Source organism: Lithobates pipiens, unplaced genomic scaffold (assembly GCF_037356315.1).
Source record: "Lithobates pipiens isolate NorthernLeopardFrog02 unplaced genomic scaffold, aLitPip1_a1.2 Scaffold_13, whole genome shotgun sequence".
Lineage (NCBI taxonomy): Eukaryota > Metazoa > Chordata > Amphibia > Anura > Ranidae > Lithobates > Lithobates pipiens.
In genome coordinates this window covers 464,188,593-464,290,623 of record NW_027507718.1, presented here as the reverse complement: position 1 = coordinate 464,290,623, position 102,031 = coordinate 464,188,593, and the positions used below count along the sequence as shown (strand labels likewise).

The window sequence follows — 102,031 nt, the reverse complement described above, 5'->3', positions numbered from 1 at the left end:
AAAGTAGTTCCTGCACTACTCTTGGTGACTTCAGGGGTGATTTCAATCAACATCTGTGCATCAACCCGCACATATGTCTTTCAAATTGCCCCCAAACTTGCACTGAAATGAGGGTTTGAAATCGCGTGAGTTCAGCTGAACTCGCACAATTTCAAGCCCATGTTCAGTGAGAACGGGGGCTAAAGCATGTAAGGTTTCATGCACAGGTTCAGTGAACAGACCGGCCGACTGCAGTCTTTTAAAATCTATGACAGGCTGCAATAGGCGAACGCTGGATGGCGCTAGACACTGTACTGAGGGGTACTCACATTTAGGGTTATATCTGTTCAGGTATGAATGCCCCAAATGCAGAATTCCTGTCCCTGAACACATAGGGCCCTGTAAATACTACTCAGTACAGCATCCAGCAATTATGGCAGAATGACAACAAGCACACATGCAGTGATGGATTTGAAGAATGGGTGTATTTTTATTTTTTCTAAAATATAACATTTAAAAGATTAATAAAATGATATAAAATATCAGTTTCTAGGCTTGTAAACTTTTCAAAACAATTGAAAATGTTCATTTTGATTGCAAACATGTAGCTCTTTCAATTCAACAAATGATTTGTCCTGCAATAAATGTATTTTTTTTTCGAGAACATAATTTTTGTTTTATACCGTGTAATTAGAGGTCATCAGATACTGTAAATATACAAGATAAAATATTCATTTAAAAAATGTACAATATAAAATAAAATTTTCACACTGTAAGTTATAAGACTTAAAGGCTTATTTAGATATATGTAATGATCAATGATGTGCAGTAATCCACACCAAACAACCAATTTTAGAACAGATCACAGCAATTAACTGCTTCAGCCCTGGAAGATTTGGCTGCTGAATGACCAGGCCATTTTTTGCGATTCGGCACTGTGTTGTTTTAATTGACAATTGCGTGGTCATGCGACGCTGTACCCAAACAAAATTGATGTTCTTTTTTCCCACAAATAGAGCTTTCTTTTGGTGGTATTTGATCATCTCTGCGTTTTTTATTTTTTGCGCTATAAACAAATAAAGAGTAATAATTTTGATAAAAACAATATTTTGTAATTTTTGCTACAATAAATATCCCTATTTTTTTTTTATTTAGAATTTTTTCCCAGTTTAGGCCGATATGTATTCTTCTACAAATTTTTGGTAAAAAAAAAAACACAATAAGAGTATATTAATTGATTTGCGCAAAAGTTATAGCGTCTACAAAATAGGGGATAGATTTTTTAACATTTTTATTATTATTATTTTTTTTACTAGTAATGGGCACGATCTGCGATTTTTATGGGGACTGCAACATTATGGCGGACACATCGGACATTTTTGACACACATTTGGGACCATTTGGCATTTATACAGCAATCAGTGCTATAAAAATGCACTGATTGTTGTAAAAAATGTCGCTGGCAGGAAAGGGGTTAACACTAGGGAGTGATCAAGGGGTTAACTGTGTTCCCTTGTGTTTGTTTCTAACTGAAGGGGGGGGGGACTGACTAGAGGAAGTGAGCCATTGGCTTGCTGCTCTCGGCCAAGCCTGTGAATCCAGGAAGAGAGTAGAGTGGGGCTGACAGCAGGGACAGCACTGGATCGAGATTGTCAGGTAAATGTTTAGGGAGAGGGGGTAGGCAAACACACATGAAGATTTTTACCTTAATGCATAGAATGCATCAAGGTAAAGAAATCTTCTGCCCTCAGAACCACTTTAAAATATTCAATACTGCATTACACATCAAATATTTGAGGTTTATAGAACTGTGGTATAAATCACAGGTATATATTTCCAAAAAAAACTTGCTTCGTGAATAATCCCCATTAATGTGTTGAATATGTTTATTTCCTCTGATCATAAGCTCCATCTAGTGGCCATAAAGCAGTTGTTTTTGGGTAGAGAAGGGTTAAACCCCTATCTGGTTATTATTGCTGCTTTTGTCCTTATTAGGTATTCAATTCACCCTTTCTACTTGTCCTGATGACCTGTGTCACAAAAACAGTGACGGCAAATCCAAAATGTTAGCGTTGTCACAGGATCAGGAGGTTAGGCAAAATCTTTTAATGGTTAAACCTGTTCTGGTGACAACAGTCTAAAATGGTGATCACCTGCTTTGAAAAGACCTCCCATTACTTTTTGATGTGTCTCTAATGCTGGCCATTCAACGCAGCTGCATCCTTTGAAGGAAAAATTGAAGGAGTCTGGTGGAAACCAATTACAAATCAGCTTTCTTTATTGTACACTGTAGGCTGTTGTAAGCTGACTTTTAACTGGTTAACTGATATCTGCACATTATTTATTTTTACATATGGATATTAAATAAGGTCCTTTGTTTTTTTTCCATTTATCAACCCTTATGGAGGATTTTGATAATACTGCACAGAAGAGATGTTAACCCTTCGTACATTCAGATCTATGGCAAAGGTCCTGGCTTTCTGATAAAAGTAGAGGGATTTTTCTCTGTCTACCAGGAAATTGTGGTAGATAACAGCAAGCTGGGTGTAAATCTTCAGCTGAGACTTCTTGTTGCCTAAATCCATGGCGGCCGCCAGGGCAAGATGATAGTATCCTGCTGCATCATATGGATCCTGAAATGCAAGGAGAACATTTCATGAAAAACTTTTTTCCCTACCCACCCTGGGTTACAGCCCCACCCCAAAAAATATCCATGAACTATCTGGTCCTAATTAATTAAAGTAGTGAAATGGAGTAAAGGGCAGCAAAGTCATCCTGTATTGACTTCAAACATCAAGTCATGTGCAAAAAAAAATCTTTTTTAAAATGTCAATCTTCTATGTTTACCTAAATACATATTAACCACTTGCTTACTGGGCACTTAAACACCCTTCCTGACCAGACCAATTTTCAGCTTTTGGTGCTCTCACACTTTGAATGACAATTACTCAGTCATGCAACACTGTACCCAAATGAATTTTGTGTCCTTTTTTTCCCACAAATAGAGCTTTCTTTTGGTGGCATTTGATCACCTCTGGGGTTTTTATTTTTTGCGCTATAAATGAAAAAAGACCGAAAATGTTGAAAAAAAAACGCATATTTCTTTGTTTCTGTGATAAAATTTTGCAAATTATAATTTTTTTTTCATAAATTTTGGCCACAATTTATACTGCTACATATCTTTGGTAAAAAATAACCCAAATTAGTGGATATTATTTGGTCTTTGTGAAAGTTAGAGAGTCTACAAGCTGTGGTGCGAATCATACAAAAATGATCACACCTGATGTACTGGTGGCCTATCTCATTTCTTGCGACCCGAACAAGTCAGGAAAGTACAAATACCCCCCAAATGACCCCTTTTTTGAAAGTAGACATTCCAAGGTATTTACTAAGATGCATGGTGAGGTTTTTGATGTTGTCATTTTTTTCCCACAATTCTTAGCAAAATTAAGATTTTTTTTTTTTTTTTCTCACAAAATTTTCAATGTAATAGGTTATTTCTCTCACATGGCATGTTTATACCACAAATGACACTCCAAAATACGTTCTGCTACTCCTTCTGAGTATTACGATACCAAATGTGTGAGACTTTTACACAGCCTGACCACATACAGAGGCCCAATATTGAAATAGCACCATCAGACGTTCTAGGAGCATAAATTACACATCTTATTTCTCAACCACCTATTACAGTTTTGAAGGCCCTGGAGCACCAGGACAATGGAAATGCCCACAAAGTGACCCCACGTGGCACTGACAACACGTGGCACTGACGACACGTGGCACTAACAGATGGCACTGGAGGCAGATGGGGCTGGCGGATGGGGCTGGCAGATGGGGCTGGCAGATGGCACTGGGGCTGGCACTGGCAGATGCCACTGGCAGATGGTGCTGGCTATTTGCTCTGGCTAATTGCTCTGGCAAATGGCGCTGGCAGATGGCACTGGCAGGTGGCACTGGGGCTGACGGCACTGGGGCTGACGGATGGCACTGGGGCTGGCAGGTGGCACTGGCGCTGGCAGGTGGCGCTGGCAGGTGGCGCTGGCAGGTGGCGCTGGCAGGTGGCGCTGGCAGGTGGCACTGGCACGTGGCACTGGCGGCACTGGGGCTGACGGCACTGGGGCTGACGGTGCTGGCAGGTGGCACTGGTGCTGGCAGGTGGCACTGGCAGGTGGCACTGGTAGGTGGCACTGGCGGCACTGGCACTGGCGGCACTGGTGGTGGCAGGTGGCACTGGCAGGTGGCACTGGCGGCACTGGCGGCACTGGGGCTGACGGATGGCACTGGCGCTGGCAGGTGGCACTGGCGCTGGCAGGTGGCACTGGCACTGGCGGCACTGACGGCACTGGGGCTGACGGCACTGGGGCTGACGGATGGCGCTGGCAGGTGGCACTGGTGCTGGCAGGTGACACTGGCGCTGGCAGGTGGCACTGGTGGCACTGGGGCTGACGGCACTGGCGGCACTGGGGCTGACGGATGGCACTGGGGCTGACGGATGGCACTGGGGCTGGCAGGTGGCACTGGGGCTGACGGCACTGGGGCTGACGGCACTGGGGCTGACGGCAGGCACTGGCGCTGGCAGGTGGCACTGGGCTGACAGATGGCACTGGGCTGACAGATGGCACTGGCACTGGGGCTGACAGATGGCACTGGGCTGACAGATGGCACTGGGGCTGACAGATGGCACTGGGCTGACAGATGGCACTGGCACTGGGGCTGACAGATGCCACTGGGGCTGACAGATGGCACTGGGGCTGACAGTGTAACAATTTATCACTTACAGATCGCTCTCCCTCCTCACACGCTGTCTCTGTGTGAGGACGGAGAGACACGGCAATGGGAGATGATCTCATATGTTTACATATGAGATCATCTCCCATTGGCAGCTGCGATCGCGCTGTGAACGGCCGCTTTGATTGGCCGTTCACGGCGATCTGTATTTGCCTGTCTCCGGGAGACACGGCGAATACAAAACTTTCGCGATGCGCGCCCCCGGCGGCGCGCATTGCGGAAGTAAACACGAGGCCGTCCAGGGACGGCCAGGCGAAGGAACCCGCCTGCTCTAAGGCCGTCATTCGGCTATAGGGCGGGCGGGAAGTGGTTAAAGTATGAAGGAGGAGGGATTTCACCGCTCCAGGAGCAGACATGCAGGCTGTAAACTGTCTCTACGGCTGGGAAGCCACAGGTGCTGGATATTACCACTAGTAATAGATGAAAAACAAGCTCTGGACTGCCGCACTCTTCAGAAAACCACTTTCTTTTATTGGAAAATCACATCACAGCACTTGCTGACGTTTTGCACTAGCTGTAGTGCTTAATCATAGCTATGATTAAGCACTATAGCTAGTGCGAAACGTCAGCAATTTTTCCTTGTTCGCTGTGTTTGTTAAGCTGTGATGTGATTTTTCCAATAAAAGAAAGTGGTTTTCTGAAGAGTGCGGCAGTCCAGAGCTTGTTTTTCATCTGTTACATATTAAAGTATATTTAAATCAGCAAATTAAAATGGATTGTGCCAGCCATACGCTATATTCAGGTTAACATTATTAGGTTTGGTTTTGATGTGTTTCTTCCTTACCTTAAGGTGATAGAATATGATATCTCCAAGGATGAGGTAGACCTTCATGTAGTAGATGGCTTCTTCCTCCAGCTCCAGAGGGGAAGAGCAGAGGGACAGGGCCTTCAGGTAGAAATGTTCAGCCAGTTCACACTGATTGAGATGACTATAGATTCCAGCTAGTCTGTGATAAGCTACTCTCTCATTTAGCTGATTGCCTAAAACACAGATGGAAAAAAACATATATCCGTCATGGTGATGGGATGTAAAATAACAGTTTATCCAAAGAAAGGTAAAAAATATTTTATAATCCAGTGACCCTGAATGTTATTAAAATATGCTGTTATAATTGCTTAACGGTATTTCCTTATTTAGGTAGGTCTACTAATTTTAACCAGCTAAGCTTCAAAGCCATTTTTCAGATCCTAATGTATTAATTGGACTACTAATAACTTTATTATTGGTTATGATACAGATGTAAGGCATATTTCTTTTTTTGGGGGGGGGGGGGATAAGTCTTTTTTGGCAATATTATCTTCAAAAAGTTTTTTGTCAGAGTTTTATTTTAAGAAAAAATTATTAAAAATAGACAAATTGTTTTTTTTTTTTTTTTTTTCAATTTGACCAGCAATCATTTAAAACATTTTATTATATATATATTTTTTAATTCACAAGATTCACACACATTTCACTCAGTCTTCACACATTTTACCAAGTAAATCCAGTAAAAAATGTTGTGACAGTTGTGCAAATCTTGTGTGAAAAGATATAAATATAGACCCCCAAGTGTTACTAAAGATGAAAAGTGCTAATTGAATCCTTTTTAATTTGTTCTGTAATTTGTTCTATTTTTTTATGAAATATTTCTGGTATAACACATGAAATGTTATTAAACTAAGGATTTTTTTTTTTTAATTGGGCATGTGTTTTCATTTACACCAAAGCTGGCCATACACAAGTAAAATTTTGAATGAACATTCAAACACAAATTCCTTATGCCGGCCATACACGGTTCGAATTTCGAAATAATTTTCTTTCGAAAATCGTATCTATGAATTTCGCACCATTAGTGGGCTGCAGCAACAGCCGATTTTCGTGCGGAAATAAAATTTGAGGAATCGGACATGTTGGAAATTTTTAGAAAAACGAACGATTTTCTAATCAATGATGGGAGAATCGTGCGAGAAACGTAATAAGAAAAGAAAATGTACGGAGATAAAAGAAAATGTACGGAGAGAAAAGAAGATTCCCAGCCAAGAAAATTCTTTTCTGTAGCAACATGAGGTGAAATTGAAGGCTTGGTCGGCCGAATTTCGAAAATCAATGGTGGCATCATCGGATCACAAAAAAAACGAATTTTCTGATTTTGAAAAGAAAATTTGTTCGAAATTCGACCATGTATGGCCTGCATTAGTAAATTCCCAGTACATTCGTTGACTTGACGAATTTCAATTGAAAGTACTTAAAAATTATTTTGCTTTTAACATTCAATTTTGGAATAAATGGATTTTCCCAAAGAAAAACTACATGCACTATTAGAAATGTATTCGTTTGAGAAGAATTTCTCAAATCGCCTTTCAGGACAACCCCGGAGAGTGTAGCTCCACCTTGTCATTAGGAAACACATGCCCACTTTAAAAACGCCTCCTCTTCCTCCATGGCTTCAGTTATTGTGTTTCCTCCTTGGAGGAAGCATGTGCCTGAACCAGGGGAGAGCTACACTCTCTGCAGGGGAGTAAGGCTTACCTTTCGTTACAGGTTGTTTCTTCTTTTGACCCCCAGCAGCATCTCCAGTGGGGGAGGACTCCTGGAGCTCCTGGTCTCGCCGTCTCACGGGAGTATGGACCCTCGGAATGCCGGCGTCGGGTGCCCGGTGTCCGCTGATTTAGCACAGGGAGGGCTCTGTCGCTGGCAGAGGTCGCTGCAGGTCAGCGGCGTGGCTCCGTTTTCGGCGCCGGTTCCCGGGCGGCGACAGCGTCGTTTACGGTGACGCGCAGGCGCTCTGAGGGGGCGTGGCGCCATGGTTCAAGCGCCTGGAACGCAGGGATCATGGGGCGGGTCAGGTGACCGTGTGCTTCCGCTTCCGGCCGGCCCTGATGACGCGGCGGCCGGGAAAATTTAAAAAATGACGGAGCTGTTTGTGATAGCTGCCTTACTCAAGCGATGGAGAAGTGTAAGCCAGCTATGGCAGAGACAGGCGCCCCTAGCACCGGTCCAGCCCAGGTACGTAAGGTGCACTGGCACCCTCTGCTTCACTGTTGGGCTATGTCTTTGTCTGTTCCCCCCTCTTGGGGGCCTGTCGCTGCAGGTCAGAGGTGACTTCGCTCTGACCTTTTGCAGCCTGGTTCTGGGGTCTCACTAGTGGTCTGTTTGGTGGTGGGTCTCTGCACTGGCTTGGTGTTAAGCAACTGGTTGTTGAGAGCTTTTAGTGAGTTAAACCTGCATGTCGTTTCAGGAAAAATCACTAGGAAAAGCTAGACCAGGTCAGAGAAAATGTCCTTCTTGCAAGACCCCCCTCAGAGATTCATGGCAGAAGGCAATGTGCAGAAATTGTATCAGAGAATTGGTGGAAGAGGAAACATCCCAGCAATATAAGGATTTGTTTTATTCGGTTAAAGAACTGACAAACTCCTTGAGTTCAGTCAGGTTCATCCTGATACAAAACCCTCCCGCACAGACCGAGCCTCAGAACTTACCGCCCAGCCCCAGGGCGTCGTCGTCCAGACAGGTGGATACCGAGGATTCTGGAGACGAAGGGGGTAGTACTCTCATCTCCTTCAGGGATTCTGAGGAGGGGGAAGAGAAAGAAGATAGCAGGGGCTCTAAATACAAGCTATCACTAGAGGAAGTAGATGACATTCTTAAAGCAATCTACACTACTCTAGAAATTCAAGAAGAAAAAGTACAACTGTCAGTTCATGACAAAATGTACCAGGGGTTGGACGAAACAAAACGGAGAGTTTTTCCAGTCCACAGGGTCCTCTCAGATTCGGTGAGAAAAGAGTGGAAGGACCCAGAAAAAGCCCCTTTCTTCTCTAAAGCTCTCAAAAGAAGGTTTCCCTTCGAAGATAAAGACTCAGAGGTTTGGAACAAAAAACCCAGAGTCGATGCAGCTTTCTCGCAGGTATCCAGACGAACGGATCTAGCCTTTGAGGATATGGGGATCCTTAAAGACCCAATGGACAAAAAAGCTGACTCCATCCTTAAAAAGGCTTGGGATGCTGCGTCAGTCAGTCTAAAACCAGCTATGGCAGCTACGGTAGTGGCCAGGAATCTGGAATGTTGGGTAGAGAAGCTGAAGAGCCATATTGAAGCGGGGACTCCCCGCAAGGATCTCTTAGAGTCCTTTCCACTGATCCTGAATGCAGTCAAATATATGGCGGATGCATCAGCAGAATCGGTTAAACTGGCCGCTAGGTCTTCGGCTCTTGTAAATTCAGCCAGGAGAGCAGTTTGGCTGAAAACATGGTCTGGGGACACTGCTTCTAAGGTCAAACTGTGTGGTCTCCCCTTCTCGGGTGACTTGCTCTTTGGACCCGATTTAGAGTCTGTGCTGGATAGGACAGCCGATAAAAAGAAGGCTTTTCCGGCTAAGAAAAAGCAGGTTGCCAAAAAGAATTTTCGTGCTTTTCAGCAGTCCCATAAAAAAGACCAGGATCGCAAGAGCAGATGGGGTTCACAGAAGGGCAAAGGCAAGGGTGGAGTCCTCTTTAGATCTCCCCCCAGAGCAGTCCCCTAAGAGCAAGTGACAATATCTCCCCAGTGGGGGGGAGACTGTCAGCTTTTCGCGAACAATGGGACAGGCTGTCTCCAAATCTGTTCATGAAGGGTATTGTCGATCAGGGGTACAGGTTGGAATTTTCAGAACCACCCCCGAGCAGGTTTTATGTGACAACATTGCCAAGGGATCAGGAGAAGGCCTCTGCAATGAAGCTTTTGTTACAGGAGCTGATACAGCAAGAGGTTCTGATTCAAGTCCCAGTAAACCAGCAGGGCAGGGGTTTTTACTCACATATTTTTCTGGTGAAAAAACCCTCAGGGAAGTACCGTTTAATCCTGAATCTGAAAGTTCTGAACAGGTTCATTCGGTACAAACATTTCAGGATGGTTACAATTTTCTCCATCACAAAGTTGTTGACCCCAGAATGCTTCATGGCATCCCTGGATCTAAGGGATGCCTACCTTCATATACCCATTCATCAGGCATCGCAGCAGTTCCTGCGCCTGGCATTGAAGGTGAGGAGTTCGGTATGGCACCTCCAATTCAGGGCTCTGCCATTCGGACTCTCGTCCTCTCCCAGGGTCTTTACGAAGATTATGGCAGAGGCTTTGGAGCCCCTGAAGTTGAAGGGGATTCCAGTCGTCCCTTATTTGGACGACCTTTTGTTTTTTGCAGACTCCAGGGAGCAGGTCCTAATCAATCTCCAGAGGGCCCAGTCTCACCTCGAGGGCCTGGGATGGCTTCTAAATCTGGAGAAGTCAATCCTGACCCCCTCACAGGAAATGAAATTTCTGGGGTATACGTTAAATTCGATTCTCCAGAAAGTTTTCCTGCCGCTGGAGAAACAGAAAAAGTTGCAGCTAGCTGTACAGCGGATACAGAGCAACCAGACAGTCTCAGTCAGGACGGCTATGGCAGTTCTGGGCCTGCTTACGGCAGCAATCCCGGCTGTTCAATGGGCCAGGTTCCATTCCAGACCCCTTCAGAGGGAGGTTCTGTCAAGCTGGTCCCATCAGGTTCCTTTGGAAAGACAGCTAAAAATTTCGTCAGGGACGAAAAGGGCTCTTTGGTGGTGGAGAGACCAGGCAAACCTCTCAAGGGGCCTGGTGTGGACCTTTCCTGTGGACAAGCGCCTTACTACGGACGCAAGTGCCTGGGGCTGGGGAGCCCACCTGGATGGTCAGACATCTCAGGGGGTTTGGTCCAAACAGGAAGCTCAAAGATCATCCAACTGGAGGGAATTGAAGGCGATCTTTCTGGGATTAGTGGCCTTTCAGCAAATTTTGAGAGGCCACCATGTCCAGGTGTTGTCAGACAACACAACAGCGGTTACCTACATTATGAAGCAAGGGGGAACCAGAAGCAGGAGCTTGATGGAGCTGGCCAATCTGTTGTTAGCCTGGGCAAAGCAGAACACAGCCTCACTATCGGCAGTGCAACTGAAGGGCTCTCAGAATTTGTTTGCGGACCTCCTAAGCAGGCGCAAATTGCTAGAGGCAGAATGGAGTCTGAATCAGGAAGTGTTCCTGATGATCTCCGAGGCCTGGGGGGTTCCACAGGTAGACCTTTTTGCCAGCCAGCAGAACTCAAAGGTGGACAGATTCTTTTCTCTTCACCAAGGAGATGCAGCAATAGGGTTGGATGCATTTGCTCACCCCTGGCATTACCAGCTGTGCTACGCCTTTCCCCCCTTTCCTCTAATTCCACTAGTACTGAGGAAATTCAGGGAAGAAGGGACAGACTTAATACTAGTCACTCCTTTTTGGCCAAAAAGGCCTTGGTTCGCGGGTCTTCGAAACCTAGCCTCGAAGCCCCCATGGAGGTTACCACTCAGAAAAGATTTGTTATCCCAGGGGACAGTAAATCATCCAGAGGTGGAACTTCTACAGCTAACCGCCTGGTTTCTGAGGAGGACCTATTAAAAGCCAAAGGTCTTTCAGATAAAGTAGTAAAGACCCTGCTGTCTAGCAGGAAGGCAGTTACACAGGCAATTTACATGAAAGTCTGGAAAAAGTTCAACTCCTGGTGTAGTTCTAGAGAACTCAAGGTCAAGAGCACGGTGTCCGTATTGGAGTTTCTCCATGAGGGAATGGAGAAAGGTCTCGCAGCCAGTACCCTGAAGACTCAGGTGGCTGCCTTATCAGTTTTCTTTGAAAAGACTTTATCTAAAGAAACTTTAATTTCTAGATTTTTTAGGGCTCTTGCTCGAAGTAGACCAGTAGCCCTTAAAGACTTTCCCAGTTGGGATTTGTCTACAGTTTTACAGGGTCTCTCGGGAGCACCGTTTGAACCCTTACAAGAAGCTTCTTTACAGAAGGTGGTTTTAAAAACAATCTTTTTGGTGGCCATCACCTCGGCCAGGAGAGTCAGCGAGCTCCAAGCTCTAGCTATTACAGAACCCTTCCTTAGAGTTTATCAGGACAGGGTGGTACTGAGGACGGATCCAGCATTCCTACCGAAAGTATCCTCCGCTTTCATCGATCGCAGGAAATAGTGTTACCTACATTCTCTGCAACCCCAGCGAATGCAGGAGAGGAAGTTTTTCACACATTGGATGTGAGAAGGTGTCTATTACAGTTTCTGAAAATGACTAAAGATTTTAGAAAATCAAACGCCCTTTTTGTGATATTTTCTGGATCACGCAAGGGGGAGAAAGCTTCTAAAAGTACGCTGGGTAGGTGGCTTAAGTTGGCTATAACAGAAGCCTATAAAGCAAAAGGAGAAATACCTCCCTCAGGTATTGCTGCCCACGCTACTAGATCCACGGCAGTTTCCTGGGCTGAAAGGGCCGGTGCAACGCCTGAACAAATCTGCAAGGCTGCCACTTGGTCCAGTTATTCGACATTTCTCCGGCACTACCGGTTAGATCTACTGTCTGCAGCAGATCAGGCCTTCGGCAGGAAGGTACTGCAGGCAGTAGTCCCGCCCTAGGGTAAGTTTCTCGGTTATCCTCTCCGGGGTTGTCCTGAAAGGCGATTTGAGAAAGACTAAGTTAGACTTACCGGTGACGGTATTTCTAAGAGCCTTTCAGGACAACCGTTACTTCCCTCCCTAGGTTATGCTTAGTAAATGTATTAAGTTCTACCATGGTGTTGTACTTTCTGTGCTTTGTTTTCCAGTGTCGGAAGGCCACAATAACTGAAGCCATGGAGGAAGAGGAGGTGTTTTTAAAGTGGGCATGTGTTTCCTAATTACAAGGTGGAGCTACACTCTCTCCGGGGTTGTCCTGAAAGGCTCTTAGAAATACCGTCACCGGTAAGTCTAACTTAGTCTTTCCATCCTATGCCTTCAAATTTTCTCGTTGCTGCAGTCAAAATCAACCCCACAAATGATTAGAACATATTCTTTTAGCAATAATCACGCCTCAGGTGAAGCTCATTGGCTATGATACTGCCACTGCGCAAAGCTGATTAGAACATATTCTTAACCACTTAACAACCGACCCATAGCCGAATGATGGCTACAGGGCGGTTGTCTAACTCTGGGAGGCCGTCATATGACGTCCTCCCAGAATTCCGCTCTCGCGCGCCCCCTGGGGTGCACACTCGAGAGCATCTGTGACCGCCGGGTCCACAGGACCCGGCGCATCACGGATCACGGTAAACGGCCGCTCATCGCGGTCGTTTACCACGTGATCGCTTCCGTCAAGTGATCACTTGTAAACAAACCGTTCGGTACAGCGGAGGGGGAAGAGAACGGTGTCAGCAGCGATGTGGGCTGCATCTGCAGTGCCCACATCGCTGCTCACCGAAAATTAACCCCTCAATTCCCTGCCATTACCCTGCAATACTCTGCATTACCCTGCATTACCCTGCATTACCCTGCAATACTCTGCAATACTCTGCAATACCCTGCATTACCCTGCATTACCCTGCATTACCCTGCAATACCCTGCAATACCCTGCAATACCCTGCATTACCCTGCATTACCCTGCAATACCCTGCATTACCCTGCAATACCCTGCAATACCCTGCATTACCCTGCAATACTCTGCAATACTCTGCATTACCCTGCAACACTCTGCAATACTCTGCATTACCCTGCAACACTCTGCAATACCCTGCAACACTCTGCAACACCCGCCAATACCCTGCAACACTCTGAAATGCTCTGCAACACCCGCCAATACCCTGCAACACTCTGCAATGCTCTGCAACACCCGCCAATACCCTGCAACCTTCTGCAATGCTCTGCAACACCCGCCAATATCCTGCAATGCTCTGCAACGCCATACTCTGAGATACCCAGCCATAGTCGGTGATACCCTGCAATACCTAGCCATAGACATCCCCCCCCCCCCTCCCGCCGCCCTCCGGTGCTTCTACCGACTCGCCAATACAATCAAAGCCAGAATCCTTTTTTTTTTTCAGGCTTCCCAGCTTAGAGGTGAGATGTGGGGTCTTATTGACCCCATATCTCACTGTAAAGAGGACCTGTCATGCCATATTCCTATTACAAGGGATGTTTACATTCTTTGTAATAGGAATAAAAGTGATCAAAAAATTTATTTTTGGGGAAAAAAATGTCAAACTAAAAATAAAGTAAAATGAACAGTAAAAAAAAAAATTTTTTTTAAAGCGCCCCTGTCCCCATGTGCTCGCATGTAGAAGCGAACGCATACGTAAGTCCCGCCCACGTATGAGAACGGTGTTCAAACCACACATGTGAGGTATCACTGCGAACGTTAGAGCGAGAGCAATAATTCTAGCCCTAGACCCCCTCTGTAACTCAAAACATATAACCAGTAAAAAAAAAAAATTCAATCGTCGCCTATGGGGATTTTTAAGTAGCGACATTTGGCGCCATTCCACGAGCGTGTGCAATTTTGAAGAGTGACATGTTATGTATCTCTTTACTCAGCGTAACTTCATCTTTCACATTATGCAAAAATTGGGCTAACTTTACTGTGTTTTTTGTTTTTTTAAGCACAAAACAGTTTTTTTTCCAAAAAAAGCATTTGAAAAATTGCTGCGCAAAATAAATAGATAAATATAGATAAAGTTGCAACGACCACCACTGTATTCTCCAGGGTGTTTGCTAAAAAACATATATATAATGTTTTGGGATTCTATGTAATTTTCTAGCAAATAAATGATGATTTTTACATGTAGGAGAGAAATGTCAGAATTGTCCTGGGTGCTCCAGAACGCCTGATGGTGCTCCCTGCATGTTGGGCCTCTGTATGTGGCCACACTGTGTAAAAGTCTCACACATGTGGTATCGCCGTACTCGGGAGTAATAGCAGAATGTGTTTTGGGGTGTAATTTGTGGTATGCATATGCTGTGTGTGAGAAATAAATTGATAATATGACAATTTTGTGAAAAAAAAAAAAGTAAAAAAAATCTTGATTTTGCAAAGAATTGTGGGAAAAAATTACAACTTCAAAAAACTCATCATGCCTCTTACTAAATACCTTGGAATGTCTTCTTTCCAAAAAGGGGTCATTCGCGGGGTATTTGTACTTTTATGGCATGTTAGGGTCTCAAGAATTGAAATAGGCCATCAGTACTTCAGGTGTGATCAATTTTCAGATATTGGCACCATAGCTTGTGGACTCTATAACTTTCACAAAGACCAAATAATATCCACCAATTTGTACTTATTTTTACCAAAGATATGTAGTAGTATAAATTTTGGCCAAAATTTATGAAGAAAAAATTACTAATCTGCTAAATTTTATATCAGAAACAAAGAAAAATTAATTTTTTTACAGAATTTTCTGTATTTTTTCTTTTATAGCACAAAAAATAAAAAACCGAGCGGTGATTAAATACCACCAAAAGAAAGCTCCATTTGTGTGAAAAAAAGGACAACAATTTCATATAGGTCCAGTGTTGCATGACTGAGTAATTGTCATTCAAAATGTGAGAGCCCTGAAAGCTGAAAATTGGTCTGGTTATTAAGGGTGTTTAAGTGCCCAGTGGTCAAGTGGTTAAAGTGGAACTACTGTAAATTCCACCAGGTGGGGGTGCTCTTGCTATAACGTGCAAGAAAATTGTTATGAACATGGAAGTTCTTTGGGAAGGAGATTTAAAAAAAAAAAAAAAAATAACTCCCAGCAAATTTCTATTGTGGGACTTTAATTTTGTTTCAACATGTTAAGTACAATTTCACATAGCTACACAAATGACCAAAACTCATAATTGTGGAGAAATGTTTTCCAGACAATGCAAACAATTGTTTCAAATCACTTAAATATTTATTGATATCATTTATATATTATAGGTATATAACTATAAACTACTGTAACCCCCAGAGTAACTAATATATTTTGTGTAGTACAGACATGTAATGTCTCTTCTGCAATAAAATACACTTACCTGCCTGTTCATGACCACCCTACATTGTTTGAATGTAGATGGAGCTGGGCATGTGCAATGGCATCTACATTTCTGGCACTGTGCTGCAATGAATGACTCCTGCACATGCATGGGAGTGACTTCATCCCGCACCGACCAATCAAGACAGCTAAAGACCATCACCCAAAAGAAGCAGGGGCCAAGGTGCAATGAAAGACCTTGGCCTCATGCACACGAGACGCAGATGAAACCTCTGTTAAAAAAAAAGCTGAAACACGCGTTTAGAAACGCGCGTTTTGCCGCGTTTGCATGCCGCGTTTAGATGCGTTTAGACGCGTTTAGACGCGTTTGCGTTTAAACGCGTTTATAAAGATAACATCATGTAGACCCTCCCCAAGCTCTCAAAGCATTTTTTTTAACTATTTCTGCTATTTTGATCAGAGTGAGCAGCAGCAGCATAGAGAGCAGTTGTACACTTGCATTTGCCGTGTCACTTGCCACGGCACCTGCCACAAGTTGTGGATTGTCCACTTGCCACGTCACTTGCCACAAGTTGGGGATTGTCCACTTGCCACATCACCTGCCACGTCACCTGCCACAAATTGTGGATTGTCCACTTGCCACGTCACTTGCCACATCACCTGCCACGTCACTTGCCACGAGATGTGGATTGTCCACTTTCCACGTCATCTGCCATGCCACCTGCCACAAGCTGTGGATTGTCCACTTGCCACGTCACCAGCCACATCACCTGCCACAAGTTGTGGATTGTCCACTTGCCACGTCACTTGCGACATCACCTGCCATGTCACTTGCCACATCACCTGCCACAAGTTGTGGATTGTCCACTTGCCACACCACTTTCCACGTCACCTGCCACGTCACTTGCCACATCACCTGCCACGTCACCTGCCACAAGTTGTGGATTGTCCACTTGCCACGTCACTTGCCACATCACCTGCCACGTCACTTGCCACAAGATGTGGATTGTCCACTTTCCACGTCACCTGCCACGTCACCTGCCACAAGATGTGGATTGTCCACTTACCACGTCACCAGCCACATCACCTGCCACAAGTTGTGGATTGTCCACTTGCCACGTCCCTTGCCACGTCCCCTGCCACGTCACCTGCCACAAGTGGATTGTCCACTTGCCACATCACTTGCCACATCACCTGCCACAAGTTGTGGATTGTCCACTTCCCACGTCACCTGACACAAGTTGTGGATTGTCCACTCGCCACGTCACTTGCCACATCCCCTGCCACAAGTGGATTGTCCACTTGCCACGTCACCTGACACAAGTTGTGGATTGTCCACTCGCCACGTCACTTGCCACATCACCTGCCACAAGTGGATTGTCCACTTGCCACGTCACTTGCCACGTCCCCTGCCACAAGTGGATTGTCCACTTGCCACGTCACTTGCCACGTCCCCTGCCACAAGTGGATTGTCCACTTGCCACGTCACTTGCCACGTCACCTGCCACAAGTTATGGATTGTCCACTTGCCACGTCACATGCCAGTCACCTGCCACAAGTTGTTGATTTTCCACTTGCCACGTCACCTGCCAAGTCACTTACCGCGTCACCTGCCAGGTCACTTGCCACGTCACCTGCCACAAGTTGTAGGTTGTCCACTTTCCACGTCACTTGCCACTTCACCTGCCACGTCACTTGCCACGAGTTGTGGATTGTCCACTTGCCACATCACTTGCCACCTGCCATGTCACTTGCCACAAGTTGTGGATTTTCCACTTGCCACGTCACTTGCCACAAGTTGTGGATTGTCCACTTGCAATTGCAATTGTTTAAAATATTTTTCTAATGGTTTTTCATCATTTGCAATCATTTTTGAGATTTTTAATGTAAAAAAAAAGGTCACCTTTAAAAACGCATATAAACGCAAACGCGGCTAAACGCGGGTGCCGCGTTTAGCCGCGTTTTGCGTCTGAAACGCAGAAATTTTTGTTTCTGAACGCATTTTTTTGCTTCTGGAAAAACGAGATTAAACGCAACTGCATATAAACGGAAAAAAACGAGACTGTGTGCATGGACACATAGGATAACATTGAATGAGTTCAGGTGCAGTTGAAAAAACTGTCCAACTGCATCTGAACGCGCGTTTAACTGCGTCTCGTGTGCATGAGGCCTTAGTGAGTATTTCTGACTTTATTTCTGCTTTAAAGTCAGACCTCGTTAAAACAGTCAGAAAAAAATCATATAAAGTGCCGCTGACACTTTTAATAATTCCATCGCACCCCCGTGCGTAGTTGTTTGCAACAAGTTAATATACCCACTGGAAACCTCTATATGAATTTTTCGCTACTATTACAGGGCTATCACAATCATCCCAATTTTACACCATCCTACATAGTCAGAGCCGTCCTACCCCTGAGGCCTATAATGCCATCCATAACTCTGCCCCCAGCTACATCACTGACCTAGTCCCAAAATACCAACCAAACCGCCCTCTTCGGTCATCTCAAGACCTCCTGCTCTCTAGCTCCCTTGTCACCTCCCCCTATGCTCGCCTCCAGGATTTCTCCAGAGCTTCTCCCATCCTTTGGAACTCCCTACCCCAATCTGTCCGACTGTCCCCTAATCTATCCATCTTTAGACGATCCCTGAAAACCCTTCTCTTCAAAGAAGCCTATCCTGCTTCTAACTAACACTGTTTTACTTCCTCCATCAGCTCATCCCCCACAGCTATTATCTTTTGTATCAATTGCCTCTTCCTTTTTAGATTGTAAGCTCTAACGAGCAGGGCCCTCTGATTCCTCTTGTACCAAATTGTAATGTAAATGTAATGTCTGCCCTCATGTTCTAAAGCGCTGAGCAAACTGTTGGCGCTATATAAAACCTGTATAATAATAATAATAATAATAATAATAATGGATGAATTGTGGAGGCACAGTGGAGAGACGTCACTGAGGTCAGAGTATTGATTACAGGACACTCTATTCACAGTGCATGTTCAGCCTTTTGTATTTTCAGGCCCCTGGCTGGTTGTTGTCGGTTGTTACAGTGCAGGCAGCCACCTGCATCCTAGCAACCATTGACACTGTATGGCCCAGGCCTCCAGCATCCTAACAACCAATGATGCTATGTCTCCCTGTCGCCAGCATCCTGGCAACCACAAAGTAGGTGGGTCCAGCACAGCCCTGAACATAGCTACTCCAAAAAGGTATTTGTCTTGTTTAACTCCACTTCTTGATTACGATGTTGCGGTATTTCATTTTGAATTTTGTTGTGGGCATAACACCCCAATATAAAGTGCCGTAATTAAGAACTTAATTCATTTTTCACATATGTTGTAACCCTCTATGAAATTGTTGTAAATATTGCATACATTTTTTTGGATAATACATTTGAAGTACTTTCTTGGAACTAAACTTTAAAATATGGGTGCAGGTTATCTTCCTGCAACAGTGCACTTGCTCTATTTTGTTAAAGATAACAAATACAGGTTGAGTATTTACCTAAATTCACACTCAGCGCTAATGCGGTTTTGGCATAGTCCAGTGCTTCTCCATATTCCTTAATGCTCATCAATAAGCCGGTGAGTTTATTACAAAGCTCAAGTTCAGCTTTCTCATTCCCCGTCTTCACAGCAAGTGGAAGGGCATGATCCTGAATAAATAGTTAATAACACAAAGCAGAATATGTTTCTAAAAACTCAGGCCTTTCATGCAAAATGTAATCTCAGACCCGTAATATCTTATTAAAAAAAAAACTGTTAAAATGTTGCCATTTTCAGTCCTTATGAGATCACTAAGTGTTGGGCAGCAAATATGCCAGGACTGTTGTGTTTAAGGCTGGGTTCACACCGGAGCGCTGCGGAAACGCCGCGAATCCACGGCATTTTCCCGCATCGCATGCCTCCCGCCGGCAGTTCACACTGCCCTATGCGGACTGCTGGGAGTGTCAGTGAAATGTTAATGACACCCCCAGATCAGTTTGCATATCGCAGTGCGATCTGCAAACTCGGACAGGAATCGGAATCGCATGGTGTGAACATGGTGACATGCGATCCGATTCTGCTGCGGACCAAAAAAAGGGTCCCGTGCGAGTTTGCGGCGGGTGCGATGCGAATTCAGCCATACTATCTGTATGGCTGAACTCGCATCGCACAGAGATCGGATGTGATTTGCACTGCAGTGCGGTGCGAATCACATCCGGTTCTCGCTGCCGCAGCGGTGTGGACCCAGCCTTAGTGCAGAGGTTACTGGTGCAGGATGAAGGTGAGTATTTTGCTAAATGAGTGTGTTAGCTTGTTTGGGTTTGGCTTGGTTGGGTTTACTTAAAAAGTTCAGTAAATGCTTTAGGCGTGGGATAGAGTGAAACATTGCAACACTTCAGATCAGGGGTCTCAAACCGGTGGCCCTCCAGCTGTTGCAGACCTACAATTCCCATGATGCATTGCAAGGCTGACAGTTACAAGCATGACTCCCATAGAAAGAGACATGATAAGACTTGTGATTCTGCCACAGCTGGAGGGCCACCAGTTTGAGACCCCTGCTTCAGATAGTACCAGTCCTTTCACTTCTCAAGCACTACACTGATACTAAATCTGGCCATACACTACTAGATTTTTGTATAAGCATTAGTATAAACATTCTCATTATATTTGATGACTTGACAAATATTGTTTGAAAATACTTCAAAATTCTGTTTTCTTTTAACATTTGATTTTGGAATGAATGGATTTTCCCAAATAAAAACTGCATGCTCTTTTTTTTTTTTTTTTTTTAAATGTATCCTGGTCCATCAAAATGTATCCAAATCCATCCCCTGCCCAGCAAAAATCTTTGTCACCCAGTTCAAATCCTCTTCCTCCCCATATGCCCCCAGCACAAACCCCCCCCCCCCCCCCCTCCAAAAAAAATTACCCATCCTAGCACAAATCCTCTATCCCTCAAATGTCCCCTCCAAGCACAAATCCTCTCCAGATTACCACTCCTAGCACACCTCTCCAAATTCCCCCTCCTATCACAAATCCCCTACCCTCCTCATGGTGCCCCCCTACCTCATATGATACCACAGTGCCCAGGGCAACTTATTCTTTTGCCCACCCTTCCAGCCCTGTGTATACAGTATATTAATCTTAGTAATAGGCTGCAGCACACTTCAGTTTTTTGTTTGATAAAGAAAAGTTCAACATTCAATGCAGCATAGATCTATTTTGTTTGCTCCCCATGATCCCCTCCCCCCGGCTTGTTATCAATCCCATTTGCACCCTTGATCATGCACTGGCAGCTCTGCATATACAAGCTTTAAAAACATTTGCAAAAATGTTTACTGCAGAATAAAGTTTAATTCATACTTTACCCGGTAAAAGGTCACTGCTTTGTCTCTGTCACTGGTCCCATTGAAGAATATATCTCCGCAAGCTTCATACAGGGCCATTCCTAGCTTTGGGTCTCCAGTACACAGAGCTACATTCTGAGCTACCTGGGAGGAAAACAGTATCACATTCAATAAGATGTACATGGATAAAGAAGTCATAAACAGGTTCTTTATATTTAATCATTAGTCATCCAGGATTGGCAACGTTACACAAAGTTCCATTTTGGTAGTTTCTAATATGTACATGTTTACTCATGTTTCTAATGCTCAAGAAGCCACAACCATATGTTAATGAGGCAGCACAACATCCAACTATACCTAAAGTATTATACAGCAAAGAACTCCTCTGTAGGCTCTCAGCCATTGAATTGTAATAGAGCTTCATATAAATTATACAGCCTCCAATAGCTCATTCAGATTTTAGTCTTCATGATTCATAGTTACTTGCTGACAGGAGGTCTTGCACAACATAAAACTTGCCATTATTCCTTTATTCTTGATTCTCATCAGTGGTCCTAAACTCAGCCTGCACACGCTGTGTGCAACCTGCAACAGTCAGCTGAGGTTGTCCGACTTTTACTCTTTGCGAATGACTTGCACCGCCACTTCTCATTGTAGCTGCTCATCTGAGTGGTAACATGTGAATAAAGCCTCAAATCGACCCAGTATGTGTTCAAGGTCAGCTTTCTGTGGAGTGCTGGTTACAACGAATCTGCCAGTTTGTTGTTGCCATAGCATAGAGCAGTGGTCTTCAAACTGCGGCTGCTTCTGTCTGGCCCTTGGGGCACTATTCCTTCCACTGACACCAGTAATGGAGCCTCTATTTCTTCCACTGACACCAATGATGGGCCACAATTCCTTCCACTGACACCATTGATAGGGCACTATTCCTTGCATTGGCATTAATGATGGGGCACTATTCCTTCCACTGACACCAATGATGGGGCACTATTCCTTCCACTGACACCAATGATGGAGCAATATTGTTCCTACCGACGCCATTGATGGGGAATTGTTTACTCCCATTGATGCCAGAGCATTTTCTACCTACCCTGGCCATTGAAGGACAGTAAACTGGCCCTTTGTTTAGAGAGTTTGGAGACCCTTGGCATAGAGTGTTGCTGCTTCCAGAGGAGGAGTTTAGCTATCTCTGAAACTGTCCTCACGCATGTTGTGTGAATATAGCCTAACTGTAGCAGATGGCAAGAACAAAGGACTACAGTAAACACATTCCCTGGGAGATGTAAGAAGCCAATGGGTGTGTTAATCTTTCACCCTCCACCCATAACTGAAGCTACAGATTTGATTGGACTCGGTCTTTATTACATAGTTACATAGTTAGTAAGGTTAAATAAAGACAATAGTCCATCCAGTTCAACCTGTGTGGGTGTGTATTCATGTAGATAATCATTTCCCATATCCCTGTATATTATGTTCGCTAAGATGCACGTCCAAGACGCGTTTAAAACTATCAACTCTGCTAAAGATGCTATTCAGAATTTTTGCCTCCTCTGTAACAAAATTGTCATTTTTGGTGAGATACTCTCTAAGGGTTCATTTCTTCTAAAGGGATGCAGACACTGCAGCTTTCTCATCAAAACACTGAGTGCACCAGCTAATTATAATGAACCAGTCCCTCCCATTTAAAATTACCCTGCACAGGAAATGGTCAAACAGCGAGCCATTCTTTCCAAGCAGATACAGGTAGGAATCTGCAATAAAGTTTGTTAAAATCCTGTTGATAAAATTGATCACCCTGAGGGGATTTTTTTTTCCTCAACTAAAGTGGAGTTTCTCTTAAAGCGATCCACACTGGATTAATTTTGCAGAGGGCAACACAATAAGGGCTTTATTGGAAAAAAATATAAGATTGATAAATGTACTGTATATCAAAATATCAATTAAAATAGACACTTTGCAGCTCTTTTTTAAAGGATTAAGAAATTTTAGACATGTGCCAATATTTGCATATAGCCCCCACCCCATGTGTTATATCAGTGTAAGTTTGTGTACCTGAATATACAGATCCACCAGCTCATTCTGACCCAGAATATAATAAATCTTCCCAGCCATTAACCATGCATAGGCTTCCTTCTCTTTGGCTTGAAGGTCAATAAAAATACCCAGACACCTTTTGGTGTATTCCAGGGCCGACCTGCAGGCTCTAAAACAAGCAACATGTCTGAATTTAGTATTGGAATATAGCATAAAACAACCTTACAGTAGATCTACTTCTAGCTGGACAACGTATTAAAGCAACCTGTGTCATAAATAATTGCCATGTGCCATAAACAATTAACACGTTTTGTTTTCCATAAAGACCATGTCTGTACTTTCCACCAGGGGTTCATCTGACAGAGTGAAAACACAGGATAACTGGCGGACAGTTGTCACCCCATGATATCAAGTAACTGAACATCTGGTGTAGGTGGAGCTCTGCCGTGATGGGGAGGCTTTTTATGTGAAAGGGGTGACTCTGATGTGAATAGGGCCTCTGATGTGATGGGGAGGCTTCTGATTAGGGATGAGCTCGGTGTTCAACTGGAATGCATGTTCAACTCGAACATCGGCCGTTTGTCTGTTCGGCGAATTCAGAACTTTGTGGGCCGTTCGCACCAAATTCGTGTGGCACGAACGGCCCACAATGCACTACGCCATCGCAGTGCATTGCTGGCTCATGAATGGCCAAGCATGCACTGTGACCCCGCATGCTTGGCCAATCACAGCACCGACAGCAAGAAGAGCCATAATTGGCCACAGGCAGGATGGCTGTGGCCAATTATAGCTTAGGGGGTTTAGTACCTGCCCCACACTATATAAGGCTGCCAGCGTGGCGGTCTTGTGTAGTGTGTTCCGGCGTGCAGGGAAAGAGCTAGATAGGCAGGGACAGTGTTCTTTTCTCAGGAATCTTAAAGTTAAAGTGGTGTTGTGTGCCTCCAGCACAGTATACATCTGTATCTACCCTTTATTGCTGTTTTTCTCTAATTAAGGCATCTGCAGGAGTTAGTGGGTGCTGTGTGCCTCCAGCACAGTATACACCTGTATCTAACCTTTATTGCTGGTGTTCTATAATAAAGGCATCTGCAGGAGTTAGTGGGTGTTGTGTGCCTCCAGAGCAGCACAGTATACACCTGTATCTACCCTTTATTGCTGGTGTTCTCTAATACAGGCATCTACAGGAGTTAAAGTGGGTGTTGTGTGCCTCCAGCACAGTATACACCTGAAGATACCCCTTATTGCTGGTGTTGTCTGTTGCATATCTTGCATATTAGCGTTTAAAATTAGCACTTTTGATTTCGAACGTTCGAGTCCCATAGACTTTAATAGGGTTCTAAAGTTCGTACGAATTTTAGGTCCGTTCGAAGGTTCTGGTGCGAACCGAACGGGGGTGTTCGGCTCATCCCTACTTCTGATTTGAAAGGAGGGGACTTCTACTGTGACGGAGAGGCTTTTTTATTTGAAGGGGTGAGTTCTAGTGTGATGGTGAGGGTCCTGAATTCAAAGGGAGGGGGGACTTCTGATGTGATGGGGAGGCTTCTGATGTGAAAGGGGTGACTCTAATGTGAAGGGGACCTCTCATGTGATGGGGAGGCTTCTGATCTGAAAGGAGGGGACTTCTGATGTGATGGAGAGACTTTTGATTTGAAGAGGGTGACTTTTAGTGTGATGTGAGGCTTCTAATGTGAAAGGGGGGGGGGGGGGGGCGGCTTCTTGTGTGATGTGATGGCTTCTGATTTGAAGGGGGTGACGTCTGGTGTGATGGTGAAGCTTCTGATTTCATAGCAGGGGGACTTCTGAGGCGATGGTCAGGATTCTGATTTGAAAGTGGGGACTTCTGATGTGATGGGGAGGCTTCTGATTTCTTTGATGCGATGGGGGGATCCTGATGTGAAAGGGGGAGGGACTTCTGATGTGATGGGGAGGCTTCTGATTTGAAGGTAATTACTTTTTATGAGGAGGCTTCTGATGCGAGGGGGGGGGGGACTTCTAATGTGATGGGGAGGCTTCTGATGCAAAAGGGGGGGGGGCTTCTGATGTGATGGAGAGGCTTCTGATCTGAAGGGGGTGACTTCTGGTGTGATTGTGAGGCTGCCAATGTGAAAGCACCTGACAGCCATCATTCGGTCTGGGTTCACACTTGTGCGAACACAGAAATTGCATGTGATTTGCACCCGCACTGCAGTGCCGATCGCATTCAATGTCTGTGCAATGTGTGTTGTATGGCTGAACTCGCATTGGATTTGCAGGAAAATAATGCAGGGACTTTTTTTTTTAAACTTATTCCCAGACCATATATGATATCATAACAATAAAAAGCACACTTTTCAAATCTGATCTCACCTTTCAGTACCTAGAGATAAGTACAGTTTACTGATGGTTTCAATTACTTGGCCTTCCAATACTTTGTCTGCCATTTTCCTGGCTAAGGACAATTGGTATTCATTGTAAATGATGCACTGAGCCTCATTAACCATAAATGCGCTGTAGAACTGACACAGAAGCTGGACGGCATGGAGCTGACCTGTCCAACAGGAAACAGAAAAAATGACACTTGCTCTCAGTTTATGATATATTTTGAACAATGGAATAACTATTATCAAATACATTTCGGGATTTACCATATCAATCTAACATAAATCTGTCCATGCAGCTACAAATTGGTCATGTATTCAGGGGCAGGGTACTCAGAGTTTCCTATCTTTTAGGAAACTTGCTGCAATCAGCACCAGTGAATAATGGTGTTCCTATATAAAGACTGCATCCAAAGCTGGGACAAGGCCATCCAGTGCCCAGGGCAAAGATGCCATACTGCGCCCCCCTCCCCCTTTCCCTTAGCGTTAAGGTCAGGGCACCCACATTCCTGCAATAAACCATTTGGGCCTGCCCACCCCTTGTCCCGGCCCTGACTGCATCCCTTTTGTTACCACCACTGATGATGTATTTATCCTTGTGAAGTTTTAAGCCAGGACTAATATAGATGCAAATATGCAATCAATGGTCATTTTGTAGCAGAGAATACGCAAAAAGGTAAAATCACCGATTGTGAAGGTGATCTATCATTAAAAAGCATATATTTGCTCTCTTATAGGGACATCTAGAAACATTAAAGGGGTTGTAAACCCTTGTTTTAAAAAAAAATAACATGTCATACTTGCCTCCACTGTACAGTTTGTTTTGCAGAGAGTAGTCCCAATCCTCGACTGCTGGGGTCCCCCAGTGATGCTGGTAGCTCCCCCCCGCATCGAGTGCCCACGTTGGAGAAGGCTCTCCTAAGGTGGACACCCATGCGGGGACGTGCTCCCAAATCCTGCTTCTGTGGGCATTCAAGAGTAATTCACATTCATGATTCTATAATCATTTATAGAAACAAGTAAAATTTCTACCTTCTCTTCCAGTATACAGTATATACTGTATATTCCAGTATATATTCCACTATATTCCAGTATAATGTCATCTGCAAAGTTGGAGCAATTGTTTAAAGGTAAACCAAGTGAATAACACAGAGGTGCCATTTTACCAGTCCTTATTTAATTTTTATTTTTTACAGAGTCAGAGAATTAGGTATAGAGCATTGTTTTACTAACACCTATACCATGTGATACATGCCATTGCCTTCAGTGATTTTCAGTGATTTGGGACTACTCCAAAGTATTCAACCCTATCTTTTGGAGAATTAAAGTTAAAGTAGAACTATAGGCAAAACTTTTCTTTCATTTTGGATAGAGCAAGGGAGGGTTATAACCGTTGTCAGATTTTTAATTTTTTTTGCCAGAGGTGTCCCATTTCGGAGATTTCCCTTCTTTCCTGTCCCATAGCCAAGCAGGAAGTGAGAGGAGATCCCTGAAAATTAAGGGAATTCTTTAGGGACACCCAGGTCACCTGAACAATTGTTCCCATTGAAAGATTTTCCTCTCTATTACTTTTCTGGGGACAGCCCAGAATTTGGGATTTTATTTCACTTTCAATGATAATTGTAAACAGGACAAATAGAGAAGGGTGAATCTCCTTTACAGGGCACAAGCAACAATAAAAATTGACAGGTGTTCTAATCCCTATCCACTCTCTCCATTCCTAAATAGAAAGAAATGTGTTGCCTTTAGTTATACTTTAATGAATGCAGCCCATTATGTTAAAAGTGACTATAGACTAAGATGTGAAGCAGGGCGCAGGGTCAACACTCCCCTAATCCATGCGCTCGGCCCCTAATCTACATGCAGGGCGCCAGATGTATGGATTTCATGTTTTTTTCTTTAACCGCTTGCCGACCGCCTCACGCCAATATACGTTGGCAGAAGAGCTCGTACAGGCAGAATCACGTACCTGTACGTTGCGCCCGTGGCAAGCTCCATGAGTCGAATCGCTGGTCCTTGGACTAATTCGCTGCATGGATACCCGCGATCGCCTCACGGGGAGGAAGAACAGGGAGTTGCTAATGTAAACAAGCATCTCCCCGTTCTGCCAAATGAGAGTGTCACTGATCTCTGCTCCCTGCGATCGCAGCCACGTCCCCCCCCCCCACAGTTAGAAACACCCCCCAGGGCACACTTAACCTATACACTGCCTCCTAGTGGTTAACCCCTTCACTGCCAGTGTCATTTACACAGGAATCAGTGCATTTGTATAGCACTGATTGCTGTATAAATGACAATGGTCCCAAAAATGTGTCAAAAATTAAAAACGATTAGCCAGGAGTCCTAAGACCTGATTAGCCGCGAGTCCTAAGTCATAAGGAGAAGCAATCCACCGGAACTCGGGAGGAGACACGGGGGGGAGCCACCAAAGCTGCGACCTGGATGGGGTAAGTTCGGGGCTGGCAGAGGGCCTGGCGGGCAACGGGCGAGCAATGTGGTGGGGAGGGAAGCAGCAATCGAATGAGCAAGAGTCGAGGGGGTGATGTCTGGCTGGGGGAAGCTGCACACCCCCACCTCCAAGAAAATTGAGCACCAGCTGCCACTGATGTGAAGTAACTGTTATATATAACAATATGGATCATTAAATGCTTGAGCGCCCCATACCTACCCTATAAGTAATCAAACTGCATACTTGTCATTTTGCATCTTTTCTATGCTTTGCCGCTTCATGATTTTGCTAATCAGGATCATAAAATGTAAATGTTTGCTAGAATCTAATTTTAGAAATCAGTATGAAGGAAACACTGCCAAATGCTTAAACTGGTAAACTGTTGTTTCTTGACCTGAAAAAGAATGGTTGGGCCATCCATGTCAAACCTTCTGGTGGCTAGTAATCCAATTCCATGCCTATAACTGGGCAAGCCAGAGGTTTCCAGCTCTAATTATGCATACTGCTAATGAAAGCCATTTGTATTTACCCTTGAGCCTTCATAGGCCTCTTGTACATGGGAATCAGCTTGTATAATAGCAGTGTGAACAGCAAGCTTTGACAAAACATTTGCAGGGCTTCAATCACATGGTACCACCTGTGGCGCGATCTGTCACCCACTGTGTCCACCAAATACAGCGGATTTACATGGTACCATGTGATCACTGTGACCAATCACAGCAGATCACATGAGAGTTGTACACCATGGATGGCTTTCATTCATGCCACCCATTGTGTACTATTGTGTTGATCCCTGTGATTAGTGACAGTGCTCACATGGTACAGACAGGACCAATCACAGCCCATCTGTACCATGTGATTAACGGTGGCCAATCGCAGCTAACCACAATAGTAAACACAGAATGAATCAATTTCATTTGGTGAATATGGTTGCTTATAACAGTGAAATTCACTGGTATAAACAATCATAGTGTGTATAAAAATAAAGTCCTGATCACTTTCCCAGAGCAGTACAATGAATGTTAAAACTGTATTGCTCTGGTTACTGTATGTTAAAATAAATAATAAAAAAATAAAAATAAAATGTAATACAATTTTTTTTATTTTTTTTTGAAAAAACATTTAAAACATTTTTATTTATTTATTTTACATATTATCACCAGTCAGTGTCACTGATCACCACCAAACCAGTTATATGATGACACTATATTGCACTGGTCAGGTATATCATGAGTTATCAATTTTCAGATATATACATAGTCTGCGGACGCTATGACTTTCCTACAGACTAAATAATATACACTGATTTGGGTTATTTTCACCAAAGAAATGTAACAGAATTCAATCTGCCTTAAATTTTTGAAGGAAGATTCGTTATTTGCAAAATGTTATAACAGAAATGAAGAAAAACTATTTTTTTTCAAAATTTTCAGTCTTTTTTCACTTATTTATCAAAAAATAAAAAAACCCAGTGGTGATTAATTGCCAACAAAAGAAAGCTCTATTTTTTGTGAAAAAAAAGGATAAAAATGTCATATGGGTAGAGTGTTGCATGACAGTGCAGTTGTCATTCAAAGAGTGACAGCACTGAAAGCTGAAAATTGTCCTGGGCAGGAGGGGGGTGAAAGTGCCTGGTATTGAAGTGGTTAAAGTACCATTTGACTCCAGTATGTAAATGTTGAACTTGGATTCTAATGGGAGTGCTGATTGCCACTTTAACAAAGCTGTTATCAGGCTTCAGTTCTTCTTAAAAGTTTGTTGAAAGCCCTCTGAAGCCTGCTAGCAGCTGGCTTAAAGTGACAATCAACACTCCCAGGATCTGTGTTCAACGTTTACAAATTGCAGTTGACTGGTACTTTAAACGCTTCCACAAAACTAGCTGAATGCTCTGAAAATGTTTTTTCAAAGCTTGTTCACACTGCTGTTATACCAGCTGAAGCCCATGTAGGCAGTCTACTTCCTGCACTGCAGGTGGCGCTCTTCCACAGTGGCACTGCTGAAGCCGAAGTTCGTAAAGCCCAGGAAGTCAGGAAGAACACATTTCCTCTATGGTTTTCTGGATCACTGGGGAAGCATCCAAATGGATGCTGTCACCCCATGTGACTTGCAGCCATCTTGGGTCAGGCAGAGCCTATTTAAGGCCCTGGCTGCCAAGTTAGTCACGCATTTTGCGAGTTGGTAGAGTAGGGACAGGTTCCCTGGCCTGGTAGGGACAACACTAGTGGCAGGGAAAGGTTCGTGACAAAGAGGGAAAGCATAGGGCTCACAACCTCTCTGAACATCTGCCTGTTATTATATTATTATTATTATTATATAGGATTTATATAGCACCAACAGTTTGCCCAGCATTTTACAAAATGAATGTGCCTATTGGGCACAAGATAGCTAGGCCACATTCTTCACATCTCTAAAGATGCTGACAGTTTGTCTCTATGCACTGCTGGACTGCTGGTGAGTGTTCTCAGGTTGGGCTACCTTCCCGCTGAATTATTTGTGAACTGTTTCTGCATTATTTCAATAAAAGTTCCTTCACTGCACTGGGACTGAGTGTGTTAATCGACAGTGCTGCACCCCATTCACACCCGTGAAACAGGCCTTAAAGTGGAGTTCTACTGACTTTTGAGAGGTGGTCTTCAACAAAAGACCACTTTCCCACCCCTCGTTTTTGGCTAGCATCCTCCGGGACTGTGACATCGTAGGGGGCGGGGTCACCATGTGACATCACCCGTGACCCCTTCTTCCTATATAAGTCGCCGCACAACACGTCCCTGCCATTACGGCCAGAGAGAGCTTTGTGTCAACATCGGAAGAAGGAAGAAGAAGCAGTTGAAGCAGAAGGCAGCGGCGACAACGACAAGACCAGGCCAACGCTAGTAAAAGAGCTGGAAGAAGAAAGAGAACCCCCGGGAAGAAAAACCGAAGAGCGGGACAAGACCCCCAAAGTCGGAAGAAGACCCCCGGACGGCGGCGACGAAGGAGAATGCCAGGCTCCTCCACTAGTTAAAGAGCTAGCAAAAGAGCAGAAGATAGCAGAGGAGTCCGGCGAGAAGACCCCTGAAGACAGAAAAAGACCACAGAGCTTTCTAATAAAGTACTTTAAAAACTTGTGTTTTTTTTTTATGTACACTTTTTCCCCAGGTGAATGAGTGGGGTACATCGTACCCCATACTCATTCACATAGGGTAGGGGGCCGGAATCTGGGGGCCCCCCGCCTGCACACTCTGACAACCAACGGCCAGGGCTGTCAGGAAGAGGCCCTTGTCCTCATCAACATGGGGACAAGGTGCTTTGGGGTGGGGGTCCTGGTACGGCTCAGGAAGGGGGGGGGGGCGCTTGCTCGTCCCCACCCCCTTTCCTGACCAGCTGGGCTGCGTGCTCGGATAAGGGTCTGCTATGGACTTTGGGGGGACCCCCATGTCGTTTTTTCGGCGTAGGGGTTCCCCTTTAAAACCATACCAGGTAACGGGGCTCACGAGGTGTCAATCTCACTGATGGAGGCGGCGACATTGACTTCCTTCGCTAGTTCCGTCTACCTGGAGCTCCGTTCAAAATGAACAGACTTTACTCCGTGTGTGGGCAAGTCCATTCATTTCAAAAGTCTAGCGGACTAGCACACAGACAGGCAGATTGTTCGCCGGACTGCCGAGTCCGGCGGACAATTTTGAATCAAGACTTCTTTCTAAGTCCACCAGACTTTTGGGAACAAAAAGTCAGCCGGAGCCCACATGGGCGGATTGCCCAGCGCCAGATAATCCAACCGGGTGTATGCAGCATTAGCATGGTTTACTTTGTCAGACAGCTTCTATTTATGTGATTTCTTGATTTAACAGGTCTGGCAGTAATGAGGCCTGAGTGTGGCAAGTGAAATTTAACTCAGCTTTCCAAAAAATTGTGGTTAATCACAGTTCATTCATGATTCAGCATGGGAGGAGGCAATAACTTTTTCACATAGGGCCAAGCAGGTTTGAACAGCTTTTTTTTCCTTAACAAATGAAATGATCATTTAAAAACTGCATCTTGGATTTACTCGGGTTATCTTTGTGTAATATTAAAATTTGTTTGATGATCTAAATCATTTGTGTGAGTGTGAGAAAAATGCAAAAAAAATAAAAAATCATGAAGGGAAACACTTTTTCACAGCACTGTATATGTATTCAAATTTAGATTACTGTATATCTGCTGAGAAAATGAGCCGTGCCTAATGGTAAATCCAGTCCTAATCATGACCCTATCATCAATGTAGTCTACAGAAAACAAAACATAAGGTAAGGGTTGGCATTGCCATCCAAAGGCCATATCATATTCCTCCTGCTTGGTACGGAAATGGGATATACATAATATACTCTTATGAAGGTTGAATGTATCTTCTGACTCCAGGACTGGGGCAATATTTCATAGTTATAGCTAGTGGTTAACCTATTTATTGTTTTATTTAATTTGCTCATGCTTTGCTCTTTAAAATTTACAAAACTGTATATTTTGTTTCATTTTCATTTTAATTACTCATTGGATCCTAATACTATTCTGCCCTGCTCAAACAAACCTACTGTAAATGGCAAGTATGTGAGTCTTATCCTTCCTACTCTGTAATGTAATTGCATAATTGCATACACTGTAGAGCCCACAAACAGTAAGACCCATTTTTCTCTCAATTAACTAGTTTCCGGCTAGTAGTTGACTGGTTTAAATAAAACTTGTTTTGGGAGATCAGCCCACCAAATACCTTCTCTGTAGCTCTGTATCTGAACAAAACAACATGTTATAATTACAATATGTATTTATAGGGCCCGTATACACATATGCATGATTGTGTACATTGTGTATTTGTGTGATTGTCAAAGGGACAAGTCAGAGAAGATTGGCTCTTCTGACCCTGGCATTTGCCTTGCCTGTTGTGATCTGCTTGCTTTGACCTACCTTCTGCTGTGCGTGACTGCGTGGTTATGTATTTAACTGAAGGGCCAGCTACCTTCATCATCTGGTTTCCATCTGCAGTAGTCTCACCACTACAGCACTACTTGTCTCCACCACAGCTGGCAATCCCTGCTTCTTGGGCTTAACCACAAGGATATCTCTCTCGTCATTTCGGTCTCAAGACCAGGTACGTGAGAGTGGTCCATGCACCGAAAAAAGTATATAACACTTTTTCCCTAAAGCACCACATAATGTGTTTTCTGATGTGTGTGTTGGAAGACCAGTAGCGTTAAATGTAAGCTTCCCCAAAACACATGAACAAATATGCCCAATGGCCTTGACTTGCATTGACTTGCACGAACATAGGTGTGCAGCCAGAATCAAGATTTCAGAGATATTTGCTGATAAACAATTGATAACCTGCAATTTCAGTGGGTTCAATCAACAGATAGTGTAGGAAATGGAAACAAAATGAACTAGGGATTAATGTTCACAATATAATTCATAACTGTGAGACACGAGTCTGCATACTTGGTGTATATCATACAAAAGGGTAATTTGGAGGTTAGACCATTCCGTCCAACTTAAGAGCCTCTGCAGCAGAACATACCTTGTAAGTTCTTTGCTTCAATTGCTACAAGTAAAGCCCATTCATAATAAAGTCTTCCTGTTTCCTTCTGGTCTCCAACAATGTAATGGTAACCAAGGACCAGTAAAACATGAATAAAATCAGCTCTGTTATTGACAAGTGGAATGCTGGAGTAAATTGATACCGATTTAACTAAGAAACATTCAGCCACAATCCTAGCTTTTAGATGTAAACATAATGTGCCAAGGTTTGCCAACACCACTGCCTGGTTTTGGAAGTTGTCTGCATCCTTTGAGATCTGTAGAGCTTTGCAGTAGTGATTAGCAGCATTTTTAATCATACCTCTCCGCTGTAGAGCAATAGCAATAAGATTGTGTATAATGCCCATCTGGTGTTGTGTACAATCTGAAAATGACACCATAAAGTTCAGTATATCTAAAGCTTCATTACTGCGTCCATCAAACATATACAACCAGGCGAGCCAGACCCAAATATCCACCATGTGCTGCCTTTTAATACCGGAGTGCACTGCTTTCATAATGTAAGACCGAGCTTCCTTATATAGTCGATGAGCTGCACAAAGCTCAGCTATACCTAGACACATAAAAGTGCATAGCTCCTGTTCTTGTTTGGTGACCGCTGATGACAAAGCACATTTCAAGTGGTAGGCAATTTGAGTTGGAAATGTCTTATTTCCAGGTCTTTTCATCCCACACAGCTTAGAAGCATTTTTAATGATGAAATCAACCCTTCTTAACGAGTCTATCATGCTACAAGAGGTCTGAGAAGCCACTTTCACACAGCTCAGAGTCAAATGTGGCAGACACTTGTGACTGTACATGTCAGCGAGTTGGAAGTAGTATCTTGATGGTGAGCAATCACTTGAGGCCGTCATGTTCTGTAAAACTTGTAAACGCTCTACGTAGGGAAGAGCTTCATCATATCGCCTTAAACTGGTAAATGTTTTAGCCAAGAGCAAGCAAGCATTTCTTTCACATTTCTGGTCTTGGCTCAGGATCGCCTTTTTTAAGGCATATTTAAGAACCACAGGTTCCATGTCTGTATTGCTAATATAGTTTTGTAGTCCAAGGATAAGGGATGAAGACTTGTCCATCATTTGAAAACTCTTCTCTTTGGATTTTTGTTTCAGGTATATAGCGTTTAAGTTCATGTGGATTGCAGTAAAGAGGAAAATGTCTGAAAAATCCCCATTTAGGACCCCCATTGCTTCCTCAAAGTAAACTCTTGCTTGTGAGAACTTATGTTTTCTGGTGCAAAGCCTGCCGAGAAGAAAGCAAAGCCTTGCTAGAGCCCAGGTCATGTTGGCTTTCTTCGCTGATTCTCGTGCTACACTGAGATACCGAACCAGATCTTCCTCTTCTCCGTATTCATAAAACAGGCTTGTTAGAAATGTATATGAGACATCATAGAGCTTCCTGAAGCTTGGGAGATAGGTTCCACTATTTAGAAACTGAAGTAATGATTGCAGCCATTCATACTGCTCTTCACAAATACAAAAACGTATGTCCTCACATATGTCACAAGTTGTCTGGACCTCAGCAGAATCAGTGTTCTTTTCTTCAATGTCAGCAAATTCATCTGGGCCAGTGTTGGACTTCCCCAAAAATTCCTCCAATGTCTCTTTTAGGTTTTCACTGTCGTTGCTTGATGTCAGTTGATGTTCTTCTGAAACTATAAAGAAGAAAATTGATATTAATACACTGATTTATATATGCAAATTATTGGATCATTTTTTTAATGGCCAACCAATATTCAAAGTTTGGTCTAAGAACTCTTTTTGAAGAATAGAACTAAATTTCAAATAAAGCTTTCACCCACTTTAGAATGGTTTTGTCTATATTTCTGGAGATTCTGAAATAACCCATTGCACACTGCTATACATTCTTATTTGTAGAGAGATATTGCAACAAAATGTTTGTATCAGTGCCGATACTAAGCATTTGCACAAGTGCTTGTGCAAATGCTCTGATACCTAAAACGGATACCTTTGCGGTGCGATTTGAGCACATACAATATGCATGAGCTCAAATCAAACTCAATACTGTGCGAAACCTGCCTGAATCACATGCAGTTCCCACACTCCTCGGCCTGGGTTCACACAGGAGCAGTGTGGAAAACTGCATGTGATTCAGACAGGAATCGCACCACATTTCTGTTCAAATCACATGTGATTCTTTGCAATGTGATTTAAGTTCTTTCATTTTGTATGGGCTCAAATCACACAGAACCTCACAGTATCAGTAATTAGTATCGGCAAGTAGTTGAACACAAGTATCGGTACTTGTACTCGCTCTTAAAAAACAGGTATCCATGCATCCCTAATAATAACAGGAATTTTTGGTTTGAATATATTACGATGCATGTACAAGTTGATCACTTGTGCCAAATATTTATTTGCTCATAGCAAATTTTAATGGGCATATAGTGCCATATCGATATGTATATTATTATATACAATATTTTTAATAAAAAAAATATATATATATATATATATTCTGTGTTTCACTGACTGCAGGTTCACTTCTCCCTGTCTGTCTAGAAATATTTTGGAAGATAGTGGGCTGGGAGAGTCAAATCAGCAGCTGAATATTTATGCAGCCTTGGCCAATCTGGGGGATGTGCCCAGATGGTGACTAGGAGGTAGCATAAATACTCTGATGCTTGGAAAAAGAGGGGTTCTTGTCATAGAGAAGGAGATCCCAGTCTGGAGGGTTGCTGTCCTTCTGGGCAGGCCTGCCATATTTCAGCTGCTTATCGAGGTGGCAGCTAGGATAGCTGGGAGGCCTATTCTGCTGAAGTCCGTTGGAGATGACTGAGGGGCTGTCTTTTGAGGATATGGTCTAGGGCAGTGATGGCGGACCTTGGCACCCCAGATGTTTTGGAACTACATTTCCCATGATGCTCCACTACACTGTAGAGTGCCGGAGCATCATGGGAAATGTAGTTCCAAAACATCTGGGGTGCCAAGGTTCGCCATCATGGGTCTAGGATGACAGGAGTAGGTCTCTAGAAGATATTGGGAGGAGATATCCAATTATCCAAGGACATTGATGAGTATAGACTGGTGTGATGTGCCTGGCTGTGGGTGCAATTGCTGGGAAAGAGCCCTTTAGACCGAAACAGCAGACTCCCACTGGAGTGAGTATTACATATAGTTGTTTAATGTTCCTAGAATAATTCTAGGGTGAATATCCACTTTAAATACAAATCTAGAAAATTCCCTGTACATCTAGAACAACTACATGTTTTCGCCATACACTGATGTAATATACTGCCTGTGTTGCAGCAGCAGTGGTTGTACACAATATGGTGTAGTCCTATTGTCTCACATTTAGCAGGTCCTTACCTTTGTTTCTGTGAACTTTTATCTTCTCAAATTCATCTATAAATATCAGAAACAAACAAACAAGAGTTTTATATTAGTGGGAGCCACATCATAGCACTGTGACATCTCTTGGTAAAGCTTGGAAGTTAAGTGCATTACAAGCCCCTAACACCACCTCATTAAATTAGTCAATATACAGGGCCAGGCAGCATCTACAGCATGTAGTGCCTAAAGCAGAAGCCATGGTGCTGCATGTGATCAGCTATGACACCAGTCATTTTATGACTTGACAGCAGTGCTAGACAAATCATCCAGTGCCCAGTGCAAAGATGCAAAACCCTGTTTCCCCAACCCAATTTATGATGTGCAAGCTTGGGGGACCCTACGCCCAGCAGTCACTTGCTTGTCAAAATCACAGCCGCTATCACTACTCCTGTCAGCCGCAGTGGCGGCTGGTGCTCACAATATTTGGAGGGGCGCAAACAAACTGAAAAATACTGAAACCCCCCATCAATTGCAACCTCACTGTGCCCATCAAATGCAGCCACTGTTCCCATCTATTGCCAGCCATTGTGCCCATTAAACGCAGCACTATGCCCATCATACGCTGCCACTGTGCCCATCATATGCAGCCACATGTGCCCATCTTATGCAGCCACGTGTGTCCATCAAATGCAGCCACTTGTGCCCGTTAAATGCAGGCACTTGTGTCCATCATAAGCAGCCACTTGTGCCCGTCAAATGCAGCCACTTGTGCCCGTCAAATGCAGCCACTTGTGCCCAGTATATGCAGCCACTTGTGCCCATCATATGCAGCCACTGGACCCACTGACCCTCCCGCACTCGCGGGGCTCACGGCTTTGGCAGCACTCCAACCCCCCCCCCCCCATGCGCGCATGGCTCTGACAGACCCCCCTGGGCACTTACTGCCAGGCAGCAGCTCCTCTGCAGTGAGTGCACCAGAGCGGTGGCAACCTCTGCCCCAGTGTGTGCCTCCTCCGCCGCGGTGTCTGCTCCTCTTCCTAAGCTCCGGGCATCCAATAGGGTGACCTGGCACTTTGGCCAATCAGGAATCAGGTCTAAAGCCCTGCCTCAGAATTTAGTTCTACCCAGTCATTAGGAATAATAGCCCCTTCTCTATTGCTGGGGCCAATGCATGTGTACTAGTCCACAGGGCTGCAGAAACATATGAATCACTCCCTTGGCAGATTTGGGGTGACAGCAGCAGTTCTATACGATAGATCTTATTTTCTGACATTTAAAGTGTCATTAACCCCACATCATTAAAAAATATAAATAAATGCTGTATTACATGCTGGTAATACTCACTCAGTCACTGTGGTATTCATTTCTGTATTCTGTAAAAAACCTAGTGAATTCTGCTGTTCTCTGTCTCCCCTTACTGTCCATGACCCCACTGCAGTTGGGGATTTTGCAGAACAGTGTTGACAGCTAGTGCACATGCTCAGCTTTCAGTGAGTTTCTATGCTGAGCATTTCCTCCCTATCACATCGGAGCAGTCCATGTGACTATAGAGTCACACATGAGGATGTATACACGGTGGTAAATGACAACCCACTACCTCCCTGCTCCTCCATGCCCATTAACCAACTAAAAATAATGGTGGTGGGATATTACACATTGATGGATGCTTCACCTCCCTGTTATTCTAAGTCTCAGGCTGGAGGGGAGTGACACAGCCTGTGACTGGCAGAAATCTGCCCACACCATGTTATGCCAAAAAAATAATAATGATTTGATTTTAAATATATATTTGTATGACAATTTAAAAGAGTCTATTGATATTCATTATTTTTTTTTGTTCTGTAGTCCAAAGGCTGTTTTTTTTTTTTTTTAATTTTGAACATATGACCAGCAGCAGGGAACTAGAGGCTACTCCTGCCACTGTTTCCCTACAGACCTGCTGGGAAAGAGCTGGGTCATGTGACAGCTGTATATCGATTAGGAAAACAGGTACTTAGATTTTTGTATTAAAATATATACAGTGCCATCATCCACATACAGAAACAGAATAATACTAATAATATAAAGTTAAACAGTAAATTAAACAGTATGTGTTTAGTATCACTTTAAGTTGAGTGCAGCCTGGGCAAGGCGTTAGGTCTGTGGCCTGGAGGAGAGGAAGTGTGTTGAGCTTTCATATGTACTGCAGCAGTGTGCATCATTTAGGCATCAATAGTTGGAAGGAACAGTTTTTTGCAACTTAGTTTAGAAGTGTGTGCTGTTGTGGTAAGTACATTCATTATGCTATGTAAAAAACCGAGCTTTGCTGCTATTGCTGATAGTGACATTTTCCACTTACCGAGTCATATTTGCTATGTTTTTGTTTGCTTTTGTAACACAGTAGGTATTTTAAACGAAATGCCTAATAAATTGTTTTGCATTCCTCAAGCATTCTGAAATATTTTTTTTAGCACTGCCATTAGAGATGGTAAAATCAATGAATTTGAATGCGCAGTTACACAATAAAATGATTTCCATGTTCCCTACGTGAAATTCAAGTAAGTAGCAATCAGACAAGAAAGATGAGCAACTTTCGTACATGTGACAGTTATTTTGCATTTATATCAATCTTTCATGGCTAATAGTCAGCTCTTGTATTGGTTCCCTAGAATGCACTGACCAATTCTTATTTTCTTCATCCTATTTATTTACCTAGTTTATACATATGGCAGACATCAGAATGAGATATCCTTAGAAGTAATGTTTTTGCAGCGCCCAAATCAAAGTCTTCTGTGCTCCTTGTGTATATTGTGTCTTCACATACAAAAGAAGATGAATTTCCTTGCCTGGACAATTAGAGAGTAAAATTAGTTCATGTTAATGGATGACAGTACTTACCATTGGACTGATTTAGATGGAATGTACACTCTATGCACACTCTATGCAAACAGTGCTTACAATAATCACATAATATATAGTATATGGCATGTGCCATAATAGATCTTCAATTTTGGGTTGACTAAGAATCCCCAAAAATGTTGGCCAATTATTACCATGTTCTTGCCATGATTTACTCATGAGTTTTGATTTTTTTTTTTTTTTACTATATATTTGTAGGGTACAGCTCTGTTCAAAATGCAGGATAGGCTGACTTAGTATTCTATATTCTGTGTAGTGGGGATGCCTGGTATGTTATATTGATCACAATATAGTCTTCCTTAAATGTAGGGAAAACTTCCACTTGATATAAAGAATCTGAAGTTAAAAGTTCTTCAAAATCTTCTATAATATTTGTCATAGAAAACTGCAAAATCTTTGTCAGGGCCTGGACTTCAACCTGAGACCTCTGCTGTGTCCGGTAATAACTCTGCTTGCCGAACCACCTGGAATACTGGACAGTTTCCTGGACAATCCCTTGAATGATCCTATCTTGAATCTTGTTTGTCTTGAACCTTTAATTCTTTGTTCCTCCTATGGACTTCTAGGTTTAAGCCATCTCTTTGCACTTCCTCTCTGCCAGATTACTGTGCTCCCTCCAGCCAATATCTCGCTTTTTTCTCTCCTGCTGCCATCTGTATCTTCTCTGCCATTCGTAACCAACCTTTGACTTGTTCCTCAAATATGCTTTTGCTTATCCCAACCTGCAACCATTCATTACTGACCTTTTGGCTTGTTTCCTGACTACACTTCTGCTTGATCCCTACCTGTTATAGCTGCTATTGGACCCCGGCTTGCTCACCTCTTGGTGGGGCGATCCTGAGGACTGAGACCAGGTACTAACACACAACAAAACCCATCTCCACCCTCAGAAGCTCTGGTGAATACCGGTTAGTATTTAGACCCTACACCACAGGTAAACCCCTTTCATCAGCCAGGGTGAACTGATTGTATACCTGTCCCACTTGTCAAGGGTGCTGCTTCCTCTACTATAGCTACTGGCCTCTGAGCCTAAATCCAGACCATGATAATAATGGATGATTGCTGGATAATCAACAAAAAGGGCCAAAAATCAACTGATTTCATTTTGGCATAAAGGGACACAAAACCATCTCCATATCTGACATTATTGTTTGGAGATATTTACAAACCTTCCATGACCCCCAGGCACCTATACTGTATACCTGCATCTGTTTTTTCCTTAACAGAGTTTAAACCAGCCTTTCTTAATCTTTTCAACACAGGGGAACCCTTTAAATAACTTTCCAGTCTCAGGGAGCCCCTGCTAAAAATGACTAACTACATTCCTGGTACATTAGTGTGATGGCCAGTGGGAAGAATGCTGCTTACACTTGTGGTCAATGGGAAGAATAACCCCCTTATAGATAGCTAAAATGATCAGTGGTGTCAGAGGCAACTTGTTTGAGAGGCAGAACTTGCTCATTGCCCAAGCAACCCCTAGCAACCTCTGGAGGATCCCAAGGGTTTCCATGCAACCCTGATTAAGAAACCTTGATTTAAACTAACAACTTTGGGGCCTTTTCACACAAGGGGCGATCTGATCAAGTCAGCTTTTCAGGCAAACCTAATCATAAAGTCCATGGATTCCTTTGCATCGAAGGGTGTAAATGAACACCTGCCTACATCAGGTCCAAGCTGGCCTGCTAAAAAAATAGGGGAGTTTTTCCTCCTCTTCAATTTGCGTGGACTGGATCGGAGGCAGAACCAGATTGGAGGCAGATGAGCGTAAATGGACAGTGTAGTCCATTTACTCCCAGCCGCCATAGGCGTGCGCAGGGGGTGTGCCAGATGGGATGTTTCAGGATGGAGAGTAGGGGAAAGGGGTAATCAATATGTAATTTACAGTACCAGCCCCTTTTCTAAATGAAGACAGTGAACACGTTCACTCGCTGTGTTCATCCATAACAGAATCATAGTAAACGGTGCTTACTATGCCTCAGTTTGTGAATGTACATGAAGCTGCCCAGCACAGAGCACTTCCCATTCATTCACCGCCTAGTGTAGCTGAGGCTGCAGAGAAAGGCACGTGTGTTTGAGCTTTTGGGCGCACACCCTAATGCAATAGGCTGCATACACCTGTGCCAGCCACCCATAGAGCAGAGTGGGCCCTGTCCGTGTCCGCTCTTCAGAAGGTAATCGGACACGGACCTGTCATCCACCCAATCTGCTTTGATCAGCAGAGATTATCTCACAGATCCCTTGCTGATCAGAATGGAAGGTGCCCGTGTGTAAGGGCCCTAAAGCAGCATGTATTCAATATTACTATAAAATAAATTAAATCGACAAAATGTCAATCGTTCATTTAGTACAATTTTTTTTATTCAGTTTAACTGATTTTACACTTATGTTCCAGTGTTTATTTTTTTATACAGTAAAAGCACATGAAGTCAAAGATATGTGCTTTTACTTCTGTAAATGGTACCCTTTATTGAGCAAAAAAGCTCTTCATTCCAGTGAATGCCTTTCATAATAATAATAATATTAATGTAATCTGTCTAAAGCCCAAAACTTTATTTTAATATTGGATAGAGGGTGGTAGGGTTAGAACTTCTATTAAGTTTTTATTACTGTCTGTGTCTCTGCTGGGAAAATAACCCTCTCTTTGGGTCCTGAAGACCACTGTCCCTGGAAGGGAAAGTGACGGGTATCCCAAACTTTTGAGTTGTCACTGGCACAGGAATGAAGGAGAAATCTTCCAGTGGAGACACTTTTTCCAGTTACAGCTGCCTAAGATAGGCATTCCTTTATTATGAAAATGGTGAGCCTACAGGATAGAAAGTGAACATTTTTCCCTGCTCTCCCTGAACACTCCCTGCTGTATCTAAAAGTAAAACAAAAAGTTTTGACTTTAGATATACGTTAAGTTCCGGTTCACAATGTGGGAACCCGGCGAATCCACTGCAGCGAATGTTCCCGCATCGCATCGCACCTGACTCGTAAGTCAGTTCACACTACCATATGCAAACTGCTGGGAGTGTCAATACAATGTTAATGACACCCCCATTTCAGCTCGCATATCGCACTGCGAACTGACAGTTCGGACATGAATCAGATCGCATGGGTGTGAACACTCATGTGATCCGATTCTGGTGCGGACCAAAAAAAAGGGTCCTGTGCAAGTTTGGGCTGAAGGCAATGCAAATTCAGCCATATTATTTGATTGGCTGAAATAGCATCGCACAGACATCAAATGTGATTTGCACTGCAGTGCGGTGCAAATCACATTCGATCTCACAGAGCGCACTAATGTGAACCGGCACTAACAGTTGCTGAACTATAAAGCAAAAATATTTTTGGGTCTGATGGGGTTAAAAATAAACACAAGCTTCTGCTTAGTTTTGTACATGCCACCACCTTAGTTTACATTTTGAAAATGTTACTTATTTCATTTATTCACTCACCCATGATCAGATGTGTAAGGTCTCACATTTCTGGTTCTCACAAAACCCACACGGTTAGAGGTCACATTTCTTCCTACAAACCACTCCATGCATTCTATATATGTGCTGACTGTCTCAATGATGTCTCCGTTCTGAAAGGACATCTCATCTGGGACATCACTATCGTAATTTATTACAGCTTCTGTCCAACCTACAGCTGATCAGACAGAATGGAGATGTCAAATATCACCTTAGAAATGTGAGCAATATCACTTACATATATAACATTTCCAAACAACCAGATTATGTTTCATTCAATGCCCTGTGTGTAAGTGGACCTTTAAAATGATTAAAAATGAATGCAGATCTCCAGAACAAAATACAAGATAAAAATGAATAAATGTCCAAACCAGCATCCGCTGCAATATTCAGCTTCAATTCAAATGTTTGCCCTGCAGTACTCTTTTCTGTTTATAGATGTCTTCAGTCTGATGGTCAGCATCATTCAACCTAATTCCTCTGAGCCAAGGTTGTCTCGGACCCATCTCAGCCAGTGATTGGACAGTGAAAGGACAATCAGCACAGTAATAAATTGATCTCGCTGTCAGTTTTCTTTTCCTATCAGCATTCTTCTTGTCAGCCAAAGGAGTGTGTTGGGTGTGCCTGGGCACACCCTAATCACCTCATGCAATGCCAAATTCCCCTGTGTCTTGTTGCCCCCTGTCTCCCCCCCTGCAGTGCTGCCAGCTACCCTCCTCACCCGTTGGCTACGGCTGATGTTTCAGGATGGAGAGCAGGGGAAGGGGGTGGTAAATATTTAATTTACCGCCTCCTTTTTTTTCTGAAAGAACAGCAAGTGATCTGTACCATTCACTACTGTTTTCATTTTTAACTGTGAATTAATTCATGTGTTTCATTCAATGTGTGAATCAGGATCAGCACAGAGCACTTCCCATTAGTTCACTGTCCAGTGCAGCTGAGGCTGCAGAGAAAAAGACTGGGGAAGCTCTGTCCTCAGTCCCTTTCTTTTGTCTCAAAGGTAAGACATTAGAGGTCTGTTTAGACCCTTGATATTCCACCAAAACCCCCAACGGGTTCTCCTAAAAGGATTGTAAAAAAATAATAAAAATTAATATTGTAAAAAATAATTGAAAAAATAAAATTGTAAAAAATAACAAAAATAAAAACTAGTAAGAACTTAACTCCTGATGGTTTGAGTGATGGGAATGAAGGCTTCCATAGCAGGACAAGACCTTATCACTGGTGTGACTGTGTAATCCCTCCACCTGGCTGCTCCACTCTGTCCTCCCCTCCACCTGGCTGCTCCACTCTATCCCCCCACCGATAATTTTTTTTGACATATCAGAAAAAATACAGAATTGGGCCACATGGCTTCATACACCCGGGATTAGTCCCAGGGAGCTGGTACAGATGAGGCTGCTCAGATGCCCATAAACATAATAGATGCCCGGGGAAATGCTAGCTTTTTTACACACAAAATAACAATGTAGGGGGGGAAAAAGCGTTGATGTTGAAGCTTCCAGTACCATGACAGGGGATTGCATACCACCATACAGATAGAAACTGTGTATATACCACACATTGAATACTCACTGCTAGTCGAGTATTGTAGAGAATGACTAATAGTTATGTCAATGTTTTTTCACTGACAAATTGAAGTGTAATGTGATGTATGTTTTGATTTGATTTGTTTTTCTTTTGCAATAAAAACCTTTTGATTTATAAAAAAAAAAAAAAAAAAAAAAAGAGGATATACCTACCTGCTCCGTGCAACAGTACTACACAGAGCGATCCATTATGTTGTCTTCTCGAAGTCCTCTGGCAGCACTGTCTGCTTCTCCCTGCTTTGGGTGCCTCTTTAGCAAACCGGGTACTATGGGGGCATCTGTGCAGACTGTGTTTCTATGGATATTTTTAGGTAATTTTATAGAATAGTTATATGTGAATGTTAGATTTTAAGACCATGTGCTGTTTTAGAAGCTAAGCCTCCCCTATTGATTTACTAATAAACCAGTTTGGTTAGTTTTTGTGAAGTCCGGCTATAGGATATGATGTAACAGGAAATGGGGGAAGGTATAAGGACTTTTGAACAAGCCATCTGCTAAGAGAAAAGACTGAGTTGATTGGAGGACTTGTGAGAAGCACAAAGCAGTCTGGAAGATCCCGGATCCTAGGCGATGACTCCATCATAAAGAAAGATCCAAGCTAAGTAGCTGTTTAGGATACGTATTGCATACATATTGTACATGATTATTTACTAGGAAGATAGTCAGCTTGTGCATGTTTTAGGCATATTTTGTTATACTTTACATGCTATGGATTGTGTTTTCTGCAGTTGTATGAGCAGTTCTTCTGTTTAGTAAATGTATTAATATACTACAGAGGTCTAAGCTTCCTTGGCTTTTACCGCAAGAACCTTTAATAGACACCAAGCAAAACACAGACTGAGCCATAGAGAACACATGCTACCTCCTCACAGGAGTTTGACTGACAGCAACAAAAGCCTATGGGGCTGATTCACTAAGGGCAAAAAGAGCTGTAAGTGCAGTTGCCCCAGAGCTTAATAAGCTCTGCTGACTTCCATCATCCAATCACGTGCAGGAAAAAATGCAGTTTTTTGTTATTTTTCTTGCATGTGATGGAGCATTCTTTGCAAAGTTAGGTTTACCTCATTTACTAAGTTGGAGCTACTGCACTTTGCAAAGTGCACAGTCAATTTGCCTTTAGTAAATCAACCCCTTTGGCTCCCACTGCTCTCAGTTTCTCCTGTAAGACCAGAAAGAGAGGGAAGCAGCACTGCAGCTGGAACAGCTCTGGAGCAGTGTCAGGAGTCAGGTGTTTGTGAGTGGATAGAACAGTTAGCGGGCCATTTTTTATCCTAATGCAGGGATGCATTAAAGGGGTTGTAAACCTTTGTGTTTTTTCCTATGCATTAAGGTGAAAAAACACCTGGCAGTGACCGGCCCCCCAGCCCCCCTGTTTTACTTACCTGAACCCTGGAACCTGACCCAACGGGGACACGCTGTCTCCCTGCCTGGGGTTCTCGGCTCTTGATTGGATAGATTGATAGCAGCGCAGCCATTGGCTCTTGCTGCTATCAAACAAATCCCGAGACACAGCTATGGACACCGAATGCTGGATTCGGAAGCGTGCCCGCAAGAAAACCCCCTTGGGAGAGCGCTTCTCCTAGGGGGTTATCTGATGTGGGGAAGAGCCGCCAGGGGACCCCAGAACAGCAGGTTCGGGGACACTCTGTGCAAAATGAGCTTCACAGTGGAGGTAAGTATGATATGTTTGTTATTAAAAAAAAATAAGAAAATAAACCCTTACAATCAGTTTAAGGTAAAAACATTTGACTTCAGAACCATTTTAAACTAGGCAAAAAAAGGATTAACATAAGCTTACCTATTTGGTTTCTTAGCTCTGACTTCCCAAAATCTACAAGGTCTGAACCTACATTTGCTCTCAAGAACCACCTATAACACAGTAAAATAAATAATAAATGAAAAGAAAGCAAAAAATGGGGCAAAAATACTTACCAAAAAAGGAAGCTAATGTTATTGTTGGCTGTAGGTACCAGATTTATGTAAGTCACTCCCATACTATGCACAATATGTTATTTAATGGTACCATCCAAAAAACACACACATCCATTTAACTATATTGCAAATCTGGCAGGTCACTTTAATTAGGTTTACACATTCTTTGAATAGACTGAAATGTTTAACTTACGTATATTTTTATACTAAGGTTAATAAGTAATTTAATGTTTTCTACATTGTACTTTAATTGCAAAGAGTGGAAAGGAAGGAAGGAAGACGGCTACCTACTGATGAAATGGACAGAGCGGTTCAGCTTCCGCGGAAAGTCCACTGTCTTCAGCAGAGGAATCAGACTGGGTCCACCCTGCTGTGTGTCTCTGAGCTGTCAGACTCGACTGAATTATCTGAACTTTGTTATCAACAACAGTGGCTTGTCGTATACACTTGTCAGCACAAAGGGTGAAATAAATCCCTGAGCAAAAAAAATTAAATCAACAGGTTAAAATTTGATATAACCTTAATTCCAGAGAAGTTTGCATTCTAGAACATTGACTGCTTTTGCATCTCAGATCACTTTAGAGATAACCAATCTCTAATTTAAACATAAGTGCAGTACACACAGCATTTAAAGTGACACTAAAAAGAAAAAAAAATGTATTTAAGTATGTATTCTTAAAGTGGTTGTAAACCCTTACAAACAACTTTGACCTACAGGTAAGCCTAGATTAAGGCTTACCTGTAGGTCCAAGAAATATCTCCTAAACCTATATGGTTTAGGAGATATTTGCCCGAAAACAGGCACCGCTGTCTACGGCGCATGCGCCGTAGACAGCGGCGCGCAGGCGTACTGAGCGCGGCATTCTCAACGACAGAGCTGCCGCGCGTGTCGTCTCCCGTGCGCATGCCACCAAGAAGATGGATGCGGCGGACTACAGGGGACAGTGGCGACTTCGCTGGCTCCTGTGTCAGGTAAGTGACACATAATGGACTACTATGTGATGCATAGTAGTCCATTATGCTTTGCCTTTGCAGGGAATGAAAGAGGAAGTAAACTCATCAGGGTTTACTTCCTCTTTAAAGCCCAACCCCGGGCAAGTTTTTTTTCCCCATGCAGTGCATGAGTCAACTGCTTGTTTTTGTCTAGGGAAATGGATAACAGAGATATACTTACCTAATCGTCCAATCCTCCCCCCACCGGTCTCTGTGGCTACAGCTATGCAACCTCCCAACCGAGGGGTGGACTATTCCTGACATCATCAAGCCCACAAACCTGCTCTGGATGCAAAAACGTCAGGAACAGTCCACTGCCGGATTGTAGGGGAGCGCTGTTTGCTAGTGAAGAGGAGGATGGGGCTGGTATACAGCTTTCTCCTCTCGCCTGGACAAAAGTGAGGGTACAGCCCCATTGCATGGGAAAACTTTTTTTTATGGCCAGAGTTGGGCTTTAACTCAGAGAAATCCCTTTTACTGCTCTCAGCCTCCTCAAAATCTCCAAATTCCTTCTTTTTTTTTTTTTTTTTGCTGCTGTGACCCGACTTCCTGTTAGAGGTTCTCTGTGGTCCTACTCTATGTAGGAATATAGCTACCCTCTCCTGCTCACGCCAATAATTGACTAGGGATTTGTGTACACAGTGAATTGCACAACTAAATTGAAAAGGGGGGGGGGAGCAAATCCCTGGAGTGCACAGAGGACTTTAGCGTCCTCAGAACATCAGACTACCAGCAACATAATGGCTCTTCCCATGAGGATGACTGTTGTACCAGTTGCATAGCCAGACACAGAATGCCCAGGATACATAGGCCTTTCTGGGTGTATGCATTTCACAGCCTAATTGAATTCCTAACTTGACAATGCATTTCAAGGACAGATCCATTTGAAGTAATAATTTGCTTTTAGGTGGATAGGGGAACCAATTTTCCAGATGTACCTCCCTGGCTTCCCAGTCCTTTTTCTGTGCACCTTGTTTCGGTGATGATCCCCTGGCACACAAACAGTATCAGACCAGTGTATGATAAGGAACAGCATTGTGTTCCTGGGATCTTTTGTATGGAAAACTTATGACGTGGTTTCAAGATAAAAATTTTTTATTGCATATGAAAATCACGCACAATACAGAAAGTACCAAAGCAGTTTACTAACCTTCATCCATTAGTAGACCTTTATAAATGTGGTCTAGGGACTCCTCATTAACCAGAACTTGAATTCCAGCACCTTCATCCTCTAATGAGGTCAGCCAAAAAGTCTGGTCCAAAAATATGTTTTCCATACAGTGATTCAAGAAGCCTGTATTAATGGGGTTTGAAACAAGCAGAGTCTTTTATATAACATAGCAAGATTTACCATGGCCTGTTTCTGATCCCCTCCATGGACTGTATCTACCTGGAAATTGACCTCCTATAACCATCTTGTAAAAAAAACACTGGAATGCAATCTTCATGTCATTTATAAGTTTCAGAGGACTAGAATCAATCCCTCTCCTGTGAACATTGCTCATTTTTGGAGCAGTAAAATCAGAATTCACTGGAAGATTGTGAAACTAGCATTTTTCACCCCTGGACTTAAAGTGTTACTAAATCCACAACAGTGAAATTAGTCTGTATGTAGAGTAAAGCATGCTTTGGTATACTCTCCGTGGAACATAACGGGTTAATCCTTCGCTTTGTGTAAAAAAGCTGTTTGATCTCTCTTCTCTAATCCCCCTTCTTCCACTGTCCCCAATCCATCTCCTGATAGTACAGAGCCTTGCACTCACTCTGCACATGCTCAGTTTGGTGTGTATTGCTAGAGAGGTATTTTTTTTTTCTTGGGAGGGTGCATGTGATCAGCACAGGGCCAATCAGCATTGTCCAGACAGAAAGTCAAGGCTTATGCAGCCTGATAGGACAGTTAGAGGAGAATGCAAACTCCTCCTACAAGTTTTAACTAGACACTGATAGAAGTCACAAGACTGTTATATACTGCTGATGAGAAAAGGTATTTAGCAGATTATATTTACTAAAATAATTGCATTTCCATGTTCTGTTTACTGTAGGAGACCAGATATAGTGAATGCAGGGTCCTGGGTTTAGTAACACTTTAAGCCTCATACACACTACTAGTTTAGGCCGGAGCCACCAGCTGGGGTTAGTGATCACAATGCAATATCAATGCATTGCTCTGTGCAATATTGTTGCACAGAGCAGGTAAGAAAATAACATCTATTTTAAGTTTTTTTTTTTTTTTTAATATCTGCCTTTATTATCACTTTACCTGCTAGTAGCTTGTTAAAACTGGCAACCAATGGTAATGTTAAGATCTATGTTTGCCATCCCAATTATTTTTTACTGAAGGGTGCTTTAATAGCTTCCAGAAACCTGCTTAAAGCTTACTGGAACCTTTGAAGATACCTTGTAAAATCTTGCTGGACACACTAATTTACTAAATCCGATGAACTCCGAATCTGGTGCAGCTGTGCATGGTAGCCAATCAGCTTCTAAATTCAACTTGGTCAATAAAGCTTTGACAATAAAACCCAGAATTTGATTGGTTTCAATGCAGAGCTGCATCAGATTTTGCACCATGCAGTTTTAGTAAGTAACCCCCACTGCTCTTCTACAAGATGAAGACCAGCAGGTCAGGCGTGGGAATCCTTCCCACTGTGGTATTGGATTCTAACTGTGGGGAGCATTCTTCACTATAAGAATACAATGATCAGTGTTACCAGCTAGTCGTGGGGCACTGATCGTTTGGGTACAACCCAACAGGCTGGTTGTAGACAAGTCGATTAACAGATTGACTTGTCTACAACCAGCTTGCTCATACATGAATTCAAAATTCCACTGGTCCCTATTTCGATCTATGTATGGCTGGCTTAGTAGACAGTAATGTACACAAGATTGAACTGCAACTGGTTCAAGGCACAGCTGAAATTATATTGTTCCATTAATAAGTTGATTCTATAGTTGCATGCCTCTTTTGTTCTGACTGTCTAGATCAGTGATGGCGAACTTTGGCACCCCAAATGTTTTGAAACCACATTTTCCATGATGCTCATGTACTTGTCGTTGAGCATCATGGGAAATGTAGTTCCAAAACATCTGGGGTGCCAAGGTTCACCATCACTGGTCTAGATAATCAGGGTTATATAGATTTAAAAAAACAAGATAGATATAATTACCAAGTGAGTAATAAGTGGAGAATTTCCAGATCTCCTCAAATGTTCGGAAGGTCACAGTTATTAGATCTTTATCACTCTCAATAGACAACAGCCGTGCTGATAGCTCCTGGAAAAAAAACACAACCAACATTCACTATGATTGTCTAACCATGCTTGTTCGCGGACTGTGATGACGCACACAGTAATGAAGGCAAAGACAGCCAGGCAAATAGCATTCTTAGCAATGGCAGTCCTGTATTTTTTCCACTGTAGATTTCCTTTAACAGTGTGCAAGGAAATACTTTAGTGAACTCCAGTACTAATCCAGTAAAAAATTCCAGTAGTTGATAGTTGACTGTGATTTCCATTTACTTTTGCATTTGAATTTATTTTTGTAATATTTATTTCTTATTTTAGTTTTTTTTTTTTTTAGTTTTGTTTTCTGTACAGATTTCATCCTCATGTATATATACAGTACTTCACTGATCCTGCAACATGATCAGTGTTTACTCCTTCTGCTGGTGCTGTTATATTGTTACATTGCTATTTTGTTATTGTATATTAATCTGTCAACAAATAGTTACAGTTTCAGTGTATTCATTTCCACATTACCTCTTTTTAAAGCAGGACTTCACTCTCCCAATTTACATTGACTAATTATAATCCTTATGCTGCTCGCATTAAAAGAGCCTGATCGGGCATTGGTCCAGGGATCTGGGTGGATCCTGACTCCGTGGTCATGAGGACCGACTCTGTGACCTCAGCAGAGAGTGGACTTCAGCCCCTCTCACTGCTAAAAACGGGCCATAGGAGTGCAGAACGATGAGCTTTGGCACATGAGCTTTGGCTGTACTGCTCCTTTGATAAAAGTATATCAAATCTACTTGTTTTAAAATGTCAATTTACACTTCTTAAGTTACTTTCTGGTTTCCAGGCCTAGGCAAATGATGTCATACAACCCAGGAGTCATCAGCCCTTACTCAAGATGGCCACAGCCAGGAATGCTAGGGAGTGTTTTTTTAAAGTGATTTCTCAGCAAAAATAAAGCATGGAGGCATGGATGGATGAGCGAGTTTTCTTTGAATATTAAAAATTAATTAAATAGCATTTTTGGTTTGTGGTGCTCAGGTGTAGTGTACTTCTGCTTTAATGCATATGTCTTATGTCAGTATTTAGCTTGAAAAGTTGCTGCTGTGATATATGTATGTATGAGCAATAAAAAACTTTTTTGTGCTGAAGCCCCTTTTAATATATATATATATATATATATACACAGTTGTGTGAAAAAGTATTTGCCCCCTTTCTGTTTATATATATATATATATATATATATATATATATATATGTATATAGAGAGAGAGAGAGAGAGAGAGAGAGAGAGAGAGAGAGAGAGAGAGAGAGAGAGAGAGAGAGAGAGAGACTATATCTATCTATATATATATATATATATATATATATATATATATATATATATATATATATATATATATACAGTTGTGTGAAAAAGTATTTGCCCCCTTTCTGTTTTTTTTAAGTTTTTTGAATATTTGTCACACTTAAATGACTAATCAAAAAAAATGTATTATTACACAAGGATAACCCAAGTAAATACAAAATGCAGTTTTTAAATCATGGTTTCATTTATTAACCACTTTCAGACCGGACCAATTTGCTGGTCAAAGACCAGACCACTTTTTGCGATTTGGCACTGCGCCGCTTTAACTGACAATTGCGTGGTCGTGCGACGTGGCTCCCAAACAAAATTGACGTCCTTTTTTTCCCACAAATAGAGCTTTCTTTTGGTGGTATTTGATCACCTCTGCAGTTTTTATTTTTTGCGCTATAAACAAAAATAGAGCGACAATTTTGAAAAAAACGCATTATTTTTTACTTTTTGTTATAATAAATATCCCCCAAAAATATATAAAAAAACATTTTTTTCCCTCAGTTTAGGCCGATACGTATTCTTCTAAATATTTTTGGTAAAAAAAATCGCAATAAGCGATTATTGATTGGTTTGCGCAAAAGTTATAGCGTTTACAAAATAGGGATAGTTTTATAGCATTTTTATTAATAATTTTTTTTTTTTTTTTTTTACTAGTAATGGCGGCGATCTGCGATTTTTATTGTGACTGCGACATTGTCGGGGACCCATCGGACATTTTTGACACATTTTTGGGACCATTGTCATTTATACAGTAATCACTGCTATATAAATGCAGTGATTCCGGTGTAAATGACACTGGCAGTGAAAGGGTTAACCAGTGGGTGGCAGTGTAGGGGTTAAGTGTTCCTAGGGGTGTGTTACTAACTGTGGGGGGGTTGGGCTTTAATTTAGTGTACACTGATCTCTGCTCCAATCACATGGAGCAGAGATCAGCGTCACTAGTTGCTAGGCAGAATGGAAAAATGTTGTTTACACAGCATTTCCTCCATTCGGCCGCTCCGTGAGACGATCGCGGGGATGCCCGCGGCGATCGAGTCCGCGGGTCCCGCGACCGGACTCACGGGGGTCCCGCGACCGGACTCACGGGGGTCCCGACAAGCGCGGGAGCGCGCCGCCGGCGGCGCGCTCCCGATGGCAGGGCGGCATCGAATATTGGACGTACCTGTACGCCAATATGCCTGCCCGTGCCATTCTGTCGACGTACATCGTCGTGCGCTGGTCGGGAAGTGGTTAAAGAAAAAAAGCTGTCCAAACCTGCCTGGCTTTATGTGAAAAAGTAATTGCCCCCTAAACCTAATAAATGGTTGTGCCACCCTTGGTGGCAACAACTGCAATCAAGCGTTTGCGATAACTGGCAATGAGTCTTTTGCATTGCTGTGGAGAAATTTTGGCCCACTCTTCTTTGCAGAATTGTTTTAATTCAGCCATATTGGAGGGTTTTCCATCATAAACGGCCTGTGTAAGGTCATGATACAGCATCTCAATTGAATTTAAGTCCAGCTTTGGCTAGGCCTCTCCAAAACCTAAATTTTGCTTTGTTTGAACCATTTGGAGGTGGACTTGCTGTTGTGTTTCGGATCATTGTCCGCATAACCCAAATACACTTGAGCTTGAGGTCATAAACTGATGGCCGGACATTCTCCTTTCGGATTTTCTGGTAGAGTTCAGTTACTCATGGTTCCATCAATTATGGCAAGTCATCCAGGTCCTGAAGCTGCAAAGCAGCCCCAGACCATCATGCTGCCACCACCATGTCTGACTGTTGGTATGATCTTGTTATGAAATTCTGTATTCATTTTATGCCAGATGTAACGGGATGCACACCTTCCAAAAAGTTACATTTTTGTCTCATCAGTCCACAGAATATTTGCCTAAAAGTCTTGAGGATAATCAAGATGTTTTTTTGGTAAATGTGAGATGAGCCTTTGTGTTCTTTTTGGTCAGCAGTGGCTTTGATCTTGGAACTCTCCCATGGATGCCATTTTTGCCCAGTCTCTTTCTTATTGTTGAATCATGAACACTGATCTTACCTGAGGCAAGTGAGGCCTGCAATTCTTTAGATGTTGTTCTGGGTTATTTTATGACCTCCTGGATGAGTCGTCGTCATGTTCTTGGAGTAATTTTTGTAGGCCGGCCAATCCTGGGAAGGTTCACCACTGTTCCAAGTTATCTCCATTTGTGGATAATGACTCTCCTCTGTGGTTCAATGGAGTTCCAAAGCCTTAGAAATGGCATTGAAACCCTCCCTAGACCGATACTTGTACATTACTTTGTTTCTAATCTGTTCTTGAATTTTTTTAATTTGTGGCATGGTGTGTGGCTTTTTGTGATCTGTTAGCGTGCTTCACTTTGTCAGACAGCTTCTATTTATTTGATTTCTTCAACAGGTCTGGCAATAATCAGGCCTGGGTTTGGCAAGTGAAATTTAACTCTGCTTTTCAAAAAATGAAGGGTTAATCACAGTTCATTCATGATTTAGGATGGGAGGGGGCAATTACTTTTTCACATAGGGCCAGACAGGTTTGAACAGCGTTTTTCCCTTAACAAATGAAATAATAATTTAAAAACTGCATCTTGGATTGATTTACTGGGGTTATCTTTGTGTAATATTATAATTTGTTTGATGACCTGAATCATTTAAGTGTGAAAAATATGCAAAAAAATGATGGTTCCCTTTCATATGTTCTGCAGTGGGCCCCCTTCCTGCTGTCTTGTCCCCCACCGCACATGGTGGCGGAATGCCAGGGCCCAGTTGCAATTATGACCTTTGTGACCCTGGTAGTTTTGTCACTGGTGCCAGTAGTTTTTATTTAATTTTATTCTTTTAACTAATTTTTTTTTCTTAACTTTTTTAAATTTTTTTATTATTTCACTATTTTTTAGAAGCCCTGTTCGGGGACTTTGCTGAAATAGCAGGGGTTTAAACAGAGCTCTGATGTTTCACCTTTGAGACAAAGAAAGGAAATTGAGGACACAGTCCTCAAGCTCCATCTCTGCAGCCTCTGCTGCACAAAATGAATGGACAGGAATAGTTCCGTAAAGAGCTTCCTGTTAATTCGCAAACCGAGGCGTAGTAGTTTACTATGCTTCAGTTATGAATTGACATAGGAGTGATCGGTACCGATCACTAAGTGTGTCCATCCAGAAAAGGAAGGGGCTGGTAAATGACCTATGAGGAAGAATAGGATGGGAGGGGGGTGGCTGCATATAGAAGAACCAATCTCTTAATTTTCCTCCTGCATCCGCTGAATGCTTCTGGGAGGGAGAGGAGGAGAAACAGGCTTTCGGCAGCTACAGGAGGAAAATGGAGGGCATTGGCTCTTATGTCTGGAGGCAACATTGAAGCATGGTGGAGGTTCCTTTCAAATTTTGGGCTGCATTTCTGCAAATGGAGTTGGCAATTTGGTCAGGATCAATGGTGTCACAAATGCTGAGAAAAACAGGCAGATATTTATCCATCATGCCATACCATCAGGGAGGTGAGTGAGTGGCCCCAAATTTATTTTGCAGCAGGACAACAACCCCAAATATACAGCCAATGTCATTAAGAACTATCTTTAGAGTAAAGAAGTGTCCTGGAAGTAATGGTTTGGCCCCCACATGAAGAGACAGAAGGATCTGTAGGTTAGTTCTCCAAGATGTTGTGGACAACCTACCTGCAGAGTTTGTTCAAAAACTGTGTGCAAGTGTACCTAGAAGAATTGATTCTGTTTTGAAGACAAAGGGTGGTCACTCCAAATATTTATTTGATTTGGATTTCTCTTTTGTTCATTTACTCTCTTGTTAATTGATAAAAATAAACTATTAACACTTCTATTTCTGAAAGCATTCTTAAATTACAGCATTTATTGCACACCTGTCTAAAACCTTTGCACAGTACTGTATATTCTGGAAAGTGTTACAACCTGGCACAAGAAATGCAAAGGTATGTTTGCTGTTCATTGATTGACGAATAGGTTTCGTGTCCAAGATAAAGGAGACCGAAATTTGGAGACAGTGATACTCATTACAGCCTGATACATACAATAAATTCACAATAGGTCTTTAGAAGCCACTCAGAGCAATGCTTCCCCAAAATAAATGATGTCATTTATATAGTATCATATAGCACTATGTATTTATGAACGTCAATATTTTGCAAGACAGCTTTTACTTTACCTGTGCCAGTATCCATTAACAAAGTTCACCTTGTATTTTGAAATGTATCACATACAGGTGCATCTCAAAATATCAGAATATCACCAAAAAGTTAAATTATTTCAATATTTCAATTCAAAAAGTGAAACTCGTATATTTTATATAGATGCGTTACACACAGAGATATATTTCAAGCATTTATTTATTTTAATTTTGATGATTATGGCTTACAACTAGTGAAAACCCAAACTTCAGTATTTCAGAAAATTCGAATATTGCATAAGACCATAAAAAAAATGATTTTTAATACAGAAATGTTGGCTTACTGAAAAGTATGTCCATGTACACTATAGTATGCACTCAATATTTGGTCGGGGATCTTTTTGCATGATTTACTGCATCAATGTGGCATGGCAATGAGGTGATCAGCCGGTGGTACTGCTGAGGTGTTATGGAAGCCCAGGTTGCTTTGATAGCATCTTTCAGCTCATCTGCAATGTTGGGTCTGGTGTCTCTCATCTTCCTCTTGACAACACCCTGCAGATTCCCTATGGGGTTTAGGTCAGGCGAGTTTGCTGGCCAATCAAACACTGTGATGCCATGATCATTAAACCTAGTATTGGTACTTTTGGCAGTGTGGGCAGGTGCCTAGTCGTGGTGGAAAATAAAATCAGCATCTCCATAAAGCTGGTCAGCAGAGGGAAGCATGAACTTCTCTAGAATTTTCCTAGTAGAGGACTGTGCTGACTTTGGCTATGATAAAACACAGAGACCAACACCAGCAGATAACATGGCTCCCCAAATCATCAGGGACTGTGGAAAAGTTTGCATTTCATTTGGAAATTAAGGTCCCAGAGTCTGGAGGAAGAGTGGAGAGGTACAGAATCCAAGTTGAGGTCCAGTGTGACGTTCCCACAGTCAGTGATTATTTGGGGAGCCATTTCATCTGCTGGTGTTGGTCCACTGCATTTTATCAAGTCCAAAGTCAGCGCAGTCCTCTACCAGGAAATTCTAGCATATATCATGCTTCCCTCTGTTGACCAGCTTTAAGGAGATGCCTATTTCATTTTCCAGCAGCAATTGGCACCTGCCCACACTGCCAAAAGTAGCAATACTAGGTTTAATAATCATGGTATCACTGTGCTTGATTGGCCGGAAAGCCGTCTGACCTAAACCCCATAGAGAATCTGTGGTGTATTGTCAAGAAGAAGATGTGAGACACCAGACCCAACAATGATGAGCTGAAAGCTATTATCAAAGAAACCTGAGCTTCCATAACACCTCAGGAGTGCCACATACTGATCATCTCCATGTCACGCCGTGTTGATGCAGAAATTCATGCAAAAGGAGCAAGTATTGGTATAGTGTATATTATACCGTACATAGACTTACTTTTCAGTAAGCCAACATTCTTTTTTTGTATTGGTCTATATAACTTGTTGTGTAATGAATCTTGATATAATATGAGTTTCACTTTTTGAATTAAATTACTGAAATACATTAACTTTTTGATGATATTCTAATTGTATGAGATGCACCTGTATGTCTGAAAACACGGCTTGACACCCAGTATGCAAGGTAATTAATGACAATACTGTCATCAAATGCATCATGGCATCCTAATGCTAGTACAATGCCTTTACTAACCATATGATCACTTGCACGGACTGCACAAAAACAGGGTCAGATGTACTCAAGAAGACATATTGCAATACAATGCAAAGCACTGAAAAAGCATTGGATCATATTCCAAAAATGTTAACCATACAGGATATTCTGCCTTGCTGAGTCCCAAGCCCTACACCATAGAAGCAATGGTTTCTATACACTGCACATATGATGGCCAAATAGCCTGAAACAGCTGTATGCAGTTTGGAACAAATGATTGTATAATATTAGAATATATTTGCATTACACACCTAGCCCTAGATGTACATCTGGCCAGAGGGGCTAAAAGCAGTGACTTGCCTGGTTCTTTACACTGTGGAGTAAGTTGGAAATGTTCCTCTTATTTTTGGGATATGTACTAAGATGAGACAACCTAATATTTTCTGTTTTAAAGTGGATGTAAACCCGTTTATAATTTTTTAATGAAGACTTCTACCTGGTACAGTAGAGGATGTCATGTCATCTGTGCCCAGTCTGACCACAATGAGTGAATCCAGCTCTAAACAATACTCTTGACTTTTTTTTAGATAAAAAGGACACACAGATAAGTTTGTGTCACTGTAACTGACATCTAATTTCTTTATCTCATGCATGGCATGAGAGAAAGAGAGAGACACGATTCCAGCTTCACATCCCTTCTCCTTTTTTCTCCAGCTCTCCCAGAATTGGCTGCTCCACACCTCAGCATGATTGGGCATGCTGAGGTCATGTGGTGCCTTTCCTGAGTTTTGACTGGATGTTACTCAAAAGAAATAGGAGAGTAGGATATCTTAGAGGTGGGCAGGGATTCTTGTGACATCACAACTCCACCCACTGAGCTCCTGCAAAGAGACCCACCCACCAATTCCAGAGTCTTGTGGGGATCCTACTGCTGAAGGGGGTGACATTTGCAAGGTAGGGATACATGCAGGAAGCTTGCATGTATATATACATTGATACTGTGCCATAAGCTTATACTGGGTGAGTGGTGGGTTTACATCCACTTTAAGAATGCTTTACTGCGCTATTTCCAGGTGTAAAAACGTAAAAGTAGTAAAGGGGTATTATTTGAAAAAAAAGCCTTTTATTGCAGTTATATGCATAAAACCAACTCACAGGAACCAATACAGCACGAACAGACTGAGCAGAGGCACATTTCAAACCTGTACTGAGATTAGTACATTGACTGTCCCTGCTGACCTCCTTCTGAGAATGCTAGTTCCCTGGTTGCCTCTGGCTTTTCGCTTTTTGAGTCACTGGCCTAGAAGAAGCATGCAAGTGAGAAAAGTGAACGTTAAAAAATAGAGCCCCTAATCTACTAATTTGTTCCAGTCAGTGACTCTGAGAGTAATGAAGGAAAACTAACCAGTAACTATTCTTTTTAGGAGGAGAGGTCAGCAATAGCAACCTCAATACTTCAGCTTCCTTTACACTGAATAGGCGTTATACAAGAAGAGATATTCTGAAGCAGTGAGCTGAACTAAATGAATATCAAGCTGTACTGTACTGATTTTACACTTCCTCTTCCCGCGCCTGGCTTTATCAAAGGTATAAATATGTATGTGAACTTGTGGCCCATAGATGTAATGTATCTGGATTTTGCAAAAGCATTTGACGCAGTTCCCCATAAACGTTTACTGTACAAAATAAGGTCCATTGGTATGGACCATAGGGTGAGTACATGGATTGAAAACTGGCTACAAGGGCGAGTTCAGAGGGTGGTGATAAATGGAGAGTACTCGGAATGGTCAGAGGTGGGTAGTGGGGTTCCCCAGGGTTCTGTGCTGGGACCAATCCTATTTAATTTGTTCATAAACGCTCTGGAGGATGGGGTAAACAGTTCAATCTCTGCATTTGCAGACAATACTAAGCTAAGCAGGGCAATAACTTCTCCACAGGATGTGGAAACCTTGCAAAAAGATCTGAACAAATTAATGGGGTGGGCAGCTACATGGCAAATGAGGTTCAATTTAGAAAAATTTAAAATAATGCATTTGGGTGGCAAAAAAATGAATGCAATCTATACACTGGGGGGAGAATCTCTGGGGGAATCTAGGATGGAAAGGGACCTGGGGGTCCTAGTAGATGATAGGCTCAGCAATGGCATGCAATGCCAAGCTGCTGCTAACAAAGCAAATAGAATATTGGCATGCATTAAAAAGGGATTAATTCCAGAGATAAAATGATAATTCTCCCGCTCTACAAGACTCTGGTCCGGCCGCACCTGGAGTATGCTGTTCAGTTCTGGGCACCAGTCCTCAGGAAGGATGTACTGGAAATGGAGCAAGTACAAAGAAGGGCAAGAAAGCTAATAAAGGGTCTGGAGGATATTAGTTATGATGAAAGGTAACAAGCACTGAACTTATTCTCTCTGGAGAAGAGACACTTACGAGGGGATATGATTTCAATTTGCAAGTACCGTACTGGTGACCCCACAAAAGGGATACGAAGTTTTTTGCAGAAAGGAGTTGAACAAGACACGTGGCCACTCATTAAAATGAGAAGAAAAGAGGTTTAACCTTAAACTACGTAGAGGATTCTTTACTGTAAGAGCAGCAAGGATTTGGAATTTCCTTCCACAGGCCGTGGTCTCAGCGGGGAGCATCAATAGTTTCAAGAAACTATTAGATAAGCACCTGAACAACCACAACATACAGGGATATACAAAGTAATACTAACATATAATCACACACATAGGTTGGACTTGTGTCTTTTTTGACCTCACCTACTATGTAACTATGTAACTTACAGAGAAGACAGAAGCAACCTCCTTATTGTCATTCTCCAGCAGGCGCAGGCGGTTCCTGAGCTCTGCTTGCAGCTGGGCGTCGTGTTTTCCTTTTCTGACCATGACCAAGTGGAGATTGAGATCTGTGAGACAAGATGATTTAATAGGTTACACTATATACATACAGATCTATTCACTGTACATGTACTACATGCCAAACCCAGCTGGACCAACAAGGGAAAGATGGTGACTAGTACTATGTATATTAATAGGACAAGCCATGATCAGCTACTGCATAGAAGCTATGTCTCTTGCAGGAGATGTTGTGCTAAGAGCTTTGCACAGCAAAGTAACATGGAAGCATTTGATGCACATTTGATGTTCTCATGCAGTGGTGCTCACCTACAGGGTCCCTGGTCCACTGAGGGTCCTTTCACACATCTGCATTTAGAAATTAAGTTAGACTTTTTTTTTTTAGTGCAGTCTTCACCCATTTCTGAAGAAAGTGTGATTTCAGGGCTATCAGATTAGCACTAGGGGCTGTGTCCATGCAGCCACTGCAACCCTCATAGACTTGAATGTGCTGCCTGCATGCAGCATCTGGCAGCTCAAGCCTTAGAAGCACATGTTGAATTCATAGACTACAGGACTTAGCTCCCATGTGAATAAGGCCTTAGATGCATTTTATCAGGGATGCTGATAGGACAGTACAGCCAGCCCTCCTGTACTGGGCCAAGGCCCCATCAGTTTATAAGGGGGGCCCAGGCATCTGCTGAGCAGGCGGGCCAGCTGTACTACCTTCCTGCAGACACCAATCCCCCCCCCCCGCAGCACTGCTGGCTTCTCTTCCACTCCCTCCCGCCAGCTGTGCTGCATGGGGATCAATTCTAGCATTCGTGTCCCCACCCCCCCCCCTGTTTTCCAGGCCCCTGTGTGCGCCGCTTTTCCCTGCAGCTTTGCTGGCTTCCCTCCTTTCCTCTCCTGAAGCTGCTGCATGCACACAAGTGGATGTGTCAGGGTGGAAGGCAGGGGAAGGGGCTGGTAAATCTGTCATATAATAATGATTTTAGTGTATCTTTAGCAACAGTACACAGGCACACGAGGTGACGTGACATCACTGCCGGCCACTTGCACTCCACACTGGTGCCAGATACCACGGAGCAGCCATCTTGCAGCACCGGACACATTCCACAGTGCTGTACTACATGGCCACAAGAGCCCCAAATAACATAACTGCACACCCAGGAGCGCCTGGAACATTCCACAACAATGCATAGGCTGGAGTTAAACTTAAAAATGTACTGTTCTGACTTACAAACAAATTCGACCTAAGAACAAACCTACAGTGGCTATCTGGTTCGTAGCCCTGGGACCGCCTGTAATTTGGGTGGTGGGGGCAGCGCCCTGTCAGGTAAACATGATTGGGCCCCCATGATTTCTACAAGAAGCCCAGTATTTTATACATATTTTTTGCATCTGAATTACAGGAAAGATGCACACATTGGAAATGCCACCAAAATTGCCGCAAACTGGACTAAAGAAAAACTCGCACCGGAAACCAAACTGATAATAACCATGCCATTGAAACAGAAGGAACAGAGGGCTTCATGCATTTTTAGGAATAGTTTTAAACCAGCTTGATGTCACAAACGGTGCTGTTCCTTCCTTAAAAAAGTGGAAAATGCCTAGTGATGCTGACAAAAAAAAACTGATCAATTTGCCTTATTACATATATTAATAAATAGGATCAAAAAATAACCCTGAAAGGCTTTATAAATATAGCAAAGTCAGCAAAATAAATAAAAAACCCTTAAAATGATAATGGAAAGAAAGCAATAATTCATTTTTGATTTATGTATGGGCCACCCCCGATTTCTTGGTTTTCTAGATAATCTTTTACTATTCTTGCTGTTTCAGCAACATACTGTCTTCATATAGGATCCATGTGTCAGCAAGTTATATTGTTTACTGAACCCACTGACTGTCTCTACTGTTTCAAGACCTGTAAACCTGCCGCATATCCTGGCCAACTTCCTTCCGTCTGACCAATGCATCAAGAAAACATTTCCTTTTTCAATACAAATTGGTTTCCCCATCTCATGTGACCCTGTTATGCTGCTCCATTATCACAGATTTCAGCTCTTGGCTCCAAGTCCTGAATGTCTGATAAGGAAAACTAAATTAAAGCTTTCTGGAAAGTACTCAGATCTAGCCAAATGTTTGTTTTATGTTTTTTTAAAGGTCATTTTTTTTATTCATTTTTTCTTTGTTTTGTTTTAGTTTTTTGGTATTCAGCACAAAATATAAATTACATAAATGTCAACGACAATGTAAACCTGATTACTAAATTTCTAAATACTAAATAAGCTTTACCATGTATATGTAATCTCAAAAGTAATTTTTTTATATTTTTAAATCTACAGCTTTCATTAAAAAAAAGAATTGGCAATAATTAGTCTCCCAATTCCTGACTCTTTCACAGCCGTTTTTGATGAAACTTATAATGCTGCGTACACACGATCTGAATTTTGGTCGGAAAAAGCTCTGATGGTTTTCCCAATGGAATTCCAATGGGATTACGCTCAAGCTGTCTTGCATTATTATTATAATTATTATTCAGGATTTATATAGTGCCAACAATTTATGCAGCACTTTACAATATAAAAGGAGACAATACAGTTACAATACAATAAAATACAAGAGGCTTAAGAGGGCCCTGCTCAGAAGAGCTTACAATCTAATAGGGTGGGGCAGGTGGTACAAAAGGTTATAACTGTGGGGAATGAGCTGATGGAAGTGGTAGGAGATTAGTTGGAGACATGATAGGCTTCCCTGAAGAGATGAGTTTTTAGGGATCGCCTGAAGGTGGCAAGAGTAGGGGATAGCCGGACCAGTGGAGGCAGCAAGTTCTAGAGGATGGGGGAGGCTCTGGAGAAATCCTGGAGATGAGCATGGGAGGAGGAGACGAGAGAGCTTGAGAGTAGGAGGTCTTGGGAAGAGCAGAGGGGATGATTTGGGTGATATTTGGAGACAAGATTGGTGATGTAGCTTGGGGCGTTGTGAATGGCTTTGTATGTTGTGGTTAATATTTTGAATTTAATTTGCTGGGTGATTGAGAGCCAGTGTAGGGATTGGAGGAGAGGGTTGGCAGAAACTGAGCATTTGGTAAGGTGGATAAGTCTGGCAGCAGCATTCATGACAGACTAAAGAGGGGATGGCCTGTGGAGAGGCAAGCCAATGAGAAGGGAGTTGCAATAGTCAAGGTGAGAGATAACTAGGGAGTGAATGAGGAGCTGGGTGGTTTCATTTGTTAAAAAGGGGCGAATGTTAGAGATGTTACGGAGGTGAAATCTACAAACTTTTGACAACAATTGGACTTGGGGCTGAAATGAAAAGCGAGAGCTTAGGATTACACCTAGTACCCTGGCAGGGGAGGGCCTGATGGTTGCATTGTGCATTGTTGATTTTGATGGAAAAGTCATGGAGGGGGGCATGTGCAGGGGGGAATATTAATAGCTCAGTTTTAGAGAGATTTAGTTTAAGGAAGTGGTGTGACATCCATGCTGATATGTCAGTTAGCAAGTTAGTAATGCGAGAGGAAACTGAAGGAGTGAGGTGAGGAGTAGACGATTTGGGTGTCATCGGCATATAAGTGGTATTGGAAGCCGTGGGCGGTTATCAAGTGACCAAGGGAGGAGTTGTAAATAGAGAAGAGAAGGGGTCCAAGAACAGAGCCTTGGGGGACCCCCACAGAAAGAGGCAATGGAGAGGAGGAGACAGAGTTGTAGGTGACACTGAAGGAGCGCAGTGATAGATAGGCAGAGAACCAGGATAGAGCAGAATCTCGGAGGCCAAGGGAATGTAGTTTATTGAGAAGGAGCAGGTGGTCAACAGTATCAAAGACAGCAGAGAGGTCAAGTAGTAGGAGTATGGAGTATTGGCTGTTGGTTTTAGCAGTTAGTAGATCGTTAGTGAGTTTTAGTAAGGCAGTTTCCGTGGAGTGCTGCGAGTGAAAGCCAGACTGTAATGGGTCAAAAAGGTTATTTTCACTGAGGTAAGAGCTAAGACGGTTGTAGACTAAGCGTTGGTGTGACCATTTGCAATACAAAAAAAGCCACCTGCTTGAGTACAGTTTTTGAAAATATAGCAAATTACCTTAAAAACAATATATAATAATTATTTGTATATTACTTATGGTAATTAAGCACTCAACACCCAGGCCAATTCTGGCACTCCTCTCCTACATTGTTTTTTTGCTAGAGAATTACTCAGAACCCCCAAACATTATATATATTGTTTTAGCAGACACCATTGGGAATAAAATGGCGGTCGTTGCAACTTTTTATGTTACACAGTATTTGCGCAGTAATTTTTCATACGCGTTTAAAAAAAAAAAACTGTTTCATGAATAAAAAAAATTAATAAATAACACTAAAGTTACCCCGATTTTTTGTATAATGTGAAAGATGATGTTATGCCATGTAAATAGATACCTAACATGTCAAACTTTAAAATTGCGCACACTTGTGGAATGGCGCCAAACTTCAGTAGTACTCAATCAATGAGAATTCAGTATGTATTGTTCTAAACTTGGTAGCTCTAATTTAGGGTGCTTAAAAAGTATTTAAACCCAAAAACAGAAAAGTAATATATTGCAGCTTACTGGTCTTCAGATGTGGTAGCTGCATTTATTTTCTTTTGTAAGCTTTCTTTCCTACATTTTTTTACCTGCTAATCCTGTGTATATCACACTTCCTATCATGGATAATCGTATTTATAAATTGTATCTATGGAGTGAGCCATGGTTGTCACATAGGCTGGGCTTCAAACATGTCTGCCTTTATTCATCTCCTTTACTTGTTTAATTGATGGGACTAATATTTTACACAATAAAGATCCTTAAGGATATTCGCATTGTCTTTTCTGTTCACAGGAAGTGACAGGCACATGGCATTTCTGGCAAGATCAACAGGTAATTTATGTACTTTCTGAAAATGTTCTTAGCCTGAAATGAACAAAACGAATGTAGCCACCATATGTAAGGACTGGTAAGCTGCAAAATGTCACATTTTTGTTTTTGGGTTTAGATACACTGGAATAATTGAATCCAAATTTCAGCCCCATAGAAGATCCAGGCCAGCAGTATGTAAACATTTTGGTGGGCCACCGCTGCAAGAGGTATGCAGGGAGGGGTAGGTGGGGAGTTTAAGTTGGGGGGGGGGGGGGGTTAAAAAACTTTGAACATATACTTACCCTTTCAGGAATTCTACTAGATAAGACTGTTTGTATTGTTTTAGAGTGACAATGTTTCATTTTTTTTTCATCCAGTCTGCAGGCATTGTGTATATGAGACGTTAGGGATGTGCAGTAGAAACATATAAAGGAAAATCAATGTTTCTAGTTTCTATGACAACTGAGTCCATTGGTGTGAGATACTGTCATGTCATAGGAAAATTTCAGTCTATTAAAGCAGAATTTCACTCTATCAATCAGTATTAACTATTGTTAATCCTTATGCTGCTAGCATTAGTAAATAAATAGGATGGTGTATCATAGTTACTTCTTTTACATTTCTTCAGTTGCTTCCTAGTTTCAGGGCTAAGCCCACCCTCCTGTCTGCATGCTTGAGCTAAAGGCAGATGGATTCCAATGCTACATGAATCATCTGCCCTTTTTCAAAGTGGCCATGGCTAGAAATGCTGCGGGGAGGGGGGGGGGGGGGTTAATGTTTTTTAATGTTATTTCTCAATATATAAAGTATGAAGACATAGATGGATAGGCGAGTTAGCTTTGAATATTAAAAATGAATTAAAGAGGAGCTCCACCCAAAAGGGGAATCTCTGCTAGCTTGCTTCCACCACCCTCTGCTACCACATTTGACACCTTTCAGGGGGGAGTGGGTACCTGTTTTTGACAGGTACCTGTCCCCACTTCCGGGAGACCTCAACACAGCTAGGTCCCTCAGAAGTTTGCCCCAATTGAAAATCCAGCTGGGGTGCCAATATTTCCGGATCCCTGGACCACGTGAGGAAGTTGGAGCTCTGATTGCTTTTTCAGTTGGAGGTGCTCGCATATGGTAAAGTTCCACTTTAACAAAGCTTTACTCTCAAAGCAATCAATCTATTTAACAGCGCACAGTATACAACATGCCTAGAAGTTTCTTACCTGATATAAAGGCATCTGTTTGGTCAGAGAACTTTATGGATTTCTCCTTTAAGCAATCATTAATGTGAACAAAGTCCGAAATACAAGATTCAGCTGAAAGAGAAGAAAAGGTATAAGGGCTGATGGAAACTACAGTATAAGAGTCCTTACTGGCTAGCTACTGCTCTTGGCTGTTTGCTAAGTTCAGTGCAAATCCCAACGCTACACAATTACTGTACTACTGAGATTCTTAAACTGTCCAGAGATTTATTGAAATTTGGTCAGTTTGGCAGGTTTCATCTATGGCTATTCCTACTATAACAATTGCGTTCTGTCGAACAGAACTGTTGGAAAACGTTTGTTAATCCTAGGCTGCAGCTGCTGATCAGTGTATTTTGAAAGAGGAGGAGTCCGGCTGTCAGAATAAAATGGCACAGTGGCGAAGATTCCCCCATCCACCTCGATTGTGAGGATGGAGGAAACATTTTCTTTTTTCAATCAGCCTAATGGCTAATATAAAAAAAATGAAGGATCTATGGCCAGCATCATCAAAACAGCCAATGATATGTGCACAAAGGAGGACCATAGGGTTCATGGAGGAGTGGATGCCGGGTTCTGGGGTTCAACTTGTCATGGTTATGCAGTGATCTTCCTCTGTTTGCTTACCTTCCCTCATGTCTTCAGACTAAGAAGCCAGCTACTTCCACCTGGTGGTTTTTATAACCTCTCCTCTAAGCATGGCTCCACCCCAGGCCCTATCAGGGGGCCCTATATAAACCTGTGCACTGCAGGGCTCAGTGCTGATCAACCATTGTGTAGCCTTTGTGTATTAGCTTCCTGTTTCCTGTCGTGTGCTCTGCTACTGATTTCCGTTACCGACTTTGGCGTGTTCTGACTATCCCTGCTTGCCTGTTACCCTGACCTTTTGGCTTGTATCCGACTATTCTGTTCTGCTTGTGGCCCCGACCTTGGCTTTGTCCCTCACCATCCCTATCCTCCTGTTGCCTACTGTGGGTGTGAGCTGGGGGACCCTGGGGGTCGCGACCTGGAGCCAGTTGCAGCCAAGACCATCTTCACCACTCGAAGCTCTGGTGAACACCAGCTGGCTCTTAGACTCCGCGCCCCAGGGAATCTCACGCTCTATCCCCAGTGGGATCTGTCCCCGTCTGCAGCAGTCAGCCGTAGGGTCCACAACCTCGCGGTGCACTCCGCATCCCTACGGTGTGCACCTGTCACCTCGCCTCAAGGTGACCTGACAGTTTGATCAGCCATGGACCCGGCTGACGTGCCGCTTCCTGCAGATGATCCATTGCAGAGCTTAGTTCGGCGACTTGAGACCCAAGAATCGCATCAGACCCAGGTGATGCAATTCCTTCAGGATTTGGCATCCCGTTTTGATCAGGTTCAGGCCTCATTAGGACCCCCGGTTCAACAACCTCAACCGCTATCTGCCGCTGCACCTATCGCATCAGTCGCAGCCACACATTCATTACAACTACCAGCTCCGGTCCGTTTCTCTGGGGACTCCAAGGCTTGCAGGGGGTTCCTTAGCCAGTGCACAATTCATTTTGAACTTCTGCCCCAAAACTTCCTGTCCGATCGGGCAAAAGTCGCATATATCATATCCCTCCTGTCCGGCGAGGCGTTAGCCTGGGCCGCTCCTCTGTGGGAACTGAATGATCCAGTGGTTTCTAACCTGTCTGATTTCTTGAAACTTTTTCTGAATATCTTCGAGGAACCGGGTCGTGTCTCCTCAGCGGCTAGCGCTCTTTTACGTCTCCGTCAAGAGTCCGCTTCTGTGGGACAGTATGCTCTTCAGTTCCGTATCCTCACAGCTGAATTGAGCTGGAATAATGAGGCCCTAGTTGCAACCTTTTTACATGGCCTTTCTGATAGAGTGAAGGATGAATTAGCAGGAAGATCCCTTCCTGCTGATCTGGACAGTGTCATCACCTTGTGTAACCAGATCGATATTCGCTTTCAGGAGAGGGCCCTGGAAAAAAGACGCCAGCACTCCCCGTTCTTTAGGCAGCCTGAGTCCCCAGTCCCTTCTCTTCGATCCGAGGAGCGCCCCCTGCCTACCGAGGAACCTATGCAGTTGGGCTGGACTAAGTTATCTCCCGAAGAATGCGCTAGGCGCAGAACTCTGGGCCTATGCCTCTATTGTGGGGCCAAAGGTAATTTCCGTGACACTTGTTCTCTTCGTCCGGAAAAACGCTCAGGGCTAATACATCTGGAAGGTGGAGTATTAGACCCTGAAATATCACCTTCACCTTCTCGTCTTCTCCTTTCTGTGTTGCTTCATGTCAGTGCTTCCTCTCGTTCGGTCTCAGCACATCTGGATTCCGGAGCCGCTGCCAATTTCATGGATTGGGAAACTGCATCCTCCATGAGACTTACCCTTTTGCCCCTTACAACACCATTGGTGGTCTTGGCGATTGATGGCACGGTCCTCCCAGAGGGCCCTATCCGCTTCCAGACTATTCCTGTTAAGATGTCAGTAGGGACACTCCACCAGGAGTGGATTTTCTTCCTTGTCTTACCTAAGGCTTCATCTCCTATCATATTAGGTCTTCCTTGGTTTCGGCTCCATTCTCCACACGTTGACTGGTCTGCTGGACAGATCCTGGCTTGGGGTTCCTCCTGTTCCTCTTCCTGCCTAATCAAGGGTACCCCAAAGGAGAAACTTCCTGTTTCCACCATCCCAGTATCTTCTGCTTTTCCTGCTGTATATAGCGATCCCTGCGATACATCCTGCAATAGTCGGACTGGTGCAGTCTCTGGGTCATGTGGTACTCTGGATGAGGAGCCCACCTATGAACCTGAGTCGATCATTCACTCCAGTTCGCATAACCATTTACCTTTGCCTGTCCCTAATCTCCCTTGGACACACAGCCAGGTTAACTTGTCTGCAAGTTCCAGAGTCGCTATGCCTTGTGATGCGATGGTCGCTACATCTGACTATACTCTTCAGTCGGCCTCTGCACCACTTATGCCAGTCCAGCCCATGCCCCATGAGCTTCCTGCTTCTTGTTCAGGACCTTCTGTGATCCAGCCTCACCCTACTGCTACTATGTCCGTTCAAACCCATTTAAGAGGCTCAATCCATCCTTTGAATAGAATACCTCATTCGGCCAGGAGGGGTTTTCAATCTTTTTCTCAGGGTTCTCTGCATTCTGTTTCTGTTTCAGCTACCCAGCTTGACTCTTGTGACATGTCACTTTCTCACCAACCTGACCTCAGGGATCCACTGACCTCTGCCCAGTCTGGTGGTCCGGTTATGGATGCCCAACTCATCTTTAAGGGTCTGGGGGACCCTGCTCAGACTCCTGATCTTCTCATGCCCCTACCCATTCCTAAAAAGCCTTTAGTCCTCAAGTCCCCTCGTCCTCTCCCTACCTCTGTTTCGGTCTCTGAGGATAATCTAAAATACGAGGTTAGTCAAGTTTTGGATTCCCGACTCCGTAAAGGCTTTCTTCAATACCTCGTACTTTGGAAAGGGTTGGGTCCTGAGGAGAGGTCTTGGATCACTGCATCTGAGGTCTTTGCTCCCTGTCTGTTAAGGAGGTTCCATCTGGAGTTTCCCTTTAAGCCTGGACCCAGGCAGGGAAGGGGGAGGCCTCGTAAGAGGGAGGGTACTGTCATGGTTATGCAGTGATCTTCCTGTGTTTGCTTACCTTCCCTCATGTCTTCAGACTAAGAAGCCAGCTACTTCCACCTGGTGGTTTTTATAACCTCTCCTCTAAGCATGGCTCCACCCCAGGCCCTATCAGGGAGCCCTATATAAACCTGTGCACTGCAGGGCTCAGTGCTGATCAACCATTGTGTAGCCTTTGTGTATTAGCTTCCTGTTTCCTGTCGTGTGCTCTGCTACTGATTTCCGTTACCGACTTTGGCGTGTTCTGACTATCCCTGCTTGCCTGTTACCCTGACCTTTTGGCTTGTATCCGACTATTCTGTTCTGCTTGTGGCCCCGACCTTGGCTTTGTCCCTCACCATCCCTATCCTCCTGTTGTCTACTGTGGGTGTGAGCTGGGGGACCCTGGGGGTCGCGACCTGGAGCCAGTTGCAGCCAAGACCATCTTCACCACTCGAAGCTCTGGTGAACACCAGCTGGCTCTTAGACTCCGCGCCCCAGGGAATCTCACGCTCTATCCCCAGTGGGATCTGTCCCCGTCTGCAGCAGTCAGCCGTAGGGTCCACAACCTCGCGGTGCACTCCGCATCCCTACGGTGTGCACCTGTCACCTCGCCTCAAGGTGACCTGACACAACTGTGCTGAATGAAGAAAACAGGAATTGTGTGGAATCTAAAATGGCTCTAAGTTAGACTCTTACAAAATTGTACATTCCAGTCAAATGTGAAGATTTAAAGAGTAACTCCTACTTTCACAGTAACATTTAAATAATAATAATAATAACAATAATAATAATATAGCATACACAATTCTAATTCCAACAATCGCTGTTATTAAAAAATGACATTTCCTTTTAAATCTGCAGCTGTTGTAATTTCCTGTAAAAGTCAATGCAATATGGCAACCTGGAGGAGTTCAGAAAAATATATTTTGCTGTTTCTGTGCATCAGAGGACGTCATCTATGATGAAACGCATCGAACGGAGCCTACTGTTGATGTCATCATTACATACTGGAAGTTGACCGATTGCCGTAGGATTGTTTTTAAACAGCGCTGTTGCTTTTTAATGGATATAAGTGCAATCTTATGTGTTTTACTAATGTGCTAATTAAGAATTTCTGCTATGTGGAGAACATGATTATCTCTTTACCAGTAATCATCTATTTACATAGACAAACAGCTAGTTCTTCAGAGCAACAGAAGATACAGTAGGAACCTACTACAATGTTGTTAAAATTCCTGCAATGTACAGTGAGGGGAAAAAAGTATTTTTTCCCCAGGAAAATACCTTATCTCCATAGAAAATATGTGGAGGGAGCTGAAGGTTCGAGTTATAAGTTAGCCTCCAAACATTAATGACTCAGAGAGGATCTGCAAAGAGGAGTGGGACAAAATCCCTCCTGAGATGTGTGCAAAAAAGGGTTTTGTCACCAAGTACTAATTCATGTTTTGCAAAGGGGTCAAATACTTATTTCACTCATTAAAATGTAAATCATTTTATAACTTTTTTTTAATTCATTTTTCTAGATTTTTTTGTTGTTATTCTGTCTCTCACTGTTAAAATAAACCTACCATTAAAATTATAGACTGATAATTTTTTTTTGTCAGTGGGCAAACGTACAAAATCAGTACGGGATCAAATACTTTTTTCCCTCACTGTACATTGATTCCCTAAAGGTGTTCTTATTGGCTAGAATCTAAGCCTGTTAAATTGCAAATGAGTGTGTTCCCTGGCTCACACTCCGCCCTTTCTGTAAGCACAGTGCAATACCCTGATTGGCTTACAGGTAACAAATAAGCATTTTCACTAACTCAGGGTATAGCCAATCTCCTGATTGCCTCTTTAAATGATCTTGGCATTCTTCTTGCTAAACTCACGTTCTTCTAATCTCTACAACATAGGGACTAATTGATCTATAGTCCCAAAATAAGAACAAGGAGGACTAATTAGACTCTTTGAAATAACACATAAAAAGAATATGGGACAGTACTGAAGTTATGACAAAATCAACTGTTGTTTGATTTATTTAACTTTTTCTACTTTTCAATAAAACACTACCAATGGCATATTTCCTAGACCAAAAGACAACAAATAGGAGAAGTTCATTGTTTGGATTTAAATGATCTTTAAAGTGGAAGTAAACTCCCCTATCGTTTTCAGCCAAGGAAGATACCATCTTTGCCTCTGTTTAATCTTCAACTGCTATGGTGCTGCACATGTGATTCGTTATGACACCAACCATTGGATGGTTTGATAGTTTGGCTGAGAGCACAGCCAATGTGCAATTTTGCATTCCCGGCATGCCTTTTTTTTTAACTGTTTAAATCCATGGGTTTACTTCCACTTTAACAAAGTGGTTATGGTTTTACCCACGCAGAGACTGACTTTGGACAACACTTATGCCACAGACAAACTTTTTGAGTTTTATGGGCTAAATTCAGATAAGGAATGTCAATTCTTCTGATGAACAGTGTAGGGAAGAGTTTTTACCTCTGTCTGTGACCCCCTATGGGCAGATTTTTCCCATTTCCTGTTCCCATGAGGTCCGTTTATGGCATGAAGGGAGGGCTTGTCACCGATAGGGGTAATACACTATTCAATTATTTTTTCTTTCTGAATTCAGTGTCTTTTCCAGTAGTTTTATTTAGATGTCATTTAACCTATGAATGTATTTTCTGTTGAGTGTGCCCATATATATTGCCTATAGCAGCACTATTCTTCACATTGATACCAACTGTTTCCCCATTGAAGCCAATGATGAGCTACTGATGCTGGGGAATTTTCTACTCCCACTGGCTACAGTATGCCCCCTCAAAGCTTAAAAATTCCCTTTTACACATATTTAGAGGTGTCGCTAATGCCAATTTTTCTAAAAATAAATCTGCAGAATGTTCACACAGGTCTTGTTCCTTTAGTTCCCACGCTTGTGTTCTCTTATCAAATGACATGAAAACCCATCCACTAATGGAGACTCGGAGCAGACATCCAATACTGTTGCTGTAGGACAGCAGCCAATGTGCTGGATTCTATCTGCAGACTGCAGGCATGGTCCAAACACATGTGCAAGTTTCCACTTCCAGACAACTTGATCATTAACAGCTTAGCTCTATTGTTCATTAAACTCTGAAGCCAAAAATGACATTCCCACAGTGTACTGCAAGCTAATATCAAAGCTACAGGTCACTTTAGAAATAGCTACTAGTAAAATGTCACTTAATATGGTATGATACAAACATGAACATTGTGCTTAATGTGTAAGTCAATGCAAACTTTTTTATTTTCATCTAAAACAGACTTTATTATCTCTAATTAATATTCCTTACCTTTTGAACTATTGTTATTAATAACCAAGGTTCTATAAAACCTTACTGTTCCTTCAGAAATTGAGCAGGTTCCTCCAGAATTCCTTGTCTCTCAGGTATATAACCATTGACACCAATAATCTTTTTAACTATTTGTCATTTGGGCATTATTCCCAATTATCACCATTTTAAGGGGCTTTCTTCTCAATGACCATCAATGTAAGAATCATTGTTTCCACTGACCACCAGTCTAATGGGGCCCTTCTCCCAGTGACCATCAGTATAATGGGGCCCTTCTCCCAATGGCTATTAGTCTAATTGGGCCCTTCTCCCAATGACCATTAGTGTAATGGGGCCCTTCTCCCAATGACCATTAGTTTAATGGGGCCCTTCTCCCAATGTCCACCAGTTTAATGGGGCCCTTCTCCCAATGACCAGCAGTGTAATGGTGCTCTTCTTCCAATGGCCGTCAGTATAATGAGGCCCTTCTCTTAATGAAGACCATTCTCCCAATGATCACCGGTTTAATGGGGCTCTTCTTCCAATGAATGCCAGTGTAATGATGCCCATTTTCCAACCACCAGTATAATGAGGCCCTTGTCCCAATAACTATCAGTGTCATGAGGCCCTTCTTCCAGTGACCACCAGTTTATAGGGGGCCCTTCTCCCAATGACCACCAGTATAATGGGGCCCTTCTCCCAATGACCAGTGTAATGGGACACTTCTGCCAATGATCACTAGTGGCCACTGATTATCTATCTATCCACCAATCTTCCCAATGTACACAATTTGTACTGTCTGCATTTTTTTTTGGACATTGTGAAAATTAGTTTTATTATTATTACTGAAAAATGTAGTATAGAGCAACCCTGGGATTTTTAAATAGCCTAAGCACACCACATTCCTTAGTATTTCATTTATTTCTACAGTGCCTTGAAAAAGTATTCATACCCCTTGACATTTTCCATATTTTGTCATATTACAACCAAAAAACATAAATTTATTTTATTGGGATTTTATGTGATAGTCCTACACAAAGTGTCACATAATTGGGAAGTGGAAGGAAAATGATAAATGGTTTTCAATTTTTTTTTACAAATAAATATCTGAAAAGCGTGACGTGCATTTGTATTCAGCCCCATTTACTCTGATACACCTAACTAAAATCTAGTGGAACCAATTACCTTCAAAAGTCACCTAATTAATAAATAAAGTCCACCTGTATGTAATGTAATCTCGGATAAATACAGCTGTTCTGTGAAGCCCTTAGAGGTTTGTTAGAGTACCTTAGTAAAAAAACAGCATCAGGAAGGCCAAAGAACACACCAGACTGGTCAGGGATAAAGTTATGGAGAAGTTTAAAGCAGGGTTAGGTTATAAAAAAAGATCCCAAACGTTGAAAATCTCACAGAGTACTGTTCAATCCATCATCCGAAAATGGAAAGAGTATGGCACAACTGCAAACCTATGAAGACATGCCGTCCACCTAAACTGACAGGCCAGGCAAGGCGAGCATTAATCAAAGAAGCAGCCAACAGGCCCATGGGAACTCTGGAGGAGCTACAAAGTTCCACAGCTCAGGTGAGAGTCTGAGAATATGTCCACAGTACAACTGTTATGCCCCATACACACAGTCAGATTTTCTGATCGAAAATATTTGATGGGAGCTTTTTTGACCGTGAGTAAGCTCCATCGGACATTTTCCATCGGAATTTCCGTTGCACAAAATTTGAGATCTGGTTCTCAAATTTTCCAACAACAAAATCTGTTGAAAAGTCCAATCGTGTGTACACAATTCCGATGCACAAAGTTCCACGCATGCTCGGAATCAAGCAGTAGAGACATACTGGCTATTGAGCTTAATTTTTCTCGGCTCGTAATACGTGTTGTATGTCACCGTGTTCTTGACGTTCACAATTTCCGACCAACTTTGTGTGACCGTGTGTATGCAAGTGAAGTTTGAGCCAACATCCGTCGGGAAAAAATCCATGGATTTTGTTGTCAGAATGTCCAATCAATGTCCGATTGTGTGTACAGGGCATTAGTTTTGCATTCCACAAATCTTGCTTTTATGGAAGAGTGGCAAGAAGAAAGTCATTGTTGAAAGTAAGCCATAAGAAGACATGTTTGTAGTTTGTAAGAAGCTATGTGGGGGACACAGCAAACATGTGGAAGAAGGTGCTCTGGTCAGATGAGAACATTTATTTTTTTCCGGCTTAAAAGCAAAACTCTATGTGTGGTGGAAAACTTCACTGCAGAAAACTTCACCTTTCAGCAGGACAACGGCCCTAAACATACAGCCAGAGCTACAATGGTTTAGATCAAAGCATATCCATGTGTTAGACTGGCCCAGTCAAAGTCCAGACCTAAGTCCAATCGAGAATCTGCTCTCCATCCAATCTGACAGAGCTTGAGCTATTTTGCAAAGAATAATGGGCAAAAATTTCACTCTCTAGATGTGCAAAGCTGGTAGAGACATCCCCAAAAAGAACATGCAGCTGTAATTGCAGTGAAAGGGGGTTCTATAAAGTATTAACTCAGGGGGGCTGAATACAAATGCACACCACACTTTTCACATATTTATTTGTAAGCATTTTTAGAAACCATTTATAATTTTCCTTCCATTTCACAACTATGTGCCACTTTGTGTTTGTCTATCACATAAAATCGCAATAAAATAAATTTTTGTTTTTTGGTTGTAATGTGACAAAATGTGGTAAATTTCAAGGGGTATGAATACTTTTTCAAGGCACTGTATATATGCAGCTTGCTGTTCAGGACAATGCACCTAAGCTGTAAGTATAGTAAATATTAGCACACCCTATTCACCCTGTGTGGTGCACATTCCCCCTGTTTGAACCCTAGATATTTCACCAAAGCCCCCTAACAGAACTCATAAAAATTTGTATGAAAGCTAATAAAAGAATAAAAATAATAAAAATAAAAACCACTGACACCATCAGTATAAATACACATACATATGTGAGCTTTGAGGTGAACACCCTAATGCAATAGGCTGTGCACACTTACGCACCTGAGAGAGGGAGAAGAATCCCAAATATCAGTTATGCCGTACTGCTTATAATGAGCATGTGGGTAGGTGGAGAGAGCAGAGTGATGAAGAGATGATATTATTAGCTTGCTACTATTTTTTCACTATCTAATCACAGGCTGAGTTTAGGAGCAAGACATAGTTATGTCATTTAAGTTCAGTACAGGATGTGAGGTATCCCAGTGTGGCCGTGCTAACTAGCTGGGTTGTGTAAATCTCAGGAATTAACAGAAAAATAAATCCTTTGGCATGTAAAACAGCTCCCAAATATGTATTTCATCCATGTACTTAGCTGTTTGCCTCATTAAATAGTAAAGAAAGGATCAGTAAGGCAGTCTCAGAGCACAAACCTTTAAAACACAGTCAACATATCACCCCTATATTTATCAGGGGAGAACAACAAAATTGTCTACCGCACTATTTGTTGGAAGTCCAATATGTACATCCATTTTCTTTTATGTGTAGCACCCTCCCAAATAGGCTTCTAGCTAGGACAGGCAAATTTAGTTTTGTCACTCTGCTATAATCATCAGAGCAGCAAGTGATTGCCTTGGTCTGCTCAGGGCTCTACAGGCTGTGAATTTGACTGCTTCCACTGTCTTTTGGAGACTTCCAGACTATAGTGGGTGGGAGGATCAGATAAGCAGCCTAAATATTTATTCAGCCCCAGCCAATCCCTGGGGGAGGATGCCCAGATGGTGGCTGGGAGAGTGCATAAATACTCTGGAGTCTAGGGGAGCAGTGTTTTTCCACCAGAGGAGAAGTCTCCAGCGGTCATTCTGCTGAAGGTTCTGCCTGTCTCATTAAGATCCCAGCTGTGCTTAACCAGGGGGGCTATCCTGATTAAGAGCCAAAGGAGGGGTTCTACTGAGGATCTGATCTAGAAGCTTCAGAGAGGAGTCTGTCTGTCTGAGTCTGAGGGAGCCCTGGGGACACTGCGAGTACAGACCTAAGAGAGAAGGATCCCAGTGACTGTTGTTGTTGTTAACCCCTGCTTGCCTGGCCTTGCACATTGCTAATGGTATCCCAGTGCTTTTCACTTTATGTCCTACTGCTTAAAGAGGAAGTAAACCCTGATGAGTTTACTTCCTCTTTCATTCCCTGCAAAGGCAAAGCATAATGGACTACTATGCATCGCATAGTAGTCCATTATGTGTCACTTACCTGACACAGGAGCCAGCAATGTCACCGCTGTCCCCTGTAGTCCGGCGCATCCACCTTCTCGGTGGGGTCTCGCTGCTCCGCCGCTGTCATTCGGCGAAGCCGCGATGACGTCACTCCCGCACATGCGCACGGGAGCCGACGCGCGCGGCATCTTCGTCGTTGACGGTGCCGCGCTCAGTGCGCCTGCACACTGCTGTCTACGGCGCATGCGCCGTAGACAGCGGTGCCCGTCTTTCAGCAAATATCTCCTAAACCGTGTAGGTTTAGGAGAGATTTCTTGGACCTACAGGTAAGCCTTAATCTAGGCTTACCTGTAGTTTACAACCACTTTAAAGGACTGTAGCTGCCAAGGGAAGAGTGTCCCCACACTCCTGTTAGTGCCCTAGAGTATCCCACAGCTCCTTATGCCTCATCCAAGTTAATCAACAATACATTTTAAAAAGGTAACCACTGAGCCAGAGGAAAGAGTGAAAGTTGCTGTTTGCCTGGCAGCCACTACACAAAGGGATAAGAACCTGGCACACAACTCTGCAGTCCTTGCAGGAGTGAGCGCTACATATAATATAAGCTATTGCATTGTAATACCTTTGCAATGCCCCCATCATCAGGGCTTTACGCCTTGGTAACAATAATCAACTCATAGAATCCCATTTCATTATTTGTATCCAAGTGTCCTGTGTTAATATAATTCCAATAACTTTTTCAACCACAATGAGCCCTGCGTTTTTCACTCCATCAACCATTAAAATCCAGATGTAAAAGCCATATTAAAGGCCCAAAACATGGTGGCCTTTTGTTCTATGAGGAAATAAACTTATATCTTGGACTCCCAACAAATGTTCTTTGTCCTATTTGATTGAGTCTGACGTGGCCTGGTGTGGCTGCTTTGTGCATTAGAGCTGCCTCACTAGAGGGACTGCACTCTACACTATGGAGTTTGACCTCCACTGTGATGTGATCTAATATAGCGTTTGGATCCAGCGCCTCCCACTTACACTTTCACAAACCCACATATTTATTCTAACAGGTGTATTTAAGTAACATTAGCTCAATAGCTGCATAGTCTACCCACCAAGAACACCCTTTATTTAACAACTTAGTATTTTTATCCCAGAACTACAAACAAATGCAGATTTTCTTTTTTATACTGTATATGGTTTCACTCTGGGCTTTTCTTCTCAAAAAATAGGTGCAAGAACTCAACCAAGACCCCCCCGCACACACACACACACACACACACACACCCTCCAAACTGCATCAAATAGTGGGTGTAGTCACATTTTACATCAAACAGTGGAAGGGTCTTAAAGGGGCTTTTAAATACCAGGGGTGCATTATGTACAGATCACACAGTTCATGGGGGAAGTATTACACACAGAGTGCAGAGTTCAGAGGTGCGCTGCACACTAATTACAGAGTTCATGGGTACACGACACACAGAGTGCAGAGTTCAGTCTTCTTCCACAGCTGCTTACCTCTGTAATTCTGTGATTACAAGTGATAGTGGTGAGCAGAGGGCCTGAGCCAGAGTTGGTGGAACTGAGTTCCACCAAGTTCCAGCTGAAAAAAAACCCTGGTTTCACTTATTTCTTTCTTTTTCTTGAAACTCACATAATTTGAAAAAAGAAAAACAAGTGATTAAGTTCATCTTACCATTTGACCCTATAGAAGAAATAGCCCTTTTCACAGAAGCAACAAAGGATTTTGGGCTGTGGTTGGAGGATCCATGCTCAGGCTCAGTACTGTCTCTCCTGCTCTGTTCCCCTATTGCTGCACCCTTGTCTTCGATTGATCTTGAGTCCTCTGTTCCTTCTGATTCATCTTCTACAATTGGATGGAGTCTAGGGAGCATCATGGTAGGCTCTGGAATGTTCACACCATCTGGCTCCATGGTGCCTCTTGGCCTTATAATACTTCCATTATATTAAGAGACTGGTCAGACCTGTAAAATAAAAGCATTGTATATTATTTGGCACAAGCAAATGTCTATTTCCGAGTAATTAGGTAAATAATAATGAACATAGAACATAATATCTACTAAGCCCTTCGTGTGTTTTAATGTGAATAGTAGAATCGTCCATTAAAGCTAGCAATTGTAACCATCCTGCCCATTTATAATGAGCAATGATTTTGTTAAACCCTGTAATAATTGTTCGTTTTCCAGGTAATGCTGCTTTGGGCTGCCACTGCGGGCAGTTATGTGACCGAATGCCATTCACTCAAGAGCATTTTTACATAGTTACATAGTTAGTCGGGTTGAAAAAAGACACAAATCCATCCAGTTCAACCATAAAAAAAATAAAAAAAAATATCGTACAATCCAATATATCCAATTCTTTACCCACAGTTGATCCAGAGGAAGGCAAAAAACCCCAGCAGAGCATGCTCCAATTTGCTACAGCAGGGGAAAAAATTCCTTCATGATTCCCCAAGAGGCAATCGGATTTTCCCTGGATCAAAATTACCTATAAATGTTAGTACCCAGTTATATTATATACATTTAGGAAAGTATCCAGGCCTTTCTTAACCACTTCCCGACCAGCGCACGACGATGTACATCGACAGAATGGCACGGGCAGGCATATTGGCGTACATGTACATCCAATATTCGTTGCTGCCGTGCCATCGGGAGCACGCCGCCGGCGGCGCGCTCCCGCGCTGGTCGGGACCCCCGTGAGTCCGGTCGCGGGACCCGCGGACTCGATCGCCGCGGGCATCCCCGCGATCGTCTCACGGAGCGGCCGAATGGAGGAAATGCTGTATAAACAGCATTTTCCCATTCTGCCTAGCAACTAGTGACGCTGATCTCTGCTCCATGTGATTGGAGCAGAGATCAGTGTACACTAAATGAAAGCCCAACCCCCCCACAGTTAGTAACACACCCCTAGGAACACTTAACCCCTACACTGCCACCCACAGGTTAACCCTTTCACTGCCAGTGTCATTTACACAGGAATCACTGCATTTATATAGCAGTGATTCCTAAATGACAATGGTCCCAAAAATGTGTCAAAAATGTCCGATGGGTCCCCGACAATGTCGCAGTCACAATAAAAATCGCAGATCGCCGCCATTACTAGTAAAAAAAAAATAATAAAAAATTATTAATAAAAATGCTATAAAACTATCCCTATTTTGTAAACGCTATAACTTTTGCGCAAACCAATCAATAATCGCTTATTGCAATTTTTTTTACCAAAAATATGTAGAAGAATACGTATCGGCCTAAATTGAGGGAAAAAAATGTTTTTTTATATATTTTTGGGGGATATTTATTATAACAAAAAGTAAAAAATAATGCGTTTTTTTCAAAATTGTCGCTCTATTTTTGTTTATAGCGCAAAAAATAAAAACCGCAGGGGTGATCAAATACCACCAAAAGAAAGCTCTATTTGTGGGAAAAAAAGGACGTCAATTTTGTTTGGGAGCCACGTCGCACGACCGCGCAATTGTCAGTTAAAGCGACGCAGTGCCGAATCGCAAAAAGTGGTCTGGTCTTTGACCAGCAAATTGGTCCAGTCTGAAAGTGGTTAAAACAATATACTGAGCTAGCCATAACCACCTCTGGAGGGAGTCTATTCGACATTTTCACAGCTCTTACTGTGAAGAAACCTTTCCGTATTTGGAGATGAAATCTCTTTTCCTATAGACAGTGCTCCAGTGTCCTCTGTGTTGACTGTAAAGTGAATAACTCAACACCAAGTTCACTATATGGACCCCTTATATATTTAAACATGTTGATCATATCCCCCTTTATTCTCTTCTTTTCAAGAGAGAATAAATTCAGTTCCTCTAATCTTTCCTCATAGCTGAGTTCCTCCATGCCTCTTATCAGTTTGGTTGCCCTTCTTTGCACTTTCTCCAGTTCCCCGATATCCTTTTTGAGAACTGGCACCCAAAACAGAACTGCATATTCCAGATGAGGTCTTACTAATGATTTGAACAGAGGAAAAATTATATATCTCTCTCTGGAGTCCATACCTCTCTTAATACAAGAAATGACTTTGCTCGCTTTGGAATGGCAGCTTGGCATTGTATGCTATTATTGAGCTTATGATCTACCAAAACCCCCAAATCCTTCTCCACTATTGATCCCCCCAGTTGTACTCCCCCTAGCATGTATGAGGCATGCATATTCTTAGCCCCCAAGTGCAGCACTTTACATTTATCAACATTAAATCTCACCTGCCACATAGTCGCCCAATTAGACAGAGCATTGAGGTTGGCTTGTAAATTGGAGACATCCTGTAAGGACGTTATTCCACTGCTTAGCTTTGTGTCATCTTTAACCACTTGCAGACCGGACCATTTTGCTGGTCAAAGACCAGACCACTTTTTGCGATTCGGCACTGCGTCGCTTTAACTGACAATTGCGCGGTCGTGCGACGTGGCTCCCAACAAAATTGACGTCCTTTTTTTCCTACAAATAGAGCTTTCTTTTGGTGGTATTTGATCACCCCTGCGGTTTTTATTTTTTGCGCTATAAACAAAAATAGAGCGACAATTTTGAAAAAAACGCATTATTTTTTACTTTTTGTTATAATAAATATCCCCCAAAAATATATAAAAAAAACATTTTTTTCCCTCAGTTTAGGCTGATACGTATTCTTCTACATATTTTTGGTAAAAAAAATCGCAATAAGCGATTATTGATTCGTTTGCGCAAAAGTTATAGCGTTTACAAAATAGGGATAGTTTTATAGCATTTTTATTAATAATTTTTTATTATTTTTTTTTTTACTAGTAATGGCGGCGATCAGCGATTTTTATTGTGACTGCGACATTGTGGGGGACCCATCGGACATTTTTGACACATTTTTGGGACCATTGTCATTTATACAGTAATCACTGCTATATAAATGCAGTGATTCTTGTGTAAATGACACTGGCAGTGAAGGGGTTAACCAGTGGGTGGCAGTGTAGGTGTTAAGTGTTCCTAGGGGTGTGTTACTAACTGTGGGGGGGTTGGGCTTTCATTTAGTGAACACTGATCTCTGCTCCAATCACATGGAGCAGAGATCAACGTCACTAGTTGCTAGGCAGAATGGAAAAATGCTGTTTAAACAGCATTTCCTCCATTCGGCCGCTCCGTGAGACGATCGCGGGGATGCCTGCGGCGATCGAGTCCGCGGGTCCCGCGACCGGACTCACGGGGGTCCCGACCAGCGCGGGAGCGGGCCCCGCCGGCGGCGCGCTCCCGATGGCAGGGCGGCATTGAATATTGGACGTACCTGTACGCCAATATGCCTGCCCGTGCCATTCTGTCGACGTACATTGTCGTGCGCTGGTCGGGAAGTGGTTAAAGAGGCAAATGTTACTTTTGATTTCAGACCCAATATCATTTATAAAGATATTAAAAAGTAAGGGTCCCAACATTGAACCTTGGGGTACACCACTGATAACCCTAGACCATTCAGAGTAAGAATCATTAAACACTACTCTCTGAATTCTATATTTTAGCCAGTTTTCAATCCATTTACAAACTGATATTTCCAAGCCTGTAGACTTTACCTTACACATAAGCCGTGTGTGCGGAACTGTATCGAATGCTTTTTCAAAATCCAAGTATACCACGTCCAACGCCACCCCTCTGTCCAAGATTTTACTTACTTCTTCATAAAAAGAAATCAAATTTGTCTGACAACTTCTGTCTTTCATGAATCCATGCTGTCTGTTGCTTAAAATGTTTTTCTCCAGCAAGAACTCGTCTATGTGGTCTTTTATTAAACGCTCCAGTATCTTCCCAAATATAGAGGTTAAACTAACTGGTCTATAATTACTTGGTATAGACTTTGTTCCCTTTTTAAATATAGGCACCACGTTCACCCAACGCCAATGCAGTAGTACTATTCCTGTCATTAATGTGTCCCTAAAAATTAGATACAATGGCTTTGAAATCACAGAGCTCAATTCTTTTAGGATCCGTGGGTGGATGCCATCAGGTCCAGGTGCTTTATCCACCTTTATTCTGTCTAAATATTTCTGGACCATATCACTTTTGAGCCATTGTGGATTTGGGGCTGTGTCACTACCACCCCCATTATGGACATGAGCTCCCCCATGCTCCTTTGTATACACAGAGCTGAAGAAAGTATTTAATAAATTAGCCGTCTCTTTGTCCCCAGTCACCCACTCTACATTATTTTGTAAAGGGCCTACATGCTCAGACCTGACCTTTTTACTATTAATATATTTGAAGATTTTTTGGGGGTTTGTCCTACTATCTTTTGTAATCTGTCATTTGTTTTGAATTTTTGCATCTTTGATTTCCCTTTTACATATTCTGTTAAATTCTTTGTAACATTTAAACGACACTAGTGTTCCTTCATTTTTATATTTTTTAAAAGCTCTTTTTTATAGTTTATAGCTTTTTTAACTTTGGCCGTGAGCCACATAGGTTTTATTTTTAGCCGTTTAAACGTATTGCCCATGGGAATATACTTTGCAGTGAGGTCCCAAACATTCTTTTTGAAGAATTCCCATTTCTGTTCTGTGTTTATCAATGCCAATTTTCCCTCCCAGCCTAAGTCCTGGAGACTAGCCCTCATCCTTGGAAAATTTGCTCTCTTGAAGTTAAGTGTTTTTATCTTTCCCGTATATATTTCTTGCTTACAGCTGACATCAAATGATATCATGTTATGATCACCGTTACCCAGGTGTTCCTTTATCTGAACATTAGTAATAAGCTCTGCATGGTTTGAGATTACCAGGTCGAACAGAGCTTCAATCCTAGTTGGGGCCTCAATAAACTGGACCATAAAATTGACCTGTAATAGGTTTATACATTTTTGCCCTTTAACTGTCCCAGCAGTTCCATTACTCCAGTCAATTTCTGGGTAGTTAAAATCCCCCATTATTATCACCATCCCAGCCCTTGCAGCTCTTTCCATCTGTGAAAGGGGCTGAGTCTCCACCTCCTCGTTAACATTGGGTGGTCTATAACAAACTCCAGTGATTAACTTTGAACTACGCACATCTAAATGCAGTTCCACCCATAATGTTTCAGACTCATCACACTCTCCATCAACCAGGTCCTCTTTCACACTTGCTTTGAGATCACTTCTCACATAGAGACAGACCCCGCCACCTTTCCTTTTTACCCAGTCTCTCCGAAAGAGTGCATAGCCAGGAATAATAACCACTTCAGCCCCGGACCATTTTGCTGGTCAAAGACCAGACCACTTTTTGCGATTCGGCACTGCGTCGCTTTAACTGACAATTGGCATCCTTTTTTTCCCACAAATAGAGCTTTCTTTTGGTGGTATTTGATCACCTCTGCGGTTTTAATTTTTTGCGCTATAAACAAAAATAGAGCGACAATTTTGAAAAAAACGCATTATTTTTTACTTTTTGTTATAATAAATATCCCCAAAAATATATAAAAAAAAACATTTTTTCCCTCAGTTTAGGCCGATACATATTCTTCTACATATTTTTGGTAAAAAAAATCACAATAAGCGATTATTGATTGGTTTGCACAAAAGTTATAGCGTTTACAAAATAGGGGATAGTTTTATGACATTTTTATTAATATTTTTTTTTTACTAGTAATGGCGGCGATCAGCGAATTTTATTGTGACTGCGACATTATGGCAGACACATCGGACATTTTTGACACATTTTTGGGACCATTGTCATTTATACAGCAATCACTGCTATATAAATGCAGTGATTCCTGTGTAAATGACACTGGCAGTGAAGGGGTTAACCAGAGGGTGGCAGTGTAGGGGTTAAGTATTCCTAGGGGTGTGTTACTAACTGTGGGGGGCTGGGCTTTCATTTAGTGAACACTGATCTCTGCTCCAATCACATGGAGCAGAGATCAGCGTCACTAGTTGCTAGGCAGAACGGGGAAATGCTGTTTACAACGGCATTTCTCCATTCAGCCGCCCCGTGAGACGATCGCGGGTATGCCTGCGGCGATCGAGTCCACGGGACCCGCGACCGGACTCACCGGGGTCCCGACCAGCACGCGAGCACGTCGCCGGAGGTGGCAGGGCGGCATTAAAGATTGAACGTACCTGTATGCCAATATGCCTGCCCATGCCATTCTGCCGACGTACATCAGCATGCGCCGGTCGGGAACCGGTTAATAGCCCAGTCATGTGAGGAATGAAGCTAAGTTTCAGCAATACTGATTACATCATAGCTCTCCTCATGCACCACAGCTTCCAACTCACCTATTTTGCTTGGCAGGCTTCTGGCATTGGTGAACAAACACTTTAATGCATTATTACATTTTGCTCTGGTGTTTTTCATATAATTTTTAGTAGTAGAAATGGCACTATAGTTTCTAATGGCTGGTGCAGATGATGTTAAAATGCATACATGTTAATACATTGGTGCTATATAAATGGTAAAGAAAATAAATAGGTAACTTCATTAGCCTCTCATATTTCTCAGAAGCTCCTGAAATAAGCTCTCACTGCCACACGTGCTCTCTGCTTCTCTCAGTGATCCCACTATGTTCTTAATAATGCCAGACCCACCATAATAGTAATGGCAGTAGGCAAAGCTGCTGAAATCCACAAGAGATATTAGAAACCAGAGGCTGATTAAGGCACTCAAATCTTAAAGGTAAGTCAAGGTTAAACCCCCTGCCTGTTTCTTTTTTTTTGTTGGCTTTTTGTTTTATATTTTGCTGTCTGTGTTTCGTAGGGTAAATTTCTGCACACTTTCTGTTCAAGAGATACATCAGGACGTTAAAGGAAATCTCCCAATTTGAGGACATTCCTCTCTTTGGCTAGGTTCGCACTGGTGCGGGTTTGAATTGGATGCTGTGACCCCCAAATCTTTGTTCGTCTATTGTATGCCTTCTGACCAAATCCCTTTGGGCTGGAGCACCATGCCTCACATCATTGTCTCTTATTAGTGTCCACCTGTTTTATAGGAAAAGTCCTTTAGTTCTCCCATATAGAGGAGTGTATTTCTCCCATGGTTCAGAGAAGCAGGATCTTCCATTCTATGGATAGCGTAGGACCCACTGATAATGGGGGCTTAGCACTGTATGGCCATATGGTGTAATTAAATCCCCATATTTTTTGAATATGTTCAGGTGTTTTAAATAGCCTTGCAGGAGTTAAATGTAATTTTTGTATGTGTGTGCTGTAATCTTTTGTGCTGTGCCACCTTAATCGCACAAAAAAATGCATGTACTTTTTAAGAACTCAGCCACAGGGAAACCGCTGCCTTTTTGGCCATGTGGTTTCCCTTGAGGTTCCTGCACCCACGATTCTGCTGTGGGCTAAAATTCGTGGGAGTTACCGGTACATTCAGAATGAATGGCAGCTCTGGGCATCTCGCAAGAGCAATGTGATTCGGCTGTGGGTGGTACCAGGTGCGGGTATCGATGCAATTGCCGCACTCGCAACCAGAATGCACAGTGTGGGCTAGTGTGAAACTAGTCTTAGCCCCTGTACACACGGTCGGAGATTTCCACAACCAAATCCGTTGGATTTTGCCCGTCGGATTTTGTCCGAAACTGCTGCATACACACGGTCGGACAAAGTTGTTGAAAAATCCGATCTTTCAGAACGTGATGACGTAATTTCGTTACGATGGGACTACATTCAGGCTAGTAGCCAATAGCTTTGATGTAGGAATTTGATCTGAGCATGCGTGGCACTTGGTCCCGATCAAAATTCTCTACACATGATCGGAGTATGTCCGATCGGCCCAGTTGGTTCGGGAAATATTTCCAACATGTTTTAAAATTGGGTCCGACGGATATTCCGACGGAATCAGTCCGATGCATACCACACACAGTTGGATTATCCGACGACACGGTCCGATAGGACACATTCCGACGGATTCTCCGACCGTATGTACAAGGGCTTAGACAGTTGTTACTGGAACATGTGTCCCCCCAATGAAATATTTCCCCTTTATGTTTTGGCTCGACAAAAAGTTTACATACAGTAGGCACTGTAGTGGGTTCTGAAACACTATGCATTGTCACTGAAATAAATGATGTGCTTCTGCATCTTTAGGTACTTTAAAACAATACTAACATGCTCAGTGGAAAGCCGGCTGTGAAGCAGCAAGAAGTCACAACCGGCTTTCCATAGTAAATATGCCAGCTCTGAGGACCTGAAGATCAGCGAAGAATTGGCCTGGGTGAGGACAGAGCTGGATCCCTGAACAGGTACGTTTTCATTTATTAAAAGTTAGCAGCTACAGTATTTGTAGCTGGTGACTTAAAAAAAAACGCAGGAAAGGGGGGCTGAAGAACTACTTTAAAGTGTTTGGAAACCCCTTACATATAACCAATGAAGTGACTGACATCAGGTGATAATCAGTAGAGCTGCACGATTCTGGCCAAAATGAGAATCACAATTTTTTTGCTTAGAATAAAGATCACGATTCTCATGGCGTAAAATCTTTCACATTATAGAAAAAAAATTAGGCTAACTTTACTTTTTTGTTTTTTTTTAATTCATTAAAGTGATTTTTTCCCAAAAAATTGCATTTGAAAGAGTGCTGCACAAATACAGTGTGACAAAGAATATTGCAACAACCACCATTTTATTCTCTCTCTCTATATATATATCTCTATACATAATGTTTGGGGGTTCTAAGTAATTTTCTAGCAAAAACAATTATTTGAAACCAACAAATGTCAGAAAAAGGTGTTTAAGTGCTTAAACTTTCCTCATTTACACTGCATCCTTCGACAACTTTTTACAATGTTTAGACTTAGTTCCACTGCTAAAGAATGTTGTGATACTTGGCAGACTGCCCAGTTTTTTTCTTCCTTTCTTTTGACAGCTGTGGCTTCAGCAGAGTGGAGAGAATTCTCTGCATAGAAAGAATCGGGAAATACTCTTGTCAAGATTGCAACAGGGCAAAAATCGCGATAAAAATTCTTGCCGATTATTAGTGCAGGTCTAATACACAGAGATTAAACAAATCATCCTGCAGATGGTGCACTTGTGTACCTGCAGTCTTCTCACATTTTTCCAAGGTCCCATAATTCATAAAGCTTGTCTGAGCTGTCAGAAAATGGTGTGTGTGTGTGTGGGGGGGGGGGGGGGGTGTCAGAGAGCTGAAATTACACACTGCAGAGCTCAGTGAGGAGAGCTGATAGCTGATTGGCGGGTAGGGACACACATAGCACACAGGAACAGTGCTGAGGCTGTCAATCAGATGAAGGTCCCTCTCCTGTCACTATTTTTCTTTTGGTGTCAGGAAAACTGGTCAGAAGTGACTTATGCAGATAACAGAAGAACAAAGCAGCAAACAGAAATAACACTCAGTACTTTAAATTTGAGACTATAGAGGAATATGCTTTGTTTATATTTTGTCTGAGGTTTACAACCACTTTGATTTTATAATGTTGTAATGGTCACTGTACACTTTTCAGGATACAATTCTATAGAAATATGTATTTCCATACAGGCATACCCCACGCATACCCCACGCAATGGGGTTTATTTACTAAAGCTGGAAAGTGTAAAATCAGGCTCACTTCTGCATAGAAACCAATGAGCTTCTAACCCCAGCTTGTTCAATTAAGCTTGGGTAATAAAACCTGGAAACAAATTGGTTTCTATGCAGAAGTGAGCCTGATTTCGCACTTTGCAGCTTTAGTAAATAAACCCCATTGTGTACTTAAAAGTGGGGTATGTCTGTATTTTTTCTGGAGAAAATATGATGGTCTATGGAGGTAGAATTTTGTCTCTGGACAGATGCTCTCGGCCTATAATTGCTCCCTATGAGAATTTCCAAACATTTGTATGTGCTCAAATCTCTGCATTTATCAAAATAATACTAGTTATTAGACTTTTCTTTAACAAAACGAGTAATGAATGAGTGAGCCACGCTCCACTCAGCAGGTCCTCCCGGAGTGTGTACACAGTTTATTTTGTGCAGCACATTCTGGCACACAGTACAAAGTAAAACAAACATATGAAATTGAGACACGACCACGTAATCGCTCACCCCGGCCCCTGCTAATGTTTTCTCCATTTAGTTACAGTTTAACTTTTTATTTGCTAAAAAATAACACTTTTCAGGACTAAAATTTAACACAAATATACATTAAATTGTTCCTGCCGAATATCAAAGTAAATTCATATGATTTTTTTTTTTTATGTGTGTGACTATTAGGCTTCACGTTGTTCAACCTCTCCTGAACAATTTAACTTGACAGCTAGAAACCGGCTAAAAACAGACCTTTTTACATTGCTGGCTCCTGTTCTGTGTAGTTTTGTTACAGCTGATGCCCATGTACCATAGGTATGAGGCCCGAAAAAGATTTGGACTTTTTTAAGTGATGAACTGAAAAGAAGCACCCTGAAGCACCTTGATGAAGACACGTGCAAAAGTTAAAAACTGACATCAAGGAAAAATTTTAAATAAAGAAAAATAGTCAGTAGCGCTCCACAATAGGCACATATTTTTCTGAGCTGTAACCACTTTAAAGGCCTTGCAAGTACAGAGAAATAATTGTTGATTTTTCAGAAATGCGCTTAGCTCCTACTCTAAGGCTGAGAACACAAATTATTTTTTTCAGGCGGACCTGATCAGACCCTCCATGCACTCCTATGGATCTATGGGTGTAAATGCACTTTTGTCCATTTACACCCACCTACCTCCAATCTGATCCACTCCATTAAAAACAAATGGAAGGGGATCCATCCCCCCCAGATGACGACTCTGTAGTCGAAACACGTTTGGTGAACTCCTTTGCAGACATGGCTTGCATTCATTTATGTATATGCTGTTTTGATACCTTCAAAATGTGAGTGTTCCTTTATACACCTTATTTATTAAAGTCATTTTTGTGACAACATTACACTATGTTGGATTTCTATCTTTATGGTTCTACGTATGATATCATTACCCTCTCTCTTACTGGATAACAACGAATCTTTGCCAAATTGATGTTGCGGTGTGAGCTGAATCTGTGCATTACTTATATCTATTGGGTTGAATTCCATCCATAAGCCTACATGACTTGGGGGGCACGTGCCTAGCTAAGTCCAAGTCTTTGGGTAAGCCTCCTCCAGTTTCACGGTGGTGGTGGTGTTGTATGCGTGAAGAGTACACCTTGGAAGTTTTTATGCAATGTGGCACCGGATTTCATTTTTTGGGACTATTTCAGCATGTATATGCTTTGAGATATATATATGTTGGCACGTATATCTTCAATCTGATACTTTGGCATAGCGCTACACATATATTTTTAATTTTTTTACGCTTTTGTCTAGAAGCTGTGTCGGCAGCTAGACCAACGTTCCTGTCACAGCTCAGTATACACCAATTCATTTTTACACATTTCTCTGAGTTGTACCTACTTTAAAGGCCTTGCAAGTACAGAGAAATAGTTGTTGATTTTTCAGAAATGTGCTTATCTCTTACTGTAAGGCTGAGAACACACACATTATTTTTTTCAGGCGGACCTGATCAGACCCTCCATGCACTCCTATGGATCAATGGGTGTAAGTGCACTTTTGTCCATTTATACCCACCTACCTCCAATCTGATCCACTCCATTAAAAACAAATTGAAGGGGATCCATCCTCCTCCATTTAGGCAGATCGGAGGGCAGTTGGGTGTAAACAGACAGTGGAGCCTATTTACATCCGCTGGTCCGTAGAGCAGAGCGGTCTCGGTCCAGGTCCGCTCTTCAGAAACTGAGCAGACACAGACCTTATAGCCAGACAGATCCCCTGCTGATCTTATCGGAGTCATCCCATGTGAAAGGGGCCTTAGGTGCTGTCTCCCTACCCTATAGGGACACATACCCTCACTTTACGTTCTAACGGATACTAGTCACCAGGACAGGAAATGAGGAGAAATTCCTGCAATGGTGACACAGGCATTAATAAGAATCTAGATCTAACCCTTCCCTATTCTGTCCAAAACTAAATAAAAAAAAGGTTTGGATGGAGTTGTGTTTTCATTCTATAGTAGTGTAGCACTCCTCTAGGTAGGTGCTAGTGAGTGTATATAGTTTTTGGTTTCTATGCTTAACAGGGAGACAGCTGGGTAAATTTAACAGAGAGCATTGATTGTTTGATAGAGTCTGCTCTGTGTGCTCTGGTGCGGCTTATGCTGTCTGGAGAAGTCCCACACTGCTCCAATAGCTATAGAGCAGGGGTCTCAAACTGGTGGCCCTCCAGCTGTTGCAAAACTACAAGTCCCATGTGGCATTGCAAGGCTGAGAGCTACAAACATGACTCCCCAGTCATGATGGGACTTGTAGTTTCACAACAGCTGGAGGGCCGCCAGTTTGAGAGCCCTGCAATATTGGACAGTGGGTGGAAACCTGGCATGTGAGAGCATGGATGTCTAAACAGCCCTGGCTAAATGGAAGGGGGTGTGCCCCAAAGCATGCTAGGTACCTGTATTTAAGTCTGAGGAGCACATGGTATATGCAGTCCAGTCTATCTCGGGAGAGAGGTCCAAGTGGGGAGGGGGCTGCTGCTTCTCCCTAAAGCAGGCTGCCATGTGGCCTCAAGTGGTCGACCACGTGAGGGCCTGAAACACTGAAGCTACCACCCATGGTTCCTTTGCAAGCTGACAGAGGGAGGATGTCCATGGATCCTGTCTAGTATCACTGGTATAGGGTGTCCCTTGGAAGTTTGAAGAAGGCTACCAGCTGTCCCTGGACATTTTGTGAGTACAGACCCTGAAGGGATCCCGAAGACTGCGTGTGTTTCTGAAACCCCCCTCTTGGTCCTAGAAGTCAGCATACTGGGTGTGTGAGCTAAAGGAGACACTGGCTAGTCTCTTGAAGAGACAAAGTCCACCGATTTCCTTCTGCTACAAAGGGACTTGTTCTTACCATACTGCTGCTGTATGGTTTTGCAGAAGACCTGCTATACAGTTCTATTGAGAGAGTTGTCCATACCAGTGAATAGTTCATTTGGAGTATCCTACTAAATCCCTTCTCCTGTCCAAGTTTCCCAGAATAAAACATAAAAACAAATCCCCTAGACTGGTCATTGAAGATAACAAGCAGAAGAGTGTGTGCACCTGGCTGTATGAAAATACTGTGTAACTGGCTGCAGAATAATCAGTGGGAGGCCCAGGAAAGTCTATACTCAGCAACCCCCATGGTGGCAGTGCTACAGTAGTAAAAGTAGCTTGTTTTCTGTCACTGACTTTTTTATGTTCCTGTTCAAGCACATGCTTCTTGCAAGGGTTTACAAAACCTATGTTTAAAAAAATGTTATTAAATCCATTCACTCCTAAGGGTAAAACAAATCTAAATGCCCTAGCATTTGTGATAGTAAAGCTGTATATATCATCACAACTACTTTGTGCATCCAGGTGGATTATACTGCGTTTTTTGTAGGACACATTGGTCTTCCATTGGTGGTAAATGGTTATGGATATCTCCTGATTTTTTTCTTTTCTGGCGGCTTCACTGCCCGGTTCCCTACTGCGCATGTGCGAGTCATGCTGCGCTTCTCTTCAGATCCCCCGCTGTGTCCTGGGAACTGTGTGTTCTGCCCCCCCTCCCCCCTGAAAGGTGCCGATTGTGGCACCGGAGGGGGGGAGGGATCAGATTAGCGGAACTTCCCCTTTAGGGTGAAGAACCGTTTTAAATTCTCCTTCTCCTGATGATCGCAATGATATGTTAGTTGTTTGTACCTGTAGTGCAGCCCAAAAACAATAGTGTGTATTTCCCTTTTTTTATCCTACCTAAAACACACCGATATTGATACTAATTAAAAAAAAAAAAATACTGACCCTGACCTTGACCCAAACACTATAGCTATTTTTATTTTATATATATATATATATATATATATATATATATATATATATATATATATATATTTTTTTAAACACACTTTTTTTTTCTCTGCAAGGAGAGAGAGAAATACGTGCTTCACAGTGGCTGATCACTGTGATAGCCAATCAGAGGCTATCACAGCAATCAGGTGACACAGAAGCAGAAGATCCGGGTCCAGATCAATTAGTACGAGGCTCGGGGCTCCTGATGTGACCCCTGTCTCTGTACTGGGAGCACACAAAGGGAGATATGCAAATATGCGGCCCCAGGGAAAAAAGCCCAGTTCAGTGGGGCCGCATATTTGAGTATGGATGGCATCTGCACAAGAGACGGTACCTACAGCTAATCCACAGTGTTTGTTGTGCTGGTGCCAGCTATCATAGTTGAAATCTTTTGTCATCCTCCACCAAACCCCTATACCCCACAGATGTAATCCTGCAGAGTTCCGGAAGTTATTAAAGCCAAGGAATTGGTGGGTCAATGAGAGGTCCACCTCCTCCATTCATAGATCCCTTTTCTTTGATGAAAGCTATAGTATAGCTTCTATGAATGGGGAGAACGGGGGTTGAAAAGGTAGGCATATAAGCAGAAAAATGTAAATTTGTGGAATGCTACTGACCCTGGATTAGGTGTAGCATTGTTTTGTAGCTTCATAAGCCACCCGTATGACTTCTCAGTGATCCTAAGTCTTTGTGGGTGTACAGCTCTAAAAATCTTCCATAAAAAATATATAGGGTATAGCCAATGAAAAAAAAAATTTTAACGTGAGGTCAGAAATTAGAAGATATTGATCTACTGTCTGTGACAGGCAACTATCCTCTGTTTACTAGGCACAAAAATACAATAAATAATGAGAGAGCCGCACATCGATACCCAACATCAAGGCTTTATTCCAGAAACAGTCTTGGTCCTCACCCAGAGACCTCCCTCTGACATGTTTCACCAAACAACGACTAAGCCTTGAGTGGTGAAATGTGTCAGGCTACTTTCACACTCAGACCGCCCGAGCAATAGAGGTAAAGCGCCACTAGTTTTAGCGGCACTTTACCGGTGCTGTGCGGGTGGGAACAGGGGGCTTTTAACCTCTAAGAAGGGGCTAAAAGGGTGTTAAAACCACCCAAAAGGTGCCGCTGCTGATGCCCTTTGCAGGCGCTTTGGAGCGCTGTCCATTGATTTCACAGTATACACCGCTCCTGCACCGCCTCAAAGACGCCGCTTGCGGGACTTTGCAAACTGTCTCTTAAACGTACCGCTACAGCCTGAAAGCACTCAGGCTTTCACACTGGGGTGGCATGAGAGGCGCTTTACAGGCACTATTTATATTGCTAAAACGCCTGTAAAGCACCTCAGTGTGAAAGGGGGCTCAGTTGGGAGGTCTCTGGTCGATGACCTAGGCCAAGGTTTGTGCTGGAATAAAGCCTTGTTGTTGGATATGTAATTGCTGCTCTCTTGTGTTTTGTTTTCTTTTCTGATCTGCTACCACCTGAAACTTGGTTGTTTCAGACTGTGACTTACATGGCCTTCTACAATTCCAGATCTGAGTAGACCCCACCAGAGAAGTAACTGATGAAGGTCCCCTGAACTTGCAGCTAATTCTGCTGGGGCTGTAATTCCACATTTCGCATGTACAGTGATAGCAATCATTGGCCAGTTATTGATTTGCCAGCTTGGGAATGTTGAACTTAGCTGTTCTCCAATGCAAGTCAAATTATGTCAGATCTGAAGTCATGAGCAGAGAATGTCCAATAAATACTATTAATTTATTTCAAATGTCAGTTCAAATTTCAGTGATTATGTACAAAATATGCAAACCAATCAAGTCAATGTAATCAGATGACCAAAAAAGTTCATGACTGGTTGATCTGAACAACCCACATAAATAAAGTATCATCATACTTCTGAGGCCTTCATTGTCCTGATTAAACTACAACTCCACCAAGCAAATGAAACAGATATGAAGAAGCCAGATGACAGAGTACTCTTGTGATTTACCCACAACTGGTGAAGTTCTGTGAACACATAAGGTCAACCGCTCAGCATGGGGACCATTTGGAGGACACATTGCATTTTCTCTGTGAATGCAAAGTGTTCTCTGATTAGAAAAGATGAATTGGTGGGGTGGTATCACCAAAATCTTTACCTCGTCCAATCAGAGAAAGCTTTGCATTCATTGAGAAAATGCAAAGCGTTCTCTGAATGGCCCCATGCCAAGTGGTCCACTTTCCATGTTCACTAAGCAGAAGGGCAGACATCTGGCAGGGGACCCTAAAGCTAGAGGAGATCACTGTAATAGCAGTGTCTACTTCAGTGATATCCAACTTCCAGGGGAATAAGTCATGTATAGTATATACAGTACATAGTTACATTGGTCCAAGCTGGACCAATGCAACTATCTAAGACTATTGATACCTGAAACTCAGCTTTAAAGCTGAACTCCAGCCTTCCCTTCAATTTTGTACAGTTGTAAAGGTTACTCTCCTGCACAGAAATTGCCTTTATTGCACACTGTGAGCTACAACATAAATACCCATACACCTGTATTTATATCTGACTGTGTGCATAAGCCCTTAAAACTGGTTGAAACCATTTCAGATAATAACATTCTGAATTTCTAACTCTATGCAGCTTTTTCCTATAGTGTCTAAGAATTTTATTGTTAGAAATAGAAGCTATCAAAACGGCCGCTGTTCTTGTGCGCAGCATGGCACTGTGACCGATAAAAATAAATGTGATCTGAGCATTGCTTCCTAATGTTCCAGAACACTACAATCCAGCTTCACGTTCTTATAACTGGAAAGTATAAAGTCAATAAACACAATGGGGGGTGTTTTAAAACTGTAACAGCTGAACACGGCATCCAATTAGTTTCCATCTTTCGTATGCAAAACCTAACTGTACAAGCTGAAGATAGAAGCTGATTGGTTGTCATGCACAACTGCATGATGGGAGGGCCTGATAGAGGAAAAGTGTGCTAAATGTAACATTTTCAGTTACCCATCACCACTAGGGATGAGCCGAACACCCCTCTGTTCGGTTCGCACCAGAACCTGCGAACAGACCTAAACTTCGTGTGAACTTTAGAACCCTATTAAAGTCTATGAGACTCGAACGTTCACAATCTAAAGTGCTCATTTTAAAGGGTAATATGAAAGTTACTGTCCTAAAAAGTGTTTGGGGACCCGGGTCCTGCCCCAGGGGACATGGATCAATGCAAAAAAAAGTTTTAAAAACGGCCGTTTTTTCAGGAGCAGTGATTTTAATAATGATTAAAGTGAAACAATAAAAGTGTAATATTCCTTTAAATTTCGTAGCTGGGGGGTATCTATAGTATGCCTGTGAAGGGGCGCATGTTTCTGGTGCTTAGAACTGTCGCTGCACAAAGTGTCATTTGTGCAGGAAAAAAAGTCTTTTAAAATCACTTGCGGCTAAATTGTCGGGTCCCCGTAATACAGAGAACACTCAATGAGTGTTCTCTGTATTAGCCGACAATTCATTCATTCATTGATTAAAAAAAAAAAAAAAAAAAAAGCGTGGGGGTTCCCCTAAATTCAATCAAAAGGCCCTTCAGGTCTGACATGGATATTAAGGGGAACCCCGTGTCAAATTAAAAAAAAAAAATTGACGTGGGGTCCCCCCAAATATCCATACCAGACCCTTCAGGTCTGATATGGATATTAAGGGGAACCCCGCATCAAATTTAAAAAAAAAATTGACGTGGGGGTCCCCCTAAATATCCATACCAGACCCTTTATCCGAGGACGCAACCTGGCAGGCCGCAGGAAAAGAGGGGGGGACGAGAGAGCGGCCCCCCCTCCCTCCTGAACCGTACCAGGCCACATACCCTCAACATTGGGAGGATGCTTTGGGGGTCTGTGACCCCTCAAAGCACCTTGTCCCCATGTTGATAAGGACAAGGGCCTCATCCTCACAACCCTGGCCGTTGGTTGTGAGGGTCTGCGGGCGGGGGGCTTATCAGAATCTGGAAGCCCCCTTTAACAAGGGGACCCCCAGATCCCGGCCCCCCCCCTGTTTGAAATGGTAAGGCGGTACAAAAGTACCCCTACCATTTCACAAAGAAAGTGTCAAAATGGTTAAATAAGACAAACACACTTTTGAAAAATTCCTTTATTAAAAATAAAAAAAATTAAAAAAAAATTCCAGCGGTGCTAATCCACTCTTGTTATCCAGCGACGGGTCTCCGGGGTCCAGCGATGGATGATCATATCCAGCGACGGGGGATCTCTCAGTCCAGCGCTGTCCATACCTCCTTCTTCTGTCTCCACTGCGGAGACACTGCAGAGAGCCGAGCGCTGACATTTCTTATATTGGGAGGGCGGGGCCACCCGTCACCTGACCCCGCCCCTCTGACGCAGGAGAGGGAAGCCAGGGGTTCCCCAGTGACGTGTGGGTGACCCCGCCCCCTCTGATGTAACGCAGGTTTCCGTTACATCAGAGGGGGCGGGGTCACCCACACGTCACTGGGGAACCCCTGGCTTCCCTCTCCTGCGTCAGAGGGGCGGGGTCAGGTGACGGGTGGCCCCGCCCTCCCAATATAAGAAATGTCAGCGCTCGGCTCTCTGCAGTGTCTCCGCAGTGGAGACAGAAGAAGGAGGTATGGACAGCGCTGGACTGAGAGATCCCCCGTCGCTGGATATGATCATCCATCGCTGGACCCCGGAGACCCGTCGCTGGATAACAAGAGTGGATTAGCACCGCTGGAATTTTTTTTTTATTTTTTTTATTTTTAATAAAGGAATTTTTCAAAAGTGTGTTTGTCTTATTTAACCATTTTGACACTTTCTTTGTGAAATGGTAGGGGTACTTTTGTACCGCCTTACCATTTCAAACAGGGGGGGGGCCGGGATCTGGGGGTCCCCTTGTTAAAGGGGGCTTCCAGATTCTGATAAGCCCCCCGCCCGCAGACCCTCACAACCAACGGCCAGGGTTGTGAGGATGAGGCCCTTGTCCTTATCAACATGGGGACAAGGTGCTTTGAGGGGTCACAGACCCCCAAAGCATCCTCCCAATGTTGAGGGTATGTGGCCTGGTACGGTTCAGGAGGGAGGGGGGGCCGCTCTCTCGTCCCCCCCTCTTTTCCTGCGGCCTGCCAGGTTGCGTCCTCGGATAAAGGGTCTGGTATGGATATTTAGGGGGACCCCCACGTCAATTTTTTTTTTAAATTTGATGCGGGGTTCCCCTTAATATCCATATCAGACCTGAAGGGTCTGGTATGGATATTTGGGGGGACCCCACGTCAATTTTTTTTTTTTAATTTGACACGGGGTTCCCCTTAATATCCATGTCAGACCTGAAGGGCCTTTTGATTGAATTTAGGGGAACCCCCACGCTTTTTTTTTTTTTTTTTTTTTAATCAATGAATGAATGAATTGTCGGCTAATACAGAGAACACTCATTGAGTGTTCTCTGTATTACGGGGAGCCGACAATTTAGCCGCAAGTGATTTTAAAAGACTTTTTTTCCTGCACAAATGACACTTTGTGCAGCGACAGTTCTAAGCACCAGAAACATGCGCCCCTTCACAGGCATACTATAGATACCCCCCAGCTACGAAATTTAAAGGAATATTACACTTTTATTGTTTCACTTTAATCATTATTAAAATCACTGCTCCTGAAAAAACGGCCGTTTTTAAAACTTTTTTTTGCATTGATCCATGTCCCCTGGGGCAGGACCCAGGTCCCCAAACACTTTTTAGGACAGTAACCTGCATATTACCCTTTAAAATGAGCACTTTTGATTTCTCCCATAGACTTGTATAGGGTGTTCCGGCTTTTCGAATTTGCTGCGACCAGCCCAAATTGTTCACTGTTCGCTGAACAGGCGAACAGGCAATGTTCGAGTAGAACATGAGTTCGACTCGAACTCGAAGCTCATCCCTAATCACCACCGATCATGTTATTTTATAGTTCAGTTACAAAAAAAAAACAAGAGAGTTGACTGTTTAGTGTGAGTGCCAAGAAATGTTATGCTCGCTTTAGTACACTTCTTCATACATCACTCCTATAATGCCAAACAACTTCAACCAGTACTTCTTTTTCTTATGGCACTCCGCTACTGGAGATACTGGAGACTCTATTGGTGGTGACATTGCTCTACATTGTGATAATGTAACACGCTATCTTACACTATGACATTGCTCTACATATTGGAGATGTAACAAACTATCTTGCGCTATGTCTATAACACACTATTTTGCGCTATTACATTGCTCTACATATTGGAGCTGTAATAGGCTATCTTTCACTATGACGTTGCTCTATATATTGGAGATATAACACGCTATCTTGCGCTATTAAATTGCTCTACATTTTGGAGATAAAACACTATGGGGGTTATTTACGAAAGGCAAATCCAATTTGCACTGCAAGTGCAATTGGAAGTGCAGTCGCTCTAAAGCTAAGGGGTAGATCTGAAATGAGGGGAAGCTCTGCTGAATTTATCATCCAATCATGTGCAAGCTAAAATGCTGATTTTTATTTTCCTTGCATGTCCCCCTCGGATCTACAGCGACTGCACTTCCAAGAGCACTTGCAGTGCAAAGTGGATTTTCCTTTAGTAAATAACCCCCTATGACTATAACATGCTATCTTGCGGTATTACATTGCTCTACATATTGGAGATGTGACACGCTATCTTACACTATGACGTTGCTTTACATATTGAGATGTAGCGCTCTATCTTGTGCTATGACATTGCTTTACATATTGGATATGTAACATGCTATCTTATGCTATGACTATTGCTCTACATATTGGAAATGTAACACGCTATCTTATGCTATGACTATTGCTCTACATATTGGACATGTAACACGCTATCTTATGCTATGACTATTGCTCTAGATATTGGAAATGTAACACGCTATCCTATGCTATGACTATTGCTCTACATATTGGACATGTAACACGCTATCTTATGCTATGACATTGCTCTACATATCGGAGATATAAAACGCTATCTTACCTTATGATGTTTTTCTACATTTCGGAGATATAACACACTAGCTTTCACTGTTACATTGCTGTACATAATGGAGGTGCAACACGCTATCTTACATGATGTAGTTGCTCTACTTATTAGAGCTGTAATATGCTATCTAAGACAATGACGTCGCTCTACATTTCTGAGATGTAACACGCAATCGTATGCTCAGTACACATGATCAGGATATCATATGAAAAATACAGAATTAGGAGCAATTGTACGATATTCTGATCATTAGTACAGAGCTTTCGAGAGCGGATCAGTACAGTTCATCCGATATTATTTGATCGGGCATGCACAAACAAAAAATTGGCACAATGCCGAAATCATACGATTTTTGTTTAATCAGTATAGGTGTCATTTGAAAATGCAGGGAAAAGGAATTACAACACATGACAACACTTAATTTTTGTGACTTTAGTAAACTCATCAGATTCGATCTGAGGTTAGAAAGCAAAAAAAGAAAAACGGACAATCATTCATCCGATAATCTCATCATGTGTACCGGGCATTACACAATGACCTTGCTCTACATATTGGATATGTAACACGCTATCTTACACAACGGCGTTGCTCTACATATTGGAGTAGTAGCAATGCCTTCTACCTTACCATCAGTTGTGTAGTATAGTGCTTTTTAGGCTGAGGAATAACAAATCCCAGCACATGCTGTCAGTTCATATTCTGTAGCAGGCCTAACATACAAGCCAAGGTAGTTAGAAGGCACCAGTGTGCTCCTTCTGGGTAGAATGATGGGAAGGTCTCTTACCTTGTAGTTGTGCAGAGTCTCTCCGGCAGGCAGACATGTACTAGGCTAGTATATAGACTGTGTTCTCTGTACAGCTCTGTAGGAACTGCCTTCTGATACATCCTTTCCTGTCTGACCTCTTTACCTTTCCTGTTGACTGAACTACCCTGAGCTCTGCTCGGACTCTCTGAACTAACAAAGAGTTGACCATTAACACCATGGCCCGGATGACCATGGCTTTCACAGAGGCTTTCTGCTACTGAATGTTTGCTTAGGTATGCTCAGGGAATGCATTTATTTGTACAACATTGTGACAGAGATTAAAAGTGTCTGTGTTACAACCCATTACATCACATATTGTACTCCTGCAACAAAGTTTTTTGTTTGATTTGTTTATTTAGAAAATGTAAAAAATGAAAGCATATGTGAACCCTATTTACTTTGTAAAACTAGGCAAAATATTTATATATATATATATGTATGTGCAGCCTATTACTTTAGAGTGTGCACCCCAAATGTATTAAAACATTGACGGTGTCAGTAGAGCTGTAGACTTTTCTGTAGGGTAGTGGTTGATGTCAGTAGGGCAGTGGCCAGTGTCAGTAGTTTTTTATTACTATCATTTTATTTTTTTAATATAAAAAAAAAAAAAATTAGGAGCCCCATGGAGGGCTTTTGTGAAATATCAGCTGAGGGAGTCTGCACCGCACAGGGGTG

The 102,031-nt window shown here is 42.7% G+C and overlaps 1 protein-coding gene and 1 pseudogene across 2 annotated transcripts; both read right to left on the bottom strand.

The window, feature by feature from the left end:
• Positions 1-445: 445 nt before the first annotated feature.
• Positions 446-101,480, bottom strand: SH3TC1 (SH3 domain and tetratricopeptide repeats 1). 2 transcript variants are annotated; one of them, XM_077477847.1, is made up of 18 exons: positions 101,336-101,479; positions 79,467-79,755; positions 66,679-66,771; positions 60,535-60,656; positions 50,576-50,681; positions 48,559-48,702; positions 46,707-46,890; positions 46,282-46,352; positions 42,877-43,072; positions 39,230-39,363; positions 36,575-36,610; positions 33,229-34,899; positions 25,245-25,425; positions 22,917-23,067; positions 20,886-21,008; positions 19,037-19,187; positions 5,555-5,751; positions 446-2,612 (listed from the first exon to the last, which is right to left on the bottom strand). In XM_077477847.1, the coding sequence occupies exons 2-18, from the start codon at positions 79,702-79,704 to the stop codon at positions 2,379-2,381; spliced, it is 4,032 nt and encodes a 1,343-aa protein (XP_077333973.1). In that variant the 5' UTR covers positions 79,705-79,755; positions 101,336-101,479; the 3' UTR covers positions 446-2,378. The 2 variants fall into 2 exon arrangements, with proteins under 2 accessions (XP_077333973.1, XP_077333974.1); XM_077477848.1 differs by lacking the exon at positions 66,679-66,771 and having other exon boundaries at positions 101,336-101,480.
• LOC143980003 (U4 spliceosomal RNA) lies at positions 12,531-12,662 on the bottom strand (annotated as a pseudogene).
• Positions 101,481-102,031: the final 551 nt, after the last annotated feature.

Coding starts and splice junctions, on each gene's coding strand:
- SH3TC1 (XM_077477847.1), bottom strand. CDS start 79,704: ATGGAGCCAGATGGTGTGAACATTCCAGAGCCTACCATGATGCTCCCT. Junction 50,682..60,534: donor AGGTTGCTTCTGTCTTCTCT/GTAAGTTACATA, acceptor TTTTTTTTCCAG/GAGCTATCAGCACGGCTGTT. Junction 2,613..5,554: donor TCATATTCTATCACCTTAAG/GTAAGGAAGAAA, acceptor CTTGCATTTCAG/GATCCATATGATGCAGCAGG.